At 38.2% G+C, this 109,084-nt stretch overlaps 1 protein-coding gene across 1 annotated transcript; it reads left to right on the top strand.

Annotated features, from left to right (window-relative positions):
• Window positions 1–33,373: 33,373 nt before the first annotated feature.
• On the top strand, window positions 33,374–73,456 carry si:ch73-62b13.1 (Carbohydrate sulfotransferase 1-like). Its single transcript, XM_055155712.1, has 3 exons — window positions 33,374–33,405; window positions 68,870–69,039; window positions 72,342–73,456. The coding sequence occupies exons 2-3, from the start codon at window positions 68,901–68,903 to the stop codon at window positions 73,454–73,456; spliced, it is 1,254 nt and encodes a 417-aa protein (XP_055011687.1). The 5' UTR covers window positions 33,374–33,405; window positions 68,870–68,900.
• The last annotated feature ends 35,628 nt before the right edge of the window (window positions 73,457–109,084 follow it).

Genomic DNA, 109,084 nt, shown 5'->3' with positions numbered 1-109,084 from the left:
TGTCTATGCTTGTAGTATGAAGTGTACGTCATATCCTTAATTAGCCCATTTGACCTCGTTTTTATGTTCTGAAGTTTAAGGTTGTGTCGGGTTATTGATGCCTAAGGTTTACGAGGCACATATTATATGCAGTTTATTTTATTATTTCTAATTTATTTCAGCTGTTTGCCAACACGTAAGTGGCTATAGGGCCATATTTATTTAGTTATGCATATTTTTCTTGCCTATTTCAATTGGAATATAAAGAGGGCATTGCCTGATTTTAATAAAGGTTCATCTGGATGAGATGATTTGTCTATTTTGTTTCGATATCAGTTATATTTTAAAACACGCAGACATTATAGCGTAGACTGCCACTCGGGGTATTTAAAACTTAAAGAAAGACCGATGGAGTGAGGCTATGACTTTGAAATAACATCGGGCGATGGCAGAATGTTCAGAATGTAACAACATCCAACACGAAGGCAAGAAGGTTCAAAAACAGCCTAGTCGGAAAACGTTGTCAATTAATTAGCTGCGCAAGAAAACCAGGTAAGTCTGGGGTTGTTACGGACGATTAAGAATGCGAACATACACGCTGAGCGAATTTTGGAATGAATGAGCTATAGTTTGCATTTTTATCGAGGCTCCTTAGTTTGTTTGCTGTATGATTGTTCTAAAATCTAAAATCAATCGGCGGAGGGCGGGCGGGTGCGGTTTTGAAAACCTTCAGTGCAAAATGGACAGCGGGCGGATGATGAGTTTTGTGTCACGGTTGCGGATGAAAAAATAGCCCATCCGCGCATCTCTACTACAGCTGTACAACAACTCACCCTTGTGCAGCATATAATACTCCCTACAACTGCACAACAACTCACCCTTATGTAGGATCACTACAGTTTTTATTTCTTGTTGTTAGGTCGATCTTACAATTTTTGGCACAGCCCTAATTTAAATATAATAATATTAAACCTTTCTATCTTCATAGAGACCAAACCAGACCAAGTTACAGGTCAGATCTGTGGAGAGGCGACCCTGCTCAGTCAGAATGCCTGTTTTTCTAAGTATTTTGGCGCTATGAAACCACCTGTAATTGAATAAAAGTGCTGTTTAATGCCATACCTTGAAACATTCCAAAGAAACAACAACATCTCCACAGAGAGAAAAGTATCCAGAAAAGTTACACGGTGCATCTTTAAGTACAGTACTTTACTAATTTCACTTTGTCACATTCCACCAGTGGCGTTGACACTGCCCTCAGAGGACCGGGCAGGTGGTGAGCTGGAGCTACACTTTGATCACATCTCATCTTCATAAATTCACACGTCTGATATGTGGCACCTGCTGTCTCCAAAACACATTCAATCTCAGCCCAAACACGACTGAAATGAAATACAGAAGCAAATATGAAAAACAAACACTGTGTCAATTTGTTTTCATTTGACCAGGTTTGAAGAGGTTTTCCATCTCAAATGTCAAATGTACCTACGAAACCTTCTGTATTCTTTTGGCGTAACAAGAGATCGACCCGCGCTACAATCTGGGAGGAACAGGAATATCTGACAAATATAGCGCAGCGGCGACGAGAGACCGCGCTGAAAATGATCGAGCCTATATTTAGTCGTAGCTATGTATACATTTATTGATTTGGCAGGCTTTACTGTAAAACGCATGAGGGGGAGTAACATAGGATAACATAGAATCTGTGTTTTGTTGGCGTATGAGCTTCCGTTTATGCATCTTAAAATCCTTTACAATGTCACACTTGTTTTCTTTGCATGCGTGTTTTATTGTGGGTATTCTACAGTTTTAAATTACTATATATTACTGTATTTTCTGTGTTATAATGTTGTTTCCTTGTCACAAACATACCCTGGATTTGTGTTTTGTTTCATTTATACATGTTTAACATTTACTCAGGCATTGACGTCTAATTGTCGGAGTGGCGGCATTTCAGTTTTTTATCAAATGTCCCTACACTCTGACATTTTTTTTTTTTTCTTTCTTGGTTGGAGTGGCGGTACTTTAGCTTTTTTTTTTTTTTTGTCCATCAGTCTGCCATTCCACGGTCCACGCGGCATGGTTTTGTCCTGGTTTGGTCCTGGTTTAGTCCTGGTTTTAGTTCTGGTTTAGTCCTGGTTTAGGCCTGATTTGGACCTGGTTTAGACTTGGTTTTAGTTCTGATTTTAGTCCTGGTTTAGCCCTGGTGTAGCCCTTGTTTAGCTCTGGCTTAGACCTGGTTTAGAGCTGGTTTTAGTCCTGAATTTGGCTGGGTTTAGTCCTGGTTTAGACTTGGTTTAGACCTGGTTTAGACCTGATTTAGACCTGATTTAGACCTGATTTTAGTCCTGGTTTAGTCCTGGTTTAGATCTGGTTTAGACCTGGTTTTAGTCCGGATTTAGTTCTGGGTTTAGTCCTGGTTTAGTCCTGTTTACACTTGGTTAGACCTGGTTTAGACCTGGTTTTAGTCCTGATTTTAGTCTTGGTTTAGATCAGTTTTTAGTCCTGATTTTAGACGTGGTTTAGACCTGGTTTTAGTCCTGATTTTAGTCCTGGTTTAGTCCTGGTTTAGACCTGGTTTAGTCCTGAATTTAGACCTGGTTTAGACCTGGTTTTAGTCCTGATTTTAGTCCTGCTTTACACCTGGTCTTTAGATCTGGTTTAGACCAGGTTTAGACTGTTTTAGACCTGGTTTAAGACCTGGCTTTAGTCCTGGTTTAGTCATGGTTTAGACCTGGTTTTAGATCTTGTTTAGTCTTGGTTTTAGTTCTGGTTTAGTCCTGGTTTAGACCTGGTTTAGTCCTGGTTTAGTCCTGGTTTAGTCCTGGTTTAGTCTGGTTTAGTCCTGGTTTTAGTTCTCGTTTAGTCCTGGTTTAGTCCTGGTTTTAGTTCTCATTTAGTCCTGGTTTAGTCGTGATTTAGTTCTGGTTTAGAGGCATGGTCCACTTGGCGTATACAAGCCAAAAAATGTGACACTTCAAACTAGGAGGTGGTCAGAATGGCAACATAAAAGGTGTCAGAATTGAGGCAGGTGGGAATGGAGGGTTGTCGGAATGATGGAATGTCGGGGTGGGGGTCTGTCGGAATAAGGATTGAACCCCATGTTTAACACACAAATCCTGCATATTTAGACTTATTTAGAGTTCTTTTATCAACCTGAAAACACTTAGTTCCAGTTGGTGGTGTTTCCATTTTTTATCAAATGTCCCTGTCCCTTTCAAAGGTCTGGTTTAGTCCTCGTTTTAGCTCAGGTTTACTCCTGCTTTAGTCCTGGTCTAGTCCTGATTTAATCCTGGTTTTAGTGCTGAGTGTAGTCCTGGTTTAGACCTGGTTTAGACCTGGTTTAGACCTGGTTTTAGTCCTGATTTTAGCTCTGGTTTAATACTGGTTTAGACCTAGTTTAGTCCTGGTTTTAGTTTTGGTTTAATCCTAGTTTAAACCTGGTTTAAACCTGGTTTTAGTCCTGGTTTAGAGCTGGTTTAGAACTGGTCTTAGTCCTTATTTTAGTCCTGGTTTAGACCTGGGTTAAACCTGGTTTTAGTCCTTATTTTAGTAGTTCCTGGTTTAGTTAGTCCTGGTTTTTAGTCCTGGTTTTAGTTGTGGTTTAGTCATTGTTGAGTCATGGTTTTAGATCTGGTTTAGTCCAGGTTGAGTACTGGTTTTAGTTGGGGTGGGGGTCTGTCAGAGTGGCAATATGTTGGAATAAGAGTCGAACCCCATGTTTAACACACAAACCCTGCAAATCCTGCATATTTAGACTTATTTAGAGTTCTTTTATCAACCTGAAAACACTCAGTTCCAATTGTGCTACGGGAAGTATTGAGTTTTTAAATGCCATACACGTTCACGAGAATCATTTGGATGATTTCAGACCTGGAATTGCTCATCCCTACTGAACAAAATCTAAAAGGTAGCTGTTAACGTGAGAACTGGTGGAACAGAGCATTTTGAGCTTCGGAAATGTAGACAGACTAATAATGCAGGATTACTGAAACATGAATGAAACAAAACTGAACTCCAGGTCTGTTTTTGATGAGGTAACAACATTCTCACATGGCAAAAAGCTCACAAGAGTCAATTTTGTGTAATATCAGCTGTTTAATGTAGTCTTCAAAGATATTACAGGACATTATATTTATATTTTATAGCCCTTGACGTTGCTTCTTCTATGTATCAGACTGTCCCGTAAAAAGAAACGATTTGTACAATGTTAGTTTTATGGTCTTTAAATTCTCCTAAAGTCAGTCAGACGTGGACTTTTATTTAGCACGAGAATACTAAAACGAAAAGTACTTCCAGGAGCTATAAACTGCATGACCTCCCTGAAAGCATTTTTGCTGAAAAGAAGCACTATTTTATCAGAATACATCATTTGTTTAGAGCCAGCGCGGGGCTTTGGTTCTTTCATTATTCTATCCACTTTATATTCCAAATGTTTGGAGAGGCACATTGGCCATGAGTGGATCTCCTTGTACGTTTGCCTCTCACATCTCCAGATTTCCATCCTGCAAAACGCGCCTGAAGAAGTTGTGCTTCAGCAATATTTTTGAGCTGCCAGATTCTATTACTCCCACACACTTAACCTTTGGAGCCCTGATAAATATTTATGTTTCACAGCTCTGCCAATACATCCCAAACAGAAATATGGCTTGTTGGATGTGTTTGCTCAGCTGGAGGATATAAAACACATGAAACTGTATTCTGTCTTTGTGCTTAATTTAATGTTGGTCCAATATCAGATCCTGCTGCACAGCAGAGCCCAGGTGCAATCTATTGGAGAGAAAAATAAGATTGTTTGCTTGTTTAGAGCTGCATTTTCTCTTTTCTAACAAATGGAAAGTGGAGGCCAATGCTGTCCATCAAATACAATGTCTTTTCTTCTTTGGAAAGGACAAGATGAAACGTTTCCATCCAAAGTCAAGATTTGTTTTGTAGCGGCTGTGGGTGTGAGCGCCCACAAAGTTAGCCTTTGTTTTTAAAAATAACAGACAGAGCTCTCCACATGAGCTGTGAAACTGTAGGCAGAGAAGTGGGAGACGTGTGAACAGAAGGACTGTTTAGTGCATGTATGTCACGGAGCAGGTCTTTAACATGAACCCACCGTGAATAGTGATGTAAACATGGAAGTGGAAGAGGAGCAGCTGCCGGGAGCTCTCAGGTGTAATTAAGAAGGGCCCGGCCACAGACAGGCCCCGTGAGGCCCTGTCGGGTGGGGACGAATCAACATGGATGAGCGAGCAGGAGCAGAGCCTGTTACAGTGAAGACTTAAGAGTCTCTGTCACCATCTGTGGATGCATGTGTGTATATGCACTACAGGAGTATGTAAATGTGTGCATGTGTGTATATGCACTACAGGAGTATGTAAATGTGTATATGTGTGCATACACTACAGGAGTACATAAATGTGTGTGTGTGTGTGTGTGTGTGTATACATTATAGGAGTGTATACAGCAGAACAAGGCAGCGTTTATGCTCCTTGTCTGTGTAACACATTTCCAACACTTAAGATCAGCTTCCAGAGTAAATGCTTTTAAATCTGGTCTTAAAAATGCTTCAGAATTTACATAAAATTATGAGAGGTTGTATTTTAAGCTATTTATTGTGTTTTAATCTGTTAATTGTCTTGCATCATGAATTACTTGTGATTTTTTCTCTTGCCTTCATTGTTCATATATTTGTGTGTTTGTGCACTTTTGTCTTTGGATTGCTTGTGCATGAATTGTGCTTTATAAATAAAGTTGCCTTGTCTATATCCATGTGTGTACATGAGCGTATAATGTGTATACAAGAGCGCATAGGCATAATGTGAGTGCTAGGCATAATGTGAGTGTATAGGCATGTGGGCAGCTGCTACAGTCACAGTGCGCTCTGTGCTGTGAACACTGACGGGGCTAAACTGTGAAATAATCAATGAAATCATCCAGGAAATTGTGTTTAGACGAGCTGCTGTTACTTGTGCTCCCTTTAGCTGAGGAGTGTGACCGGACTATTAGTGCAGAGATTACCTAAAGTATGAGGCTCCACAGGGTCCCACCGGGGCGTCCATCTGAGGGGGAGACAACACTATGGCCTGATCATTACATAATCTATTATATAAAAGAATAACTACAGATTTTTGGTGGGATAATGTCTGTTAAAGGAGCACAGACTCTTCTGGTGGATGGCTTATTTCCATGGAGATGCTTTTGCTTTGCCTGTAACGATCCACAGCAAGAAGTTAAACTGTTCTATCTTGGGTTTATTGAATTTACTGTTTTTTTTTATGATTCAGAAATATCTTGAAAATCATGAAATATTACTGTGAGTGGGTTCAGACTTGGTGGTATAATCTGCTTGTTTCCATGGAGATAAATACGTTTAATGCCATACTGTGGAACATTCTGGGCCGAGCAATAACATCCCTGGTGGCAGACCCCGCTACATACACTTTACTTGAGTTTTACTTGTTATTCACCAGGATGAATTTAAAAGTGCTTTTTACTGTCACGTTAATACTAACAACTCAACTAGCATGCTAACAATGCAATTCCTGATTATACACTCCCAAAAAAGCTTTATAATTAGATGCAGACAGCATCCAGCAGGCTTATTTTGACCTTAAGAGCTGCTTACATAATATATATACAGCATTTTTAAGACTATAAGGCACAATTAAAATCCTTTAATTTTCAAAAATTTTCAAAAATCAACAGTGCACCTTATGTATTTATTCTGGTTGTGCTTACTGACCTCGAACTGATTTTATGTGGTTAATGGCGCTCAAAAATCTGTCAAAATGTTTTAGTACGACTTTGGTAAACTACGAAGCCACAGCGCTTGATGGATTGTCGGAGCATTACAGCTACCGTAGTCATAAGGAAAGGAATAAAGGGCCAAGTATAGTTCTGCTTCAGCTTTTATGACATCAATGAAATGCTACAGAGAAGATCTGCCCCTTCATATATACAGTCTGTGTGTGTGTGTATGACCTGCAGACTTTTGACCTCTGAAAAGTTTCACATGAACCATCTCCAACGCGATAGAAGCACAGAACAGACTCACCATCAGCAGCACATCCTCTGTCACAGAAAGAACACTCATATTCCACTGAGTCGTGCCCTTTAGTCTGACAGAAGCTGAACCGCATCAGCGTACAAGGAGCAAGCTGTTTTTTTAGTGCTTATAGTTTATGCAAATTAGCCATGTGGTTTTAATTTTGTTTCTGTAAAACGTAAACAAATGTGTGCAAAGCTGCATTAAACACATTATTACTCAGTGTATATTTGAGTCCTCCTTGCAGGAAATAAAAATCCAATCTTAAATTATCCATTCACATTCACATTCATAATACACGTTCACCAAGACAGGGAGGCAACGCCGGGCGAATTATGCCACAATCTGCCAAAGGATCATGGACGCCTGGGCTAAAGGATCAGTCTCAAGTGTCGTCCGTTTGTTCGCTTAATCCGCTTATAATCCAGTGCGCCTCATGTATGAAAATAAATGAGAGAATTTAACATGATTGATATTTCGCGTTATAATTCAGATGCTAACTTTAAGCACTGCTCTATCTGAGGCTTGTTTAATTTGACTTTTTCTTTAACAGTTTTTCACACATAAAATTACAATTACAGCTAGCAAACAGTTTTTCAGTTAGACACTCTCACCTTTTTGTTAAATATCAAACTCCTAAAGAGAACCATGAATGCTCGTATTGATCACATTCCACCAATTCCTGAAAATGCATTGTTTAAATCAATTTTTCATTGAGTTTTCAGACAGATTTTTTCGACAGTGTTTGCTAATGTGTGGGCACTGCATCACCACGGTAACAGCTGAACATTCCATCATGGAGATACATGTAGGTAAGTGTTTCCTAAACTTTTTTTCTGGGGACCCATATTTTAAAAGTCATAAACCTTCATGACCCAGTAGACATTATTTGTAAATCATAAAATAAAGGCGAATTTGACCATTATTAAACATTAATGAGGATATTTTATTGTTGACTGACTGATCGTTTGAAACAATGAAAAACAGTACCATATTTTTTAGATTATAAGTCGCACTTTTTTCATGGTTTGAGTGGTCCTGCGAGTTATACTCCGGTGCAACTTATATATTAAAATTTTCACACCAACAGCTGTGAGAGGCTCTAGTCTTGTGTGTCAGTATCTTCAACTCCTGTACCACTCTCACTTCACTCTACTGCTCATGTCTGCTGCAGCAAAAGCCAGTGTCCTGCTGCAAGTAGTGAAATATTCAGCCAAAAAAGGTAATCGAGCAGCAGAACTAAACTTTGGAGTGAGCGAGAAACTTAAGAGGGACTGGCGGAAAGCGGGGATGGAGAACACAGCTTCACAGCAATCGGGAGGGTGCGCCATGCAACTTGGAAGTCATTGGAATAGATCAACAAAGCCTGGACTTCAGTGACAACCAAAACCATCCTGTCGGGATTCAGAAAGGCCGGATAATTCTAACTGGAACTGATACTGAGACAACTACACAGAAGAGGAAGTGGTGCTCTGTTTATATCATGGATCTATGGTTTACCTCCGGAGGTGGTGAAGTTGCTCAGAAATGCCTCAGAGGATGAAGAATTGAATGGATTTAGTGATATGGAGTGAGATGGAGAGTTTGATAAACTTGTTCTGTTCTGTTGTTTATGTTATATTTATCTGAAGAACTGTTCATATGTGACGTTAACAGTCTGTTGTTCTCTGTTCTATTGTTATTACTATAACTTCAAGAGGAAATGTCAGCTCCTGGTCTCTGACTTTATAAAATAAAATTCCCCCAAGAAGTGAGACTTATAGTTCTGTGAGACTTATATATTGTTTTTCTTCTTTCATTACGCATTTTTTGGATGGTGCGACTTATACTCCTGAGTGACTTATAGTCCGAAAAATATGGTAATTGAAGCAGCAATAAAAGGATCCATAAATCGCCTATTTGGACCTTAAATGTATCCCATTTCTTTTTCTTTTCAACATTCAATTGAACCAGCAATACTGGAACAAAATAGTCAATAAAATAACTACAAAAAGATTAAAAAAACAAAAAAACAAAACATGTCTTAACATTTCAATATTTCTAATGAGATAGGTGGGCCTGTCTGTGTTTTTGCAGAGTGTTCCAGTCCGGGCTGCAGGAGGAGAGCGCAACATGCATCAGTGTCAGAACTGTACATTGCAGATCTACATGCAGATCGTGACAAGGCGACCCCAAAAAAGAAATTTCTTGCGACTCACCTGAGGGTCATGACCCAGTCTTTGGGAAACAATGATGTAGATGACCCCCAGCATGACGTCACTGTAAAGTATCAACATTACATTTTATACATGCTTTTATACCACCGACAGATGTGAGCTGCTGCGACCAGTGATTATTTCTAAGCTAAAACCTCCCTTTATCCCGTAGCCTCCATCTGAGCTCCATCTCTCTGCACCTTTTTTGTATTTGATGTGGAGTTGGTTCAGAATCCTTTCTATTGTCGCCCTTGGTGCTCCGTAGTTCCTCAGGCTCCTGTAATTTACCAGGCCCATTACTCCCACAAATGTGATGCTGTGAGCCCTGTGTGCGTGGAACAGTTGGTGGGGAAAAAAGCGAGGTAAGAGACTGAGATGGGGATAGCAGAGCACCTCTCTCTGTTATTCCTATACCATAGACAGTGTGAGGCTTCGCTAATGGCTACAATTATACACCAGAGAGCTCCTGTTGATGGGAGAGTTTTTACAGCACAGGCGGTGAGAAAATCTGCAGAATAGACACGGCAGCATCGGAAAAAATTGAAAAAGTATGTTACGGAAAGATAACACAACTCCAGGTATGATTATGATGGAGAAACAGAGTTAAAACAGAGATCATAAAAAGGCCCACTACTTTATTTTCCTTCTCTTCATCCTAAGTGTCACTCAGAGGATTTCTGACTTTTAAAAACACAGTGGAGCACCTTTTGTAGTGTTTTCAGTTTGAGAAAAGTCATCAAAGGTGCATATTTAGGTGTAACTTTTCTGATGGAGGGTCCTTCAAATGCTTTTCTCCATGGAGATGTTCTGGAATGTTTCAGAGTATGACTTTAAACCTTTCTGTCTTCATGGAGACCAAACCAGACCAAGTTAGAGGTCAGATCTGTGGAGAGGCGACCCCGCTCACTGCCAGAATGCCTGGTTTTCTAGGTGTTTTTGAGCTATAAAACCACCATATTCCAGGCAGAGCAATGGCATATCCATAGAAACTAGCATGTGCCGGATCCCCAACCAGAAAGTTTCACTGTAAGCATTAAATATGAAGGATTTGTGTGTAAACGTTTGTGAAAGAAACATAACACAACTCCAGATATTTACACTGTAAAAAACAAAAAATAGTCAAGTAACTTGAATTAAGAAAGTTTCGTCATGATTTGAGTAAATTTCACTTGACAAGTAAAATGATCTGCCAGTGGAACAAGACTTGTACTTACTTTTTTAAGACTTTGTACTTAAAATATGAAAATACATCTTGCTATACTTAAAATAAGAAAAATAACATGTTTGCATGTTGCTTGAACTCAGAAAAACACACTTTACTTGTCAAGTTGAATCAACTCAAATAAAGTAAAATGTTCGTAATTTAAGTCATTTTAATTTACCTAGATATTGTTTTTTTCCAGAGTGAATTTTAAAAACACAGTGGAGCACTTTCTGTAGTGTTTTCACATTTTTAAATTGATATGGCAGTTTCAACTAACCATTTTAGTAAAACACTGTTAACATCACAATATTTTCACATTTATACAGGTATGCTTTATTTAACACCAGTCTCTTTGCCTTTTTGTTACTTATTTACTTATTTAGAATTTTTTATTACCATTTATATATCTTTTCTCTTTGTTATTATAACATATTGTCATGTGTGAGTTACTGTGTTCAAGTAATTTCCTTTGTGGATCAATATGTTTTGTCTAAGTCAATTTATATTTTAAAAATGCATTGTGCAACTCTTCTGGTGGAGGGTCTGTCACCTGCTTGTCTTCATGGAGATGTTATTGCTTTGCCAGTAATGTTCCATGGTTTGACATTAGACACTTATATCTAACATTTATTCATTACGGGTGTTTCTATTGCTCAAAAATATAATAATTCTCTCTGTGAATTGTGATGCCTCTCCACAGATCTGACCTGTAATGTATCTTATAGCTGTCTCACTTGAGATACATATTTATTTATTTATTTATTTATTCATTCATTCATTCATTCATTCCATTTATTTATTCATTCATTCATTCAGTTATTTATTCATTCATTCATTCAGTTATTTATTTATAAGGGAAGCCCCTTGATAAATACATTAACAAAAATAGCATTTACAGAAAAGAAAGAAAGAACAAATCAAAACAAAACAAAAGACAAACACAACACAAAGACAACATTCACATTACAATACACAATATACAATACAAGATCCTAAGATTATACATCTCTCTGATTTTATCATCACCACACCTATATTTGTGATTTATTGAAGAAAAAAGTAACTCCATGTACAATAGGGGTGTGCAAAAATATCAAAATATCGATATATCGTATCGTTTAATGTGCTGATACAGTATCGATATTTTGGGCTGCTGTATCGATATATCGTCAAGAGTATTTTAGGTATATTTCCACTAAATTAGTTTGTGTAAGAGAGTTGAGTTGACATTTTCACAGTTTTGAGTAAAACAGATGTTTTTCACGTTCACTTTTCACAAACTTAGTGGACTTTTAGTATTAGAGTCATCATTTAGCCTTATTTACACTGTACTGTATCGAATCGATGTGAAATATATTGTATCGAATCATACTGAACCGAAAGCTCACTGTATAGAAAAGCGTATCTTATCGTGGACTATGTATCGAGATATGTATCGTATCGGTAACTTCTTAACGATACCCAGCCCTAATGTACAACAGAAAGTACATAGAACATAAAGGCATTTTTATTGAAAACAGGAGCAGGATATTTGTAAGAATCTGAAGACATAAACAGGTCAATCAATGTAACTGATGTGTTTAATCTATACCATGGAACATTCTAGACAAAGCAATAACATCTCGATGTAGACAAACAGGTGACAAACCCTCCACCAAAAAAGTTGTACAATGCACCTTTAAGATTTTACAAAATATTGGGAACTTCTCTGCCATTTTTAGGTATCAGAGTCTCCTTCCTGTTTGAAAAATGTATGTTACAATACAGAAGAGAGATGAACCACTGGGGATTTTCAGTCCTCGCAGCAGAAACCAGACATGAGGAGGTGTCTGGCTGGATCGAAGCCACGTAGGAATTTATGTCTCTTATTTGGAGTATGGGGCGATCCAAGTGAGACCAAGGCCAATCAAAGCCTTCTCAATAAACCAGACTTTCCCCCGTGGAGGTCTCCAAAGGATTTCAGAAGATTTGATTTGAAGTCTATAACCTGGATGCTGGTGGGCGTGAGGAGGAAGATGTGGCAACACACAGTAATACAGTGTGATGGTATAGCTCCAGCTCCCCAGTGAGAAGCTGCCATGGAAAAGCAAAGAAGATTAGACAAGTGATTACTGTTTTAATGGGAAGATATTACGTTATTTTCTGATCTGTGTTATTTCTAATGTTGTTTCCTCATCACAAACAAAGCTGGAGTTGTGTTTTGTTTCTTTCACGCATGTTTAACACAAAAAATCTCCATATTTAAGCTGGGTTCTTCTCTCAAACCGAAAACACTGATTTGTGATGTTATATGGTAATACAAGAAGTGCTCCACTCAGTTTTTAAACTCCATACACCTTCACTAGAATGAGTTAGTTGATTTTTCAGCCCTGGAATGCCAATTTCTACTGAACTAAACATAAAAAAAGCTGTTTTCTTGTGCTTCCACTGTGTTTTTAAACTCATTTGGATGATTTCAACCCTGGAATTGCCAAACTCTACTGAATTAAAGGTCGCGTCATGACATCACAAGGTGGAACAGAGCATTTTGAGCTTCAGAGATGTAGACAGACTAATAATAAAGAGATATTTAAATGTGTGAATGAAACAAAAGGCAACTCCAGGTATGTTTTTGATGAAGTAGCAGCATTACAACCCCCCATGAAATCAACAGATAGGTTACTTTATTAACAGATTAATAATATAATATTGTAAATATATTAATTTTCGTATGACGCACACTGCAAACACCAAACAGCACAGCTTTATAAGAAAAGGTAAAATGGGATAAGAAGTTGCGTATATGTTTTATGAATTCTTTCCAAAAATACACAGAGTCTGGGCAGGTCCAAACAAAGTGAGAGGTGTTTTCATTTTTCATTTTGCAAAATGTACAGTTTGTGTCCATTGTCCTTCTAAGATGATTCTTTACCTGATAACAGTGATGTAGAAGTTTGTAGCAGATTCCCCATTGCTTGTTGGTGATGAGATATTTGTGAGGTCATGTCCGTACATTTTTCTGTGGAATATTGTCAGTAGGGTCGGGCTGCTCAGAGCGCACGAGTAGGGCTCCGTTTGGGAGGTGCACTTGTGGTGATAGTCGCTCTTTTTCCACAGCGACTCATTATAAGGCAAGTTTAAATGAAGATGAAGCCAAGTAAGATCCTTTTGAAAAGTTTTTCAAAGTTTGGTGCTCAGCATCTTCACTCACGTCTGCTCAAGACAACATCTTCAGGTGTGGCCCTGTCCTACCGCTTCCCCAGTTTAGGCTCCTGGCTCCACTAATGACATCACTCTGTTGAAATAGCAGCAGGAGTAACCTTGTCATCATATCACTGAATACATGTCAGAACGTCTAATAAAAAAATGTGAATTAAGACGTGTTGAATTAATACTACTGAGTTTGAAAAAATATCTGAATAAATGTGTATTTTTGTTTGTTAAAATAAAATGGCAAATATTGTTCGGGACTATTTTGTCTTTCACAAATGTTGGTTGTGACATGTCCCCACCGTCCCTATGCAAACCTACACCCTTGATCTTAAAGTCCATTTTGTGTAATATAGGAGCTTTAATGTGCGCTGTCCTCCATGTTTACAAGATGGCAGTGGTTAAAACTAGTGCTCTCATCCATCAAGAAGTTTAGAAAGAGAAATGCTGCCAACCGCTTAGGCCTTTGCTGATTGAACTCTTAAAAAGCCAAAGATTCCACCGGCTTAAAAGATGAGCGCCAAGAACAAACTTTAAAGGTTTTATATTACACAAAATTTAACTTGTGAGAGTTAAGCCATGTTAATTAATTCATTAGTGAAGGTGTGGAGCACTTCCCGTATTACCAAATAACATTACAAGGTGGAACAGTGTGATCGGCGCTTAAACATGCAGGAGTTTGTGTTAAACATGTGTGGAGGACAGCAGGGGGTGCGCTTACTTTTTAGATTTACCTGACACCAACTTCATGTGCCAGTGGAAGTTGGGCTTAAATAGGTCACACGGCAATGGCTCAGTCCCGATTTCTGCTGGCTGGTGTCAGGTAAGATTTTAACCATCTCCTTCCTTTTAATTATTTTAGCTCTTTTAAACTGGTTTTAATGGGTTCTTAACTATTGTTTTAGAGCTAAAGTTAAACCAGAGGCAGACCTTTTCCCCCCTGAGTATTGGAGATTTTAAGATGGGACAGGTAGTTTTCAAATCAAGGTTTTAACATAGTTTTAATCTTTTTTAACACTGGTCTGTGCTTTTATCGCAGGATTGGTCTGCTACTGTTTTGTTTTGTTGTGTTTTTAGGTTCTGTTTTTTGGGTTTTTCTTGGTTTGATTTATTTTATATTGTTCGTTTAAAAGTTATATATCATATATTTTAGCGTTAAACATGTTTTTTATCGTTGCCGTCCCTGTGCTTTTAGCTTTAGTTTGGTTTAAGTTCCCAGGTCGTACTTTTAGTTAATTAGGTTTAGTTGTATCTTTGTGTTTGCACTTTGGGTTTTTAAGTTATTTTGATGTGATTGCATAGTAACACTTTTCCTTTTGTTGGGGCTGCCCCCTCTCAAGTCGTCCTTCTTTGGTTAATTTGTAATATTTATTTCTGTTTTCAGGACTTGGTTCCTAGGCCCAGGGGCTGCAAGTTTTTATTCTTACTTTAGTAGAGTTTATTAATATTGGGCATTTTATCGTTTTCCCCACTGTTGGTTCTTTTGTAGAAACAAATGATTTTCAATTTTCCCTTGCACCTTTTAGTCTTTTAATACATTTTAATTACATATTTTAAGTCAGGTCTCTGTCCTTTTATTTACAGACTTACCTGTGGCCTTGGGCGTTTTTATTTATTTATTGAAACAAACAGTACCTTAGGTCACACATGAATGAAACAAAACACAACTCCATGTCTGTCTGTGACGAGGAAACAACATTATAACATAGCTCAGAAAAAAAAAAGACGTAACATGGGCCCCTTAAAAAGCTAAAAATTCCGCCAGCTTACTGTAGATAAGACTGCGCCAAGAGACAACTTTAAAGACATAAAAGTTTGTAATTTTCACTAAACGCCGTCAAGCTCCCCACATAATTCTGGGAGATAATTACCATGCTTCACACAAGAGCAGATTGTTCAAGTGTAACAGGGTTCAGCAACACAACAGCAATGCAGACTTGTTTCTCTGGCTCACATTCTGTTAGATTAAAGCTCCAAAAATAAGAAGACCAAGCCAACTCTCCCCAGACAGGATGGAAATAAGAACATTTATATTCAAGTGCGCTGTTCAGAAACAATCACAGCCACACCTTTGATGCACAGATGGTCGGATTCCCCCTCCTCTCTGCTTTTCAGAGCCCCACATTCTCTTCCCTCTCTTCATCCCATGTGTCACTCAGAGGATTTCTCTCATTCTGCCGGCGTCTGAATTTTCAAAACACAATGGAGCACTTCCTGTATCCACATGACACTTAAATATACAGGATGTGTGTGTAATTATGTAGGAATGAAACAACTCCAGGTATGAATGTGACAAAGAAACAGCATTATGACCTACAGTAGATCAGGAAATGACTCCCCACGTTCTTTTCCTTTTCCTCTTTATTCCCTGTGTCTCTCATTCTCCCAACATTTGAATTTTAAAAACACAGTAGAGCACTTCCTGTTGTGTTTTCAGATCACATCTTAAAGTGCATATGGCAGTTTAGACTACCCATTTTATTAAGTTAATATAACTGTATTTAAGATATGACTAAATATTTTGACAATTTTTTAGGCTTTAAATTATATTTCCTGGAAATTTATGACAAGACACTAGGGATTTTCAAAACTGTTACCTACCTCGTACATTGGGCCAAAACTCATCTAATGTACATGGAAATTATGATTTGACAAATGAAAACATAAGAAAATATCTTTATTTGAAATAATGTATCAGAAAAATGTGTTTCTTATGTAAATTATGCCAAACTTTTGGCCAGCATTCACTGATTGTAAAAATAAATAATTTATGTTCACACTAAGTATCTCACCAAATTAAGTCCAAATTTGAGAATCATCAGAGCCTCTCATACACACTTTAAATACGCAGGATTTGAGTGTGAATTATGAAACATAACACACCTCCAGGTATGACTGTGATGGAGAAACAGCCAAATCTCCTCTAATGTACACAGAAACTGTGATTTGACAAATGAAAACATAAGAAAAATACCTCTATTTTGTTGAAATAATGTTTCAGAACAATGTGTTTCTGGTGTAAATTGTGCTGAAATTTTGCATAAAATTCACTGATAGTGAAACTAAAATCACTTATGTTTGCAACAAGTATTCCTCCAAATTAAGTCTAAATTTGAGAATCAGCAGAACCTGTCATACGCAAAACTCATTCTTCATTCTTCATTCTTCTGGCATTACATTTTTAAAAACACAGTGGAGCACTTTCTGTAGTGTTTTCATATCACATCTTAAAGTGCACGTGGCAGTTTAGACTACTAATTTTAGTAAAGCATAGTTAATTAATTGCATAGTTAATTGCATTGCATTTAAGGTTTGACTAAATATTTTGAATTTTTCCCAAATTTTTTAGGTTTCAAATTTTATTTCCTGGAAATAATGACAAGACACTAGGGATTTTCAAAACTGTTACCTAGAAACCATATCGTACACTGGGCCAAAACTCCTCTAATGTACACAGAAATTATGATTTGACAAATGAAAACATACGAAAATATCTTTATTTAGTTGAAATAACGTTTAAAGTATCAGAAAGAAAATGTGTTTCTTGTGTAAATTGTATCGAAATTTTGGACAGAATTCACTGCTAGTAAAACTGAAATACTTTATATTTACCCCGAGTATCCCACCAAATTAAGTCCAAATTTGAGAATCATCAGAGCCTCTCATACACACATTAATAATCAAAAATTTTAGTGTAAACATGTGTGAATGAAATAAAACACAACTCCTGACTGATGAAGGAACAGCCAAAACTCCTCCAATGTACACAGACATTATGATTTGACAAATGACAACCTAAGAAAATATCTTTATTTAGTTGAAATAATGTATCAGAAAAATGTGTTTCTTGTGTAAATTGTATCAAACTTTTGGACAGAATTCACTACTAGTAAAACTGAAATACTTTATGTTTACACTGAGTATCCCATCAAATTAAGTCCAAATTTGAGAATCATCAGAGCCTCTCAAACACACTTTAAATATGCAGGATTTGAGTGTAAATAACATGCAGTAGATCAAGAAATGACTTCCCACGTTCTTTTCCTTCTCGTTATCTCATGTGTCTTTCATTCTGCTGGCATTAAATTTTTAAAAACACAGTGGAGCACTTTCTGTAGTGTTTTCATATCACATCTTAAAGTGCATATGGCAGTTTAGACTACTAATTTTAGTAAAGCACAGTTAATATAATTGTATTTATGATTTTACTAAATATTTTCCCAAATCGGCAATTTTTTAGGTTTCAAATTTAACTCCCTGGTTGGAAATCCTGACATTACACTTAGTAATTCAATAACTGTTACCTAGCAACAATATTACACTGGGCCAAAACTCCCCCAATATACACAGAAATTATGACTTGACAAATGAAAACATTAGAAAATACCTTTAATTTGTTGAAAAAATGTCTTTCTTGTTTATCGATATTTTGGATAGAATTCACTGATAGTAAAACTAAAATCACTTTGTCCCACCAAATTAAGTCCAGATTTGAGAATCATCAGAACTTCATGCACACTTTAAATATGAAGGATTTGAGTGTAAATATGTGTGAATGAAACAAAACACAACTCCAGATATGATTGTGATGAAGAAACAGCGTTTTAACATAAATTAGGAAATGACTCCCCACGTTCGTTATCCCATGTGTCTCTCATTTTGCTGGCATTCGGATTTTAAAAACACAGTGGAGCACTTTCTGCAGTGTTTTCAGTTTGAGAAATGATCACATCTTAAAGTGCATATGGCAGTTTAGACTACTCATTTTAGTAAAACACAGTTGATATTATTGTATTTTGAAATTTTTTTCCCCAAATTGGCAATTTCCTCGAGGGAAATCCTGACATCACGTTAGATAATTCAATAACTGTTTCCTACCAACCATGTCGTACACTGGGCCAAAACTCATCTAATGTACACAGAAATTAATACTTGACAAATGAAAACATAAGAAAATACCTTTATTTTGCTGAAATAATGTATCAGAAAAAAAAAAAAAAAATTCAGTATCGTCTTTTACATCACTTCTTAAAACCCATAGGTAGACCTTCCTTAACTGGTTTTAGCTTGACTGATTATTCCTTATTTATCTTAATTCTATTTCTTATTATTTATTTATCATAATTAATTGGATTGTTTGCATCATTGTCTGTTTTTGTATGTTTTCTGTGTGCTATTTTTATGCTTTTTGTATTATTCATTGCAGCACTTTGTAAACCTTGTTTTTAAACGTGCTTTATAAATAAAGATTCATTATTATTGTGTAAATTGTACAAAATTGTAAATAAAATTAAAATCACTAATGTTTGCACCAAGTATCCCACCAAATTAAGTCTAAATTTGAGATATGATTGTGATGGAGAAACAGCGTTATAACACAGCTCAGAAAATGGCACTCCACATTCTTTTCCTTCTCTTGATCCCATGTGTCACTCAGAGGATTTCTCTCAGTCTGCCTGCATCCGAGCGCTCCCTCTCTCCGCCAGACCTGCCTAAATTTATTAAATGAAGCCTTAAAATTGGCGAGCGGGCCAGGAGCATCACGCCTGGGTAAATGTTAGCAGGGTTTGTGAAGGCTCCATCCACATATAAGGAAAACACTCGCTGATGGGATTGTCTCTCCAGCAGACAAATGTGGAGGCCGTCTCGTAGAATGCATGAGTGAGCATCAGGGCAGAGACATCAGGGTCGTGCCAGGTCATGAGATCTGCGGGCTTTTAGGATGGCAAGAAATCAAGCGCGCTGAGACACTAAGTCTGATTGGGGTCAGGGTAGTTGGATTCACTCATGACCTCTGTAAAAGTAGGACAGGAACTTGAAAAGTGCTGGGGGAAATTGGCAAACATTGCAGATATGTGGTAGTCATTGTTGGCCTTTTAAGAAATGTTGTGTAACCCTTTAATGGACATATGCCATCTTAAAGGGCCCATGTTACACTGTTTTCTGATGTTATAATGTCGTTTCCTCATCACAAACAGACCTGGAGTTTTGTTTGTTTCACTTACACAAGTTTAACATACAAATTTTTCTCTCAAACTGAAAACACTCACCGCACCAATCGGAACCTAGACCAGTCCAAGACCACAGGGCCCCGAGACTGAGGGTCGAGACCGAGACAAGACTAAGACCACGGCCCATCTAGAACAACTCAAGACCATCTTTGTAATTTTTGACATTTATCTGTATTATACAGTTATTTTGGCATATAATGTTAGATTTATTTTTAAAAATTTAAAAATTATCTCCATTTTATCCCTCGAGTCTTGAATCGAGTGTCTGACCTCAGGACCAAGACAAGACTGAGTCCGAGTCCAAGCACCTTCAAGACTGAGACAAGACCAAGTCCAAACGCCTTCAAGTCTGAGACAAGACCGAAGTCCAAGCAGCTTCAAGACCAAGACAAGACCGAGTCCAAGTGCCTTCAAAACAAAGACAAGACCAAATCCATACACCTTCAAAAGCAAGACAAGACCGAGTCCAAACGCCTTCAAGACCGAGACAAGACCGAGTCCAAACGCCTTCAAGACCGAGACAAGACCGAGTCCAAACGCCTTCAAGACCGAGACAAGACCGAGTCCAAGCACCTTCAAGTCTGAGACCAGATCAAGTCATGACATTTATTGTACTTTACAGTTATTTTGGCACATATATGTCAATGTTTTTATAAATCTATCTCGATTTTACCACCCATCAAGTGTCAGACCTCGAGACCGAGACAAGACCGAGTCCAAGCACCTACAAGTCTGAAACAAGACCGAGTCCAAGCGTATTCAAGACCGGGACAAAACCGTGTCCAAGTGCCCTCAAAACCGAGACAAGACTGAGTTCAAGCGCCTTCAAGTCCGAGACAAAACCGAGTCCAAGCCCCTTCAAAACCGAGACAGGACCAAATCCAAGCGCCTTTAAGACCGAGACAAGACCACGTCCAAGCGCCTTCAAGTCCAAGTCCCAGCACCTTCAAGTCCGAGACAAGACCAAGTTCAAGCACCTTCAAGTGTGAGACAAGACCGAGGGCAAACAAGGTCGAGTCCGAGACGAGACCAAGACTGCAAAAAAAACTCTTGAGACCGGTCTCGAGTACTACAACCCTAACAGGAAGTGCTCCACTGTTTCAAACTACACACATTTTGACTAGAATCGTTTTGATTATTTCAGTTCGGAAATTGTCGATCTCTTCTATTGGGTTTTGAGGTGAATGACGGTATCAAGGGAGCTACATTTTATTCTAACAGTGGAATAAACTGAAATGAATTACTCGTGTTTAGTGCTGCCTTGTGCCTGGGATTAGTAAATTAGTTTTTACCTCACAATCATAATGACTACATAATAATTTGGATTTATACACCCTAAAATACTCCTACATTGTTACTTGGGAAGATCCAGAGCACTCACTTTTGCAATACCTTACAAAGATGTGAGTCTGTTCACCAGTTATGCTGCTTTCTATTGAATGTCAGTAGTCGATAAATCCGAGTCAGTTCTCCTGACATCCTTTGTAAATGTGTTCTATTGTAACAGTTGAGGAAAATATGGATGCCCGAGAAAGTTTAATGTCCAACCAACTCAATCTGCACCGGACTACCCCGAGATTGTGTTTCAGAACCCCTATTTGTTTGGCCGTTCCATTCCACTTTCTCGAGGTGGAGGTCAGTTTTCCCAGAGTCCCAAGCACAATCGAATGCAGCATAAATGTCCCTGTTTTCAGATGGCTGTGATTGACAGATGGATCAGCCAATCAGGGATGTGCATGGTCTGCTCATATTGGAAAAAATAAAGATATAAATAAATATCATGTGGAACTGAAAACATTGGTGGATTTCTGCAGAATCAATGAGTGAAGCACTAAACTCTGCTCATCTGAGGTGAGAGAAATGTGCATTTATTTGTAAATCATAGGTAACCAATGAGCTCCTTTGATTCACTGACAAAAATATGATTGGTCCATCACGTTTGTCCAGGCTTGAGGGCGTGGGGACCAGACAAAAACATACAGAGATATCAGTCTGGATTTGGCAGACCAATCAACACATAATAGAGTATTAATGATGTGGGTAGTTTTTTGGGGGAGGTAGTACACAATGCTGTCAAATTTCCTCAGTGCAGTTTAGGTCTACTGACGCAGCTACAGTTTAGGTTTGAGAATGTAATTTCAAAAGGTCCTACATTACACAAAATCAACACTTGTGAGCTTTAAGCCATGTTAGAATACTGTTACCTCATCAGAAACATACCTGGAGTTTATAATTTCCTCATCAAGACATAGATCAGAAAAAGGTGCGATATGGGCCCTTAAAACAGAGAGAGATTATCAACATTTCATGATTTCATTAAACCCAATAATTGTGCGTCAGTCTGCCCTGTGTAATTTCTATCCAGACCGTAATAACTCTGAGGGAAGCTCTTAAATGTTGCAGTACAAGTGAGGAGCAGAGAATGGGAGCTTTTGGTGCAGATTAAATTTAGCTGTCTCTGCTGGCATACAAGTGGGTGAAATGAGGTTTCTTTTCCAACCGCTTATTGCACTTACAGCGAGGGAGGGACCAAATAAAGAACTCCACAAAATCACAGGAAGTGTACACGGCAAAAAGCAATATCTAGGTATGTTAAAATGACTTGAAGGTGCACTGTGTAACTTTTCTAGTCTAAATCCAGCACCTGGTTGCGTCCATGGTGATAGATATATTAGGGAGATATGTTTTTAGAATAAAACTATACCTCAAAAAATATTTCTTGTACTGTAAGTGGGCCCACTTCTCCACAAATGAGATCTGTAAATTAGAACAGTACTTGTCTCCATGGAAATAGATTTTAGTTGAATATCATGCTGTGAAATATTCCAGATAAAGCAATATCTACATGGTCGTGGCCCCTGTTGCACCTCTAAATTAAGGATATTTGAATTTGTTTGAGTAGCTTCAACTAATAAAATGATTTTCCAGTGGAGATATGTGTGTTTTCTTAAAGGACATTTCGGAATTTTGGACATAGGATCTCATTTCCTAGTGAGCCAAAGTGTTGGAGAAGTGTGCAGACACTTTTTAAATATTCTCTAAAGTTCTTGTATTTGCAGAGGTCACTGGTGCTAGGCTAGTGCATGTCAAAGGCCATAGTTATCCTGCCACTAAAAACAGTCTTGCCCACTCCACAAAACACCCGAAGCAAATCTATTATTGCGCCAGACTGTCGGTGTAAATGTCTGTCGATAGAATAATTTTAGAAGTAAAACCAACCTTGCATTGCATGAGTCATCGCATGTTGAGGGACTATTTTCTCATATATCAGTCCGCCACAGCCAAGCTTTCTATCAAGAAGTACAACTCACTGCTGCTGCTCAGACATAAATCCTTCAAATGCAAGATTGGATTTACTTCTAAAATTATTCTATCAACACAGACATTTACATCGACAGTCTGGTGTAATAATAGATTTTTTTCGGGTGTTTTGTGGAGTGGGTAAGATAACTATGGCCATTGACATGCACTAGCCTAACACCAGTGACTTCTGCAAATACAAGGGCTGGATGGAATATTTAAAAGAGTGTCTCCACACGTCTCCAACACTCTGGCTCACTAGGAAATGAGGTTCTATGTCCAAAATTCCAGACTGTCCCTTTAATTCAAGCAGCATTTGTTTTGTTTCTTGTTTTAAGTGCAAATAGCTGTTGTTTTTCTCATCTTAAAGGTGCACTGTGTAACTTCTAAGGTAGAGGGTCCCTTATTGATGTTATTTCTTTGTCGGGAATGTTCCACAATAGGGCATTAAACATGTCTTGCTTGCATTTGTTAAAGTACAGATGTTTCATAGCACAAAAATACCTTAAAAGAATATACATTCTTACCATGTGCAGGCTTGCTTCTCTATAGATCTGTCTCCCGGTGATTAATATGTTTTTGTTTTGTTTTTTTTTCCATAGTGGGGAATAATCAAGTGAAAACAGTAATATCTCCATGGAGACAAGCACTTGGCCCTCCACCATAAAGTTCCACAGTGCACCTTTAAGTGTAGAAAGCTGTATTTTCATATTCTAAGTACAAAAAGTCTGGTTCCATTGGTGATACAAATGTCTTATTTCAGGTAATCTTAACTTGGCTGGATTTTAGTTTTTCCCGTTTTTTCTCCACAGGCTAAACTCTGCTTTATAACTTTTTTGTAACACCACTTTCTCCCGGTGCCTGGTGACTGACAGCTAATCTGATTGAAGGATCGCATCTATAAAGGAACCAGGAAGGCGTGGAAGTTACAGATATAGAAAAGGCGATGGGTAAACTGAGGAGACGAGGTTAGCCCCACACTGGAGACGTATTCGGTCTATGATGAAACACACTGTCATGTTGAGATCAGATATGGAGCAGATCACACAGATAACAGGAAGAAAAGACAGCACATGCACAAAGCATTTGTTAAAAGCTGCTGTAGTTATAGAATGAAACATGAAAGCCCCCCCTTCAATCTCTAATGCTGCATCTGTGCTGTGGCAATGGCAGTGGAGGAATGTAAAAGTAGAAATATGATACTTAAGTACAACATTTAGGTATCTGTACTTAAAGGTGCATTGTGTAACTTTTCTGGTTGGGTGTTACTATGAAGATGTCATTGCTCTACCTGGAATGTCCCACAGTATGACATTAAACAACTCTACCTTACATTTATTCAATTACAGATGGTTTTATAGCTCAAAAATAGACTTAGACTGGACACAGTAGCTCACACATCACAATATAATATAATAACAAAGAGTAAAAAATATAAACTGTAATAATAAATTCTAAATAAGTAGCAAAAACATAGCAAAGATAGCAAGCAAGATACGAGATTTAACTTGTAACTTGGTCTGGTTTGATCTCCAAAAAGATAGAAAGGTTTAATACCACATTGTGAAACATTCCAGACAAAGCATCTGGAAAACTAGCCTCATTCATCAGCCAGTTTCACTTTGTAGAAGCCATCTGACCTCACAACATTAGGATTCGTTCGCTTGACGGTAGGCGGGTACTTTTTTTATTTAACCAATCGCTGCTATTTGGTCGTGACGTATGTAATGCGCCGCTAACAGGGCTATTTGGTATTTTAAGCTTTTCCAAAATCCCGTAGGAAGAAGGGCAATAATGTTTTTCCTCTTGATAAAATTCACCGAACATTCTCTTTGTTCTGGCTTTAAATCCTCGATCTCAGAAATCGTTTACAACACTGAATATATGGCTCTTTGCTGATTGGCTGGTGCCCGAACTCGCACTTCCGGGTTTTTTGTGAACCGTCTAGTATACTTCAATTACTGAACTAGTTGCTGGAGAGAAATTCAATTGAGCGGAGGCACTAGGTGGCACCAGCCTGACTACTGGAAAACATCTCCATGGTGAAAAACAGGAGGTGGACCCTCCATTAGAAAAAATTACACACTGCACTTTTAAGTAAAACATGTACTTATCTTAGTAGATTTTGAAGTGGATACTTTTACTTTTATTTCATTACATTTGAGAGCAGGTATCTGTACTTTCTACTCCACTACATGTTTTAATGGAACTGAAGAGTAAAAGTATTTTTATTATAGATTGAGACCTGCTGAAAAGGGATAATGAGGGTTTATTTATAACATGTTCATAAATTGAGCTAAAGAAACAGTTGGAAAAACATGTTTAATTCAGTTGTTTCTATCAAACTAAATTCAGAGCAAATCTTTATCAAAATCACTACATTTAAGGTTTTGTTAGATCCAAATCTGTGTGAAATGCTTTTACTTTTTTCTCTTTAAGCACATATTTAAACAGGTACTTTAATACTTTTACTTAAGTAAAATTTTTCACATGATATTTTTACATTTTCTTGAGTATTTTGTTGCTCCAGTATCTGTACTTTTTCTACTTTTTATCTATACACATATACTCACTCCTCACTTTTGCACAGTGGTGGAAGAAGTACTCGATTATGTTATTTAAAGGTGCACTTTTTTAACATTTCTAGCAGAGTACCCACCACCTGCTTGTCTCCATGGAGATGTTACTGCATTGTGTAGAATGTTCCACAGTATAGATTAAACCTATATATCATGAGAGAGACAAGCAGATTACAGCACTACGCTACATTACAGTTCAGATCTGTGGAGAGGTGTCCCTCTTTACAGAAGGAATTATTGAATTTTGAGCAATAGAAACACCCATAATAAATAAATGCTAGATGGATATGTTTAAAGTCATACCATGGAACATTCCAGGCAAAGCAATAAAGACAAGTAGGTAACGGACCCTCCACACAAAAAGTTACATACTGTAGTGCATCTTTAAGAAAGAAAATCAAGTATTTCTTCCCACACAATAGTGCAATAGTGAGGAGTGTATGTATATGAGTATATGTGTAGCTAAACAGGGAGGTCCGGGGAGATTTGATTTTTTTCAGATTTTCAATTTTTTCTTGTTGCCAGTTTTAGATCTCGCCAAGGAGGTGTGGGGGCGTACGAAAGCTCCGGGCCTAGAATCGAGGCTGTGGGCAGGAGAAGCAAAGGATCAGAGCTGGAGGATGCCAAGGACAGGGCACCACGGTCACGTTCAGTGGGCACGCTTGGCAGTATGACGTCCAGTGCGGAGATGCAAACTGAGGAGAGTGTTGGAGTTTGGGACCTAGATCTGAAGAAGTGAGTAATTCTGTAGGTATGCTCCTGCGCCAACTGCTTTTTAAGATGAAGGTTCTGGTGCCTTCTAAGCTAGTGGCTCCAGGGCTAAATAGAAGCGGGTATGTGCAGTTATATAAGTGCCCACCTGAGATTTCAGAAAACCAGCCTCCTGCACGCTGGTTTAAATGCAGATGTGAGGCCAAATAAAATATCTTTTCTTTCTTTTTGCAAACTGCTGATGCACTGCAGAGCTCATATTAAAAGTACACTGTGGAACTTTTCGGGTAGAGGGTGCGTCAACTGCTTTTTTCCATGGGGATGTTATCACTTTGTCTGAAAAGTTTCACAGTATGGCATTAAATCTGGCTTAAATCTTCATGCAGACCAAACCAGACCAAGTTACAGGTCAGATCTGCGGAGAGGGGACCCTTCTCACAGTCAGAATGCCTGTTTTTTTAGTCACTTTTGAGCTATAAAATCACTTGTAAGTGAATAAATTTAAGGTAGAGCTGTTTAATGCCATACTATGGAACATTCTAGGCAGGGCAATGACATCTCCATAGAAACAAGCAGCTGACAGACCCCCAACCATAAAGTTACACTATGCACCTTTAAGTAAAAGTATATACATTTTCATTAGGAATTAAGTGTTTGCATGGTATTTTTAAAGCGGGATAATTTTTAATTTAGACTTAAATTATTTTTATTTCAGAATTAAACCTCTCATGTAAGCGTGGCAAATGTGATATTAAACCTTTCTATCTTCATGGAGACCAAACCAGACCAAGTTACAGGTCAGATCAGTGGAGAGGCGACTCAGCTCACAGTCAGAATGTCTGTTTTTATAGTTTTTTTTGTTTTGTTTTGTTTTTTTAGCTATAAAACCACCTGGAATTTAAAGTTACATTGTGTAACTTTTCATCACCTGCTTGTTTCTATGGATATGTCATTGCTTTGTCTGGAATGTTCCACAGTATGACATTAAACAACTCTACTTCACATTTATTAAATTACAGGTGATTTTAAAGCTCAAAAATACAAACAAAAACAGGCAGTCTGACTGTGAGTGAGTTTACTTCTCTACAGATCTGACCTGTAAGTTGGTCTGGATTGGTCTCCATGAAGATAGAAAGGTTTAATGCCATACTGTGGAACATTTCAGACAAAGTAAAAACATCTCCAAAGGCAAAAACATTTCACAGACCCTTCACCAAAAAACTACACACTGCACCTTTAATAAATGCAAAGTAGAGCTGTTTAATGTCACATTGTGGAACATTCCAGGCACAACAATGGCATATCCATAGAAACAAGCCCACTATCTAAATGTTACAGAGTGCACCTTTAAACTGTAAAAAAACATGTCAACATTTTGAGTATAATTGGTCGAGCTGTGACTGATGGAAATCTCAGGATACAGGACACAAAACATTAGGCATATGTGTTTTGTTCAGCTGGAAGTCACTTTCATTTTTATTTTTATTGCCTATTTTCATGACTATTTAAATTTTAGATTCTCTCTGAAGGCATCAAAACTATCAATGAACTCAAATGTAATGTACTAAACAATAAAGAGTGAAATAACTGAAAGCATGTGTTAGATTTTATAATCTTCAGAATAGAATACACTCTTGCTGATGCTTTGTACATTCTTGGTATTCCACTAATGAACCTTGACAGGGCTCAGCTGGGAAGTGAAACCATTTCAGGAGCCTTCATGACGCTCACTGAGAGAAGGTCAAGGGTTTACAGCGCTGTCGAGAAAGTAAAGGGTGGCTGCTATAAGGAATCTGAATTCATAAAACAGTATATTTTGAGTTATTTAGCGTTTCTTTTCTTTGATGCGCGTATCTGTACGTCATGCAAGAAGGAAACAACACTGAATGAGAGTAAATAAACACCTGGCGAGCTGAAAACCCTCACAGATCTAAAACTAAACCGAGTCTAAACACTAAATCCATGTTTAATGCGTGTTATTATTAAGTTTTACTGTGCTTTATCTTATCCTTATGGTCTGTTTTTATGCGAGGAAGCAGTTCTGCAAAGGTGCCCTTGTCTATAAACCTATGGACCTGGCATCAGCTCCTGTTTTAAATGCAACAATGATCTCTTCTGTTCCTTTTAAATAAACTATAATAATACATTTTTTATGGTAAATGGTTACATCATTTTTATATAGCGCGTTTCCACCTTCAAGGCGCTCTTCAAGGCGCTTTACATCAAGAAGCCGCTCACCAATTCACACGCACACTCACACACCAATGTACGCAGACGCTGGGGACGAGGTGGGTGTTTTGCCCAAGGACACAACACAATGACAGCATTCATCTGTGGGAGCTGGAATCGCATCGCCAACCTGTGGGTCAGTGGGTTTAAATGCTCAACCAATGATGTTTATGTTAAGACCTTGAGGTCTGTGGACAAATACTCCATCACTTTTTTTCCCACCGTTCTAATATTCAGTGGTGTAGTGGGGATTTTTTAAGTGGAGGCGATTCATACCTCAACTTGACATGCCGAAATACACACAGGTGTCATATAGATTGTTAGTTTATTTAAAGGGGAAAAAAATCACTTTCAGTACAAACATAAAGGTGCCAGCCAAATAAAAATCAGTAATACCTGATGTTTTTTTTGTTTTTTTTTTTTTTTTTATGAACCAGGATTAAACTAGGATTAAACTAGGACTAAACCAGGACTGAACCAGGACTAAAACAGGACTAATCAGGTCTGAACCAGGACTAAATCAGGACCAAACTAGGACTAAAACAGAACTAAAACAGGACAAAACCAAGTCTAACCCAGGACTAAAACAGAACTAAAACAGGACTAAACCAAGTCTAAACCAGGACTACACCAGGACTAAAACAGGACTAAAACAGAACTAAAACAGACCTAAACCAGAACTAAACCAGGACGTAAATCAGGACATAAACAGTACTAAACCAGGACTAAACCAGAACTAAACCAGGACATAAACAGAACTAAACCAGGACTAAACCAGGACTAAAACAGAACTAAAACAGGCCTAAACCAGGACTAAACCAGGACTAAAACAGAACTAAAACAGGACTAAACCAGGTCTAAACCAGGACTAAAACAGAACTAAAACAGGACTAAACCAGGAAAAAAACAGGACTGAACCAGGACTAAACTAGGACTATACCAGGAGTAAACCAGGACTAAACCAGAACTGAACAAGGATTAAAACAGAAGTAAACCAGGACTAAACCAGGTCTAAACCAGGACTACACCAGGACTAAACCAGGACTAATCTTGGACTTGAGAGATTGGGCAACAACTGTGCTTAGCTCCGTGGCGTACAGAGTCCTATGCGGCCACACCTCCGGGCCCACCCCAACATTCAGTCCTGGTTCAGTTCTGGTTTAGTCCTGTTTTAGTCCTGTTTTAGTCCTGTTTAAGTCCTGTTTTAGTACTGGTTGAGCCCTGGTTGAGTCCTAGTTCAGTCCTGGTTCAGTCCTGGTCCCTCATGTCATAGGTCACTATAGAATCGTCCTGCAGATATCATGAGGTTGTTTTCACCATTTCCAAAATCTCCAGTTTGACATTTAAGTTGTAGCTATTTTATATTTGTTTTTTGTTTTTTTATATCTCATGTCGAGAGAAGTGGGTGGACGGTGTACCCCCGGGTATGGGCATGGGTTTTCTCAAGAAATACTTACTATTTTCTAGTATAAATAGTGTGTTTTTTTATGGCATTGCTTTGGCAAACTGTAAAAGACAAATCATATTCCAATATAAGTAATGCCAGTTCTATTTTGAAACCTCCTCCAATTCTGAATCATACTTAAAGAGCCACGATTCTGTCTTTTTTTTCATGCTCCACCAACTGTCAAACATATTGTAAAAACATAAACCATAACCGGGGGGATGCATTGTTTCTTTGTAAATCTCTCGGAAGCCCTTTTCAAACACATGGGAGTACGCACGCCACAGCCCGCGCCATAAATCTGAAAGACCACAGAACCAGTCCCATTCACAGGAGTAATGGAGCTGTCAGGGGCTAATTCTGACCCTGCAGTAACCCCCCGGGGCGCTGTGATATGGGCCCCTATCCGTCCAAGATGGCGGACCACACACGAAAGAGATGATGGCGGTTTTCCTGGGAGCATAGAGGCGAAAATAGACCTGGTTGTGTCATTGCGATTTGAAGCCCTACGTGTTGGTGCCATTGTTGTTTCTGTATCTCTATTTGAGCAGATCCCCGTAGAGAGATGACAGCTCCACACGCACACACGCGCGCACTGATCGACGCTGTGGTCCGTGGTGGTCCTGGTGTGCTGTGAAATGATTGTTGATGCTTGAATGGACCCAATGAAACCTGTCCACGAGACTGTAATAATAAAGCATACCTTCATATTACATTTCGAACACCGTGCAACTCGCTGGTCACGCATAAAGGCTCCTGTGTTTCCTTTCCTAATTATAAGGTCTGTCAGTGGATAGATATGGCAATGTGGAGGCTATAGGTGGTTGAATATGGGAGAAAAAGATCCGTGCAATTACGGTGCTCGATGGTTCAAATCAAATCTCTTTTTATGTATGTTCATCTTTTATCATTTGCTTCACATGAGGCAGGAGGAGGAGCCAGTCAGCTGCTTAGATCTGAGTGGGCTGAAGTAACACAGCACCCTAACGTCTCCAATACAGTTAATACAGCGTGTACTAAATAATAATACTACAATAATGTGTTTGTATTTGGCTTTTAAGGTCCTATATTACACAAAACTGACTCTTGTAGGCGTTAAATCATGTTAGAATGCTATTATCTCAACAAAAACACACCCGGAGTGGTGTTTTATTTCATTCACACTCTCAGTAATTTCAGTAATGTTTAATTGTTAGTCTGTCTACATCTCCAAATGCTCAGCTCGACCTTGCAATGTCTACCTTTTACTTTTCGTTCAGTAAAGAGAGCCAATTCCAGAGTCCAAATTATCCAAATGATTCTAGTGAAGGTGTATGGAGTTTAAAAACACAGTGGAGCACTTTCTGTATTACCACATGACATCACAAAGTGTCAGTGTTTTGTTTGAGAGGAGAACATGCAGAATAGGCAGGGTTTGTGTCTTGAACATGTGTGAATGAAACGAAACATAACTCCACGTCTGTTTTTGATGAGGAAACAGCATTACAACATCAGGAAAAAAAAACATAATATGGGTCCTTTAAGATACTTATAAAACTGGTTCGGACTTATATAAATCGATTGCTTTTGAGGAAATTAGTGAGTTTATATCTACTTTTTAGTTCAAGGTAAAGTGTACTTTTAGTCACACTGATGCCACCTAGTGCCTCCACTCAATTTCATTTCTCTCCAGCGATTAGTTCATGAATGGGAATACACTAGACGGTTTTGCAAGAACCTCCAGAAATGCGAGTTCGGGCACCAGCCAATCAGCGAAGAGCCATACATTCTGTGTTGGCAAGGATTCCCGAGATCGAGGATTTAAAACCGGAACAAAGAGAATGTTTGGTGAATTTTATCAAGGGAAAAGACGTTATTGCCCTTCTTCCCATGGGATTTGGGAAAAGCTTAATATACCTGTCAGCCCTGTTATTGACGCATTACATACGTCACGACCAAATAGCAGCGATTGGTTAAATTTTAAAAAGTACCCACCTATGGTTCCACGAAGTGAAACCGGCTGTTGAATCAAGCTAATGTACTTTACCTTGAACAAAAAAAAAAAAAGTATTAGATTGGTTTGTTTATGGAACAACCTGAGTGCTGATTTAAAAAATGAAAAAGTCTAACACTGTAGAAGCCTTGAAAAGAAAAAAGAGTATAAGCGTTATGTTTTGAAAGATATAGAGCTCTGGACTGAATGAATTATGCATTAAATTTTGTTTTAATTTATATTTTGTCTCTTATATATACAGTGAGTCATAAGTGAAATTATAAATGCAAACTTGCTGTTCATACACTGCTTTTATTTCTTGGAATTCTGTCATTGTTTAGTAGGGTTTGACGTTATAAGTACTTTTACTTCAGCCTAAAAGAGGTGGAACAAATTTTTTGTTTTGCAACTCTCAAGTGAATCTCAAGTCTTTGACCTCAAGTCCGAATCAAGTCCCAGGTCAAATACAGGCAAGTCCAAGTCGAGTCTCGAGTCACTGGCCCGTAAGACCAAGTCAAGTCCAAGTTGTCTGCTTTGAACTTCGAGTCATTTCAAGTCTTTAAACCAGTCTTAAAGTACCAAATATAGCTTAGATTTTTGCAATTTATATGAATTTTAAGATAAATTGTACCTGTATTAGTCATAGTATATTTATATATGAGTATTTATAGTGTATAAGAGTTGTAGAAATGAATTTAGATTTTTTTTTTTTTTTTTTGGTTTGGTTTTTTTAATGTTTAATGTTTTTGTTCAAGATCTTAGAGTGAATCTTTACGGTCAGAATGGAACGAATTCAGATTTAAAAGTGCTTCTCAATTCCAAGTCGAGCCCCAAGTCTTAGTCCATTTTATCAAGTCTCAAGTCCTAAAAATAGTGATTCAGGTCTGACTCAAGTCCAAGTCACGAATTACAACTCCCCACCTCTGCAGCCTAAACCCTTTCTGGTCATGATCCATGGGGTTGTAGTCTATGTTTTGTTTTGTTTTGTTTTTGTGTTTTGTATTGCTCCAAAAATGATAGACTAAACCAGTACTAAACTTTAAATGTGTTTCCATCCATTTTACTGACTGTATAAGCAGGTCTAGTCTCTTCCCTGATCTATCTATTCCTTGTGGGCCAGTCCAGATCACATATGACTACCAAATAACAGGGTGCGTAAACACGGAGTCAACGCAGCCAACAGCATCAACACGTGTAATCCGCGCAGGGGCATCTCCCATCCAATCTGCAGTGGGGCTCCGGGACCTGCTTTCTTTCTTTCTCCCTCTCTTCTTCTTCTTCTTTCCCTGCGCACCGTGTCCAGCAGTCTCTCCTCTCCTCTCCACTCTCTCTCTGCTCTTCAGCCCGGCCTCATCTGCTTTGAATCCACTCCGGCTGCTGTCACCGGCGGCACGGGCACGCTGTACGCTTTCCCCCTCCTCCCTCTCTCTCTCTCTCTCCTCCTCCTCCTCATCATCATCTCTCTCTTTCTCTCTCCGCGCACAGAAAAAAAAACCGAATCCACATGCGCTCCACAAAGGCAGGCAGGCTGGCGGGGCGACGCGATGCACGTCTGATCGGTAAGGGACGCTTTCTCTCTTTCTCTTTTTCGGCAAATCCGTGACTTTGACGCGGTTGCATGTTGCGTGATGGTTGCGTGGACGCGCGTGGACGCCGGCGGGGTTAGAAAATAGGATACGCGAGCTCTCGTGCGTAATGTGGTCGCATTCTTATCTGTTATTGCAGCCGGCGGAGAAAAACGAGATTAGATTTTAAGTTGAACGTGATTTCTGGGTATTTTAATCGTTGCCTAGTTTGTACATAAACGAATTTAAAACTTAGGCTAAAACTTTAAATCTATAACAGCTCTTGCAACCGGTTGTTTCTTTCCATCTGTTGACTTTTTCTTGCATAGCTTATTCCCTTATTTATCGTCTTAACTAAACTTAATAGCCCACTTTGCATGCTATTCCTCACAATATTGACCGACTGGAATAGAATAAATTAAGTAAGCTTCGTTATATTATGCAGAATAGCCCATAAGTATGTTTCAATCTGTCTTTCCTAATGCAAATGTGATGTAAATGATAAAGCTCTCAGGCATGCTGTTTTATTAGGACCGGTATAAGGCTCTAGATAATTAATGTATATGAACATAAGTGCTGGAGGGACCCGTGGAGGAGGAGATCCTCGCACTCTCGCTCTCCATCCGCGGAGTCTGTGCAGCCCGGGGTCATACGAGCTGCTCCTCTGCGCAGCTCTGAGCCCGTAGCGTCTGTTTGCGCCACTGCATGTGTGTTTTAGTCCTGAAAATGTAGAAATGATGACTTATCTGACACCATTCTCTTGCTGTTTTTGCTTCTTATTTAGATTTTTTTGTATTATTAATATTTTTGATTTTTGTTCAAGGGCGTAGGTTAGGTCTCAGCTTTGGTGGGGACATTATCAGCCCCCCATTTGTACTTAATTGTAGGTTGCTTTACCGGATAACAGCGATGTAGAAGTTTGTAGCAGATTTCCCTTATGAGATATTTGTGAGGTCATGTCCGTACATTTTTCCATGGAATATTGTCAATAGAGTCAGGCTCCTAACAGCGCACGAGTAGGGCTCTGTTTGGGAGGTGCACTTGTGGTGATAGTGGCTCTTTTTACACGGCGACTCATTTATAAGGCAAGTTTAATTGAAGATGAAGCCGAGTAAGTTCCTTTTGAAAAGTTTTTCAAAATTTGGTGTGCAGCGTCTTCACTCACATCTGCTCAAGATGCCATCTTTGGGTGCTGGCCTTGTCCTGCTGCTTCCTCAGTTTAGGCTCCTGGCACAACTGATGAGTAACCCTGTCTTCATATCACTGAATACATCTCAGAACATCTAATAAACTAAATGTGAGCTAAAACGTGTTAAATTAATACTATTGAGTTTGGAAAAATGTCAGAAGAGATTTATATTTTTTGTTTATTAAAATAAAATGGCAAATATTGGTTGTTACATGTCCCCACCGTCCCTATGCAAACCTACAACCTTGGATTTATTATTATATTGGGATGGGTGAGATTATTTGTGTCCAAATAATTTCCCTTGTGGATCGATAAGGTTTGTCTAAGTCTAATTGGGATCCACCATCATTTTTTTTTTTTTTTTTTTTTTATTATTATTATTATTATTATTATTATTTTTTATTTTATTTTTTTTATTTTTTTTACTACTTTCTACATTTTTTATACATACAGAACACATTAAATATACAGTCTGAAGCAGGAGAGTTGATAGGGGTTTGTTGTTGTCTCTGTAGGCTCAAAACGGGAACCTCTGCCTATTAATTAATTTTTGAGGGGGGCCCGAGTGAGGCTTCTTGCCCCGGGCCTCCACATTTCTGTCGCCGGGCCTGTTATGAAGATATATGGAATTATCTAGCAAAGAAAAAAGTCAAATAACTACTTTTTAGATATATTATATTCAATTCCTCAAAGTAACCACCCTTTGCTTTGCCAAAAAAATATTTATTTAATGTTTTTTGCTTCATAAATTTGATGTCTTCTTCCGTATCTTTCTAAAATGTAGAAAGTACTAAAAATAAATAAAATAAAAAGACACTAAATGAGTGGGCGTGTCCAGACATTTGACTGGTAACTGCACAGAGAACATGTATTTAAGTACTGACGTGTCAAAGCAAATGCAAAGTGAAAAAAAAAAATGTTATTTCTAAATTACAGACTGTAAACCGCTACTTTACATATCAAAACTTACATCTAAAGGTGTCATTTTAGCGAAGAGTCGGCCACCTGCTTGTCTCCATGGAAACGTGCTTTCGCTTTGCCACGGCGAACGAGCAGGTGATGTGACAGGGCCGAGTGACAGGTCAGATCTGTGGAGAGGCAAGTTGGGTCACAGTAACATATTTTTGGCACTAAAAACGCCGTGAGAGAGTGGAGTTATTGCCTTTCTGTGTCACATTTCAGTAAAAGCAATCTCCACGTTGACGAGCAGCACATCTCTCCAGAAAAGTTACGTAGTGCACTTTAAATCAGATGGAGTCAAATCTATACTGGATAATCCCCGATGCTTATGGCTCTTATGGACCAAAAACAGTTTGACTCTTCAGCACCACTCAAGCTCCGGCTTTAAATGTATCAGAACTAAAATGCATCAGATGTTCTAATCTTTTTCTCTCGAATGTAGTCAACATCAATATTTTATCTCTCTCTCTCTCTATCGCTTTCTCTCTCGCTCTTCCTCTTCTCTTTCTATGTCTTTCTCACACTCTCTCTCTCTCTCTCTCATTTCTCTCTGTCTCTCTGTGTGTGTCTCACTCTCTGTCTCTCCCTCTCTTTCTCTCTCTCTTCTCTCTCTCTCTTTCTCTCTCTGTCTCTCCTTTCCCCCTGTCTCTCACACCCCCTCTCTTTCTCTCTGTCTGCCCCCCCTTTCTCTCCCTCCTTCTCTCTCTCTTTTCCTCTTTTCCTCTCTCTCTCTCCCTCTTCTCTCTCTCCCTCTCTATCTCTGTCTCCCTCTCTCTCTCTTCCTCTTCTCTCTCTATCTCTTTCTCTTTCTCTCTCTCTTTTCTCTGTCTGTGTGTGTCTCTCTCTCTCTCACCCTCTTTTCTCTCTCTCTCTCTCTCTCTCTCTCTCTCTCTGTCTCTCTCACTTACTCTCATCTTTTCTCTGTTTCCTCTCCCATCTCTCTCTCTTTTGCTCTCTGGCTCTCCCTCTTTCTCATACCCCAATCTCTCTCTCTCTCTGCCCCCCTCTTTCTCTCTCTCTCTTCTCTCTCTCTTCCTCCCTCCCTCTGTCTCTCCTCTTTCCCTCTCTCCCTCTTTCTCTTCTCTTTCTATGTCTTTCGCTTTCTCTCTCTCTTTTCTCTCTGTTTCTGTTTCACTCTCTCACCCTCTTCTCTCTCCCTCTCTCTCACTCTCATCTTTTCTCTGTCTTTGTCTGTGTGTGTCTCTCTCTCTTTTTATCCCTATTTCTGTCTTTTTCCTTCTCTTTCTCTCTCGCTGCCCCCCTCCCTCTCTGTGTCTCTCTTTCTTTCTGTCTCTCCCTCTCTCTCTCCTCCATGTCTCTTTCTCTCTCCCTCTTTCTCTCTCCATCTCTCCCTCTTTCCTTTATCTATTTCTTTTTCTGTCTCTCCCTCCCTCCTCCCCCTCTCTCTCTCTCTCCCCCTCTGTCTCTCTCCCTCTCTCTCTTTCTCTCTTTCTTTTTCTCTCTGTCTCTCCCTCTTTCCCCCTCTTTCTCATACCCCCCCTCTGCCCCCCTCTCTCGCTCTCTCTCTTCCTCCCTCTCTCTCACCTTCTTCTCTCTCACTCTCATCTTTTCTCTGTTTTGTCTGTGTGTCTTTTTCCTTCTCTTTCTCTCTCTCTCTCTGTCTCCCCCCTTCTCGCTCTCTCCCCCCTATGTCTCTTTCTCTCTCCCTCTTTCTCTCTCCATCGCTCCCTCTTTCCTTCTCTATTTCTTTTTCTGTCTGTCTCTCCCTCCCCCCTCTCTCTCCCTCTCTCCCTCTCCTCTTTCTCTCACACCCCCCTCTCTCTCTCTCTGCCGTCCTCTCTTCCTCTCTCTCTCCCTTCCTCTCTTTCTCTCTCTTTCTCCTTCTCTCCTTCCCTTTCTTTCTCTTTCTCTCTCTCTTTACCCCCTCATCTCTCTGTCCCTCCTTCACCCCCCCCCCCCCTCTCTCTCTCTCTCTCTCACTCTCTCCTCTCTCTTTATCTCCTCCCTCCCTCTCTTCTCTCTTCTCTCTCTTTTTCAGGATCTTCCTAAATGTCATGCCATGTGGATTAAACACTTTTAAACTTTCAGAGGTGCTTAGTACTCACTTTTTCAGATTTACTTGAGTAATCTACTCACGAATTATACAGTAACTTTCTGACACTGCACCTTTAATTCTTTAATTCTAATTTAAGTGTCATTTTAAAGGGTCACTAAACACCAAAATGACTTTATTTTTTTTACTGATTAACCATGTAAATTGGTCTAAAATAGAAATATATACCTATCTCTGACCTTATTTTGGCCTTTTAGTGCATGTTTAACATTAGTAACACTATTTTTTCTTAATATTTGGCTACTTTACTCACCCCTGAATACTTTCAAATTGTATAAACAGTGTAGGAAAACATTTAATCTGTGTGTTTTAAATACCAGCAGAGGGCACTACTCCTGCTGTTGGTGAACACACTGAATACTGAAGACTTATAAATCTTAAGGGTGTAACGACATCCAAGTCTCATGATACGATATCGTCACGGTATGAACCTCACGGTACGATATTTATTTCAATATCGTGGGAAAGATCACGATATGGTGTGGAGGTTCACGGTTAGAGATGTAACAATATCCAGATCTCTTGGTACAATATTTTCACGATATACATCTCATGGTACGATATTTATTGCGATATTTTGTGTTGGCTAAACAGCTAAAACTGTTAATATGTTACTTTTTCCTTTTTTTGTTTTTAAAATGTCTTGACAAGACTTCCAAATCCAAAGAATTAAGACTTAAAAGTGCTTAGAATTGTTATTTCTTCTTGTAGTCTGCACTGAAATGGAGCAAAGGATCATGGTCTATGTAGTTCCCTAATTTTTTTTTAGCTATTGCTGCACCACAATTTTTAATTTAAGCAAAGAGATTTGAAATTTGATATATTGTGATGGTCCATGATTTTATTGTGAGAACTTTGACGATACGATATCACGATACTTCAGTTATTGTTACTTAACTATTACATTTTACACTGAAATAAACAATTAAGAGATGACGAAGTGGTGAAAGGCAAAGGTTTTATACATGTGTGAACACAAAATACAACTCAGTGTCTCTACTTCTGTAGAGAAAACATTATGTCATGGTAAAGATGCATTGCATAACTTTTCTGGTGGAAGGTCAGTTTTCCTGGAAATGTTATTGCTTTTTAACCTTTCTATCATCACGGAGACCAAACCAGACCAAGTTACAGGTCAGATCTGTGGAGAGGCGACCCCACTCACCATCAGAATGCTGTTTTTGTTTGTATTTTTGAGCTATAAAACCACCTGTGATTGAGTAAATATAAGGTAGAGCTGTTTAATGTCATACTGTGGAAGATTCCAGGCAGAGCAACGACATATCCATAGAAACAACCAAAGAGCTATATGATGTACCTTAAAAAAAGAACAAAATAATCAGATTTGCAATAGAGAAGTTTTAAAGAGTCAGTGAACTCACAGCAACAGAAATGAAGACTCTAGTGCCTCAAGGACGAACATTAGCTGTTAATAGAATACAATTGACTCCCTCTTCATCTTTAAGTGGTTTCACTAATAAAAGCCAGATGAGAGATGCTTTAAAGGTGTACTGTGTAACTTTTTGATTGAGAGCCCATCACCTGCTTGTTTCTATGGATATGCCTTTGCTATGAATGTCCCAGAGTGTGACATTAAACAGCTCTTCATCACATTTATTCAATTACAGATGGTTTTATAGCTTGAAAATACCTAGAAAGACAAGAATTCTGACTGTGAGCGGGGTCACCTCTCCACAGATCTGACCTGTAACTTGGTCCGGTTTGGTCTCCATGTCGATAGAAGGGTTTAATGCCATACTGTGAAACATTCCAGACAAAGCAATAACATTTCTAAGGAGAAAAACATTTGACAGACCCTTCACCAGAAAAGTTACACAAGTGTTCGTACAGTAGATTTCTATAGATCTGAGTTCTTTTATCACAGAATAGTAGCCTGATTCATCAGCCGGTTTTACTTTGTGGAAACCGTCTGAACTCGCAACATTAGGATTTGTTGGCTTGATGGTAGGCGGGTACTTTTTTTATTTAACCAATCGCTGCTAGTTTGGTGTGTAATGCTGTAATACTAAGGGGTATATTAAGCTTTTCTCAAATCCCACAGGAAGAAGGGCAATAACGTCTTTCCCTTTGTTAAAATTCACCAAACATTCTCTTTGTTTCGGCTTTAAATCCTCGATCTCGGGAATTGTTGCCAACCCAGAATATATGGCTCTTCTCTGATTGGCTGGTGCCCGAACTCACACTTCCAGGGTTCTTGCAAACCGTCTAGTGTATTTTGATTCCTGACCTAGTCGCTGGAGAGAAATGAAATTGAGCGGAGACACTAGGTGGCACCAGCCTGGCAAACAGAATAGGCCTGTCATAAGAACAAATTTTGAAGTTTGATATTTTGCTTAAGAAAATATAGACTATAAAAGATGATATTGAAAGTATTTTATGCCACTGACACACGAACCCAAGAGCAGATTGAAACCACAAAAACTATTCTAAATCTATAATACTGTTAAAAAATCATGAGCTGCAACAAATAACAGCAGAATGAAAAACTTTAGTGCTTAGTCTGTCTCTCTTATGAGTCATAGAAGTTATTAATTCAACCTTTTATAGCTTAAATTTCATCATATAACTGAAAAATTACCAAAAGTTTCCCAGTAATACAAAGAAAATGTACACATGATAAATAATGACCTCAGAAATACTGTATATTCCAGTTTTCATATAACGAACAATACGTCAAGATAGTAATTATAGTGACTGGCCAGTGACAGAACTATATGTAGCCCGTGCATGTACATTTTAATTCAAGCGCAGAGCATAAAGTCATCTCATTCTGCTGCAATTCTTAAATGGCAGGTCTTAAGGGAGCCTGTATCCATTCTACCATTCTAGAGCCAAAATGTAATTCTTTATATAAAACCTGTCCTTAGAGCAGTTTTATATGCCTTTTCAGTATAATATAAACCGTCACTTTGGGGTATTTGGTGGTTATTTAAATACTTTTAACAATTAAAATAAAAATTAAAAGATTAGAGATAGACAGATATGTATTTTTATCATGGACAATGCTGATACCAGTTTTGAATAAAGGTGAACCAATTGCCAATAACTTCTGCTGATATTTTTGGGACAATAGAGCCATTTTACATAATTTTTTCCCAAATTACTGAATCAAAAATTAGTACAACTCATCCACAACCTTCTGTAGTCACATTTTCATACTTTCCTTGGACTAAAGTGTTCAAACAAAGCTTTATGCAGATATTTTTCATGCATATTTAAGCTTCTGGTTGACCAAACAAAAATATCGACCTCTGCTGGAGATTTAACAGATAACAGGTAAGCTAAAAAGGGCAAATGTCGGCTTATCTCTACCCTTAATTCGACAAAGGTAGTTGTTTTTGGTATGTGGAGAATTTACATGATCAAATTTTACTGTTAAACTCTTTGTGAAAATGTTATTGCTTTGTCTGAAATGTTCCACAGTAGGGCACTTGCGGTTTATGTTACAGATCAGATCTGTGGAAATTCAATCTCATTTACAGTCAGAATGCCTGTTTTTCCATCCTTTTTGTGCAATAAAACATTTGTAATTGAATAAGTGCAAGGTAGAGATGATAATGTCATATTGCTTGACCCGGCCCCGGATAAAGGAAAAGATAATGAACGGATATTGTGGAAGTTTCCTGTCAAAGCCATAACTATACCGTGTAAAGTGGTGTGTTAAAATTCACTCTCAAAGAATCCATTTTTACATTTTCTCAGGGTTTATAGAATTAATTTTAACATTTTTGGAAATGTTAATTTAGGCCCCATCCACACTAGAATGTATACGAGTCGTTTTTGTTGTGGATGCAGTGTTCGTCCACACTAATCAGATGGAAAACAGATCCAGAGATGGAACGACGATCTGGTGCCGTCAGCTCCCGCGAATTTATCTGAGTACGGATCTGATTGGGCACTGTGTGGACGCCTGAAAACATTGATACGCTGACATAGGGGCCCTTGATGCCGTCCTTATTGGACCACGTCATTGTGATTTGCCCCATCATGATTCGCTGGGTTCGTGACATCGGTCATGTGACGCTATTGTGGAAAACAGTTTAAACAAGCCATAGACAAACGGGAAACAGCGTAGGTAGAACTACTTGCACAGAACAGACTCACCATTAGCAGAACACCCCTCTGTCACAGAAAGAACACTCATATTCCACTGAGTCATGTCCTTTAGTCCGACAGAAGCTGAACCACATCAGCGCACAAGGAGAGAGCTGTTTTTTGAGTGCTTAGTTTATGCAAATTAGCCATTTACTTTTAAGTTTTGTTTCTATAAAATGTAAACAAATTTGCGCAAAAATGTGTGGATAGGGAAGGCTTGACAAAGGAATGACATGTCTGGACACAAATCACTTCCTAACTTTAGTAAGACTGGACCAAAGTTTCTGTTTAACCTTGAAATCAAGAGTTATATTAATGATTTGAGAGTAAAAGGGTAACACTTTTAGGGTTGTCCTAATTTTGCTAAACAGCAGACAGAGGTGTTTTATTTTTACACTTTATTTTAGTTCATTTAAAATGAAAGTAGAGAGAAAGCACTAAAGGAAGTTGAATTAACACCAGCACTAACATTAACTTCAACCATATCAACTCAAACCCTCATTTAACGTTCAAATAGTTAAAATAAAACTTTTTGTGTTAAAAATAACTCTGAAATATTTTACTCTGAAATTTAACCCTGCAGTTTTTGCTGTGTACATCTCCATGGTGATGTACAAGTAACAAACCCTTCCATCATAAAAAAAATTAAAAAAAATGTGCACCTTTAATTTAGTTTCTCAGTCCTGACCTCTCTCTTCTATTTTAGATTAAGGAAGACCTATTGTGCTTGCATCTTGTCTAATCTTTGACCCCTCATTATGTTATAATTTGGACATTTTAAATCTCAGTATTGATCTAAAAGAACTTAATGAAAGAAACAAGCCCGTTGACTTCCACATTATTAAACTGCAGAGCCCATCGGGAGCTGACGTGACCGTAAACGTCATCACAACAAAGATGGATATCTGCAGATCTCAGATTTGTTTCATTTGTACCAAAACGCTGCCAAATCCTACGTGTATCACCGATTAAGAAAATGAAATTGGAGAACAAAGTCAGTACACAGCAGTGGGCGTAGGGACAGTGAAAACCAGAGATGATCTGCAGTTCCTGGCTTTCACATGACGTCACAGCGTTTTGCTAATTAATACAGATGTCAGACAGCTAAAATTAAAATGAAATGCAAAATTATCTTGTAATAAAGTGAGTTCTAAGGTTTAGTCACTGATTGAAAATACCAGGTTCAACATTTGTGATTTCACCTTTTGGATATTTCCTGGCAAAGTACAGCTTAGTACAAATTGCTGGGTTTCAGATGACGTCATAACTTTGTATAGGATCTCCAACCTTTTTCCTCCAGCGAGCTACCTTTACAAAACGAAACTGCTAGAGAGCTACTAATTTTAGCGCTCACAAAAAGAATTAAAAAAAAAAAAAGAGAGAGTATAAGAGGTACAGCCTTAGAGGGGTACAGTTACATGGCTATGAAACAAATCATTATCCATTTATTAGTGCACAGTTAGGCATCAAAATTATACATATACAATGGCAATGGGCATTTAATTAACAAAATTGTAGTTAATTTCAGCACAGTACTGTACATATGATTCAGAAACCCTTTGATGAGCTACTTGGAAGTGAGTGGGGAGCTTCTGGTAGCGCCTATAGACCAGGAGTGGGCAATTATTTCTTCCATGGGGCCTCATGAAAAACAGAAAATATTGTGCAGGGCCGAGCCAAAATGCTAAACTCAGTTCTGCATAATATTAACTGTATTTCTTTATTTTTTAAAAAGCGGTAAATAGCATTGTTTTGACACGCTGGCACGACTGGTAAGAGATTATGTTATGACAAAGCAATGAAAAAGTGAGATTGTCTTACAAAAAATGTCATAAAAAAACACCTCTAAAATAAAAAAACAATGCAGCTTTAGTCATGCATGAGGTAAAATTATAAAGTGTTTATTTTGTAATTCCAAGTCAGCGTGGCCCTGGAGCTATACAATGCCCAGGTCTGGTCTATAGGCCTATAATATTTAATGCAGATGAGGGGCAGTTAAAGTTTATATAGTTGGAATGCAGATTTAGGTTGTAACAGAGTAAGTTTTGGGGTCTAGTGGCTAATAAAAAATATCAGGTTCCATATTTGGGAATTTACCTTTCAGATATTTCATGCATAGTACAGAGTAATGGGGAAATCTGTCTCTTGACGTCTTCCCATCTGGGAGTGTGACACCATCACATTTATGAATCTGAAAACCACCAATCTGCACGAATCACTTCAAATACAAGATGTGTACGCAGTGACGGGAACTATTGATGGTTTTCATAATCTTTCTTTTATGAATGTATAGATGTTGTGTTTTTTTGGTGTGAAATTGAAACCCTTTTAAAATCTTTATGATATTTTTATGTTATTATTTTCATAACAATATAGATTTAAAAAAAACAAAAAATTAAAAAATTCTCACAAACTTTCTCATTTTATTTGGAAAATATTTTCTTCATTGTTGTGTAGTGGAATAATGCCAATCCTATTTAAAAGCAATCTATAATATTATTTTAAATCATTGGAAAACTTTCCAAATAAACAAGAAAATTACACATTATCAATTTATAAAGAACTTAAATTATCAATCTGAATCATTTCACTACCACTATGTCTGGTAATATTTGTGTATATTGTTTATCTGGTTTCTTGTATGTACAGTATGTTTATAATCTTTTGTTTAATATTAGTAGTAGTAGTAGTAATCGTAGTAGTAGTAGTAGTAGTAGTAGTAGTAGTATTCGGTCATTTTGCAGCACTACAAAATAAAACAAAACAAAACCTATAATAATAATAATAATAATAATAATAATAATAGCTCCCATTTATATAGCGTTTTCCAAGACACCCAAAATGCTTTACAGTAATTTATATGTATTTATACAATAAATTTGATGGGGAAAAAACAAAACACAAAACAGTTTTCCCTATTCATAACATTACTTTGTCATAAAATATCCAAAAAGTTAATTCACAAATGTTTAATGTTCTTTTCTGTTGGTGACTAGACCCATTAACTTGATATATTACAACAAAAACCTGCATTTTAACTGTATATATTACTTTTTACTGTCTTTATTAAATAGTATTGGCCTATAGGGCGCTGTGATGTGATCTCAAACTCAGCAATACCATGATTGTATCTGAAAAGTCCATTGTACATAACAGCTGGCTTTCACAACAGTCTGTCTTATAGCTGTACATGTGCGAGCCTCGACTTGGACGCATCATGTCTTGTTCACAGTTGCCTGGGGCAGTGTGGCCCCCTAGTACAGTACAATCTATAACCTCATTTGTAACCTTTATTTCCAGCCGAGCCTATTCCACATCTTGGACCATGCACTCAGACATCTGCTATTATCCCTACCACTGTTATCTGTGCAGCTCCAAAGCCACTTTTACTGCCCAGACCTGCCAAAGGAGCATCCAGAGAACAACGTAATCTGGTGCTGATCCCATCCCCATGGCCTTATCCCCAATAAGCACTTGTTTTGTTATAAAGTGCAGATTGCCTGTGGTTTAGTACCAGCTGTTCTTGACTACGTATCCTTCTTGGAGAGAATCCTAATACGCCAACAAAAACACATGTGGTTCAAAATGGTTTAATCCGTCCTAGAGCCAAATACAGTTCTTGATATGAAACCTGTTCTAAGAGCAATTTTCTATGCCAGGCTGAAACAATGGTGTACGTGCTGGTTACTGTTTACAACCAAAAAATTGAATTACATAAAACTGACACTTTGGAGTTTTAAGCCATGCTGTTATAATGTTGTTTCCTTATTTACTAGCAGCTGTTCTTGACTACTAGGGATGTAACAATAACCAAAATATTGTGATATTGTATCATCAAAAGTCTCACAATATATCAAATTAATCAAGTTTCTTTGCTTAAAAGCACGGATTTATAGACACAACATCTTATAAACATCAAAACTACATATTCCATGATTCATTTCAGCACAGACAATATGAAGAAATATGAATTCTTGGGATTATGACAGAAATAATTCACACTAAATTCTTGTCAAAGTATTTTAAAAGCAAAAAAGTGTCCTATCTACAATTATATAAGCCTCTCCAAAATATCACAATAAATATCATACAGTGATAATATCATATCGAGAGATTTGGATATTGTTACATCCCTATTGACTAGGGATGTAACAATAACCGAAATATCATGAATAGGTTCATGATATAAATTCTCACAATAATATCACGGACCATCGCAATATATCAAATTACAAGTCTCTTTGCTTAAATTAAGAGTTATGGTGCAGCAATGGCTAAAAAAAGACAGAGGGAACTACATAGACCATGATCTTTTGCTCCATTTTAGCGTAGACTAAAAGAAGAAATAACAGTTCTAAGCACTTTTAAGTCTTAGTTCTTTGGATTAAGTCCTGTCAAGGCATTTTAAGAGGAAAAAGTAGCATATTTTTTGTTGTTTAGCCTCCACAGAATATCGTGAGCTTTCCCACGATATCGCAATAAATATCGTACCGTGAGGTTCATACCGTGACAATATCGTATCATGAGACTTGGATCGTTACACCTCTACTACTGGCTATGCATCATTGCTGTAGAGAATCTTAATACGACACCAAAAACACGTGGTTCAGGTCAGTTTAATCCAGACCTGGGCATTGTTCAGCTCCTGGGCCACATATGTCCCTGTGGTTGACTCTGACCGATCCATTTAAGATCATTTGGGATTACAAAATAAACATATTTTATAATTTTACCTCATGCATGAACTAAAGCTGCATTGTTTTTATTTTAGAGGTGTTTTTTTAATGACATTTTTTGTACGACAACTTTCTCATTGTTTAGTCACAACATAAACTCTGACCAGTCTGACCAGCTTGCCAAAACAATTCTAATTACTGCTTTTTTTGTAAAGAACTACAATTAATATTATGCATAATTGAGTTTGGCCCCATCCTTCCACAATATTTTCTCATGTGGCCTCATGGAAAAATTAATTGCCCACCTCTGGTTTAATCCATTCTTGAGCGAAAATATAATTCTTTATATAAAACTTGCCTTCTTCAGTAGGCACATCACATCGGTGTACCTGTCGGTTACTGTTAACAACCAAAACAAGTACACGAAAGGTCAATCAATCAATAAAGTGTATTTGTATAGTACATTTAAAGGTTCTATATATTGCATAAAACTTGACTCTTGCGAGCTGGCCTAAGAGAAGTTTTCTATGCCAGGTCAAATCATTGGTGTATGTGTTGGATACTGTTTACAACCAAAACAAGTACACAAAAGCTTAATAAATCGATCAATCATATCTATTTGTACAGCATATTTAAAGGTCCTGAATTACATAAAACTTTTTTGAGCTTTAAACCATGTTATAATGTTGTTACTTCATTTACTATCAGCTGTTCTTGACCATCATTTCTGGAGAGAATCCTAATACGACACCAAAAATACATGTGGTTCAAAAGTATTCTAATTACTGCTTTTTTTTGTAAAGAAATACAATTAATATTATGCATAACTGAGTTTGGCCCCATCCTTCCACAATATTTTCTGTTCCTCATGTGGCCCCATGAAAAAATGTATTGCCCACCCCTGGTTCAATCCATCCAAAGCAAAAATATAATTCTTTATATGAAACCTGGCCTAAGAACAGTTTTCTATGCCTTCTTCAGTAGGCACATCACATCGGTGTATCTGTAGGTTACTGTTATCAACCAAAACAACTACACAAAATGTCAGTCAATCAATAAAGTGTATTTGCGCATTTAAAGGTTCTGTATATTGCACAAAACTTGACTCTTGTGAGCTGGCCTAAGAGAAGTTTTCTATGCCAGGTCTTCATCATAATATAAACTCTTACCAGTCTGACCAGCTTGCCAAAACAATTCTAATTACTGCTTTGTTTTTGGGGTTTTTTTGTAAAGAAATACAATTCATATTATGCAGAATTGAGTTAAGCATTTTGGCCCCGGCCCTCCACAATATTTTCTGTTTCTCATGTGGCCTCGTGGAAAAATTAATTGCCCACCTCTGGTTTAATCCATTCTATAGTGAAAATATAAATCTTTATATAAAACCTGCCCTCACATCACATCGGTGTACCTGTCGGTTACTGTTAACAACCAAAACAAGTACACGAAAGGTCAATCAGTCAATAAAGTGTATTACTTTATTTATTTAAAGTGTATTTGTATAGCGCATTTAAAGGTTCTATATATTGCATAAAACTTGACTCTTGTGAGCTGGCCTAAGAGAAGTTTTCTATGCCAGGTCAAACCATTGGTGTATGTGTTGGATACTGTTTACAACCAAAACAAGTACACAAAAGCTCAATAAATCGATCAATCAAATGTATTTGTACAGCATATTTAAAGGTCCTGAATTACATAAAGCTTTTTTGAGCTTTAAACCATGTTATAATGTTGTTACTTCATTTACTATCAGCTGTTCTTGACCATCATTGCTGGAGAGAATCCTAATACGACACCAAAAATACATGTGGTTCAAATCAGTTTAATCCAGATCTGGGCATTTTTCAGCTCCTGGTCCATATACGGCACTTTGGTTCACTCCAACCAGCCCATTTAAGCTTTTTTGGAATTACAAAATGAACATATTTTATAATTTTACCTCATGCATGGACTAAAGCTGCATTGCTTTTATTTTAGAGGTGTTTTTATGACATTTTTGTAAGACAACCTCACTTTTTCATTGTTTAGTCACAACATAAACTCTTACCAGTCTGACCAGCTTGCCAAAACAATTCTAATTACTGCTTTTTTTTTATAAAGAAATACAATTCATATTATGCAGAATTGCGTTAAGCATTTTGGCACGGGCCCTCCACAATATTTTCTGTTCCTCATGTGGCCTCCTGGAAAAATTAATTGCCCACCTCTGGTTTAATCCATTCTTGAGCGAAAATATAATTCTTTATATGAAACCTGGCTTCTTCAGTAGGCACATCACATCGGTGTACCTGCCGGTTACTGTTTACAACCGAAACAAGTACACAAAAGGTCAATCAATCAATAAAATGTATTTGTATAGCGCATTTAAAGGTCCTATATTGCGCAGAACTTGACTCTTGGGATCTTTAAGCCATGTTATAATGTTGTTGCCTCATTTACTACCAGCTGTTCTTGACTACGCATCTTTCCTGGTGAGAATCCTAATAGACTTAGACTTAGACAAACTTTATTGATCCACAAGGGAAATTACTTGGACACAGTAGCTCACACATCCCAATATATTAGAAAGAAGAAGAGGAAAAAAGTAAGTAATGGTAATAATAAATTCTAAATAAGTAGAAAAAGCAAGAGGCTGGTGTCAATACGAATACTAATACGCCGTTGGTAGTTTTTTAAGACACCCAAACACATGTGGTTCAATTTGGTTTAATCCATTAGAGCATCATTCTCTCTTTCAAGTGGAGGTCTGTCAGATAAATGCTTTTCTCCATGGAGATGTTATTGCTTTGTTTCAGAGTATTGAACTTTTCTGTCTTTGTGGAGGCCAACCAGACCAGGTTACAAGTCAGATCTGTGGAGAGGCGATTCCACTCACAGCCAGAATGCCTGTTTTTGTAAGCATATTTGAGCTATAGCGCTGTTTAATGTCATACTGTGGAACATTCCAGGTAGAGCAATGGCATATCCATAGAAACAAGCAGGTTAACGGACTCCCAACCAAAACACCACCCAAACACATGTGGTTCAGTTTTGTTAAATCCACTGGAACATCTGGTCTGGTTTTCTAGAGCAGCAACAACAGTAGCAGTAGCCAAGTTATACGTCAGATCTGTGGAAAGGCAGTGTCATTTACAGTTCGAATGCATGTTCTTTCTATCTTTTTTGTGCCACTAAAAAGAGTCGTAACGCTGGTTGTTTTTTTAACACATTCAAACACAGTAATTTTTTTAAAATTCACAAACCTTTACAACCCAAGTCAATCGACATTATTATAAATCACAAAATAAAGGTGGATTTGACCATTATTGAACATTAATGAGGATATTTTATTGTTGACTGAGTGATCGTGTCTCTCTGAACAATTAGTATTACTCGTTTTAAACACTGAAAAACTGTAATTGAACCAGCAATAAAAAAGATCTATAAGTCGACTATTAGGACTTAAATGTAACTCTTTTTTTTTTTCTTTCAACATTTAATTGAATTAGCAATATTGGAACAATATAGTCAATAAAATAATAACAAAAAGATTAGAAATTATACAAAACATGTATTAATATTTCTAATGAGATAGGTGGGCCTGTTTGCATTTTAGTAGCGCGTTCTAGTGCAGGAGGAGAGAGCAACATGCACATCAGTGTCAGAACTATACACTGCAGACCTACATGCAGATCGTGACAAATCGCCCCCAAAAAATTTCTTGAGACCCCCTGAGAGTCGCGACCCTGTGTCTGGGAAACAATGCGTCAGTTCATCTGGTTTGGTTTTCAGTAAAGGCCAGCAGAAGCAGCCAAGTTACAGGTCAGATTTGTGGAAAGGCAATTTTGTTTACAGTTAGAATGCATGTTTCTTGTCTGTTTTGTGCAATACAAATAATCCTAATACGCTTGCAGTTTTTCGCACACCCAAACACATGTGAGTCAGTTTGGTTTAACGCATTAGGGCATCTGGTCTGGTTCTCTATAGACGGCAGCAGAAGCAGCAGCAGCAGCATCAGGACGAGGAGGAGCAGATCTGAGGAGCATGACTAGAAAGAAAAACAAAAACATGTGATAGTGGAAGTGGAAGTCTTTTGGTCGGTGAGCTGTAGAGTTCTTCTACGGGGAGAGGCGGGTGTCAAATGTCAGGGCATATAGAGGCGTGACCATATAGACTCTCATTATCAGCACTTACTGGAGCATGGAGGGTTTTTGACTTCACAAACATTCATTTCCTTTCATTCTGAGTCAGAGATTTTGCCTTGTGAAGTTCATTTTCAGCTGATGTTTTTCACTGTTTATGCACAGATTCTGACCCCTCTTCAAAGCGGGGGATTCAGAAGTGTTGCATCCGCAGTTTGGTGTGAAAAGTATTGCTTTTTACACCAAAGGATTTTATATTATTATTTGATTTGTGGGAAAGTTGGAGTTGAAATTTGCCAGACTATTACAAGTCCTATTGCAATACAACTCACCATTCTGTTATCTCATCACAAACATACCTGGATTTGTGTTTTATTTCATTCACACATTTGAGTAACACTTTATTATTATTAGATTAAGGATAAACTGAGGAGCATTTTGAGCTGTAGACAGACTAAAAACATAATAATAACGGGTTACTCAAACATGAACATGAACGTGACTGAAACAGAACACAACTGCGAGTATGTTTTTGACGTGACAGCAATAAAACATGGCTCAAAGCTCACAAGAGTCAATACTGTGTAATATAGAACCTTTAATTAGTATCAGGATATTGATTTTTTTACAGTTTAATTAATTATGCCAAGCTCAGTTCAGTTATTTACATGTATCATTTACGTAACTGTCTGTACTTGTTTTGTCAATAACATCTTTATGATTCGTTATATGATATGATTTTTATATATTTTCAGAATGCAGTATTTACGCCGCCTAAAAGCTTCTCTAACTCATTTTCTATTGGTCCCCCGAGAGAGGCTGTGTTTTTTTGACCCTGTGCTGAAAGGTATGAGTTGAATAACAAATCAATACCTGCTTCCATGTGGGGGACTGTTCACTGAATGACATATTACTTGCCTGCAGCATGTATCCTTTCAGAGCCTATTATTATATAAGAGGATCATTATTGAAGATGGGCTCCCATGCTGTGGTCACGCAGTCAAGTCACCCTCCACTGTACGCCAACTATGCAATCCATGTGACCTATGAATATAACAGCAAACACAGAGTCTGGTAGGGGTGTAAGAAAAATCAATTCAGTGATGTATCGTGATACTTTACACAATCCTCGAATTGATTCATTAACCCACACCAGCTTGTCAAAGTCTGATCCCGTCAAATCTCAGAAGCTCAGCAACGTCGGGCCTGGTTAGTACTCGGAGGCCGCTGGAAAAATCCGGTGCCAGTCGCAAAAACTGTTGCTGTATCCTTAAGCAAGGCACTTCACCCACATTGCCTAGTATGAAAGTGGTGTGTGCGTGAGTGATTGTGTGGGTCGGAGGGGCAGACTGACGAAAGCGAGGCTGCCAGTCTGCGCAGTCGGCCCCCTCAACCACCACCGTCACTCCCACACCACTTTCATAAGCTGTAAAGAACTGTAAAGCATCTTTGAGCATCCAGAAAAGTGCTATATAAAACTGATGCTTTATTATTATTATTATCATGTTATAGTTGTTTCTCATTCTCATTTATAGTCTCAGAGTTGTATCTGGAGCGATTTGTACATGTTTAATCATTTATCAAGACAATCAACCCCTATTTTCACCTCTGTACTAATTTCATTCTCCAATTTTATTTTCTTAATCAGTATTGGTGTAACAATATTCAAGTCTCACAATACGATATCATCACGGTATGAATCTCACAGTATGATATTTATTGTGATATTGTGGGAAAGCTCACAATATGTTGAGGAGGCTCATGATATTTATTGTGATTTTTTTGTGGAGGATAAACAGCTAAAACTGTTAATATGCTACTTGTTCCTCTTAAAATGCCTTGACAAGACTTAACCCAAAGAACTAAGACTTAAAAGTGCTTAGAACTGTTATTACCTCCACCAAGGAGGTTATGTTTTTGCCGGCGTTTGTCTGTTTGTTTGTTTGTTTGTCTGTTAGCAACATAACTCAAAAAGTTATGGACCGATTTTGATGAAATTTTCAGGATTTGTTGGAAATGTGAAAAGGAAGAACTGATTTCATTTTGGGGGTGATCCGGAAGAAATCCTGGATTCTGGATCACTTTGAAATTTTAGTTAACATTGTGGTAAATGGGGCAAAAAATTTTGTTTCTCAATATCTCGGTTAATTATTGACCAAACCCCATGAAATTTGACTCAGGGATGGACAATGGGATCCTCTTTCATATTCCAAAGGCTGATCCGGATCTGATCCAGAAGACTGATTTGATCGCAATTTATATAAAAAATGGGGGTAGTCCTTGGCGGAGGTCTGCGCTCTCTGAGTGCTTTTCTAGTTTCTTTATGTAGTCTACACTGAAATGGAGCAAAGGATCATGGTCTATGTAGTTCCCTCTGTGCTTTTTTAAGCTATTGCTGCATCATAACTCTTAATTTAAGCAAAGAGACTTATAATTTGATATATTGTGATGGTCCACGATATTATTGTGAGAACTTTGACGATACAATATCACAATATTTCACGATATTGTTACATCTCTACTAATCTGTAATAAATGTAGGATTTGATCTGTAGCTGTCCATAGGAGGTGCCAACTCTTTCTTGTGATGATGTTTACGGCGACATCAGCTCCCATTGGGCACCACAGTTTTCTTACACAGAAGTGAGCAGACTTGTTTCTTTTTTTAAACCCATTTAGGTGAAGATTGCGATTTAAAATTATAAGAATGATCCACAGATGTTGTAGGTTATAACTATAGAGCAGACACAAGCACAATATGTCTTCTTTAAGTCACTATTCGAAAAGATTGCTTTTATTGATTTGGTAAGAGATAGTGTTGTGGCCCAAGGTCCTGCACCTGAGCCATTATGGTTAGACAAACTGTGAATGTTTTTCCTAACGCATGTTCCTGATCTAAGTCCAAATACTCCATAAATATGTATCACAATGTCATTATTTGTCATACATTCCATAAATGGTCGCATCTCATTTCTCTTTCCTCGCTTCCTTCTCCTTGATTCCTCTCCTCAATCCTCTGTTTCTCAGCTGTCGATCAAATGTGTCATATTAAGCGCTGTTCCAAAGAAAACCATGGAATTAAGGAGCAAACATGAGGCAGGCTTCAGGATCAGAAATCAGTTAAAACAATCAAACTTTATTGGTCTCAGTGAGGAGTTTATATCCTCTCTCCTCCCTGTGTCTCCTCTGTGGGTTGGATTTCCTCACCCATTTTCTGCAGAATTGAGGAGAGGAGTCAAGGAGGGGGAAGCGAGGAAAGAGAAATGAGTCACACCCAGATTCAGAGGCTGTTATCCTTCCAGAGTGAACCACGCTGCCACACACTGGTAGGAGGAGTTTATTGCATCTACAGACAGAAATAAAGCTTGACAGTCTTATCAGTCGACTACAGATTTCCCAAAGATGTCTGTCACGGTATTCACAGTTTTTTATGTGTGAGTCATCACTAAATCCGCCGGATTAGTGGAATATTACAGACACTTTTTGTGTTTTGGTTACGCAGACTGTTGTGCATATTAATAAGCATATAATCTAAATAAAATGGATTGCATGTTACACAGAGAAAATATCACTTTCGCCTGAGTCAGATGTGTTTTATAATCTGTACTGATCGATCAGTTGATAAGAGGATCAAACCTGAGCTCTTATAATTGGAGCTGCACACAATTCCCCCAAGGACAAACATCTGTTGATAAAAAAGCTTTGCCGTAAATACAGGAGATAATATAGACTGTATGCACGAGTGGTTTGACAACATAACATAGAATAAGAAAGGCTTTATGAGAGGATAGATTTCCATACAGTATAGTTCTACATCCGTCTGAGCACATTATAGGAAAAGTTGAATTCAAGCAGCAGAAAACATGGTCCTAAAGCTCACAAAATGGATTCTTGTGAGCTTTAAGCCATTTTAGAATGTTATTAACTCATCAAAAACATACCCAGTGCGGTATAGGATTTTGACCCCTTGGTGAGGTGCCCCCGGGGTCAGAATCCTATTATGGTATGTTGATCCCCCTATAGAATATTGACCCCCTTATGAAAATCTATATTTTATTAAAAAAGAACTTGAATTCTATAGAAAAACTTTGAATATTAATACTATATCTGCAAATTAAAACATATTGACATATTTAAAAGTGTTTTTTGAGAAACTCAGATGTGTCTTTTATGTCGATTATAACTTTTGAATGTTAAAAATGACTTAGTTGTTTAAACACATATTTTACTGAAAATGAGATAAGTAGTTATTAATGAGTTAGGTAATCAAAGTGATGTATAATGATTTGGAATCTTGCTAAAATAGACAGGGGTGATCAGTTGAGTAGTTAAATAAGGGATATGAGAAGATTTGCTAAAGATCAATAGAGTAGTAAAATAGATGATAGGAGAAGATTTGTTAAATGGTTTCGGTAATCAACAACTTCACTTAAAATTACATGTGGATTATCTGAACGAAGCAAACTAAAAAACATAACAATGTAAAATACAATATAAAAAGTGACAAGATTGCTGTGTCTATGCAATTTTAACAATACGCTACATTTACACAAAATACCAAGTCGTTATCCATCAAAACATTCCTTAAAATACCTTAAAAGAAAGTGAATATGTAACAATATACAATCAAAGTAAATTACATGAGAAATAATGATCATATAAGTAACTACTAAAGAAAAAAAGTAAGGGGAGTCAAAATCCTATGGGAGGGTCACTTTACTATAGCGGTATGTTGACCCCGGGGTCAATATAGTATGGGGGTCAAAATACTATCTTACACCAGAGTTGTGTTTTGTTTCATTCACACATGTTTGAGTAATCTTTTAGTATTAGTCTGTCTATATTTCCAAAGCTTAAAATGCTCTGTTCCACCTTATGATGTCACGAAGCTGTAGTCTTCGAGTTAATAGCTTCTTTTGCCTTCAGCCTTCAGAAAATAGCGTAATATGGGCTCTTTAAATGCCAAGTGTAAAGAGAGCCTGTACTTATACACCATGCAAGAGCCAAAATCACATTATGAAACCTGCCGGAGCAGTTTTAATCTGTCTATCATTCGTTCATTTGTTTTTCAAAATAAAACCAAAAATAAGAAAACGAAAAAACAACAGTTTTCTTCATTATTTGTCTCTAAAACCAGCGGATAACGATAACCGATTCTGTGACTTAAACTGTGATGCCGAACTTTTGCACCACATATGGACTGAACCAGGACTGAAACAGGACTAAACCGAGACTGAACCAGGACTTAACCAGGACTAAACCAGGACTGAACCTGGACTAAACCAGGACTAAACCAGGACTGAAACCAGGACTAAATCCAGGTCTAAACCAGGACTGAACCTGGACTAAACCAGGACTGAACCAGGACTAAACCAGGACTAAACCAGGACTGAAACCAGGACTAATCCAGGTCTAAACCAGGACTGAACCTGGACTAAACCAGGACTGAACCAGGACTAAACCAGGACTGAAACCAGGACTAAAACCAGGACTATACCAGGTCTAAACCAGAACTGAACCAGGACTAAATCAGGTCTAAACCAGGCTAAACCAGGTCTAAACCAGGTCTAAACCAGGTCTAAACCAGGACTGAAACCAGGCCTAAACCAGAACTGAACCAGGACTGATCCCAGGACTAAAACAGGACTAAAGCAGGACTAAATCAGGTCTAAACCAGATCTAAACCAGGACTGAACCAGGACTGAATTATTACTAAACCAGGTCTAAAACAGAACTGAACCAGGACAAACCTTAAACCAGGTTTAAACCAGAATTGAACCAGGACTAAACCAGAATGAAAACTGAACTGTTATTCGGGGGTTTTTTTTTGTTAGTTTTTTTTTTTTTTGGTTTTGAAAACAAATAATGAAGAAAATAGTAGTGTTTCATTTTCTTATTTTTGGTTTTATTTTGAAAAAAAAAACGAATGAACAAATGATAAACAGATGAGTTTTCCATGTCTAGTTTTAGGCCACTACATTGTTTTATTTGTTTATTGAAATGTGTGTTTGTTTGTGTACTGTATAAGCTTCCTGGTGGAGGGATCGTCACCTTCTTGTCTTTTATTATTGCTCTGCAGATTTTATACAGTAAGGTCTGAAACGTGTGTCTCCATCTATCTATCTATATATTTTTAAACTGTTTTTGGTGGAGTCAGCTGCTTGTCTCTATGGAGATGGCTGCAGTTTAAGTTTTGTGGAAAATTACAGGCAAAACAACAGCATTTCCAGGAGAATAAGGTTCGGGATAGAGATCCAGCTTTTTCCAATATCAATAGTTTGCTGCTGAGACTCGATATTAACCTGGACAAAAGTGTCGGGATGGAAAATGGTAGTTATATCATTAAAACAACTCACTTAACCTATTACACGAGAGATCCAATTGTGTTATGTAACTGTTATTTATCCCTACTGGACTGCTGAGTTTGAATAAAAGTTCAAATATTATGACACGTTCTAGACCAAAATCAGCTTGGAAATAGTCTTTTTACATTCAATTAAAGCTCCAAACAGGAAACCAGCTCAACCGATACAGTGGAAACGATACCCGATTTGATTTTTCAGTATTGGCACTGATATTCGATATAAGTACCGAACCAGAGACGCATCGACATGGATTTTGTTGGAAATGTTCAGACTAGAAAAAACAAAAATGTGGGTTTTTGCTGCAGGTGTTCCAATCAGTGAAAGTAGGTAGAGGGTGCTCTTGGAAAAAGGATCAAAACTTTAGACACAATGAAATCTAGAGCACTCCAAAGAAGTAAAAATCACACAAGGAAAAATGTAGTTAAAAGGCTTTTGTTTAGATGGCCAAAGCCAACATTTTTCGACCAAATTGGACTGGAGTTGATTAGAGGCAGATAAAGCAGGTGATTTGGAGACTATTTGGTTGTTAAAGGTGCATTGTGTAACTTTTCTGATGAAGGGTTCGTCAAAATGCTTTTCTCCATGGAGATGTTAATGCTTTGTCTGGAATGTTTCACAGTTTGGTATCAAACCTTTATCTTCATGGAGACCAAACCAGACCAAGTTACGAGTCAGAATGCCTGTTTTTAGGTATTTTTGAGCTATAAAACCACCTGTAATATAATAAATGTAAGGTAGAGCTGTTTAATGTCATACTGTGGAACATTCCAGGCAGAGCAATGACATCTCCATAGAAATGAGAAGGTGACGGATGCCCATCCAAAAAGTTACACATATTTAAAGGGACAGGTCGGAATTTTGGACCTCATTTCCTTGTTAGTCAGAGTGTTGGAGACGTGTGGAGACACTTTTTAAAATATTCCATCCAGTCCTTGTATTTGCAGAGGTCGTTGGTGCTAGGCTAGTGCATGTCAATGGTCATAGTTATCCTGCCACTAAAAACAGTCTTACCCACTCCACAAAACACCCGAAGAAAATCTATTATTACACCAGACTGTCCATGTAAATGTCTGTGTTGATAGAATAATCGTATGAATCATCGCATGTTGAGGGACTATTTTCTCATATATCAGTCCGCCACTGCCAAGCTTTTTATCAGTAAGTACAACTCGCTGCTGCTGCTCAGACATAAATCCTTCAAATACAAGGTTAGGTTTATTTCAAACATTATTCTATCAACACAGACATTTATATTGATAGTCTGGTGTAATAATAGATTTGCTTCGGGTGCTTTGTGGAGTAGGTAAGACTGTTTTTAGTGGCAGGATAACTATAGTCATTTACATGCACTAGTCTAGCACTAGCAACCTCTGCAAATACAAGGACTGGATGGAATATTTTAAAAAGTGTCTCCACACGTCTTCAAACCTCTGGCTCACTAGGAAATGAGGTCCTATGTCCAAAATTCCGGTCTGCCCTTTAAGATTGTTCATCACAGGTTTCTGGTTCTAAACCTTGGAAAGAAGAAATTAGAGCTGTGGGTTGAGGTCTGGCAGTTCATTTAATTCCAATCAAATCCAGGGTAATTACTGGTTAGAGGTGGTTATCGGTTCGTTTTTTAATCAACATCTCCTCTCTATAGCCAGTCCTGTGTCCTGCGTGTGGCAAGATGATAACAGCTGAGTTTATGGCCTTGTGTGTTTAATGGTGCTAAAGGTTCATTGAAAAGCTCGGTCTTGAGTCTTGTCCTCATCCACATTATTAGTCTGTTTTATTTGTTTGTTTTTTATAAGAAACTATAAAATCAAGATCAAAATAACAAAACAAAACAAAAAATTATTTGATTTTTTTTTTTTTTTTTTTTTTTTGCCCTATCATGGGTCTTGATAAATACCGAAATAAATGTTTTGCCACTGACACAACATCCAAGAGCAGATTGAAACCACAAAAACGATTTTAAATTTACAATATTGTTAAAAAAAATCACAAGCTGCCATAAATAAACAGCAGAATGAAACACGTTAGTATTTAGTTGCATCTGTAATGAGCCACAGAAGTTGTTAATTAAAGGTGCGCTGTGTAACTTTTCTGGTGGAGGGTCTGTCAGATGCTTTTCTCCATGGTGATGTTATTGCTTTGTCTGGAATGTTCCACAGTATGGTATTAGTTTTCTATCTTCATGGAGACCAAACCAGACCAAGTTACAGGTCAGCAACCCCGCTCACAGTCAGAATTTAGTTTTTGTAGGTATTTTTGAGCTATAAAACCACTTGTAATTGAATAAATGTAAGGTAGAGTTGTTTAAAGTCATACTGTGGAACATTCCAGGCAAAGCAGTGACATAGAAACAAGAGTGGTAGGTGACAGACCCCCAACCAAAAAGTTACATACTGCATCTTTAAATCTTATCATAAATGCAAAGACAGTGCAAAGAAAATGTACACACGATGAATATTGACCACAAAAAAGATCGTTCTAGGTTTCCTATACTGAAGTAGATGTAGTATTTATCGTGACAGGCCTTTTGATAAATTGTTATAATGGATTTTGTCACATTAGGCACATGTAAAAACGTGCTTCTTGCTATTTTCTGTGATCAGACACACATCCATCAAACCACAGCCTCAAAGAGTCATTCATCTTCTTCACCCTCCTCGTGTGAATGTCACTGCAGCTCTGTCCTTGCTCATGTATCTACGTTTACAAGAGTCTCTTTCTGTGATGGCTTCATTTGGTGATTGGCAAACAGAATGGCTCATGATATCAGCGTCTGCTTCCTCTCACCCACAGAGCAAATGTCTTTAGTTTGGTTCTGTTTGTGATTAATGGAACATCAAAAGCTTATGTGGGCTCAGTGTGCACCAGTCCTGAGGACACAAGACTCCAAAATGCATAAACATCATTAATGAACTCAAGGTGCCACAGACGAGCCCAGAGAAAGACACCAGCTCTCTTTAAATGTGCACCTAAATATGATCATTATCTCATTTCTGCAGTTCAGATTATTAAAATGTAATGTAAACAGATGTCTTTGTTATTTTGGGGCCATACCAGCTTGTCAAAACCTGATTTTGACTGATCTCAGAAGCTCAGCAGGGCCGGGCCTGGGCAGAACTTGGATGGGAGATTAATGGGAATTCTAGGTGCCACAGGGGGCCAAAAAACAAACTTTGGTAAGACACTTCACCCACATTGCCTGGTATGAAAGTGGTAGAGAGTGGTATGTAAGTGTGTATGAGAGATTGGTGGTGGTCAGAGGTACTGTTGGTCCAGTTTGGCAGTCTCTTCCATCAGTCTGCAACAGGGCAGATGTGGCTTCAAGAGTCAGGGGAGTAGAAAGAGGAAGGTAGTGTTGTAGTCAAGACCACACTAATCAAGACCAAGATCTGTCCAAGACCACAGTGTCCCAAGACCAAGACAAGACCAAGACCTCGGCCCATCAAGACCAAATCGAGACCGTCTTTGTAATTTTTGACATTTATTTGTATTTTACAGTTATTTTGGCAATAGTTTTACAAATCTATCTCCATTTTATCGCTCATCAAATGTCAGACCTCAAGACTGAGAAAATACAGAGTCCAAGGGCCTTCAAGACCGAGACAAAACCGAGTCCAAATGCTTTCAAGACAGAGACAAGACTGAGTCCAAACTCTTTCAAGACCGAGACAAGACTGAGTCCAAATGCCTTTAAGAGCGAGACAAGACCAAATCCAAACACACTCGAGTCTGAGATGAGACCAAGACAGCAAAAATAACGATTTAGTACTACAACAATAGTTTTAGGGGCCCAGAATTGGACCTTTATTCTATTATTTTATATTAGAAGAGGACCCGTGTGAGGCTTCTTGCCCAGAGCCTCAAAATTTCTGGCCTGACAACAGTAACTTATGAATGAATAATGCTGTGAACCATCTTTGAGTGTCCAAAAAAGCACCATATAACTCTGATCCATTATTATTGTTTTATTTTAATATATTCTTTTTTCAGACCAAGGTTTATTTGTTTTTATAGCTGACAGTTTTCGACTGCTCACTCGCGGTCTTCACCAGAGTGGTCATGTGATGTTGCTGTGATGTGTGGAGGCAGGACAACAGTGCTATCTGTAGTCCGATTTCTTCAAAACAGTAAATGGCGCTGTCTTCCTGCCTCCACCTGTAAGAAGGCAGCACTAAAACTTTGTTTAAATCAGCCAAGGAGACACATTACAGCAACATCACGAGACCACTCTGAAGAAGCTGAAACTGTCAGGTATGAAAACAAACTAAACTTGGTCTAAAAAAAGAATTAAGAATCTATTAAAATCAATTATCGGAAGATCAAATGAACTTCACTGGATCAGAAGTATGTGTTGTCTCATGGTGTAGCTTTTCTGTTGGAGGGTCCGTCAGATGCTTTTCTCCATGGAGACGTGATTGCTTTGTCTGGAACGTTTCACAGTATGGCATTAAACCTTTCTATCTTCATGGAGACCAAATCAGACCAAGTTACAGGTCAGATCTGTGGAGAGACAACCTTGCTCACAGTCAGAATACCTGTTTCTGTAGTATTAATACAATCAATCAATACAATCAATACATGACAGTTTTTTTTTTATCATGGGTACCTTTTCTTTGTTCTAGGGGTACATTTTTGAATTTTTGTTTTGCATTATGATAAGTTTGAGCTGTAGAAGATTCAATTATGAACTAAAATTGCAAACTAATTACCTCAAGGTGCACTGAGAAACTTTTTTGGTGGAGTCTCCATCAGATGCTTTTCTGCATGGATGTTATTGCTTTGCCTGGAATGTTTCACAGCATGGCATTGAACCTTTCTATCTTCATGGAGACCAAACCAGACCAAATTACAGCTCAGATCTGTGGAGAAGGTGTCATGCTAACAGTCACAATAGGTATTTTTGAGCTGTAAAAGTACCTGTAATTGAATAAACAGCTCTACATTACATCATGTAGAGCTGTTTAATGTCATACTGCGGAACATTCCAGGCAGATCAATGACATATCCAAAGAAACAAGTAGGTCACTGATCCCCAACCAAAACGTTTCATAGAACTGTATAGGTGTTAGTTTCAGTGTAGTTAGCTCCCCCTTCAGGCAGATAAAAGGCAGTGACTCACAGAAGTTTTCTCAGAACTGAAAAAGCTACAAGGATGATTGGCAAAATGTATTCAATCTTTTTTCGTGCAATTTTCTTTTGCAATGCCGTGTAAACAGTCCCATCTGATGTGAGTTATCCGATTTCTTTCTGATCATCACAGCTGTGCAGGTTTTGACAAGGACAAGGATGCAAGAAGGGCAAAATAATGCGGCAAGGACAAAAATAAAAGAGAAACGTTAAAGACTGAAAGAGTTTTGAAATCATTCTACATTGCCTTCCAAATACAGTACAGCAGTTATTCTAAAAATTCATTAAAGAAGAAATATTGTGCTTGTGCCTGCTATAGTTATAATCTATTACACCAATGGATCATTAAGTTATAATTTGCCCGTTTTAAATCGCAATATTCATCTAAAACATCATCACAACAAAGAACCGTGCAGCTGTCGCCACCTCTGACAGATTACTGCAGATCACGGAGAAGTGGATTTTTATTTTTTCATTTGGACGCTGCCGAATCCTATGTGCATCACCGATTAAGAAATTAAAACTGGAGAGCGAAGTACAGAGCAGTGGGCAAGTAAATGAGGGTGGATCTGCAAAATGGTGTCTTGAAAAAAAGCAATTAAAGATGAGTCAAACATGCTCGAATGACTCCAAATGCAACACCAAGAGGGAAAATGGTGAGAGGAAACAACTCGAATATGGTTAAATCTCTGAGAAGACCGTTTCGCAGAATAAGTCCCCTATGTGTCACCAGGATTTTTGGACAGTCATGTTTCTCTGAATTTAGACCACAGACAGTTTACAGGAAGTGAGCATGGGCGCGCTTCCAGCTCCATCAACTCGACTTTTGTCTTAAAATGTTCATATTAATCCGCTCTACATGATCCTGGTGCTTTTATTTTGTTAATATATCCATAAATCAATTTCCTATTCCTGACATGGAACTCCAAATTCGCCCCATAACTGTGAGTCCCGATGAGCTTCATTTGACTGGAGCTGAACGCAATGGGTGACGACACACTCACTTAGTCCACTTCGTTTTACAGTCTATGAATTAAACACACACCAAAAATCAGATCTAATTAATGGATTATCTGATTTATCTATTTTACCGGCCATGTAAATGCACCCTCTGTTGGCCTGTCACAATAATTACCGTATTTTTCAGATTATAAGGGGCACCAGATTATAAAGTGCAATATCAATAATGTTTAATTCTCTCTTCTATTTTCATACATAAAGGCACACCGGATTATAAGGCACACTAAGTGAAACAAATGGATGACACTTGAGACTGATCCCTTAGCCCAGGCATCCACGATCCATTAGCAGATCATGGAGTAACTTGTGTAATATAGGGTGTAATATGGGGTGTAATATTTTCTACAAGGAGGACTCAAATATACATTCAGCAATAATATGTTTAATGCAGCTTTGCACACATTTGTTTACGTTTTACAGAAATGAAACTTAAAACCACATGGTTAATTTACATAAACTATAAGTGGTGAAAAAACAGCTCACTCCTTCTGTCAGACTAAAGAACACAACTTACTCTGCGAGGCTCCTGATTACAGTAGTCGTAATGCTCCGACAATCCATCAAGTGGTGCTACTTCGTAGTTTACTGATTTTGACTGATTTTTGAGCACCGTGTACCACATAAAATCATTTCGAAGTCAGTAAGCACACCCAGAATGAATACATAAAGCGCACCATATTATAAAACGCACTGTTGATTTTTGAGAAAATTAAAGGATTTTAAGTGCGCTTAATAGTCTGAAAAATACGGTACTATATCGACTTTAATACTTGACAGATGGAACAATAATTTATGTGATCAGTTTTTATCATGGGTACCTTTTCTTTGTTCTAGTGGGACATTTTGGGTTATTATGTCTGCATTATGATAATTCTGAGCTGTAGAAGATTGGATTATGAACTAAAATTACAAATTGGTGCACTGTGTAACTTCTGTGGTGGAGGGTCCGTCAAATGCTTTTCTCCATGGAGATGTTATTGCTTTGCTGGAATGTTTCACAGTATGGCATTAAACCTTTCTATCTTACAAAGGCTTAAGTTATAGGTCAGATCTGTGGAGAAGCAAAGAAGCCCACAGTCTCAATGCCTGTTTTTCAAGGTATTTTTGAGCTATAAAAACACCTGTAATTGAATAAATGTAAAGTAAAGCTATTTAATGTCATACTGCGGAACATTCCAGGCACAGCAATGACATATCCATATAAACAAGCTGTACCCCCAACCATAAAGTTACACAGTGCACCTTTAAGTGTAAAACTGTAGACTACTTTTTAAATAATAATTCTTTATCTAATATTATTTTTTTATCTCTATTTTTTCACTTCACGTCAAAATGTGATATCATGACAGGCTTAACCGACTGTATGTGTTTTGAACTGTAATATGGCGCATTCATGTTTTTCTATGCGGTTCTTTCCTCGAGGCAGTGCACACCTTGAGTGATGGGTAGACAGTTAGTGCCCCGGGACCTGCTTTGATTACCCATGATCACTTGGGTGCATTGGGACAAATGGATGGCAGCCTCTTTTTTCTAAACCCATTTTCAAAATTGCATCTACCTTTGCTCTTTCATACCCACTGGCAAAGAAGGGTAGAGGGTTTTTTTTTTTTTCTCACTCCCCATCTGCACTAAAACAGCTATATTTATAGGCTGTAGCTAGCTTTTTAGAGCTTTGAGGCTTAATTACCCAGAAGACGAGCGGCAACGCGAAAAAGAAATCTAATTATGCAACAGTATGCGATGGATACTGCACGGCAACCAATCAGAACGCAGCTACTTTTACCGTTTACGACCTTTAGAGATATTTGAGTCTTTTTTTTTCCTCCTCTCTGCTTCCCTCTGATCCCCCCTCTGAACCTTGGAACTGTTTATTTACGGTTTCTAATCTACTTAAATAAGAGAACTGTCATTTTGTCCCCGTTTTAGAAACACCTTTGCTGAAAATCCCACATGATTTTGTACAACATGAAGGACGCCGCGTGGAAAGGGCAGAAGTAATGATTCGTTTTATGCTTTATATATTTACCTAATGTTGGCGTGCCCTAAAGCGACTATGATAATTTCCCTGGGAACAGCTGCTCTATGTCAAGCGGAAAAAGAGCCGGCAGCGTTCAAAACAATGCACATGCACATGGTGGAGTCAATTACAGACAGTGGTGGGGAGAATACAGGAGATTTGGACTCAGCTGAAAGTACAGTCGCATACTAAGAAGAACTGGGACTATATATACAGTAAATAGTGCAAGTTTCTAGTTTCCAGTTTTGACATCATGAGTTTTTATTCATTTTACAGCATAATTTTGTTGCCGTTCTAGTACTGCTTTGTTGATAATCTTAACAGGTTTTCTGTCTATTTCGATTCTAAAAACATGGGTGGAAAAAAATCTCACGAGATCATTTTCACCGTGTACGATCTTGTTGCAATTTTGTCTCACGAGATCTTGTCAAATCCCGAATACTAAGGTTAAAGTCCTGGTTTGGGCCCAGTTTGAGTCCTCATTTGGTTTGGTCCTGTGCTAATCCGGGTTTAGTCTTTGTTTAGTCCTGGTCAGTGTAGTGGGGATTTTTTAAGTGGAGGTACGTGATTCATGACTGAACCAGGAAGACTAAAGGTGGACTGAACCAGGACTGAACCAGGTCTAAACCAGGACTAAATCAGGACTAAACCAGGACTAAACGAGGACTGAACCAGAAATGAACCAGAAATGAAACAGGACTGAACCAGGTCTAAACCAGATCTAAACCAGGACTAAACCAGGACGAGTCTTGGACTGGAGAGCAAGAGAGAGAACCCCGAAAGCACGATCGGCCGACAGCTGTGCTTCACCCCATGGGGCATTGAGCTCTGCACTGGTTCTTTCACCCACGATCACCTGATGGTCTACGGGAGCGCTCCTCGGGGCCCGTCCCGACACTCAGTCCTGGTTCAGTCCTGGTCCCTCATGTCTCAGGTCTCAATAGAGCAGTACTGCAGATATGTTTTCACCATTGCCAATAGCTCCGGTTTGATATTTAAGTTGTAGCTATTTTATATTTGTTATTTTTTTATATCTCACATCGGGAGAAGTGGGTGGACCCTGTACCCCCGCATACCACGCCCACTACACCCCTGGTCCTGGTTTAGTTCTGATTTTGTCTTGATATTATCCTGGTTTAGTTTCACATTTAATCCCAGTTTTGTACTGCTGCATTTGTCTAGTTTTTAGGATAGTTTGTGTTTGCCAAAACTTGCACTCACATAACTAATGATATTTTGCAGAGACATCATGCTGTGGGGATCTACATGTATGTTTGTTACAGAATTTTCAGCAATTACCATGGAGACACAATGCACACATACTGCACACTGCACTTCAAAAGACTGAAAACTCAAGACAAATTTTGATTTAAACGGATTTAAACAGATTCTCTTTGGTCAGATCGTGTTAAAACAAAGCTCAGATTAAAGTCAGACCAGGGCCTTTACTTAGTATCACATCTCCAGGGAATTTTGATGACATCAGCTGCAAAGTATCAATAAACCCCCCAAGTTTCTTCCCTCCTGGATAACTCATTTTGGTTTCCGAGATTAGACTCTCTTCTCCTGTGAGTATCAGCAGTGAAAATCCCTTTAGCTGAACATTTTAAGGGCCCTTGTGTGTGTATCTCCTGGGCCCATTGAATATTACACAGAGGGAAGGTAGGACAGAGTACACAAAGACCTCTACATATTTATAGATTTATTGTGTACAAAGAAAGAAGGTGTACAGTTTTAGAGTTAGTTTAGAAAGTAATCTCCAGAATACTGCGAGGAGTTTCCTGGCAATTCTACACTCATCTTAGAAGGTTATTGGGTTTTATCGAGAGTCATTGAAAGAACATGAAGCTTTTGGAGTTTATCCCACTTATTTAAAGCTGGTGGCCTAACATAAATTTCGAACACCAACTGAGTGACGGAGTTTTTGTCCTCTGATCTGAAGTTTGACAGTTCAAATCCCTCTCACGACATAAACATCATTGGTGGAGCGGTCAGATCCACTATAAGTGATGTGATTGTAAGGCTATGTTTATACGATGACAGTCTGAACAGAAAACGCAAAAGTGGTGTCGCATCTTCACATTTTATTCCTCTTTTAGATGAGCATTTTTGGAAGAAATCGGCATGCATACAGTGACGCAAAAGTTTGTGGAATCTCAGGTCTCGTCCGTAGTCATCTGGCTTGCCTGCGATGAACTGGTGCATTCAGAATTTGACAGAGGTGATTGCAGATCCTTCTCTTCACTAATAATATCTCTGCATATTCTGTACATTTGTTGGGATGCCTCCTGTAAGTTTATCAGAGCACGGAAATTATTCGATTCATTTGTTTCTGTGTACTGTATGTATGTGACGTAAATGTGTATGTGACGTGAGCAGATCTGACCAGAGTTTTGCGTCTTAGGCAGTATAGACGGAAACGCAACGGTGGAGCATTTTCAACTTTTCCACTCTAGAGGGTGGTTTCAGATTTTTGTGTTTTTAAGCCCCAAAAACGCAGTTGAAATGTCGAAATGAAAGGCACTTCTGATAAAATATTTTGTCGTTTTTACCCGCAAGCGTTCTTATGTAAACAGGCCCTACCTCCCACAGATGAATGCTGTCGTTGTGTCCTTGGGCAAGACACCCAACGCCCCTCACCCCAAGCGTCTGCGTACACTGGTGTATGAGTGTGTGTGTTAATTGGTGAGAGTGGTTCTTTGACGTAAAGTTCTTTGAGTGCCTTGAAAGTGGAAAAGTTTTGGTGATGTGGCAGTCGGGAGATATGGCCTCATTTCCTTAATTTGTCAAGCATTAAGAATATCGCACATTTTGTCTCCATTTGCCGCTGTTTGCCTTTACTTCTGACGCATTAGATCGAACCACTATGTCCTCCTCCCTCTTTAATGCAATGATGGTGTCGGCTTTCAGACACATTTTTCCACTCTGTGGCCCATAACAAACACAAGTTCAGCAGAAGAGTCTTTAAACCTGTGGTTATGTGACAAATGAGTAAACATAACTTTCTATGGACGCGTATTTGCATGTACTGAAAGTGTGGCCAAATTGACTGTAAAATATAGTAATGGGAATTGTGCAATAACTGGACTGTGTAATATTTAGGACTGTGCAATGATGGGAATTGCACAATGAATGGATTGTGCAATAATGGGAACTGCGCCATGAATGGAGTGTGCAATAATGGGAACCGTGCAATGATGGGAACAACGAATGGAAATTAGCCTTAGACTACAATCCGGTGTGTTTATATTCATGTTGTGTCATTTTTGTTCATTAACATGCTCTGTCCCAATCAAATAAATGAATAAATAAGGCGGCTATACAGCATACTGTATGTGTAAATATTAGGGTATTTCCAGCACCTATAAATGAGGCTTGACAATGTTGCTTACACGTCACAAAGAATGTTATAGTACATGAATGAAACAAAGCCATGAAACTATGAGAATTTCTCAAACTTGGATTACATATATGATTAGACACAAGAGTTTAATATATGAGCATTCAACAATAGAACAGAAAATGTTACTCGATATGAGAAGGTATCAAAAATACTACATTCTAACAACATCCTGAGCTCCAGCAGAAGCAGGCTTCACAACAGTATACATTTTGAAGTGGTGATTGTGCAAGTGTGAATGCACCATAGACTTTATAAAGAAGTGGACTAAAGGAGTGTGACGTCACCCATAGCACATAGTGTAACAATACATGGCTTAATAAATACATTGGTAAAAAGAAAATCCCTTGAAATTGGCAAAAGTCTGAGATGTGTGTGTCTGTGTCTGTTCCGCAGTGTAAAGGATGTAGAGGCAGATCAGTGCAGGATGGAGTGCTCGTGGAAAACGGTGCTGCTGCTGGTGTGTGCGTCTCTGGGGGTCCAGTACACGGCCATTCGCACCCTGAAGGACTCCCTGTCTGCACCCTGTCCAGGGGCCTACAGCTGCCAGGGCCCCCATCACCGAGGTAACAGCAAACACTCAATGGGGATGTAACAATAACTGAAATATCATGATATCATATCGTCAAAAGTCTCTCAGTAATATCGTGGGCCATTGCAATACATAAAAACTTAAGTCTCTTTGCTTAAAGAGACAGTCCGAAATTTTGGACATAGGGCTTCATTTCCTAGTGAGCCAGAGTGTTGGAGACGTGTGGAGACACTTTTTTAAAATATTCCATCCTGTCCTTGTATTTGCAGAGGTCACTGGTGCTGCATGTCAATGGCCATAGTTATCCTGCCACTAAAAACAGTTTTACCCACTCCATAAAACATGCAAAGCAAATCTATTATTATGCCAGACTGTTGATGTAAATGTCTGTGTTGATAGAATAATGTTCAAAGTAAAACCAACCTTGCATTTGAAGGATTTATGTCTGAGCAGCAGCAGTGAGTTGTACTTCCTGATAGAAAGCTCGGCAGCAGTGGACTCATATCACACAGCACGTATCTTACCAGCAAATTAAAATTCCGCTGCTGCTGAAAAAATAGGCCCTCAACATGTGACAATTTATGCTATGAAAGACCTCTGCAAATACAAGGACTGGATGGAGTATTTAAAAAGTGTGTCCACACGTCTCTAACACTCTGGCTCACTAGGAAATGAGGTCCTATGTCCACAATTCTTTGTTATAATGGAGCAACAGTTAAAAGAAACAGATGGGACTACATAGACCATGATCCTTTGCTCTGTTTCAGTCCAACTTACACAATGAAATAACCCGAGGCTTGCCAAGGCACTTTTAAAGAGAAATGTCATATATTCACAATTTGGTTAGCCTCTACAAAATATCACAATAAATACCGTACCGTGAGATGCATATTGTGAAAATACTGTACAAAGAAATATGGATATCTTTACATCCCTAACACTCACATGATCGAGGTAACAGCCACACTTACCGCTGTCCCATAAATAGGCCACGAGCTCTACAGCCCCATTCACACAGAGCTCCTGGTTTACAGGCCCTTTACTGCATTTTTGATTTATGTGATCATGTTGTTTCCTCCCGGAGTTGTGTTTTATTTCATTCACACATGTTTAACATACAAATCCTGCATATATAGCCTGTGTTTTTCTCTCACTGTGTTCCACTTGCTGATGTCATGTGGTGATACTTGTGCTTCACTGTGTTTTAAACTCCATACATCTTCACTAGAATCATGTGGATCATTTTAACCCTGGAACTGCCAATCTCTATCTCTATCTCTGAACAAAAGGTAAAAGGTAGCTGTTAACTTGAAAACCACCATTTCATGTCATCACAATGTGGAACAGAGAATTTTGCACTTTGAAAATGTAGGCAGACTAATAATAAAGAGTTAAACATGAAAAAAAACTTTATAAAAACAAACTCAAACATGTGTGAATGAAACAAAACAACTCTTTTTGAGGAAGTAACAGCATTAAAATGTGACTAAAAGCGTCCATTTGGTGTAATATAAGACCTTTAAATGTGTTCATAATTTTAGTTACACATTTATGGAGCCAATTCGTAACAAGAAATAATAACATTTAACAGTCGAGGGTCATACGCTTGGATATTTATACAACAGTGAGTCTCCCATAGATTTATATAGATAGAGCCCTGACATCATCAAATATTGGAAACGTGAACACAGTCTATACTTAGGCCTGTCCCTCAGACTGCAGGCGCTCTGGTGTTTGACTCATCTGAATATTCTCTGTTAATGAGGGGATGACACACAGCAAGAAACCCAGCTCCAGTATTATGATTAATTATGGAATATTATGCGCAGAACTTGGTCTATTCCAGGATTTAAGAATCTCTGACGCAAACTGTGGCACCACACTGTGAAGAAAGCTAACCAACAGCACTGAACATCACTTTCTTAGGGAATTCCCCAGTAGATACAGGAAGATATAGAAATTGAATCACTGATTCGTTTTACAATTATGCTCCAATTTATCTCCATTAATTCTGTCGGCGTGGCACAGCTGCAGCTCTCTGGCATGGAGCGCCTGTGTACAAAAGTTACATCCCCTTTGCAATCAGCTCCTCATCAGTGCTAATTACACGTTAGCTATTTGGGCTATATTTAGAGTTCCGCCGTTTCATAAAGCCCCTCGGTAATCACCACAGACAAGCAACTTACTCATGCATGTTTACCCTCTCAATTATTAAAGCAGTATTGGCTCCCTTTGCTAGTTTACTTTTTGCAATCTCAATGTTACGACCAGAATTTACTTTTAGTGTTTAAAAGTGACTAACCCTATATTACACAAAAGAGACTCTTGTGAGCTTAAAGCCTGGTTAGAAAGGAGGAGGTTGTTACCTCATCAAAAACATAAGTGGACACGTCTGAGTAATGTTTTATTATTAGTCTGTCTACATCTCCACAGCTCATAACGCTCTATGTGCTCAAAATGGCCTTGAACTAAAAAAGATATTTTAGCTTATTTCTAGCAACTGTATGAACGTATTGCTGTATGTTTTGACATGTTATCTTAGCTTTAGCTATACTGCATAGTTCAGATATTTTATACCATTCGAGAGTTCACGGTTATAAGAAAATATCTTTAAACATATAACACGGTTCAGGAAAACCTGCAGGGCAAAGCTTTCAAAGCAGTAACTTATCTGAATGCCATGTAACTGGGCTGTGCCCCAGTCAAAGCTGACATTATTATTTTATTTTCTATTCTGCTGTTATTAATGTTGTATGAAAAAGTGAATGTGAAAGTGCAGCGCACTCCTTAGGGGACAAATACAGTCTATTCTAGTCTGTACAATTCTAACAGAAAAAGAATGTTATTGGACATCACTGCATCTCTCTTGAGATGCTAAGAAGCAAATACAGTACACAGCATCAGAAACAACTGCTCTTTTTACCTTTCAAGTGAATGCAACAGAATAAAATAATGTCGACTGTCTCTGTGGCAGTTTATTCAAGTTTTTACAAATGTAACACGTTATGATAATGACACATAAGAGCCTTAATAAAGCATGAACACAGACTTGATTCATAATGAACAAATAGTTTAAGAATGATTTAGACTCATTAACTTCTTCATTAATACACTAACTCCTAATTCCTTCAATAAGTATTTACTAAACCTGAATCAAGAATTAAGTCTTTGTGTTTTTATGGCTTATTATCGTATAGTTATTATAAAGTGATACCAAAATATGGTTAACCGCATTATAATATTGCTCTTCTATGAATATTTTTGTAAATGGTCCTATCAAATATGACTGTATACCTTTTTCTCTCTGTCCCTCTCTCTTTGTTTCTCTCTCCTCAGACTCCAGACTGTTGTGTGACAGCTGGCCACCCGGGGACCTCCCTCGCCACCACATCCTGCTCTTCGCCACCACACGCAGCGGTTCCTCCTTCACGGGGCAGCTCCTCAACCAGCACCCCCATCTCTTCTACGTCTACGAGCCCCTCTACCACGTCCAGCAGGCCTTCACCAACTCCAGCAGCAGGGTCAGACGCACGCTGGACCGCAGAGCTCTACTGGGGGCTTACCGTGACCTGCTTCTCAACCTTTACACGTGTGATCTTCATTTTATGGAGAATTACATCCACCCAGAACCCCAAAATCACATGACTAGCTCCCTTTTTCGTAGAAGTTCGAGTCACGCTCTTTGCTCTCCGCCAGTGTGTTCGGAAAACCCGGAAGTAGTGCCCGAAGGTCCCGATGAAAACTGGTGTCCGAAAAAATGTGGCGCGCTCAACTTTACATTAGCGTCAATCTCGTGTTTATCGAAAGGACACGTAGCCATAAAGACGGTAAGGGTGCCAGAGGTGGGAGACTTACGCACACTGACTGAAGATCCACGCTTGGATCTGAGAATTATTCACTTAGTTCGGGACCCAAGGGCGATCCTGGCTTCACGTATGACAGCTTTCTCCGATCAGTTCAGAGCCTGGAAAATATGGAACGCTACCGGAAGGCAACCTCGCTACGTGGACTTAACCCAGATCACCAGTACTTGTAAAGACATGTCCGCTTCTCTGACAACAGCGCTGCAGAGACCGGCCTGGCTAAGGGGCCGCTACCTGCTAGTGCGATATGAGGATCTGGCTCTCAACCCCAAAGAAAAAACAGAAGATATTTACCGTTTTGTGGGGTTGGACATGGACGAGAGAGTTTTGACTTGGATTAATAAAAACACCAATAGTAATGCTGGTTCTCCGTCAGATTGGAACTACAAGTACTCAACCAGCAGAGACTCGAGAGCCACGGCGGAGAGCTGGAGGTTAAGGTTGAGTTTTGACATAGTGAGAACAGTGCAGAATCTATGTAATCGAACTCTCTCTCTGCTCGGATACAGACCTGTGCACTCAGCGGCACAGCTCCGCAACCTGTCCCAAAGCCTGGTGGAGCCAAGGACCTTCTCTCCAACACTATGATTTGGACTGTTTGTTTATTTCATCACAAAAGAAATGTGAATTCTGTCAACTGGACACTAGAGGTGAAATTCTGTAGTTCTTATGCTGCATTAAGACCGGGGCGTCAAGGCTTACAGTTTATATGCAAAGATTATGTCTGTGGTTTTGTGGCGCGAATCTGGCATTGACATGGCGCGTCTTGAGCGTTCAGGCGTCGGTGATCAAGCCAATCAAGGACGACTATCCAGTGACCTATCAATGTTATTATCCAGAAGAAGGATAAGAAAGAGAAAGACCATGGAACAAGGGCCTGGGGCCACAAACACCAGAACAAGAAACTCTACACCGAGTCATTAGTGGATTATAAATATTTAGCAGCCGCTGATCCGATAGCCAGGACTACACCAGGACTGAATCAGGACTGAGCCAGGACTAAACCAGGACTAAACTAGGTCTAAACCAGTACTAAACCAGCACTGGACCAGGACTAAATCAGGACTAAACAAGGACTGGATCAGGACTTAACCAAGACTAAACCAGGACTGGACCAGGACTAGCAGGACTAAACTAGTGTCATTAGCGTATCATTAACGGAGTATAAATATATACACGCCACAGTCGCCAAGCCAATCACCAGGACTACACAAGGACTGGACCAGGTCTAAACCAGAACTAAAAAAGGACTGGACCAGGACTGAATCAGGACTAAAAAAGGACTGGACCAGGACTGAATCAGGACAGCAGGACTAAACTGTCATTAGCGTGTCACTAGCGGAGTATAAATATACACACACCACAGTCGCCGAGCCGATCACCAGAATTACACTAGGACTGGACCAGGTCTAAATCAGGACTAAACCAGGACTGAACCAGTGCCATTAGCGTATAAATATTTACACGCCGTAGTCGCCGAGCTGATTACCTCCGCTGATGGTTTCATGTAATAAATACACTAAAGTCACTCTCACAGCCTGGTCCATCGTTCCGGGAAATGGCACTTGTTTCCAGGGCAATGCATGTCCAGGACGCGCGTCAAGTATTTTTCTCTCGTTCATCCACGGTGTCCAAGACAGGGGCGTCTAAACTCAAATACAAAAGTGTTCAACTAGAGGCGTCTAGCGTGTTTTTTGACTCCCCGGTCTGAATGCAGCATTAGTCAATGAAATGTTTTATTAGTGAACTACAGTTAATTTGATTATAATATTAAGAATTTATATGGACCAGAGCAGCGAGGAGAGACTATTAGGTGAGTTAGCTGGAGTTTTGTTAGTGACTGAACAATTAAATCTGCCTTTTCACTTATGGAGATGCTGTTTATTAGTAATTCACTGTATGTGTGTCATTTTTGCGAGATATTTATTTGAGCTTTTGTCTGTGCCACGCCCTTTTTGAGTCGATTAATTGACGCACAGGGCATGTTTTTAGTCTATCAATAATTCCGTTACTCAACTACTGTACAGCTCCACATGTATCACAGTATGTCCCGATACTAAAACAAACTATGATATACTGCGATTTATCAGTAATTACTTCTAATATTATAGTCAAGTACAGGAGAACAGTTGTATAGAATTTTTTTTTTTTTTTATTACAAACTTAAATTATGCAAATGTAACAAATTAATTCAAATCTGGATTCATTTTTGAACCAATACGAGAATCGAGCCATGAAGTATCACAATATGTCAATAAATTTTGTCTGGATAAAATAGCAAAATGTATTCACTCTTAAAACCTTTGGTCCAGTTGACAGAATTCAATTTATTTATTTATTTTTTATTTTTTTGCAATGGAAGCTACATTGACTACTGAGGGAAAACACTGACCTGTTATTTATTATTTATTATGTTTCATTATTTATTTACATATTTATTTAATTATTTATTTATTTTATGTTGACATGTTGAATTGAATAACTTGCACAATTTGGCTTTTATGCTTCTTGTTTTGTTTTAAGTTAAAATAGGTTGAAAATCTCTTATTTGCTGCTCATGTGTTTTTTGTATTGACAATAATGGGCTTCTTCTTCTTCTTCTTGGTTGAACAAAGACATGGAGAAAGTGTCACATATTTTATTTACAAAAGAAGGATTTATGATGTTATTTGTTCTGCACAATTTCTCTTATATTGCTTTCCGTTGACTATTGTACATAGAAGTGACACGATGTTATGAAGTCTTGAATGTGTGGGCATTTTGTCAGTGTAACTCAACTTTTTAAATTTGATAAAATAAATAATTCATACATAATGATCACAGCATTATCTGCCGCAGTGTGTTGAATTTTTGCCGGAATCCTGGGAGGAAACAAAGAGCGCCAGTGAGAAATTGTCCAAATTCATTTTCTTTTATCTTGTAATCCCTCCATATTTCATCCATCTCTGGGCTTCAGCAGCACTTCACTCTGCTAACACAATGACTAAAACATACAAATGTTTCATTTATGCTGAGGATTGTCAAAAATACAGAAAATTTGATATTAAGGTACACAGATATTTTGCCTTGACATCATGCTGGGGCTTTTCTACATGTATCTCTATTGGTGGAATGTTTAGCAGTTACCATGGTGACTAGGGCTGGGTATCATTAAGAAGTTGCTGATACAATACATACCTTGGTACATAGGTCACGATATGATACATACCTCGATACAGTGAGCTTTCGATTCGATACATCGATTCGATACGGTTCAGTAAAAAATAATGGCTAAATCATAGCTGTGATACTAAAAGTCTTTGTTAAACCACGTCTTGCGCAAAGTGAATATAAAACACATTCATTTTAATCACCAAAAAATGTCAAATGTGTTGCTTAAAATAGTTTCCCTCCTCTGAACAAGCAACAAAACTGTGACGCTATAACAAAATAATGTTGTAAAATATACAAAAAATAGTCTTCCCGATATATCAATACAGCAGTCCATGATATCAATACTGTATCATCACAAAACGATACGCTATATCAATATTTTGATATTTTTTCACACTCACACTAATGGTGACACAAAATTTCACGCAATATAGTAGAAGTTTAACACACAAACCCTGCATATTTAGACTTAGGAGTTCTTCTCGCAAGGAGAAAACACTCCTCTGTGTTTTTAAACTCCATTCACCTTCACTAGAATCATTTGGATGATTTCAGCTGTGGAATTGACAATTTATTCTCAATTAAAGGTAAAAAGTAGCTGTTAATTTGAAAACTACCACTTCATGACATCACAAAGTGGAACAGAGCGTTTTGAGCTTTGGAGACGTAGACAAACTAAAGAGCGTATTATAGTTCTGCGTCGACTCAAGCCGTCGCCATGTCGCCATGTCGCCATCATTTTTGATTTATGGATTATATTAAATCACCGCCACAACGTTAGGAGGCTAGGATTTAAAAATGGCCTTTGTGTTTACAAAATGAAGCGGGAAAAGTGGAGTAACGGAAATGTATACATAGCGGTGGTAGACAGGACCATTCACAGTCCTTATTGCCTGCGTCGCTTCCCCCCACTGTCTGTGTCATTTCAATGTGTAGTTATAAAATTTTGTAGGTGCATGCAGACACTCTGTGGAGGGGGATCAAAGTGACACAGACTGTCTGCATTGCGACGCGGACGATTTGACGCACGGCCATAAATTGGGCTTAATAATAAAAAGTTACTCAAGCATGTGTGAATGAAGCAAAACGTAACTCCTGGTATGATTTTGAGGAGGTAGCAATATTATAACATGACTTAAAGCTCTCAAGAGTCAATATGGGACCTTTAAACTAAATAAAATACTATTACAATAGTTCCAGCTTTAAGCCTGAGAAGTTCATGATATAAAATCTTTTTCTTTTGGCCTGTCTCTGGGCTTCAGTCACATTTTTGTCTGCTATAACACACTGACTAAAACATACAAAAGTTTCATTTGTGGTCAACGTTATAGCAAAATAAGATACTAATCAAGTGATACTAAGCAGTTGCATCAAACTGGGGATATTTTACATGTACATCTAGTGGCGTAATGTTCAACAGTTACCATCTAAAAAGCCTAATAGAGCTTCAGACAGAGCAGTGCCTTAGTTAGCATCACACCCCCAAGAAATGTTGATGACAGCAGCTGCAAAGTACGTCAAACTATACTAATCTGCGCATGTGTCAGTACTGAAAAAATGACATTAAAAGGACAAAATTTTATCTTTTTGCTTTATCAGAACTAGTATAAGACCACATGGAAACACTACTATTATTTTTTGTTGAAAATTACTACTTATAAATTGCTACACTTTGTTATTTTCATTGTGGTATTGAAATTTTTATCGAGTAGTGAGCCTATTTGAAAGCCTCTTTTGTGATTCTAATCAATACTAGAGCTTTTATTGAAAGATTTTACAGTTTTTGACTGAATTTGCATTTTATTAGAACTAGTATAAGACCACATGGTAACATAAAGAAAGAACTATATTTTGTGTTGAAAATTACTTTGAGTTTGAATTTTTCGACTGTATTTGTGAAGGATACGGAGCAAGGAAGAAAACTACATGTTTTGAGAGTAACTACCTACTATTTTGTGGTGCCAGGTATTGTTAGAGATTATACACTTCAGGTTCATGGCCAATTTTATCATTTGAAGATTTTCTGTAAATAAAAGGGAGTATTTTTCTTGAAGCCTTAAATTTGCAGAAATGTTCCGGTCTGAAAAACTGACCAGAGACAAAAGGAAACAAATATCTGAATGGAACTATATTACACAAAACTGAACTGAAGTTGTGTTTTGTTTCATTCACACATGTTTGAGTGATTCTTTGTTAGTCTGTCTGCGTCTCTAAAACTCAAATTGTTTGTGTTCTTTCTTTTTTCAAAGTAATTTAGTAGTCAAAGTTTTAAAATAGTCCAATTAATTATGTTTTTAACATGTTCTTCTTTGAGTAATTTTAACCAATAGTTTTTGATTAAAGGGAACTATGATGGGTATAAGTGAGTGTAACTTAAAAACATTTAGTAGATTGAAGTAATTAAACACTGAGAATGATAAAATCCTGTTATTTCTATTGTTTCAAATAGGGATGATTTAAAAATAAACTTAATTTATAAAGTACATGCTAAAATTTCAGTTTCAAAGTGCTTCACCAAATTAGTGAATTTATTCCAGTGGTTTGAAAACTCCCAATTTTACGCCATAATAAATGAAAATAATTGAGTTGCCTTAACAAAAAACTATGAGTCACATTAACGCTAAATATTTGAGCTGAGCTAAATGAGCACTTTTCATTTCTATTTCAGCTGTTACCAAAAGGTACAAGTAGCCAGGCGACCTTTAAAGTTCTGGAAGATTGTGACTTTTAAGTTCATCAGCTTAGAATAATTGAGACAGTCGATTCCCTAAATTTTTTTGAGATCTGGTAACTTATTTGGGTTTAAACACTGTTTCCAACCACTAATCTATGCTTAAAGGTCCTATGTTACACAGAATTGAATCATGTGAGCTTTAAGTCATGTTGGAAAGTTGTTACCTCTTCAAAAACATACCTGGAGTTGAGCTCAAAATGCTCTGGGCCACCTTGTGATGTCATGAAGCAGTTTAGTACTCAAGTTAACTACAACCTTTCACCTTCAGTTCATAGAGATTGGCAATTCCAGGGCTGAGATGGTCCTAATGATTCTCATGAAGGTGTGTGGAGTTTAAAAAAAACAGTGGAGCACTTCTCGTAAGAGGACATCTCAAGGTGGAATAGAGCGGTTTCAGTTTGGGAGAAGACAACCTAAATATGCAGGGTTTGAATGAAACAAAACACAACTCCAGGTCTGTTTTTGATTTGGAAACATAACACAGAACAGAAAATAGCGCAATATGGGCCCTTTAAACAGCAGGTGCGTTTTCAAAGTTACATTATAAAGTTAAAAATGTTTGATATGGTTATAAAGCCTGAGTATCTATGAAACTATGCAGGGGGCTTTCTTTCATCAGGTTTTCATAGGGGGCACTCTTTCTCTCTCTCTCTTTATGCAGACAGTCAGATCTGGCTCATACTCCTCCTTCATCAGATTCTTAATTGCTTAATTTGCAACACTAAGCAGCATTAGAGCCACGTTGATTGTATCTGTGCTGCTAATAAGTCATTTCAGTGTGCTCCACTCTCTATTGTAACCACATAAGAGGGACATACTCAGTCCAAAGGAAAAAAACACCATCTCAGATAAGGATTTTTTGTATTTTTAAGGGCCCATATTAAGCTATTTTTTGACTATGTTATTATGTTTCTTTATCACAATCATATCTGGAGTTGTGTTTTGATTCATTCACACATGTTTAACAAATCTTGCATATTTCAGTTCTTAGCTGAAACCTAAAACACTCTGTTCCAACTTGTGATGTCATGTGGTAATACTGGAAGTGCTCCACTGTTGTTTTTAAACTGCATTTGGAGTTGTGTAAACTTCCTTTGGTTTTGTTATGTTGTCTTAACTGACCTGTGGCTACGAAGTCATTGATCTTCTGAACTATTTCTTTAGGGACTAAAATCGTTATCCTGTTTCGTAAGCTTTATAGCTTTCTAATTAAAAATTTAAAGTTTTCAGTGTCATAAATTGAGAGGTTAATTCTAAGGCTGAGCACCCCCCTCAGGTAATGCTGGGTTAACCTGCCACTTCATGACATCACAAGGTGCAACAAAGCATTTTGAGCTTTGGAGATGTAGAAAAAACTAAAAATAAAGGATTACTCAAACATGTGTGAAAGAAATAAAACACTATGCCAGGTCTGTTTTTGATGAGGTAGCAACATTATAACATGGCTTAAAGCTCACAAGAGTCAATTTTGTGTAATACAGGACCTTTAAACAAAATAAAATACTATTACAATAGCTTTAGGTTTAAGCCTCAAAAGTTCATAATATAGAACCTTTTAACCTTATTCAAAGTACATCCATTTTTAGACCAACTTCTGCATTACGGACATGTTTTTCACTGAGACTTTCTTGCCTTTCAAATGCACGAATCTGAGGAGGCAGCCATTGTGACCTACTGAGTTCCTGCGCTCGAAGCTTGAAAATACAATTTCTGAGTGTGAAGAAAGAGTAATTTGGATGGAACGGTCATGCTGTTCTGTGTAGACCATAAAACACGAGGTGAAATTGTCCTTTTAATAATGTATTTTTAGACTGCTCCGTCCTCCACACGTCTCTGGCAGTTGCCCTATCACTGCTGACTGCGGAGATACTGAAGAATTGATCCATACGAAGGAAGAAGAGGAGAAGAAGAGGAGGAGGATTTGAGAGACACGAAGAAAAGTCGCTTTTCTGTTGTTGAATTTTAAAGTCCTATATTACACAAAATGGATTCTTGTGAGATTTAAGCCAAGTAAGATTGTTGTTACCTCAAAAACAGACCTGGAGTTGTGTTTGTTTCTTTCACGCATTTTTGAATAATCCTTTATCTGTCTACATCTCCAAAGGTCAAAATGCTCTGTTCTTCTGTAGTTTTCCAGTTAATAGCTACCTTTTGCTTTCAGTTCCCTAGAGATTGGAAAATGTAGAGCTGAAATGATTCAAATTATTCTATTGAAGGTGTATGCAGTTTAAAAACAGTGGAGCACTTACTGTATTACCGTATGACTTCAAAAGATGGAAAAATATATATATTTCACGAAGAAAAAATAATTAATCCATTTGCGAAGCCTGATGAGTTTTTGGAATACAGTTTATTGTTGTTGTTACAGCAGATATGGACAGGGCCTAGACCTGCCCTGGCCACAGACCAACAGTCTCTCTTAACCAGCAGCATGTCCCCCCCAATGTCAGACCAAAGCACCAAATTTATAAAGACTATAAGGCGACATCCACACGACAATGCTCCTGGACTTTTTATTTAATTTTATTTTTTGCAGGGTGAAAAAAAACATTTTCACGTCCACACGTCAACAGAGCACTGAGTGAAAATGATGTAATGCATATGCCACACCTGTATGTGGCGCTGTAAACAGGATACAGCCAGAGCCATAGATCCATGCACTGGACACACAATGTTACGAAGAGCGTATGTGCATAAAGTTCTTCCTCTTCCGCAACAAACAAACACACGTGGCGATGATGGGGTTGCGATGTCATAGTTTTCCAAAAGCTGCGGTTTGCTCGTTCACATGACAACGCAACGCCAGCGTTCTCAGATTTCTCCACTCTGGAACTCAGTTTCACCATTTCGCCCACCCAAAACATCAGCTCTATGTGGACGAAAGGCCAAAATGAACAAAAACTTCACAGTTTCAACCAAAAAAACGTTGTTGTGTGGACACCACCTGAGATCACCAGAGGATGTTCATTCAAACTGAGAAGGTGACGACTCCGACTGAGGTGTGGCCAGATGTGCTTGATCTGGTTTGCATCCATATTCTATTCATTTGTCACTTCTGGACAAGATTAGCAAGCAAAAGGAAACAGAAGTGTCTTTCTAACACTGTCTTTAACAACCAAACCAAATAAGTTTTAGTTAGATGAAAATGTGTTTGTAAAAGATAAACTATTCTCTATTTTATTTTAATTGTAATCAATATTTTCCTGTGGGGGTTTGGTCTCAGGTAGAAATCACATTCATTTACACAAAGACATTTCTTTCCACAATATAAATTTCCATCGCAGGTCGAACAGAGTGTGTGACTGAAACAAAACACAGCTCCAGGTCTGTTTGTGAAGAGGACACAACATTATAACAGATTTTTAAAAAAAGCATAATATGGGCTTTAAAAACAAAGTGGATGACTCAAAAAGGTGGAAGAGATAATTTTCTGATTGAGAGATTAACATAGATCAGAAAATAGCGTAATATGGGCTCTTTAAAAAGAACTAAATCTATTTTTTCACATTTCGATGACAGAAGAAATCACGTACAGCGTCTTTAACCTGCGCGAGCTCCACAAACTGGCCATAAACCAGCCTTTATGACACCAGGGAGACGAGCTTCATTGGTTTTTTTCCATTCCATCTCTGACACACGAAGCTGCCAATGGCCTGAGTCAGCTGCCGGCTAATTACCCCCTTTTTATTCACTCAATACACAAGCTCTCCATCCTCCTTAACGCAGCTGGGTGCTTGGCTCTTATCAATAATACATTCACATATATATATAAAGTGGAAAATTGGAGTCGCAAGTAATACAAACAAAACAGAGCTCAATGAAGGACGCCGTGCAAACAAGAATTCAAATGCGAAAAACAGAGATGGTTCACGGTCACGTCTGTACAAATAACTGTTTTAGCGAAGAGGTGGAATCGCTCTTAATAGCAGTTCACTCTTGGGTCAAAATGCCAAAACACTGCCTGTATTTTTGTGGATAACATTGTGATTCATGCACAGTATTTACAAGGCAGTTGTTCTATGCAGCATAAGTTAGATAGACTCTGAAAATTTAAGATAAGTAAAAAAAAAAAAATATAAAAGAATTAAAGAAACACACTGATTATTTAAAGGGCCCATATTACGCTGTTTTATGATGTATGTTTTAATGTTTCGTCATCAAAAACAGACCTGGAGTTGTGTTTTGTTTTTCGTTCACACATGTTTAACACACAAACCCTGCATATTTTGGTAAGACAGAGCGTGCTCCACTGTGTTTTTAAACTCCATACACCTTCACTAGTCTTACTTTTAGCCTCAGAATTGCAAATCTCTCCTGATTTAAAGGTAAAAGTAGCTGTTAACTTGAAAATTAGCGCTACAGGACATCACAAGGTGGAAAAACGCATTTTGAACTCATAATAAAGTGTTACTCAAGCGTGTGAATGAAACAAAATACAACTCGAGGTATGTTTTTGAGTAGCTGATAACATTATAAGAATTTCTTTCTGTTATATGGAACCTTGAAAACCAGAGAATATAATAGTAAATGGATTTATACAAAATAATGACTAATAGACAGATTCGGGGTTACTTCGGGGGTAAGCTTAGGAGACAAAAGGACTGCTGCTCTTTTCTTTTCTTTCACTTGTCTGGGGAAGACTCATGGAAATCTTTTTTTGCTTTGTCTCGAACAGGGCATTGTACCTCATGCATGGACTAAAGCTGCATTGTTTTTATTTTTGAGGTGTTTTGTTAAATGACATTTTTTGTAAGACAACTTCACTTTTTCGTTGCTTAGTCACAACATATTCTCTTACCAGTCTTACCAGCTTGTCAAAACAATGCTATTTACTGCTTTTTCTAAAGAAATACAACTAATAATAATTGCCCACGCTTAGAATGATCCATATTACGGCATTAAACATTTGTCGCCCTGGTATTAAGTAAGCTAAGTTACCAGTTACCCGTTACCAGGTACTAGATGAGGACTTAACCAGGTCCAGGACTCATTTTTCACACTCATTTCACTGTTTTATTATTGCCAACCAACCCAAACCAGGGATTTCTTTTTTCATTTTGAAAATCTGATCACCATAATTGTTACAGCCCCAGGCCTCCAGTTCAGACTTGTGCTGTGTGTTTTATTTTCTTTAGCTGGTTGTCCTGATTCCTGCTGTTTGGTGGAGCTTGTCTACGCCCACCTCACCTGCAGCCACCTCCCCCTATTTAAGGAGATTGGCAGCACTTGTTCGGAGCTGTTGATCTTGGTGGCCAGTCTGCCGCTTTGTGAGTGTCTGTGTCTCTTTTGTGTCAGCACTTTGTTTATACTAGTGCGTGTCTGACTTTATGCGTGTTGAGAAGCTCGGTGAGTTTAGTTTAGTTCTGTTTTGTGCCTTTTTGTTTTGTCACTCGATTCTGTTTGTGGGTTTACGTGATTTCACTTTGGGACACTTGTGACGTGTGTTTTTGTGTGTGTTTAATCACTTGTTTTTGTATAAGCCTACGTGACTCATTTTTGGCACAAAACTTGTTACATGTTAATCCTGTTATTTTGTTTCTTAGTTTACATTATTTTCTGTATATATTTTAGCTTGTTTTGTTAATTTAAGCTTTTATATTCCTGTTAATTAAAACATTTCTTAATTTATACCAATTTATACCTTGTTTTTTTGTTACTTCCCTGACCTCAACATAGTAACTAGTGAACTTCCCACCGTAGAGATACATGTAGAACACCCTCAGCGAGATGTCAGCGCAAAGTGTGAATTTATTCAAAACTTAGAGAGAGTAAGTGGAAGGCAATCAGTATTTTTTCCTGCTGAGTCACACGCAGGTAAAAATAAAAACAGAACTTCCGTGAACTGCATCATCCTCTGCTGACAATAAGACTATCTAATATTTATTCACACTGCAGAGGGTTTCATTACATTTCTCTAAATACTCCTCTCAAGGTCTAGGAGGAGTCTATAGCTTCACTTGAATACCATTGTGTTTGCGGAGTTGCCACGGCAGCAGTAATGTGGTGCCACCCATTTCCTTTCAGGATTTCACCTGACGCTAACTATTCTCGTCTCTTATCGTTCAGAATAGACCGTCAACCCCGGAACTTTAGTGCTTCGTGTGCATTTTTGAAATTTTTTGACCCCGTGGGCTGCTGTTTGTGCTGGTGTCAGAGAAACAGCTTCGTCGCGTAAATCTGAGTCTTCTCCTAGTAATGGGCGACCTTACCCGTTGCCAGTGATGAAGAGGAGACGAGGAGGAGGAAGATGCATTGCTCAATACAGTTTATCCGACGTTACAGCTTGAAATTAAAGGGCCCATATTACACTGTTATCTGATCTGCGTTATAATGTTGTTTCCTCATCACAAACAGACCGAGAGTGCACAAATCCTGCATATTTAGGCTGAGTTCTCCTCTTAAACTCAAAACAATCTGTCCCACCTTGTGATGTCATGTGGTACTGATACTGGAAGTGCTCCACAGTGTTTTTAAACTCCATACACCGTCACTAAAATCATTTGGATGATTTCAGCCCTGGAATTGCGTATCTCTGCTAATCTAAAGGTAAACTGTAGCTGTAAACTTGGGTGTCAGTAGCTCAGTTGTGGAAAAAATATGTTTCTCTTGATGATAAATAATGAATCCATTTGCAAAGCCCGATGACTTTTTGGAATACAGACAAAAGGTTATTCTTGTTGCTGCAGCAGATCAGAATGTTACAAACACCAAGTTTATATAGACTGAGATGACCAGAGGACTTACATTTCAAACTGAGAAGGTGACGACTCCATCTGAGGTGTGGAGATGTGCTTGCAAAAGGAAACAGAAGTGTTTACATTGAAGGGTCTTTAACTACCAAACCACATGAGTTTTAGTTACAAAACCAAATGTGTTTATAAAAGATAAACTAATCACTATTTTAATCAGTCATGATCTATATTTTCCTGTGGGGTTCTGGTCTCAGTTAGAAATCACATTCAGATTGAGAGAAATCTTTCCACATAAATAAATTTCCATCACAGTTCATTGGTAGAGCCTTTGTCCACTGATCTGAAGGTTGGCTTTCTCTACATAAACATCATTAGTTGAGCGGTCAAATCCACTGACCTGAATTCTGTTGTTGTGTCCTTGGGCAAGACATTTAACCCACCTCGCCCCCAGTGTCTGTGTACACTGGTGTGTGAATGTGTGTGTGAGTGGTTCCTTGTTGTAAAAGCGCTTTGAGTGCCTTGAAGGTGGAAAAGCGCTGTATAAAAATGTGACCATTTACCATTTTTACCATTAACTTGAAAACTACGACCACATGACATTACAAGGTGGACCAGAGCATTTTGAGCTTTGGAAATGACTGACTGACTGACTGGCTGACAGACAGACAGAGATAAAAGCAGGGGATAGATAGATACACACACTACCAGTCAAAAGTTTTATAACACCCTAATTTTTCCAGTTATTTATTGTAATTCAAGTTGTGCAAGTCCAAAGAAGAGCTTGAAATGGTACAAAGGTAAGAAATGAACAGCCAGATGTTAAAAAAAGATAAAAGACAACAAAACAAAAGTCTCTGCCAAAACTACCTCAGGAAAAAAAGAACAAGATTGTGAACTTGAGAACATGGAGTGTCCAGCACAGTCTCATCGAGCTGGTTTGGGATGAACTGGACAGAAGAGTGAAGCAACCCACAAGTGCCACTGCAACAGACTTGGGAAGAATTTTCTGAAGAATATTTGATTTCTGTTGTAAAAAATAAATAAATAAATGAGACATGAGTGTGTTCAGGTGTTACATCTGCCAAAGGTGGACACTTTCATGAATCAAAAGTTTAGAATACTTTTTGGTCAACAGCAGATAGATTAGATTAGATGTTTGAAACACAAAACACAACGCCAGGTCTTTTTTTTAGAGGAGGAGGAGGAGGAAACAACATTATATATATATAACTTAGCTTAAACCTCACATGGATCTATTTTGTGTAATATATGACATTTAAAGTGTAAATGCTGACAGTGGAAATGTAAACATGGGATCAGCTCGTAAGCCTGTGTTTGCTGAGCTTGACACAAATACCTTAACAACAGTAATAAACATACATGGGGAAGAAAGGGTATTGATATTTTGCAGCTGATGTCATCAACATTCACTGTGACTGTGATGCTAACTGAAGGCACTGCTCTGTCAGAAGCTATTAGACTTTAATGTGAGCTTTATTTTAACACAGTCTGACCAGAAAGAGCTGATTTAGCAGATCTTAAAACTTTTTCTTGTCAGTGTTTGCTAATGTGTGTATTGTGTCCACACGGTAACTGCAACTGCAATTTGTAACTGCTTTTTTTTTTTTTTATAACACACTTTAAAAATAACACATGTTAATCAAAGTGCTACAGAACATAAATAAAAATAATAAAAAATAATAAAACAACATATGAATAAAAACAATCTATAAAGACAATCTAATAAAATGTCAACAACTCAAACTGTATCAAAGGCCAGAGTGAACAAGTGCGTTTTAAGAAGAGATTTAAAAACAGGTACAAGAGTCGTAGTACTCGAGACCGGCCTCAAGACCATTTGTTTACTTAGTCTCGTCTCGGACTCGACTACGTTTAGACTCGGTCTTGTCTCAGTCTTGAAGTCTGACACTCATCGAGTGCGATCACATTTCATTACTGCAAAACTAATAAGACAAAGTAACTCCAGTTAGGAACTTGAGAAAACAGGATTAAAAATCCTATACACTTTTTTCACAGTTTTCTGTAAAGTACCAGTGGAAGTTTTCTTAAAAAAGGGGTTCTCAAACTGTGGGTGAGGGTCCACAAAGGGGCACAGAGTGTTTAAGTGCCTACAGTTTGCTTGGCTTATTTTTAGATTAAATGAACATTAATCAGATAAAATGGTAGATTTATAAAACAATGATTTATGTCAAAATAACTAAAACACAAATAAATGTTGAAAATTACAAAGATGGTCTCGATTTGGTCCGGAATGGGCTGTGGTCTCAGTCTTGTCTTTGGTCTCGACCCTCACAGGTCTTGGTCTATTTTAGGTCAAGGTAGAGTTATTTGTTTCATGTGCATTAAAGGTGTTATGTGTAAATTTTCTTGAAGAGGGTTTGTCTCCCCTGCCTGGAAAGTTCCACAGTGTGGCATTCAGCTTAGATTGGCCAAGTTTTTTAAATAAAAAATGGGGACATCCAGGTGAGTAGGCTGGTAATAATGAAACTGTGAAAAGAGAGAAGAATGTTATTAATATTAAAAATATTATTATGCACTCGGTTCATTCATGACTTATTCACAGCTCTACACGACTCACTTGTGTGTCATATAATCCAAGAGACTTCAGCGCTGTGTTTGCAGTTAATAACCCTTTTTTAATTAAGACAATGAATTAAAATATGACTAAAAGCAAAAGAAATACAAATTCTTTTAACTGTTAACTTGGTGTTTTGAGTAGTTTCTTTTTCTATAACTCCAAGACAACACTCAAATATTTAGAAAAAACATGCCTGAAGATGTTTTAGTATTTTAGCGATCAGACCAAAACTACAACTACTGATACAAAACTGTAAACTACAACGTCGCAAACCTGATGCGATGTGCAGTTGCTTCATTATTGGGATGCACGCTGATTGCGTTGCGATAGCGCTCTGAAGGGGGAGTGACTTAATGAGGGGAGCAAAGTAAAAGGAGGGGAGAATCAAGAGTGTTAATATGTTGTTTTCAGTGAATTTAGCATTTTCCAAACAATAAAATGTAACACGGTGATCGAAAATTTTTATGTGTTTGCAGTTATTACCCCACAGAAGTAAAACGCCTCCTCTTTAATTAAGATAATGAACTCAAATTTAACTAAAAGTAAAAGGAATATCAAGTGAAAGGTGCTATAAATCTCAGACAAAAACACTCAAAGGTTCAGATTTTGAAAACAACATAACAACCTTTCTTTCCCCATCAACATCAGTGTTTTTTTTAGTTACACAGATTACCTTGAGAGGTACTGGAGTAGGCCTATTTCCCGTACACCTTGTTGAACTTATGGACATACGGTACCAGATAATGTGCATGTTGTGATGATAGTACTTGATGGAAGGTTTCTGAGTAAAAGGAGGAGCGGAAAGGATTTGTTTTTTTCTTTCTGAGATGACACTCAAATGTTCAGAAAAACATGCTTGAAGAGGTTTTCAGTGTCTTTTTTTCATGCATGTTTGAATATTTTGGCGATCATGCTAAAACTACAACTACTGACACCCCCGCTTTAATTAAGGCCGTGAATTCAAATATTACTAAAAGCAAAAGATTTATTAATTCTGTCAGCTACACAAACGTTTTTGAGTGAAAACTGAGGATTTTTTTTTTCTTTTGCTATAATTCCCAAACAAAATCACTCAGATATTCAGATTTTTAAAACAACTTGACAACCATTCTTTCCCTTCAACATCAGTGTTTTTCAGTTACACAGATTTGTAGATTTCAAAAAAAAAAAAATTTAAAAATACTGGCATTAAACATGTAAAACTGACCCTGAACTGGGAATCTGAAAATGCTCCTGTCAAAAAGAGAGCACTTCTGGATTCAGCAACTTAAGACTCTTGCGACTTAATGTGGACTTTGATCTAAAATGCTTTTTGTGACAAGGTCAAAAACTAACTTTTTATGTTTATAGTTAATGTTTTTTATTGTGTATATACCTACCTGTTTTTTTTTTGTTGTACTTTGAGTGGAGGTGATGTCTACCTGTTGTTGTAGAGTGGGCTGATGTCACTTTGGGGCCTCCCATTCGTTGGTAGGAACATGAGCACCTGGCCAGACTGGCGCCACCCAGTGCCTCCGCTCAATTTCATTTCTTTCCAGTGACTAGGTCAGGAATCAGAATACACTAGACCAGGCATGTTCAAACTATGGCCCGTGAGCCAAATGCGGCCTTCAGACATTTTTTTCTTGGCCCTCAAGCTTCCAGGTGACATGGCCCAAGTTATTTTGCATCAATTAAAAATTAACTTTTTACTGCAAGTTTTTTTTTTTTGAAAATCTACCTTGTTAAAGTATGTACTATTTATGGATCTTAGCATGAATAAAGTCTGATGGCGCATTCTAACGTGTCAAACTTGCACATATTTCAATTATTCACTGTACAGGGCTCCAGTCTACAGCCCTTGATCAGCCCTCTGCTTCTTCTGTGTTTAGATATGTGGCCTTTGATGAAAAAAGTTTGGACATCCTTGCACAAGACAGTTCGCAAAAACCCCGGAAGTGCAAATTCGGGCACCAGCCAATCAGCGAAGAGTCATATATTCTGTGTTGGCAACGATTCCCGAGATCGAGGATTTAAAGTCGGAACAAAGAGAATGTTTGGTGAATTTTATCAAGGGGAAAGACGTTATTGCCCTTCTTCCTATACCGGTTAGCCCTGTTAGCGGCGCATTACATACGTCACGAACAAATAGCAGCGATTGGTACCCACCTTCTGTCGAGAAAACTAATTTTAATGCTTCGAGGTCAGACGGTTTCTACGAAGTGAAACCGGATGACGAATCAGGTTACTGAGCACCTGGACTGGCAACCATTTTGTAAACTGTGATCCAAAGCAAGAAAAATGATCTGATGAAGGTTTTTTGCCAAAACATTATTTAAAATGTATGTAATTATCTGAATGTGCTATGCAGTTTTTCACTTTAAATTTTCAGTTATACAAATTATCTTGAGAGATTCTGCAGTATGCCAACTTCCAGTACAACTGTTCAATTTATGGACATATGGTAAAAGATAATGTGCATGTTGTGATGATAGCACTTGATGGTTTGTTGAGTAAAAAAGGAGGAAATTTAAATCTGAGATGACACTCAAATATACAGAAAAACGTGCCTGAACAGGTTTTAAATGTCTTTCATGCATGCTTGAGTATTTTACTGATCATGCTAGAACTACAACTACTGACACCCCGCTTTAATTAAGGCAGTGAATTATATTATAAAAGCAAAAGATACATTAATTCTGTCAGCTAGACAAATGTATTTGAGTAAAAGGGTAGGATTTTTTTTTTATTTTGCTATAAATCCCAGCTGGCATTCAAATGTTCATTTTTTAAGAACAACATGACAGTCATTCTTTCTTATGGACATATGGTACAAGGTTATGTGATTATAGTATTTAAAGGAAGGCTTCCGAGCAAAGAAGGAAAGTATGTTCTTTCTTTTGCTATAAATTTGAGATGACCCTCAAAAGTTCAGAAAAACATACTTGAAGAGGTTTTAAATGTCTTTCATAAAAGTTTCAGTATTTTAGTGATCATGCCAAAACTGCAACCACTGATATAAAACTGTAAACTACAACTTCACAAACCAGATGTAATGTGTAGAGTATTACCGTATTTTTTGGACTATTAGTCACTCTGGAGTATAAGTCACACAAGTCAACAAATGTGTAATGAAGAAGAAAAAACATATGTAAGTCGCACCAGACTATAAGTTGCACTTTTTGGGGGAAATTTATAAATATAAAAGTAGAGACCAACAACAGACTGTTAACGTCACATAGGAACAGTTCTTCAGATAATTGTAGCATAAAAAATAGAACATAAGTTTACCAAACTCTCCATCTCACTCCAAATCACAAAATCCATTGAATTCTTCATCCTCGGTCTCACTTCTGAGCAACTCTGCAACCCCTGGAGGTAAACAGAGCGTTGCTTCCTCTTCTGTGTAGCTGTATCAGTTCCAGTTAGAATTATTACGGCCTTTCTGAATCCCGACAGGATGGTTTTGGTTGTCATTGAAGTCCAGGCTTTGTCAATCCATCCAATGACTTCCAGGAAAGTTGCATGGTGCACCCTCCCGGTTACCATGAAGTTGTGTTCTCCATCCCCGCCTTTCTCCAGTCCCTCACAAATTTTTCTCACACTCCAAATTGTCTTTCTGCTGCTCAGTTACTGTTCTCGGCTGAATATTTCACTACTTGCAGCAGGACAGAGGCTGGTTCTGCAGTAGACACGAGCAGTAGAGGACAAAGTGACCAAGGTACAGAAGTAATAGGAGCAGCAGATACTGACACACAAGACTAGAGCGCCCGCTGACACTCTGAAAATTCACAAGACCACCCAAACCATTAAAAAAGTGCAACTTATAGTCCAAAAAATACGGTAATATGTGGTTTTCAGTGAATTTAGCATTTTTACAACAATAAAAGGTAACATGGTGATTGAATTTCGTTATGTGTTAGCAGTTAATACCCCATAAATGTAAACTACCTCGTCTTTAATGAAGGCAGTGAATTCAAATATGACTAAAAGCAAAAGAAACATGAAGTCTGTAAACGTTTTTGACAAAAAAAATTGCTATAAACCCTGGACAAAAACACTAAAACGTTCAGTTACACAGATTGGCATGAGAGATTCTGCAGTAGGCCTATTTCCCGCACACCTGTTCAACTTATGGACATACGGTACCAGATAATGTGCATGTTGTGATGATAGTACTTGATGGAAGGAACCATCTGTCTGGAGGAAATTGCCCCTCTTATAGAACAGCATTGATTTTTAAAGGAAAGGTCAGAGCTAGCGCGAGGCTGGAAAGCACATCATATTGACAATCCAGTTAAAATAGCTTGTGACGAACAGGGTTGTTGACTGGAAAAATGTCACCAGCAAATGAGGGCTCTCTCTATAGTACACGGGTGCTTAAGGAAATCTCTTCTGACAGCACCCTATACGAATCCTCTCTGCTTTAAGTGCCACTGCAGGCGGTTCAGTGTGTAGCTCAGAGGAGAGGGGCTGACAGCTTGTATTCTTTTACAGAATGAAGCGCATTGACATATGGGAGATTTTCTAGCCTTGCATTTCTTATTCCTATTGACATCCGAACTCCCAAAAGCGAAGAGAGGAACAGTTAGCATTTTTCACTATCCTCGCTCGCAGCCAGAGAACATCATTTACTGCAAGATTAAGAAGCGTTTAAGATGGAAAGAGACTACAGTGTCTTTATTGGAATAGCCACAGAGGCCCAGAGCACACATCAGCGAGTGTCACCGCCATCATTCAGACGCTGTTATTTCCCCACACGCTTCACACGCTGCAAAAAGTCAAATCAAGCCAAGTTTAGATGACTTGAATTAAGACATTTTTAGCATGATTTGAGCAAATTTAACTTGACAAGTAAAAATATCTACCATTGGAACAAGACATTTTTGTAGTTAAAATATGAAAATACATCTGGCTACACTTAAAGGTGCACTGTGTAACTTTTTATTTGGGGTCCATCACTTGCTTGTCTCCATGGAGAAGTTATTGCTTTGTCTGGAATGTCCCAGTATGACATTAAACGCATCCATCTTGTATTTACTCAATAACATATTTTTTGTTGACCTAAAAACTTGCATTCTTACTGTGATTGGGCTCACTTCTCCATAGATCTGACATGTAACTTGGCCCTTTGGTGTCACCTGCTGTCTCCATAGAGATTAATAAGTGTAATTCCCAGGGTTCCCACACACATGGAAATCCTGGAAAAGTCACAGAAATTGAAAATGTCATTTTCCAGGCCTGGAAAGGTCATAGAATTTTAGTATCTCTTTCACGCAACTACAGCGTTCTGTTAAGTTATCATGAGGCTATTATGATTATTTCCAAACTTCTGCACCTTTTGTTTAAAAGAGATGACAATAAATGCACTGACAGTATTTTGAATGTTAAAAAACTATAATCCCAAAACCGAAGGTGAGTGGAAAGGGTTATCATTTCATATTCAGCCCTATAACTATGATCAATTCTACACATGTAGGTGCTGTAAAGTCACAAAAAATTTAAGGTCATAAAAAAGTCATGGAAAAAGAACAAAAATGTGTCTGTTTGCTGCAGGTGTTCCAATCAATAGGAGCAGGTAGAAGGTGCTCTTGGAAAAAGGATCAAAACTTAAACACAACGGGCTCCAGGCACTCCAAAAAAGTAGAAAAATTAAAAAATCGCATGTGGAAAAATATAGTTAAAAGGCCTTTATTTGAATGGCCAAAGCCAACATGAGTTAAGCCCTGATGAAGACCAGTTAAGGTCGAAACATGTTGGCTTTGGCCATTCAAATAAAGGCCTTTTAACTATATTTTTCCTCGTGCGATTTTTTACTTTTTCTACTTTTTTGGAGCGCCTGGAGCCCATTGTGTTTAAGTCATGGAAAAGTTTTGAAATTTTGTCAGTGAAAAAGAGTAGGAACCCTGAATTCCATACTGTAGAACATTCCAAGCAATACTTTCATGGAGAGAAAGTTTTAAAGGACCCTTCACCAGAAAAGTTACATAATCCACTGGGGGTGAGACGAGACACAGTTTTCACAAGATGAGACACTCCAAGAGATTGGGTCCTCGAGAATGAGACAAAACAAGACTTTGACATGATTGAAATAAATAAGTAGTGCAATCCATTTCACAATTTTGGCTTCACTAGTTTTATTTATTTTGTGTAATACTTTAGTCATCATTGCAGTACTGCTTTTTGGAACTTCTCAAACTGTGTAACTCACCAGCGCTTAACTCTTTTTGTCTAAAGGTAAAGGTAAACTCAAGGGGAAAATATCTCAGGAGATCATTTTTCTCATGTATCCATAATTTTGTCTCATGATTTGTGGCATTTGTTCCATCCCTACAATGCACCTTTAAGATTTTTAAGAGAATAGCAATGAAAAAAATATTTGAAAGTATAACGACAATAAAGAGATTTTTGTTATAATTAGAACAATGGTTGATTTTTTATTATGATGTAGTAAAATTCTGTCTTCATGTCATTAATTTTGAGATGAATGTCCATGAACGTGCTGTAGTTGGAGATAAGAGGAGGCACAATAAACTTTAGTATTTGATTTGATTGACATCAGATTGAATATAATGTATGAAGACTGTAATGAGTTAAACATTGACCAAATAAAAACACCTGAACATGAACAAGATAAGAAAAACAACAACTCTTTGCACTTAAAATTATGGAAATGTTGCTTGAATTAAGAAAAACTCACTTATTCCATTGGTAGATCATTTTACTTAAGTTGAATCTACTCAAATGAATTAAAATGTTCTTAATTCGAGCCATTTTAACTTACCTACAGATACCTCTTTTTGCAGTGCAGGCACTCGAAAGCACCATCCTGCTTTTGTATACGCACCACTGCATTCATCGGTCACCTATCTATGCTACCTTGGCTCTCAGCTCTCCTCCTATAAAAACCTTTCTTCCTGCCTTCTCCTTCTCCACACTCAAGGTTTGGTCCCCTGACAGATATTTATTGTGCTTCCACTGATCCTTATAAGGGGCTTTCATGGTAGACATCAAAAGGCTACTGTTGATGGAAATACTGCTGCTAGGTCCAAGAGCAAAAGCTACTAGAAGTACTTCCACTGGTGCTCAGGGATGGGAAGAATACTATGAAAACGCAGTACAAGAAGCTACATAATCAGGTAAGTTACACTGTGTTTTTCTGATTTTAGAAAAGTAACTGTATACTTGATACTTTACAGCTGATGCGATTAATATTCCCTGGAGGTGTGAAGCAAATTGACGGCACTGCTCTGTCTGAAGCTTTGTTACTCAAGTTAAACTTAGTCCGAGCTTTATTTTAACATAATTTGACCAGAAAGAGCTGATTTGGTTCGAACTGCAAGTGGCGAGATGATTTTTGCTGTAAACAAGTTTCTTATACATAAAATTTAAATCAAACTCGCTCGTATTGATTAAATGCTCCTGAAAATTAAGTTTAAATCCTTTTTGTATATTTTCTTGGCCCTTTGTGTTTGCTAATGTGTTCATTGTGTGACCATGGTAACTGCTGAACATTTCACCAATAGAGATGTATGTAGAACACCCTCAGAGTCATGTCACTGCAAAGTATCAATTGTGAATACCACTAATAAAATAGTAACTGTACTATAATGCAGTTACTCATCAGTATTTCTGGTAGCCTGATTCATGAGCCAGTTTCATTTCGGGGAAACTGTCTGACCGTGCAGCATAAGGATTCTTTCGCTTGACGGTAGGCAGGTACTTTTTTTAATTAACCAATGCTGCTATTTGGTCATGACATATGGAATACTCAGTGGTGTCCAAGTAATTGCCGGCACAACAGAAAACAAAGCAGTGAGTGAACATGTCTGTCAACGATCATTGTCGTGTCTGCGAGATGAACTTGCAAATTAAAGGTGGAATAAAAAATGTGAAGTTTGTATTTCACAAAGGAAGTCCAAAGGAGGATAGCGAATGCAGTCTGCTATCACAACCCGGTTTGGTTCAGCTCTTCGCTGATTGGCCGGTGCGCGGTCTACAACTTCTGGGGTTCTTGCAAACCGATTCCTGATCTAGTCACTGAAGAGAAATGAATTTGTGCAGAGGCACTAGGTGGCGCCAGCCTGGCTAGGTACTACTGGGCTCTCTCTTAACTTTTTTTGCACCTCACAAAATACAAATATTGGTGTACTACTGCTTATACTGCTACTACTCGTCTTAAGACCCACTTTTACTCTCTGGCTTTTAACACTGTGTGAGTTGTGTGGTCCTCTGTGTCTTTTATTTATTTTATTTTATTGATTGTTTTATCGATTTTAACTAAATGCAGTTCAACACTTTTTTAAATTGTTTTTATTTATGATTTACTTTATTTTCTTGTATTAATTTGACTGTGCAGCACTTTGGAAACTGTCATGTTTATAAAATGTGCTCTTTAAACTGGACTGGACTATTCTGCTTTTATTACTATGTATTATTACTACTTATTACCAAAGCTGTTACTGTGTTACTGGCACGGCAGCTGTCTCTATTGTCAAGACTTCTACCACGGCAGCCAATTTGCCATGACAACCGCTATGGACAGATAAAAGAATATAAAAATAAAAATGCACTTACAGACAGAATTGTCGTCATAATTGCGCATAAATATTCTGCCAGAGTCCTTGATAATAGACACCGAGATTTGAAAAGGCCCATTTTACTCTATTTTCTGATCTATGTTATAAAACTGTCCTGAAACATACTGTACCTTGAGTTTTGTTTTGTTTCATTTACGCATGTTTAACACACAAAACCTATAGAAAAGACTCCACCTTGTGATGTCATGTGGTAATACAGGAAATGCTCCACTGTGTTTTTAAACTCCACACACCTTCGCTAGAATCATTTGGATAGTTTCAGCCCTGGAATTGCCAATCTCTACTGAAATAAACCTAAAAACTTCATGACACCGCAAGATGGAACAGAGCATTTTGAGCTTTGAAGATGTAAACAGACTAATAATAAAAGATTACTCAAACACGCGTGAATGAAACAACACAAAAAACACAACTCCGCGTATGTTTTTGATGAGGTAACAACATTACAACATGTTTTATAATGGATTTGAAAATTTGCATCATTTAAAACGAATGATGAAAAACCTTTGGGGCCATCTTTTTACTTTCCACTACTTTTCTTCACAGTATCTTCTCCGCTGTCGGATTATTTATTGTGCTCCTCGCTGATCCTAATAAGAGGCTTTCATGGCAGACTTCAAAAGGCCAGCTGTGGGAGAGTGCTCTGTGTTAGACCTCCTCAAGGTAAATGTGAACTAGCCTCTGTCAAACCCGCCATGTCAGCAGAACCAGCCCCTGTAAGAACCTTCACCCTACACTGCAAAATACATGAACACGAGCTGCACAATATATGGCAAAAGTATGGGTATTTTATATTTGTAATCGCAATAATTGACTCAACAAACTAAATATAATATAAGGTATTATGCAAAAACACCAAGGCTGACTCAAGATGACGGGAATATGCAGTTTTTAGTGTTTTTAAGAGGTAGTTTTGTATTCATTATTCAGTTCTACATTAGCCTTGATTTAATCTCATAATCGTGTTTTTTTAAGATTCTTGAGAGCTTTAAACCATGTTTTAATGCCATTAGCTAAAAATATACCAGGAGTTGTGTTTTGTTTCATTTCCTTTATTATTAGCTACTAGGAATGTAACACAATCCAAATCTCACGGTACGATATTATCACGATATGTATCTCACGGTATGATATTTATTTCAATATTTTGAAGAGGCTAATATAATTGTAGATAGGAGACATTTTTGCTTTTAAAATGCCTTGACACGATCTTAGTGTGAATTATTACCATCATAATCCCAAGAATTCAAGTAAAAAACATATGTCTTCATGCTGTCTGCAATGAAATGAATCATGGGATATGTAGTTCCCTATGTGTACCATATTTTCCGGGCTATTGAGCACACCTGAATATACACCACATCAACAAAATTTTAACTACAATTTTAAAAATTGTGCATATATTGGTTGTACCTGAATATAAGCCGCAGGTGTCCACGTCTTCAAGAACGTTATCAAAACTGGGCCGTCTGCTTTATCACCTCTGAAAGCTTTTGTCGTTTTTTTGCATTGAGTCAGTTCGTCACGCTGCCGTTGCCAAAATCTCACCAATGACTCATTGAAGCCGAGCTCATGTGCAGCAGTTCTGTTTCCTTCTTCCACAATCACATCAATCGCCGTTAACTTAAAAGCTGCTTCATCTGCTTTTTTTCATGTATTTTCCATGAGGAGGGTGTGCGCATGAAGCACAAAATAAATGTTCAAAGCACAATCAATCGAGCATTTTCCTCGGTGTAGCACCCCCGTCTCTCCCCACGCTCTACTGCGCATGTCTTCTGCAGAAAGAGCCGCTGTCCTGTCTGTATCATGTCAGTGTCTTGTAGGATTTCAGCAGATTTCAGACTCTCTCAGGAGATGGGTTAGTTCTGTCAATCAGGTATGAGTGGATGTTCGGCTACTGAAGTTTGAGATGTTTCTTCTCGTCATTTACACATACGGGTAAGACGTATCCTCCTCACTAATGTTCATTTAGCATCATAACTTATTTTATCACACGGCAATGATCTATTTGAGTGCGCTGACAATATTGCGAGCTACTGTAGCACAGACAGCGGCACTTTCTGCACCCAGGCTGCGCGTATCTGCTATGTTGCCAAACCATAGACCATATATATGAATGGACAATGTGCCAAACAAATCCGTTCATATATTCGCTGCATCATTTTATTACCTGCAGGGTTCAAAGTGTGAGAAAAAGTAGCGGCTTATAGTATACAGTATACAGTATAAGCTGTTGCTACTGTAAAACCATGCATTTAAGCAAAGGAACTTATGATTCGATATATTGTGACAGCCCACGATATTATTGTGAGACGGTATCACGATATTTCAGTTACTGTTACATTCCTATTAGCTACCTTTTACCTTTTGTTTAGTCAAGATTGGAAATTTCACAGCTGAAATCATCCAAATGATTCTAGTGAAGGTGCATGGAGTTTAAAAACACAATGAAGTTCTTCCTGTATTACCACATGAAGCATAAATATGTAGGATTTGTGTGTTATCAAAACACAACTCGGGCATATTTTTGATGAGGAAACAACATTATAAGACCAGAAAATACCATAATACTGTATGAGCCCTTCAGCGTTTATAGAATTTTTGTATGTAATTATTTTTGAGAGAGTCTGACTGTTAATTTAAGACATGCATGTTTTAGTTTCAATATGAACAATGAAAAGAGACAAAAACGTTATTAAAACATTGCAATAATACTGATTTCAGTACTTGACAGTTATGTCACATACTGCAATCTTTTTCCAATATGCAGTCCTATAGTGAAGTACAGTGGGGATTATGAAGCTATATGACTTTTAAATATGTGTTACCGGGGTCAGAGATGCCTCCCAACTGTCAGCTGACGTTAAATCATACACTTCCATACTTTGCAATAATAAAATGCTCAATTAATTCTGTCCTTTATTGCTCTGTTGGGTGGGAAGCAGGAGTCCCTAAGGCCACTGGGGGACTGTAAAAACTGCAGAGCTATAGGTAATAAGGTAATAAGTGCACAGGGTAATGAGGCATATTATTATTCTGATTGCGTCGTGCAAAATCTTTTTCTATGAAGCAGGAGCGGAGTGATGAGATTACAGTATGTGGAGAAAAACTGAAATAGAAATGCAACAACAGGCTGCTCAATAATGTAGTGCCTGCATTTAATATAAAGAGTCTTCAATCTTACTTTCATAACAACTTTTGAGAGGGAAATATATTCACGCATGCAGTCTGACGCATCCTGATGTGCCAGTCTGAAATCTGAAGTTACACTGTTCACTGTTTAGAGGTCAAGGTTACGCCATTGTGCCTGTGTTTGACCAATTCTTTAATTAATTTATTAACTTAATGGATTAATTATTGGATTTTTATAGCGCCTGTCATAGGTGAATACATTACATTATTCATTCACTCCACACTCGGTGGTAAGCTACAACTGTAACCACAGCAGCCCTGGGGCAGACTGACAAAATCGAGGCTGCCAGTCTGTGCCATCAGCTCTTCCAACCACTAACACTCACACACACACACACGCACCACATTAATACGAGGCAATGTGGGTGAAGTGTCTTGCCTATTGGCGCCCCACTGTGGCACCTGATATTCCCACTGGTCTCTCATCCAAGCACGAACCAGACTTGGCCCTGATGAGCTGCAGAAATTTGACCAGATCAGGTTTTGACAAGGAGATTTGACCACAGACATCACTATTGTCATGATGGGCACTGAGCACTATACTGAAATGAATAAGATTGAAATAAATAACTATTATTGTTTAATAATTACAATGCAAAACAGTAACTGTGTTTTTGTCTCTGTGGAGCTGTTATTGTTTTGTTTAAGAATGTTACACAATATGGCACTTATTAAAATTACTTTTTATTACAGATGTTCTGCTGATAAAAATGTACCTTGAAAAACATTCTCACATTCTTACTGCGAGTGGGTGGCACCCCCACACATGTGTTATCTCAGACTTTGAAACATATTTCTAGAAAAGCTAAATATTGCTCCTTTAAACTTATACTTTTGAAACTATTTTATTAAAATAATTATCTAGGCAGGCTCCTCCAACGAAGTGGGTCCTTCTGTTTGAAGTTGTGTTTAAAGAACATCTTATATGCAGACGCTGTAGCACTTGCACTTACACAAACATGCCGTGCTCTGATGCTCAAAACACAACACAGCAACTTGAGTCGAAAAATTGAAATTTCAAGGCTGTCCTCTCCAGGGTCCTGTCACACACTTTGACAGAACAGACAATTAGCCCAAAGGAAAATCTCTTCATTGTTGCTGAAAATGACAGACTCAAACATCTCATTGTTGTGATCAAAGGCAGCCTGTTTGAATGCAGTGTAAAGCATGTGACAAATGGATCTATATTTCTTTATAAATAAACAACCTTCTTCCTTGTTAGACTAATATATGCTAACAGTCTCATAGCTGAATAAACCAGACTGTTCCATGTAATATACTGATACCATACACATACACAAATATATTCTATTTCATTCTGAGATCAAACATGTCGTGGAACCAATTTTGCTAAGTGCTGAAGTGCAGAAAACCTCAGTACAAGGCCAGCTTCTTTCTAATAAATTGCCGGCCTTCATTTGCATGTGAACCGTTGACTGTATATGTAAATGGACATACTATAACTAACTCGCTAGATGCCGCATGCCAAACAGGAAGCAAGCATGGATGTGCTTCCAGCTCCATCAACTCTGGCTCCAATTCAGTTTCTATTGAAAAAACATTGCCCCTCTCTCTGTAACTCCTTCTGTCAGACACGTCATTTTGGTCTTAAAATGTTCCTATTAACCCACTCTATATGATCCTGGTGTTTTTATGTCAATATTTTGTTCCTAAATCAAGATATGAACTTAAATAACAGACCAATCAAGCGCTTTCTTTCTAAGTACTATGAAATACCATGTGAAGTGTCCAGATTGACCTCATCAACATAAAAGGGAATCAAAAATATAAATCAACAAAATGATCATTAACAAGATTTGGGTTCTACATTCTACTCGTTTAGTCTACTCATTATTTTTTATTCAGAGGTTCCATTAAAAATATTAAAAATGCAGAGTTTGACCATTTTAAAACATGTCCATTTTCTAAATTGGATGGCTTCTCCATGCACTCAGAGCCCTATTAGCATAATGCAAATTCTACAACAGCACAATATTTGGCCTCTCATTGTCTACGTATCTCTCCATTTGCGCATTTGCATCACTGTCCTCCATGGTGGTTAAATATTCAATGTCTCTTGTGGAAACCTTTATGCAACTAAATCGACTCTTAAATAAGACAAAGAGCATTTTAATGTTAATATGTTATGCCAGCTCCAACATAGTAATTAAGGCGGAGGTCTCCATCGTTTTTCCTCTGGTGAGCTTTACCCTTACGAAAAGAAAATTCCAGAGACATATTCATTTTAGTGGGTGGAGAAAATTGTGTAAGTGGAGGTAGGTGGAAGTAGTTGAACCCTTGCTGATTTTATAAGTTTGTATACTGACAAAAAAACAGAAAATTAACTCCTCACATGTAATTCTAGGATGATTTCTCACTGTTCTCATGATCTGTGAAACCCCACGAGGTGAGATCAGACCAATACTTATTTCCTCCACTGTAAGAGCCATGGCCCTCGATGTGAACAGTGCTCACACTTGACATTAAAATCACACACTTACAGCGGTCAGAGGCGTTTAATTCATTCTATTTTAGTTATTCAGTACAATGTGTATGATTCAGAAATCCGTTGGCGACCTGCTGGTAGCTCACGAGTTACAGGTTGGAGACTTATAAGCGATGCAAATCCAAATATTGTATCTGTTGAATAGGGAAAGGTCCACAAAAATCCATAAAATCAGGAAGGAATCATTTGCCTAATTCCTGAAAATAAAACCTGGGACTCTCTTGATGTGAGGAAATTACATTCACTGCCTTAAAAATGTACTGTGTAACTTTTCTGTGGAGGGTTCGCCACCTGCTTGTTTCCATGAAAGTTATAGATTTTTCTAGCCTGATTCATCAACCAGTTTCACTTCGTAGAAACTGTCTGACCTCGCAGTGTTAGTGCGACGGTAGGCAGGTACTTTTTATCATTTAACCAATCACTGCTATTTGGTCGTGACGTATGTAATGCGCCGCTAACAGGGCTAACTGGTATATTAAGCTTTTCCCAAATCCCATAGGAAGAAGGGCAATAACGTCTTTCCCCTTGATAAAATTCAACATTCTCTTTAATCTGGCTTTAAATCCTCGATCTCGGGAATCGTTGACAACACAGAATGTATGGCTCTTCACTGATTGGCTCGTGCCCAAATTTGCACTTCCAATGATTTTTGAGAACCGTCTATTGTATTTTGAGTTCTGACCTAGTTGAAATTGATGAAAAAAAATTAAATGAAATTGAGCAGAGGCACTAGGTAGCGCCAGCCTGACTAGTATTCAACATGTCTATCTTGAATTTATAAAATTACAGGTGTAACTCTTCAAATGATAGAGATGTTATCCTTTTTTTTGGCATTTATTTAGAATTTAGAATAATACAGTTCAGTAGAATAAATCTCCTCAATCAAGTACAATCAAGTAGTCTGACTGGGCATGTCAAGTTTAAGTTAGTCGCTGTGGTGTGGAACTGCATTGCAAAAACACTTGGCCGATTTAAGACATAAACACTATAAACACAAGAACGTTTGTGGGTAAAAACGACAAAATATTTTATCGGAAGTGCCTTTTGTTTAGATGGTAAGGGTGTTTTTGGGGCTTAAAAATGCAAAAATCTGAAACCACCCTCCAGAGTGGAAAAGTTAAATACGCTCCGCCGTAGCGTTTACGTCTACACTGCCCAAGACACAAAACTCTGCTCAGATCTGCTCACATCACGTACGCATTTACATCACATACATACACTACACAGAAACCTGGCACGCATACCCAATCGAATTCCACACACTTGCATCACCGTATGCACGCAGATTTCCTCCCGAAAACATCTAAACACAGAATAAAAAGTGAAGACGCGACACCACTTTTGCATCTTCTGTTCAGACTGTCATCATGTAAACACAGCCTTAACTCTATCAGAAAATGACTTAAAAGTAGTGAAATTATCTGTCCATACAGCAAGATTATTTTACTTCACAAGTTATCTTAAAATAAAGTTCTGCTAGACTAGAATCAAGCAGTCTCAGAACTAGTAAGTAAATAATAAATCTGAAAACAAGATGAATAACCTCATATAAGTTTTAAAATCTTGCCCACATCAGAGAGGCCACAAATAAAATAAAAGTTTTTAAACAGTAAAGTTAAAGTCAGAACAGTGGATAATTAACACTGGCTGAATAACTGGATCAATATTGTCATTTACAGTAAACCATAATGATAAAAGTGCAAACAGGAAGTGTTCATGGGGCCACTTCCAGCTCGTTTCCAGTTGACTTTCCATTGAAAAACTGTCACTCCTTTCTCTGTAATTGCTGCACCGAGCCTCGTCATTCTGGTTTTAAAATGTTCGTATCACATTTACACAATCCCGGTGTTTTTATTTCGATATTTTGTCCATAAATAAATTAACATTCCTACTCTCTTAGTCCACTTCTTTATTCAGTCGGTGCTTTTTACATAGTCATAGTAGCCTAGGTCTACTTCTGATTGGAATATTACTGTTTTGATTGAAACAGTTTGTTATGTGTGTGCTGTGGCTTGAGTCTGGAGCTCAGTATTTCATAAAGCAGTGGGTGTCAGATGTCTACACTGGATTGATTTTTCCTTCTTATTCTTCTCGTGTAAAGCCTTTAGCACAGGGGGGACTGAGCTACGTAGGCAGCGGTATCAGAGTACCACAAAGTACACAGACAGAGGCAGTGGGAGTGTGATTACAGCCTGTCATACTGTTATACTGTTCAGGGAGGCTAGCAACTTTCACATTTATGAAAGAGAAAGGTTTTAAACTCAGCCAAAAGGTATTTTTAGAGAAGTTCACAGTTATTACAACGGATAGGGTTTTGTTTTAATACGCCAGGTTTAACAGTAGACAGTAGCCATATACACTGTGGAGAGTAGTAACAGCAAGATGAAAACAACTTTAACTCATTTTCTGTTAGAGAAGTTGTGTGTAAACTCCCTCAGTCGTCCAGGTAGAATCAATGGCAATAGGAAAAACTTAATTTGTCAACTGGACAAAAGTTTATTTTGTCCGCAGCTTCTTCAGTTCTGGTCAGACGCTGGTGGACACTGCTTATATCTGCCTGAGGGGAGCCTAAAGCCACGGGCCACTCGTTTGAGGATAGTGAGGTACAGATTTTAGCCAGAGAAAAGAATTGGTTTGAGAGGGGAGTTAAAGAGGCTATTTTTGTTAAGAAAAGAATCCTTCCTTGAACAAAAATGGAGGCCTCAGACATCATTTGTCTCCCATTTATAACTCCATCCTCAAACCTAAATCAAAACAAACAAAGAGAACAATAGGGTTAGTCAGGTCAGATCCAGAGGTGTGAAAACATCCATTATGGTTATGAATGGTTTTGCTAATATGACCCCACACGACAACATCCACACGACAACATCCACATGACAATGCTCCTGTTTTGTTTTGGGGGTTTTTTGTTTTTGCGGGTTGAAAAAAATTTGTGTCCACACACACATCGGATCAGTAAATATATTCACGTCCAGACGACAATGGAGCACTGAGTGAAAACGATGTAATGCATCTGCCACACCTATCTGTGGTGCTGTTAAAAATTATAATAATATTTAATGCATATCTCATCACAGTTTCTTTAGACTTTCACTTAAGGTAATTTAGCCTATTTTAGATGTATCCCAGAAATATAGCCATTTTGTTTAGGAAGAGTTAAACATAAACATTTGTTTTCAACCATAAGACAGTTTAATTACCCGTGCTTAATCTTTTCATTGATCCGTGTGCGTAATCTGCAGTGCGTGTTGTTAGCATTGGCACTAGCAGCGTATCTCGGTTGCTGGGTGACGGGAGCAGCTCCGTAGGCTACACCTGTCCCATTTCGGCAACGGTTTTGAGGTCTGCGGAGCCTAGTTCGAGGGCTGCGATGCGGTTGCAACATCATCGATTTGTCCACACAACAACGCAATGCCAGCATTCTCAGATTTCTCCACTCTGGAACCCGTTTTCACGAAACGCCGGCTCCGTGTGGACGAAAGGCCAAAACGAATAAAAATTTCACCATTTCGACCACCCTTGTTACCCCTTGTGATGTCATGTGGTAATGTAGGAAGTGCTCCAGTGCATTTTTACTCCATGCATCTTCACTAGCATCATTTGGATCATTTCATCTCTGGAACAGCCAATCTCTCCTGAACTGTTCACTTGAAGACTACCCGTTCATGACATCACAAGGTTGAACAAAGCCTTTTAAGATTTGGAAATGTAGACGGACTAATAATAAAGGATTATATATGTGAATGATACAAACCACAACCCCAAGTCTCTTTGAGATGAGGAAACCAAATTATAACAGCTCAGAATGTAGTGTGATACGAGCTCTTTAACAAAGTGCTCAGTTGTTGTTTGAACCCTATATTTAGTTTGTTTTTAATCTCTTCCGATCTCTTTCTCCTTTTATCTCAAGTCCCTCCACAAAGCCGCCCCCAAAGTGGTCTGGTCACATTCAGATAAAGGTATACCCCACTGTGCCACTTCCTCAGTGAATTCCCAACCAGCTTTAATTTCCAAACTCATCCATAATTCACCAACAGAGGGCAGCGCACAGAGGCTTCGAGCTGGATTAAAGGACCAATAGTATCTGTTTCCTCGCACTGTCATTTGAATATATTTTACATCGATTGGAATGGTATATGAGGCATTCAGTTCCAGTGTGTTAAAAAGAGAGAAGAAGAAATGGGGCTGTTGGCTGACAGTGTTGCTGGAGGCTGCTGCAATAGCTCATGTTATGTAATTATATTTGTTATGAAGACTGGGCATTAAAAAATATTACACCATTATTTATTGATCTGCAAAGGAAATTGCTTGGCTACAGTGGCGGCGTTGCAATTAAAAACACCATAATAAAAATGAAAAGTGTAAGAAGGTATAAGGGGAAAAATAAAACCCATAGGCCTTAAACAATACAGACAAAATATACAAGATTGGAAGGTAAAAAATAGAGAGAGGGTTGTTAAAATAAGATTAAAGGTCATATATTGCACAAAACCGACTCTTGTGAGCTTTAAGTCATGTTGAAATGCTGTTTCCTCCTCAAAAACACCTGAGCTTGTGTTTTGTTTCATTCACACAGTTTGAGTAACACTTTATTATTAGTCTGTCTACATCTCTATACCACCTTGTGATGTCATGAAGCGTCATTTTCAAGTGAACAGCTCCTTTTACCTTTAGTTCAGTAGAGATGGGCAATTCCAGAAACGAAATTACACAAAGGATTTTAGTGAAGGTGTATTTCAGAAGAGCACTTCCTGTCTAATCACGTGACATCACAACGTGGAACAGAGTATTTTCGGTTTGAGAGAAGAACTTTGGAAGGGCTCTCTCCAAAAGTGATTGACAGAGTTAGGGACTTGCAAGCCGTGACTTGGACTCGAGTCAGACTTGAGTCACTATTTTTAGGACTTGAGACTTAATTTCATAAAATAGACAAAGACTTGGGACTCGGCTTGGACTTGAAGGTCAGTGACTTGGGACTTGAGAAGACTAGACTAGATGACAAATTTACTGTTCTTAAGCACTCTTACATTTGAATTCTTTCCATTTTGACCACAATAATTCACACTCTTGTCAAGGGATTTAAAAGGAAACATTAGCATTTTTGCAACTCTTATATAAATATTCATATGCCATGACTTTTTAGGTACAATTTAGTTTAAAAATGATATAAACTGCAAAAATCTAAGCTGTATTTGGTACTTTGGTTTAAAGACTTGAAGCACAAAGCAGATGACTTGGACTTGACTTGGACTTATGGGCCAGTGACTCGAGACTTGACTTGGACTTGCCTGTATTTTACTTGGGGCTTGACTCGGACTTGAGGTCAAAGACTTGAGACTTACTTGAGACTTGCAAAACAACGACTTGGTCCCACCTTTGGCGATTGGAAACGCAGAACATCATGGTGACTATTTGAATCTGAAGCGCCACAACAGTGGAATAAACTGAGAAATCAAACTTTAGTAGTCTAGCTGAGAGAAAAGCATACACATTTAAAGCATACACATATTCCTTGTCCACAAATGCACAAAGGACTTCCCTCTGCACATTTTTCACAAACAGAATGGCCCATATTGACGCTAATATAAGCTGAAGTATGTCTTCTGTCAGTGTCACCATGCTTGTTTTGGTTCGTTTGCGCGCTCGTTTTTGGCTTCCGCACAAACCTCAATACTGCTCTGTGATTGGTTGCCCACCCAATTATCCGTACAGTGGGGGCACTCCCAGATGGATTCTTGTGAGTTTGTGAGCTCACAGATATCGGGAGAATCCATCTTGCTGTGCAGTGTTACAATATTAAAACATAGATCAGATCATAATGTAATATGGGCCCTTTAATTTAGAAATTTGAACACTTTATTACAAAGGTCATTCACAAAAGGACAGTGATAAATTAATATTAGCGGTGAGCTAAACAAGTCCAGATAAACAAGTCCACACCATCAACACACAGTAAATGGAGCAGTGAGTTGTAATCATCGGATGTAAGTCATTAGAGCTGATTCAATGGGCCAAATTGGATTGTGCCCGTGTTTCTATTCTGCTGATTGAGTAAAGGATTTGGACTGGTGTTCTCTGGGCTCTGTGCACTACGCCCTGCTCTCTGCTTTCCTGTGCCATTGTAGAACTTTGTAGTAGTAGTAGTAGCAGTAGTAGTAGTAGTGATTGAGTAAAGGATTTGTAGTGGCGTTTGGTGGATCTGTTCACTGCTCCCTGTTCTCTGCTTCTCTGTGCCATTGTAGAACCTAGTAGTAATAGTAGTAGTAGTAGTAGTAGTAGTAGTAGTAGTAGTAGTAGTAGTAGTAGCGATTAAGTAAAGGATTTGCACTGGTGTTTGGTGGATCCGTTTACTGCTCCCTGTTTTCTGCTTCCTGGGGCCGTTGTAGAACCTAGTAGTAATAGTAGTAGTGGTAGTAGTAGTAGTAGTATTAGTAGTAGTAGTAGTTGTAGTAGTAGTAGAAGTAGCGATTGAGTAAAGGATTTGGACTGGTGTTCGCTGGGCTCTGTGCACTACGCCCTGCTCTCTGCATCCCTGTGCCATTGTAGAACCTAGTAGTAGTAGTAGTAGTAGTAGTAGTAGTAGTAGTAGTAGTAGTAGTAGTAGTAGTAGTAGTAGTAGTGATTGAGTAAAGGATTTGCACTGGCATTTGGTGGATCTGTTCACTGCTCCCTGCTTTCTGTTTCCTGGGGCCATTGTAGAGCCTCCCCTTGTTAATCTCGGTCACTGGCCTCTCTTCCTCCTCCACCTCTCCCTCCCT

The sequence above is a fragment of the Boleophthalmus pectinirostris genome, unplaced genomic scaffold, assembly GCF_026225935.1.
Source record: "Boleophthalmus pectinirostris isolate CB_2022bp ecotype Guang Dong unplaced genomic scaffold, ASM2622593v1 HiC_scaffold_2, whole genome shotgun sequence".
Classification (NCBI taxonomy): domain Eukaryota; kingdom Metazoa; phylum Chordata; class Actinopteri; order Gobiiformes; family Gobiidae; genus Boleophthalmus; species Boleophthalmus pectinirostris.
This window is presented reverse-complemented; position numbering and strand designations above follow the sequence as displayed.

Excerpts from the sequence above, each read along its gene's own strand:
- si:ch73-62b13.1 (XM_055155712.1), top strand. The coding sequence starts at position 68,901 with ATGGAGTGCTCGTGGAAAACGGTGCTGCTGCTGGTGTGTGCGTCTCTG. Across the intron at positions 69,040-72,341 it reads CCAGGGCCCCCATCACCGAG|ACTCCAGACTGTTGTGTGAC; the intron begins GTAACAGCAAAC and ends CTCTCTCCTCAG.